This window comes from Dermochelys coriacea, chromosome 15, assembly GCF_009764565.3.
Source record: "Dermochelys coriacea isolate rDerCor1 chromosome 15, rDerCor1.pri.v4, whole genome shotgun sequence".
NCBI classification, from domain to species: Eukaryota; Metazoa; Chordata; order Testudines; family Dermochelyidae; genus Dermochelys; species Dermochelys coriacea.
Window position 1 is genome coordinate 24607045 of NC_050082.1, and position 143219 is coordinate 24750263.

General features: G+C 41.3%; 5 protein-coding genes and 3 long non-coding RNA genes across 28 annotated transcripts; 4 read left to right on the forward strand and 4 right to left on the reverse strand.

Annotated features, from left to right (window-relative positions):
* The first annotated feature begins 7819 nt into the window (after window positions 1–7819).
* Window positions 7820–43350, forward strand: RILPL1 (Rab interacting lysosomal protein like 1). 5 transcript variants are annotated; one of them, XM_043498454.1, is made up of 8 exons: window positions 7820–8659; window positions 13042–13192; window positions 20670–20788; window positions 22258–22476; window positions 33064–33236; window positions 35121–35213; window positions 40105–40192; window positions 42482–43350. In XM_043498454.1, the coding sequence occupies exons 1-8, from the start codon at window positions 8360–8362 to the stop codon at window positions 42485–42487; spliced, it is 1149 nt and encodes a 382-aa protein (XP_043354389.1). In that variant the 5' UTR covers window positions 7820–8359; the 3' UTR covers window positions 42488–43350. The 5 variants fall into 5 exon arrangements, with proteins under 5 accessions (XP_043354389.1, XP_038229813.1, XP_043354388.1 ...); XM_038373885.2 differs by lacking the exon at window positions 40105–40192; XM_043498453.1 differs by lacking the exons at window positions 40105–40192; window positions 42482–43350 and adding an exon at window positions 38499–38712 and having other exon boundaries at window positions 8091–8659.
* Window positions 13177–20673, reverse strand: LOC119843908. Its single transcript, XR_006275943.1, has 3 exons — window positions 20418–20673; window positions 15997–16176; window positions 13177–13345 (listed from the first exon to the last, which is right to left on the reverse strand). It is a non-coding gene; the product is annotated as an uncharacterized LOC119843908 (long non-coding RNA).
* Window positions 43351–45662: 2312 nt separating the features above from the next.
* On the forward strand, window positions 45663–51951 carry LOC122456845. Its single transcript, XR_006275944.1, has 2 exons — window positions 45663–50875; window positions 51348–51951. It is a non-coding gene; the product is annotated as an uncharacterized LOC122456845 (long non-coding RNA).
* On the reverse strand, window positions 51418–54914 carry SNRNP35 (small nuclear ribonucleoprotein U11/U12 subunit 35). Of its 2 annotated transcripts, none has more exons than XM_038373893.2 (2): window positions 54772–54914; window positions 51418–53655 (listed from the first exon to the last, which is right to left on the reverse strand). In XM_038373893.2, the coding sequence occupies exon 2, from the start codon at window positions 53650–53652 to the stop codon at window positions 52843–52845; it is 810 nt and encodes a 269-aa protein (XP_038229821.1). In that variant the 5' UTR covers window positions 53653–53655; window positions 54772–54914; the 3' UTR covers window positions 51418–52842. The 2 variants fall into 2 exon arrangements, with proteins under 2 accessions (XP_038229821.1, XP_043354392.1); XM_043498457.1 differs by lacking the exon at window positions 54772–54914 and adding an exon at window positions 53829–54119.
* A 1561-nt stretch (window positions 54915–56475) lies between these two features.
* Window positions 56476–64162, forward strand: RILPL2 (Rab interacting lysosomal protein like 2). The gene is made up of 4 exons (XM_038373897.2): window positions 56476–57054; window positions 58146–58297; window positions 61715–61825; window positions 63502–64162. Exons 1-4 carry the CDS (start codon window positions 56716–56718, stop codon window positions 63530–63532), a joined length of 633 nt encoding a protein of 210 aa, XP_038229825.1. The 5' UTR covers window positions 56476–56715; the 3' UTR covers window positions 63533–64162.
* A 3570-nt stretch (window positions 64163–67732) lies between these two features.
* On the reverse strand, window positions 67733–80011 carry KMT5A (lysine methyltransferase 5A). Of its 6 annotated transcripts, none has more exons than XM_038373888.2 (8): window positions 79776–80011; window positions 79064–79161; window positions 75821–75977; window positions 73300–73519; window positions 72406–72493; window positions 71906–71965; window positions 70710–70900; window positions 67733–69482 (listed from the first exon to the last, which is right to left on the reverse strand). In XM_038373888.2, exons 1-8 carry the CDS (start codon window positions 79783–79785, stop codon window positions 69272–69274), a joined length of 1035 nt encoding a protein of 344 aa, XP_038229816.1. In that variant the 5' UTR covers window positions 79786–80011; the 3' UTR covers window positions 67733–69271. The 6 variants fall into 6 exon arrangements, with proteins under 6 accessions (XP_038229816.1, XP_038229818.1, XP_038229819.1 ...); XM_038373890.2 differs by having other exon boundaries at window positions 79744–79998; XM_038373891.2 differs by lacking the exon at window positions 71906–71965.
* Window positions 80012–89344: 9333 nt separating this feature from the next.
* On the reverse strand, window positions 89345–90722 carry LOC122456852. 2 transcript variants are annotated; one of them, XR_006275955.1, is made up of 2 exons: window positions 90605–90722; window positions 89345–89622 (listed from the first exon to the last, which is right to left on the reverse strand). It is a non-coding gene; the product is annotated as an uncharacterized LOC122456852 (long non-coding RNA). The 2 variants fall into 2 exon arrangements; XR_006275956.1 differs by having other exon boundaries at window positions 90584–90713.
* Window positions 90723–90826: 104 nt separating this feature from the next.
* SBNO1 (strawberry notch homolog 1) lies at window positions 90827–134235 on the forward strand. 10 transcript variants are annotated; one of them, XM_043498485.1, is made up of 33 exons: window positions 90851–91039; window positions 92694–92728; window positions 100956–101089; window positions 101752–101856; window positions 102799–103108; window positions 105599–105699; window positions 107277–107373; window positions 109762–109922; window positions 110109–110242; window positions 110396–110486; window positions 112833–112994; window positions 113711–113846; window positions 113926–114031; window positions 115434–115587; window positions 116745–116927; window positions 117197–117294; window positions 117458–117609; window positions 118018–118215; window positions 118573–118743; window positions 118855–119024; window positions 121357–121488; window positions 124346–124481; window positions 125253–125365; window positions 125469–125540; window positions 126150–126249; window positions 127013–127087; window positions 127420–127566; window positions 127653–127747; window positions 128003–128095; window positions 128865–129002; window positions 129865–129941; window positions 130829–131022; window positions 132833–134235. In XM_043498485.1, exons 3-33 carry the CDS (start codon window positions 100958–100960, stop codon window positions 132973–132975), a joined length of 4176 nt encoding a protein of 1391 aa, XP_043354420.1. In that variant the 5' UTR covers window positions 90851–91039; window positions 92694–92728; window positions 100956–100957; the 3' UTR covers window positions 132976–134235. The 10 variants fall into 10 exon arrangements, with proteins under 10 accessions (XP_038228828.1, XP_043354420.1, XP_043354422.1 ...); XM_043498487.1 differs by having other exon boundaries at window positions 102802–103108; XM_043498488.1 differs by lacking the exon at window positions 92694–92728 and adding an exon at window positions 93804–93866 and having other exon boundaries at window positions 102802–103108.
* Window positions 134236–143219: the final 8984 nt, after the last annotated feature.

Consider the following 143219-nt stretch of genomic DNA (forward strand, 5'->3'; position numbering starts at 1 on the left):
AAATCACTGCTGTACCATAAAAGTAAGATATGGAAAGTGCCTATTCAATCATTGAGTTCATTCCTTTTGAGGGCAAGATCATAGAATCATAGAATATCAGGGTTGGAAGGGACCTCAGGAGGTCATCTAGTCCAACCCCCTGCTCAAAGCAGGACCAATCCCCAACTAAATCATCCCAGCCAGAACTTTGTCAAGCCTGACCTTAAAAACTTCTAAGGAAGGAGATTTCATCACCTCCCTAGATAATGCATTCCAGTGTTTCGCCACCCTTCTAATGAAAAAGTTTTTCCTAATATCCAACCTAAACCTCCCCCACTGCAACTTGAGACCATTACTCCTCATTCTGTCATCTGCTACCACTGAGAACAGTCTAGATCCATCCTCTTTGGAACCCCCTTTCAGGTAGTTGAAAGCAGCTATCAAATCCCCCCTCATTCTTCTCTTCCACAGACTAAACAATCCCAGTTCCCTCAGCCTCTCCTCATAAGTCATGTGTTCCAGTCCCCTAATCATTTTTGTTGCCCTCCACTGGACGTTTTCCAATTTTTCCACATCCTTCTTGTAGTGTGGGGCCCAAAACTGGACACACTACTCCAGATGAGGCCTCACCAATGTTGAATAAAGGGGAAAGATCACGTCTCTCGATCTGCTGGCAATGCCGCCACTTATACATCCCAAAATGCCATTGGCCTTCTTGGCAACAACGGCACACTATTGACTCATATCCAGCTTTTCGTCCACTGTAACCCCTTGGTTCTTTTCTGCAGAACTGCTGCCTAGCCATTTGGTCCCTAGTCTGTAGCAGTGCATGGGAGTCTTCTGTCCTAAAGGCAGGACTCTGCACTTCTTCTTGTTGAACCTCATCAGATTTCTTTTGGCCCAAGCCTCTAATTTGTCTAGGGCCCTCTGATCCTATCCCTACCCTCCAGCATATCTATCTCTCCTCCCAGTTTAGTGTCATCTGCAAACTTGCTGAGGGTGCAATCCACACCATCCTCCAGATCATTAATGAAGATATTGAACAAAACCGGCCCGAGGACCAACCCTTGGGGCACTCCACTTGATACCGGCTGCCCAACTAGACATGGAGTCATTCATCACTACCCGTTGAGCCCGACAATCTAGCCAGCTTTCTATCCACCTTATAGCCCATTCATCCAGCCCATACTTCTTTAACTTGCTGGCAAGAATACTGTGGGAGACTGTGTCAAAAGCTTTGCTAAAGTCAAGGAACAACATGTCCACTGCTTTCCCCTCATCCACAGAGCCAGTTATCTCGTCATAGAAGGCAATTAGATTAGTCAGGCATGACTTGCCCTTGGTGAATCCATGCTGACTGTTCCTGATCACTTTCCTCTCCTCTAAGTGCTTCAGAATTGATTCCTTGAGGACCTGCTCCATGATTTTTCCAGGGACTGAGGTGAGGCTGACTGGCCTGTAGTTCCCAGGATCCTCCTTCTTCCCTTTTTTAAAGATGGGCACTACGTTAGCCTTTTTCCAGTCGTCCGGGACCTCCCCCGATCACCCTGAGTTTTCAAAGATAACGGCCAATGGCTCTGCAATCACATCCGCCAACTCCTTTAGCACTCTCGAATGCAGCGCATTCGGCCCCATGGACTTGTGCTCATCCAGCTTTTCTAAATAGTCCTGAACCACTTCTTTCTTCACAAATTATGCCCTATAGTTCTTTATCTTATCTAATTATGTGTTTCAAGTACCTACTGGTATTTACAAAGGTTAGCCTTGCCAAAGTTTAAAAGATTATTTTAATAATATTTCTTACCCTGAATAAATTCTGAAATGCATTTAATTGCATTTCTGACCCAGTGGCCTTTATTTAGAATGTTGGAGACATACGATTTTGGGGAACACTTTCAGAAGTGGATTAAAATAATCTACCAAAATCCTATAGCATGTATTTGGGGAAAGATCACAAAATCTGAGCCAATACCATTATAAAGAGGAGCAAGACAAGGGTGTGCTTTACCACCCTTATTATTTGATTTAATTATTGAACCATTAGAAGAAAAGATCAGGGACACTGCAGAAATGCAGGGAATAAGTGTATTGGGAATAGAAAACAAAGTTTCATTATATACGGATGACCTTATGCTTTTTTTACAAGTCATAAATGAAAGTAGGCCAGCATTAAAGAAATAGTTGAAGGTTTTGGTCAGGAATTGGGATACAGATTAAACTACTCTACATCAGCAATACTACACCTTGGCTTCATATGATCCCAATAAATGATACATACCCATGGAAAGCAGTGGGTAATGACATTATATATTTAGGCATTAATGTATCACTAAAGTGGGGGAGCTGTTTAAATTAAATATTGAGCCATTAACGACAATTATTTACAATGACCTAGAAAGTTGGGTATTATTACCAAAGACTTTGATAGGTAGATTTCATGTACTTAAAATTCATATCCTGCCCAGGTCTTGTATCCTTTTTCCATTATTCCCTTTACATCTCTGAAAAAAATCTTCAAGAAATTAAACAAACTTATTCAGAGATCCTGTGGTCAAATCAGAATCCAAGAATCAAAATGGAATGGCTGGAATGTCCAGTTGAAATGGGAGGCCTGGCATTATGAAACTTCAAGAGATACTATAAGGAAGCACAGATTAGACAGGTACTGGAATGGCTCTCTAATACTGAGAGTATATCATGGATACAGATGCAACAGACACTGACAAACCCAATCTCATTATATAATTATGTGCTCAGCTGGATCATATCCCATTATTCTGGCACTCAGAAATACCACTTGCTACTTAAAAGTGCACTTACCGATTGGCATACATGAGGCATAAAACCAAACAAAAAGAGCAGATCTTGGTAATATCGACATTACAAAAAAAAAGTTTGCTTTCAAACCTCCGCTGAATGATGTTGGGGCAAATATTACTATGATGAATGGAAGGATTTATTTAGGCATGGACAACCCTTCAAACAAACAGATGTAACTGATATATTAAAAAAAGAAAAGTATGCACAATATGAGTTTATACAGATTGCTTATCTTTTATTTATTAAAAATACTTTCAGAGAAGAAAGGAACAGACAAAACTATCTGTATTTTACAATTGTATATGTGGTCTTCAAATTTCAACGATCAAGATTATGTCTAGAATATATAGTTTCATGACTATGTTTTTAAAGAACAAATCACATAAAGCTATTGTCATGGAGTGCAGAGTAAATCTGAAACAACAGTAAAATAATAGAATGAAATAATGCAGATGATAAATATTGTCTCTAATACTAACCAAGTAGTGCAAATTCAGTACTTTTTAGTTTACACAATGTATATTTCTCCATCTCTATATAATAAAATACATAGTATTGCCCCAGGTATTTGTACGAAATGCAAAACAACCAGACCCTCTTTCACACACATGATATGCAGCTGTTGGAAAGTAAAAAATCAAATTAGAAAACCATCTTGAAAGAAATAAAAAAAACCAGATAGAACTTGAACAGGACTTAAAGACATTGTATATTGGGAGTTGGACCATTAAAATGATTCAAACAAGGAATAAGGAAGTTACTCCTATTCTTGCTCTTTATAGCAAAAAAAAAACCCTTAAATTTGTGGACACGGGCAACAATTGCTACTTTAGATCACTGGAAAAACTATTAACAGAATATCTTATAAAGGAAGGTTTAAATTATGTGAGAATAGTCCCAGACAAATTCTCAAAAAAACCCAGATAAAAGTAGTAGTATGCCTTGTACAGGAAAACAATAGAAATAATTAAATCATTGATATGCTTTGACAGAGAGACAATCCTATATTTTGAGGATAGTCAAGAAGAATATACGCAGAGGATAATAACTGAATTACATCTCCTCCCCCTTCCTCCATTAGCTTTCCTTTGTATTTTCTTGAGACTTGCCCCCCTCCCAAAAATTCAGCTCCCCCCCCGAAAAAAAAGTAATAGGAATGATTACACATATACGTATGAACCATGCTAAGGTTGTGTTTAAGTAGGTTTGGGACGACGGGAAGAAAATATTAATGGTATAACATGATACGGTAAATATACAATGTTAATGTTAATTTTGTATTAAGATATGGGTCTATCTGTGTCAAGACAATGTAATTGTAATTTCTTATTGTTAATTACTCAAAATATCAATAAATAAAATCTTTTCCCAAAACAAAACAACTGTTAGCAGTGCTTATCTTACTAAAACTGTGATACTGGCAGTATGGGACATTTTGATTAAACACTCAGGTTGCTTATTTTGATTAAGTCCCAAACCACAATGTATGGATGATGCTTCATAATGGACAAAATAAATGGAGCCAAACATTTAGAGATCTTTCACTTATTAGCAGAATAGCAGGGGAGATGTTTTCAATCATATTTTACATGCTTTTATAGTAAGAGCTGAAATAGCTTTTCAATTAAAAGCAGGGTACTTAAGATGAAGACTCCAAAATAAATTGAAACTGATAGTTCATTTGAATTAGTCAAGTGTAAGAAACCAAAACAGTTAATCCACACATTTTATAAGTCACAAAATAACATTTTCTTCCCACTTTTCAGTAAAGGTTTAATAGCAGAAGCATCCCTGTAGTAAGATCTCATATCCCTAAGAATTTGTAACAAAAAATACGACACTAACTTTACAAGTACACTTCTGAGTAGAGTTGCCAGGCATCCGGTTTTCGACCAGAATGCCCAGTCAAAAAGGGACCCTGGCTGCTCTGATCAGCAGCAGGAGGCTCCCTGCCTGCCCTATCTTCGTGCGGCTCCCAGAAGCGGCCGCCAGGTCCTTGTGGCCCCTAGACACATGGGCAGCCAGGGAGGCTCCACGCGCTGCCCCTGCTCGTAGTGTCGGCTCCGCAGCTCCCATTGGTCAGGAACTGCGACCAATGGGAGCTGCCTGGGCAGCATCTGCAGGCACAAGGGCAGTGCACGGAACCTCTCTGGCCACCCATGAGCCTAAGGACTGCAGGGACTTGGCGGCCGCTTCTTGGGAGCTGCGGTATATGCCACCAGGGCCCTGCATCCTGAACCCCCTCCCATACCCCAACCTCCTGCCCCAGTCTGAAGTCCCCTCCTGCACCCAAACTCCCTTCCAGAGCCCATCCCCCCAACACCTTCCCTGAGCCCCCTCCTGCACCTCAAACCCCTTATCCCCAACCCCATCCCAGAGCCCCCAGCCGGAGTCCTCACCCCCCACACACCCTAACCCCCTGCCCCAGCCCAGTGAAAGTAAGTGAGGGGAGGGAGAGCAAGTGGTGGAGGGAGGGGTGATGGAGCAAGCAGGGGTGGGGCAGGGCAGGGGTGTTTGGTTTTGTGCCATTACAAAGTTGGCAATCCTACTTATGAGGTATCAAATAATTAAAATGAAGTCACATGATGCATTTTGTGATGAGATAAACCTTGCTTTTTTTAGTTTGTTTGCTAATAGTCTGATCCTGCCAACGCTTATGCACCTGCAGGATCAGGACCTAAGGGTCCAATCCTGCAGTATGCTAGACACCTTCAACTTCCAGTGAAAGGGAACACCCAGCTCTTCAAAGGATCAGGCCCCTTTGCCCTAAGGGCCTGATCAAAAGTCCATTGAATTCAATGAAAAAAATCCCATTGGCTTCAATGGACTTTGGCCAGGCTCGAATTTACACTGTGTCTTCCAATCATTAGGGTGAATTAGTGATGTTCTACTGTACTTCCCTTTACAGCTATCTCCCTACAGCTGTATCTAGTCTTGGTTTTTGCTATCCTATCCAGTTTATTATTCTTTTTTTCCCCCTCCACATTTGTATGTAAGGCTGGGCAATTTTTCATGATTGACTCTGTGGTTACGTGGATTCTTTTTTTATCTTTATTTAACCCAGACAAGATATTCAGTTCACAGCACATTTGTTCCTCTAAGGTGCCCTGGTGTGGCCTTTCAGGTATTCTCATTATACTCCCATAGCTTTTCATGCCCCCTTAGGCCATGTTTTCCATGAAGTGATGACTTTGCTGTTATTCACTCATCCCTTCTACACTGGAACATTTTTGCCACTAAAAAGCTAGTTAACAAAAAGTATGAAAGTCAATTTTTACTGGATAACCTGGATGCTTTGTGACTAATGCTAAGCAGGGAAGTAGAGCGTTCAACCCAAATACATTTGGACTGCTTTCTTTACCCATAGATCCACACAATTAAATGAACACAAATGCCTCCTGCTCCTGGCCAATATGGGGACATTAGTAATTTTACCACTTATGATGGAATGTAATGTGATCCTGACAGCTGAAGTGAATCAGTTTCACTGCACACTCAGCCCAATGTTGCAATGCTTCTGTGCATTCAGAGATCCCACTCATGTCAATGGACATTTTGTGTGTATGAAAGAAATGCAGGATCAGGTCCAAAATCACAGTATATAAGATATTATCAGTAAATCATGTCTTTATTAATTTATTTATTGTAACTTCCCCCCTTATTCCAATCCCATTGTTTGTTGCTGTCATTCATTGTCTAAAATTAGGGCCCTGATCTTGCAGTGCATGGATTGGATTGCAGGATAAAGGTCTAAACTAATCACTTCAGGACAGATGTGATTTTTTTATTTATCTGCAAAGTATCTAATACACTTTTGTGTTACATATAAATAATAAATTATATACATTTATGAGCATAAGCAAAAAACCCCACTATTAAACTGCAATTAATTCATATACATAGTTTACTATATAAAAAACTATTTACATTTAATAAAAATTCTATTTCCACAGCAGAGTCCAATTCTCCAGACAGTTACTACCAATGTCAATGAGACTTCTTAGAACATTATGCCTGATAGTGTTTGCAGGATCAGGCCCCAAAATAAAAACAATGAACAATTAAGCCAGCAAAATCAATTTACTCCAATATTAGGATTCAAATCCCGCAACTGGATCAGTGCTTGTGGACCCTGTACACACGAGTAGACACACTGACTTTCATAAAAAGAAAAGGAGTACCGGTGGCACCTTAGAGACTAACAAATTTATTAGAGCATAAGCTTTCGTGAGCTACAGCTCACTTCATCGGATGCATCGGATGAGCTGTAGCTCACGAAAGCTTATGCTCTAATAAATGTGTTAGTCTCTAAGGTGCCACCGGTACTCCTTTTCTTTTTGCGAATACAGACTAACACGGCTGCTACTCTGAAAACTGACTTTCATGTTTACAGGATGGGACTCAGATGTTTTCTATCCTAGGTAATGCCACTAACTACAAAGTGACTTCTAATAATGGTAGTAACTAGTTTGTCGGATCAGATCCTGTGTTCTCACTGCAAAACACTTTTAAAGGTCATGTTTAAAAATTTTCTATTCACTTAAGAAAGAATTCTCAAAACTTTTCCTGCCTCCTTTTTAAGGTGCTTTGAGATCCACTTATGAGAAAAAATATGAGCTAGATATTAATAAAATATTAAATCTTTTTAATCCAACACAGATTTAAAAATCTCTGTTGTTTTTGTATCCTAAGTAACATGCTATCACACTATAATTTTATACTAAGTAATTATTTGTTACATCAGCATAATAAAACTGTATTATGTATTTTGATGTAGCTATTTTCTTTGTTTGCTGTAGAGCAAACAATTGTGGCAACAGACAAACCTTGTCACACTGATGAAATCATACCTGCTCTTGAGGAGAGGGGGAAATTAAATCAAGAATATGTAAATCTGAACAATATTTATCCAGGACAAATAATAGCGGAGAGATATGAAGCTAACAGTTTTAAGTGAACTTTTACTGTTGACATGATATTTCTCCAGCTTCTCCCCCCCCGGGATCAATACTTTCACTTCACACAGACACGCTGTCTGATGTACCACACTGATTTTCAGTGCGGCTGCCGTGGTTTGAGAGGCTGGTGTGGAGAAGTGTAAACCCAAGATCGACCAGCAGGAAGACACTGGTGAGCCTCAAACACGCAGGAAGAATTTCCTAGAGCGGGGAAGAAGAAGAAGAAGAAGAAGGGGAAAAAAAGCAGTCTGCTGCATCACGTGCTCCCCAAATCTCGCATCCCCAACTCCTGCTATCCCAACTGGGAAGGCAGCAGGCATGCGTGGTGTCCTCCTCCTCGCACGGTGACAGGCTCGTGTTATTGGCACCGAGCAGGCTGGAGAGGAGGAGGCAGGCAGCGGGGTGGGATTGGCAGGGGAGCTCTCTGGCTCCAGCTGTTCCGACCCAAATGCCAGGCCAGCGCGGCGCCTGCAGCAGCCCCGCTTAACGGCGAAGCACCCGGCAGAAGTTGGCAAGTTGCTGCTGGGGAAGGGCCGGCGGCTCCAGCGCTGGGGGCCGGCGGCCTATGAGGGACTCCCGGGCGCCGCAGGAACGGGCGAGCCATGGACGGGGGTGGGGGTGTCTCCTGCTCGGCCCTGGAGAAGAACGTGGCGGAGCTGACGGTCATGGACGTGTACGACATCGCCTCGCTGGTGGGGCAGGAGTTCGAGCGGGTCATTGACCAGCACGGCTGCGAGGCCATCGCCCGCCTCATGCCCAAGGTGGTGCGGGTGCTGGAGATCCTGGAGGTGCTGGTGAGCCGCAATCACATCCACCCCGAAATGGAGGAGCTGCGGCTGGAGCTGGATCGGCTCCGGCTGGAGAGGATGGACCGGATCGAGAAGGAGAAGAAGCACCAGAAGGTGGGGGGATTTGCGGGGGGGGCTCTTGTGCATTCACAACGGAAAGGGGGGGCTCTTGTGCATTCACAACGGAAAGGGGGGCCCCGCAATGCTAAACTTGTCCCGCCCGCTTTGCCTGCGGGGGGGGGGGAGTGCTAAAACTCCTCCGCAAACTCCTGGAGGGACCCAGCGCCCGGTCTGGGGCGGGGCTGCCGCCCCCTAAGTCCTGCCCCTGGCTGCCGCCCGAGCCTGGGACTTCCCGCCGCTGGAGACTTGCTGCGCTGGGCGGATTCGCACACAAAGAGCCAGAGGAGCCGCCGGGCCGGGGGGCGGGTCCGGGCGCTGCAGGCCCCCGCCCGGGGAGCCAGAGGAAATGGGGGTGGCGGTGGGAAAGGGCCGGGCTCTGAGTGCCGGGGAGCGGGGGTGAGGCAGACACAAAGCGCTTCACGTAGGGACTTTTCCCCGGGGAGATCCGCCGCCCATGTCCCCTCGCCTCCTGCTTAGCCCGCCTCGCCCTGCAGGCAGCGGCCCTCCCGGGAGCCGAGCAGAATCCCGGGCCAGAGAAGGCGGCTGGAGCCGCAGCGCTCCGTGGGAACTCAGAGGACCATGCCCTGGGGCGGGTAAATAGCCTGCTCCTTTGCCCGACTGGGAAAGACCAAGAGGTTGAAAGCCAGAGCTGAGCAGAACTTCAGCGGGTCTGGCTGCCAGACTCCTGCTCGGTCCACTAGGGCGGCTCTGGGGCTGGCCATCTATCTGTCCAGGAGAAGGAAGCTGGACAGGGGGGTGCTCTGGGACTGTGGGGCCTATTTCCGTTCCCTCTGTGTGCTGTCCAGTGACTCCTTAGGGTATGGCTACACTGCAGTTAGACACCTGCAGCTGGCCCGTGCCTGCTGACTGGAGCTCATGGGGCTTGGGCTAAGGGGCTGTTTAATTGCAGTGGAGAAAGTCCAGCTCGAGCTTGGAGCCTGCCACCTTGCACGGTTCTAGCGCCCAGGCTGCAGCCCGAGCCAGTACCTCTACACTGCAATTAAGCAGCTCCTTAGCCTGAGCCTTGCCGAGTCCGAGTCAGCTGGCTCAAGCCAGCCACAGGTTTTTAATTGCATTGTAGACATACCCTTAAGACACCTTTGAGGAGCAGTGGGCGCTGTCTGGGGTCCTCTGTTCAGTGTCCTCTTCTCGTCCACTGATTTTCAACCTTTGACCTCACTTCCATCCCTGTTTTTCCTTCATTGTCCCACACACTCACTCACTTGTAGCCTGCACTTAGTGGTTCCTCAGGCTTAGCTGAGGGTGTGGGCCTTTAATATTTGGTGGGCCTAGGTCCACCTCTCCCAGATCTGAAAATGGTGTGGCCTCTCTGAGGAGCAATGCAATATTTGGACTAATCTGCTACCAATATAGTGCTCCCACTCCTGCTCACCTGGATGCCAGAGACAGACATCCTTTCTCAAACCCTGTTACCCTAATGTGGTAGCAGGTCAGCATGAGCTGCTTTGATTATTGTACTAGAAGTGATCGGGTTTATTTCGAAAACTATCCAAATAACTGTGATTTGGATAGCAATTGCTTCTTTTAGCAAACTCACTCCCGTGTCTTCATTCGTGTCTTGTATTGCTAGTTGCTGACACAGATACAAAATAAAGATATTTATAGAATTTCTGAAAGCTAACCCCACAAACTCAACACATATATTGAATACAAAACTTTAAATTTAAAATATTTAAATACAAAACTTCCTCAAACCCTGCAAAGATATCAGGTAGAAATTTAGCTAAATATATTAAAAAGCCCAGTGCTGGGCTAGAGACTTCTCAACTAACATTTTACAGATAGGAATTGTGTGCAATAGTGCCTTTAGAAGTGAAGGAGAAAAAAAAGTACTGGTAAATCCCTAGAGAGTGATATCATCTCTTTTGATCCACACAGCAGACACAACAAGGGCAGGAGCAGATTCTCTTCCCACTCCCCTTTCCTTGCCCCCCACCTGATCTAGAGAATTATCTCTGAATGAGCAGGTAACTCATTCTCCAGCCCTCTTCAATCCTTGGTCCCTCTGCTAGAATCGGACTGTATCCCTTGACATCTAGCTCTCATGGCATTTTTGTGAACTGAGCACCTGTCTGGTAAAAACTACTATGATTTGAGACTCACCAACTTATTTTACAGGGGCCATCAAATATTGAGGCAGTAAAAATCACTTTTTCACTATTAAAAGAGAATGCTACCTATACAAGAGAATGCAATAGTGGGTAGCAGCACCAGAAACTTTAATATTAGTTGATATTCAGTGTGGACACTCCTAAAAGTCAGTGCATGTTTTTAAAAAAGAAAAGTTTACCTATATATGTGATCATCACATGTCATTCTAGGGGCTACACAGTGTGTGGGATCTCTGCATACTTTGTGTCTGGCAAAAAGTTTAAGCACAAATGTAAGTTTTTCCCATAGACATAAATATTTCAGGGTAGAGAGAATGGTAATACACATTAATATCTGTAACATGGGAATCAGTTTGTCATTCCCCTGTGGTCCTCCAACAGTTCAGCCCCCAACAGAGATCATTCCATCTCTGTCTATTCTGTGAAGCACCAAACACGTTCTTGGAAACTATAAAGAAACAACTACATGAGGCTGAATTTTGGACTAAAATGACTGTGTAATTGGGCCTGAAAATGGATGGCAGTGTGGTTTCATAGGGACATAGAACTAGGAGGGACTTCCTCGGCCATCAGATCCAATCCCCTGCTGTCTCCGGCATCCCCATTATAAAATCCATCATAAGTTATTAAGTTTCTCCTTAAAACGATTCAGGTTATTTGTCCCCACAACTTCCAATGGAAGGCTCTTTTAGAACCTCATTCTTTTTATGCTTAGAAACATTCTTCTAATTTACAGCCTAAATTTGTTCATGGCTAGTTTATACCCAGGTGTTCTTATGCCAAGATAGTCTTCTAATTTTGTAATAAAGAGTTTTTATTTAGATCTATCATTAGGGGATGGAAGGATTTGATTTTTATTGATAAACATTGATTTCACGGCACACACACAAACGGACAAAAAATATTTCCATCAATAATAATCAAAACTTATAGACAAGCAAAGTAAGGAAAATGCTTGTTGAGAACTTCTTAGAGTTTGATTTAAGGATATTTACTTTATATATTTTGACATGTGTTGTTGACAATTTGTATTTTAACAGTTATAAAACTAACTTTTTGAATCTCAAAGTCTACTGTTACTAAATAATTATTGTCTGAACTCTCCCTTATCTGACCCCCCCCATAAGTTCCCACACTTTGAAAATTTAAAACTTAAGCATTTTTCCTGATTTTTTTAAACCCATAGTTTTGCACAACTGTGAACATTTAAATTTATAAAAATTTAAAATAATTGCTTAAAAATTGATATTATCCATCAAAATTATTTAAAAAATTAATTCTGCCAAGCCTATCTATCATGGTTTATTTTCAGCTAAGTTAACTGTAGCCCTGTGTTAGAAATGTGCTTTGATTTTGAAGTTTCACATAGTTACAACACGCTCCCGTAGAATTACATGTGGAAAAATTAGCAAGTAGCTCAGCCTAGGATTCCGTGTTCTGAGCATGGCTTTCTTGTTAATCACAGCACATACATTAAAATGGAGCATAGATTGCCCACAATGAGAAATATTGATATTTGGGATGAAGCTTTCAAAATAAAGATATAAATACGGTCTCCACTATTCCAGGAGGTCTTTATACATAGTATCCTGATTTGACCTGTCCTGGAATTGGTAACAGCTGCTCTTGAAACAATGTGATCTGAATAAAGGTAGTTGCTATTTTGAATAGTTTTGCTGTTCTCTGTATAGTTGACACTGCAAAATGTGATTACAGTATATTAGAATAAGAAAAAGCAAGCATAAGCTAATAGTTAAAACAAGCCTGAGTATCAGGAGCTCTGGGTTCCAACATGAAAAAAACCCTCTATATTCTACAGAATCATACATGGCACCATCATGAATCTAAACTGTACAGTTATGGAACATTGTGCTTTTTAAAAAATAAAAAAAATAGCATGTCCATCTCTGCCACTGACTGACCTCACAAGTATTGTGAGCTGTGTGTTTATACTACACTTTAAATCTGCTGCCTAGAACTCAGGGGACCTGGGCTCAATTCGTGCCTCTTATATGGACTTCTGGTGTGACCTTGAGAAAGACAACTGAGCCATACAGAGATGATGTGGCTGTCTGTGAAAGGGGAGTAATAATTGAGGTCCTCGGCTAGAAGTTCAGAGTATTATTATAAAAGGATAGCTTTAGAGGAGAATTGCTAGTGTATTCTCCAAATAGTTTTGGGCAAAGGCTATTGATTTTATATATTACAGCATTAATGTTCTGTCATGATCCGGCTTTACTTTAGGAATTAGAACTGGTGGAGGATGTATGGAGAGGGGAAGCACAGGATCTTCTTACCCAAATTGCTCAGCTTCAGGAAGAGAACAAACAACTGATGACAAACCTGTCACACAAAGACATCAATTTCACAGAAGAGGAATTTCAGAAACATGAAGGCAAGTTTAACATTTGAAATTCAGTGATGGTATCTTTGGGTTGTTTTTTTTAAAAGTCATCCCTGATCAAAGTGTCTTGATTGTACATTTCAGCTTGTTCCTGTAGATCGTTGCAGGTCTGTTTTATCGGGATACAAAAGCTGTGAATAAATTCTGGAAACAAAATAAAGATTGGAACAGAGTTATTCACTTGTTTGGATGAGAAACAATTTTAAAAAGCAAAACCTAGTTTTCTTTTGGTTTAACATAAGATTTTTTGAGGATAGCAACCTGTTAAAAATTTCCTTTAATGAGTTTTTTTTAATACAGATAGATCTAACTACTTATTAATTGTATATGTAGGATAGTGTGGAAATATACAAATCAGCATTCACACTTGGGCATTTAGTTCAGCATAATTGGTCGTAAAGCAATTATTCAGGCTCCCTTCTGCTGAATTGTCAGAATACTAATTAATCCACAACATGCAGTGTTCAGGGGTGGGGGAATTCATATTTTGAAAAATCACCATGTGGTCTCAGATGTCTTGCCAGAACTTCAGAAACCATCTTAATAAATTGCACAAAGAGGGGGAAGTGGTTACAGGAAGGAATTAAACACTAATTCAGGCCTCATAATGAGTTTTATTTTGGGAGAGAGGCTAAATTTATAATCAGGACAGTGCGTAAGCACCAAGGAGAGAGAGCCAGTAACTTTAAGCACTTGTTTCATCTCAGTTCTCAAGTTCTAAGGCTAGCTGGGAGGTTTTGACTCACATAGTATTAAATGGGCAGAAATCTGATTAGCTGATCATGGTCCTGAACCACAATCCAATACTGCAATTGGTTCTGTGTGGACAGATGCTAGTGCCCATCTGGAACCATGGTGACTTCACTGGGTCACAGGCACAGACATCCCCCTGCAGGATCACAGCCTGTTAGTATAACTGCTCAGATCAAAGATCAGAGTAAACAACCAGCTCATTTAAAAATATTTTTTAAAAGTAACAGCACTTTATCTAGAGACCTTAAAAAAGCCAGACACTTACTAGTGACTAATGGCACTTAACCCTTTGCCTCCGCAATGCACCTGCTTCACCAGTGTTAAATTCAGCCCTTAGACTTGAGTATCATTGTACTTGATCTGCAGAGAGTGTTAATGGCATATTACAAAGAAGGATATCTTACCCTCTCAAGATCACTATTTCTTTAAAATAAATGCAGCTCTTCCAATTTAACAGGCTGTATTTGAGCTAATTTTCACAATTTCCTTAGAATTTAATGGACTATTGATTCCATGAAAAGTGTCAGAATACCAAATAAATAAAGAGGAGTCATAGACTGTAAAAAAAAAAACTTAGAAAAAACATGTCAATGGGTGACCCAGCTCAGTGTAGTTTGCATGCTTGTATTTAAATACAGTAATAACTCTTGAATTTAGATATTGAAAAGCATGTCTGGCACCTGCTTGGCTGTTATTTTTTACTTTGTGTGGTAGAGAGACAGAAAAAACTACGAGAACACAAATACTTTAAGGGCCAACATCTAATTTATTTCAGTGAGAGCAGAATTTGACTCAAACTGATAGATTCACAATGATCCTAACTGGGAATCCCTTAAGTCTGACATCAGGAGTTACTGATGCCTATTCCCACTGGAGAATTTTGCTTGTTATCAAATGGGACCAGGACTGGACTGCATATCATATTAAAGTTTTAATTTGTTCTGATAGGAAACACTGAAAAAGATGCTTGATTTTAAGGGCAACTGATTGACAGAGTAGAAAAAAAAAAAACCAGACACACAGCGAGGTGCTGAATGCAGCTTTCCAAGTCCCAAAGCTCAGTTCATGCAGTTGTAATCACGTTCTAATCTTTACACCCTAGCATTACTTAGTAGGCGTGATCATGTCTCCTAGTGGCTGGCCTCAGGGACTAACAGTCAGCTGCTTAATCAGCAGATAACTACTAGCTTGAGTGGCAGAGGCCTGTGGCTTTGGTATTAAGAGCTCTGGTTCAATCCCCACCAATGACTGTAGTATCTGAATGTATGTAGCCTCAGTTAACTACACTTGGAACTCCTGAACCCACACTGCATTCATATCCCCTCCTCCCCCCGAAAACAATTCTTCTATGAGGTCTTTCAGTGATAATGAGAGCTTGTGGTTGCTGATATTGAGACCACTGCCCAATACTGTGTCACTGTTTCCTTGCTCTATTCTGGCTGCATCTGTCTTCTCTTGTCATATAGTTAGATGGTAAGCTCTTTGGGGCAAGAACTGATTCTTTGATTGGTGATGCATAACCTGTAGCACATGGGTATCCTGGCCCAGGAGCGGATCTCCTAGGTGCCACATAAATATCAGTAATGGTTATTTGAAGTCACAGTCACTCATGGAAGGAGAGAATAAAAGGGTTAAATCAAATATTTAAAACCACATACTTATAGTAAATAAAATTGGCAAACGTGACAGCTTGCAGTATTGTCATCAAAATCAGCATTTCCTTTGCAACAACAACGGCTTAAAGCCACTTTATAGTAGTCCCGAACCCCTATCCTGACAAGCAGGGTTCCTCTCTGCAGCTGCTGTGTAGGGTGACAGGCAGAAGAGAGAGGCTGCCATCCCTTCTCCAATGCTGCTTTCCTATTTCTGAGACTGATTCTGCACCATGGAAGTCAATGGGATTTTTCCCAGGGACTTCAATGTGAAGAGGATCAAACCCCCTCTCTCAGCAAAGGCAGTAGGAACTGCAGTGGGTCTCAACCTAGCTGTCTGAGCTCTGCTACCCTCCAAACCCAAAGAAATCATAGAATTTGATTCCCCACCCCTGGAACCACATGAGAAACCAGTAGCCCTAATTCTGAGCATTCCTGATGCATCTCAGTCTCCCACACAGCTCAGGTTTTATAGAGGCAGCTCTCAAGTTTCTCAGGGAAATTGGTTCAAGTTGTCATCAACTGTCACAGCACCTGCAGAACTCCCATTGTCTCAGCATCATGGATATTCTAGGAAAAAAATCACAGAATCTATGACAAATGCAGTATTAATAATAACCCAACCCCATGTACCGAGTGTATTTAAAGGAAATATTCAGCAGCAACAGAAAGGTAGACATGTGAACCTATGTATATGAATGTTTAGCCAGTACTCTGCATCTATATAGACTGGAGTCCTTTGGAGCAAGGACTTCTGTACTTTGAATAAACACACTTGCAGTGGTCACACAATTAAAGGGCAACCTAATGAAATACTTCTAGTGGCCTTGTTTCATAAGGCAGCTCTTTTAGCTTGAAGAATGGCCTGTAGCAACTCATCCTTAAGGTATGCAGGACAGAACAGCAGTGAGTGTGAGCCCCTGGTCTTTGGGAGTTGAGCAGAGGCCTTCAAGAAGCAGAGCAAGGTTAATATGAAAATTGTGTGGGAGAAAACAGAATTCGAAGTAAATACAGCAGGATCTTGGGCTGCAGCTGCAATGTTAAAAATGTCACTCCTACTCATGAGACCAAATTAATACCTTGTGTAATGCCAGTGACTGAACAGAATATATCCCTGGTGTAACCCCGACTGATCCAAGGAGCTGGCCCAAGGCATGTCAGAGAGGGCATAGAGATACACTTCTCAGCTTATAGAACAGCACAGATACCATGACAGGAGGTCACACATCCTGCCATCTCAGGTAGGATCAGCATTGTGATGGGTACAATAAGCAGGAGATCCCAACAAACAAGAATCACAAAAACCTCTCACGTATGTGTTCTAAAGACACCCAGTTACTCTCCACTTCTCATCAGATCCTGAATCAGACTTGGTTTGGTTCCATTACTGAGGCCAGTTTCAGGTAAGAGACAATCTAGCGTCTTAAAGAAAGCATTACTGAGTCAAGTTAACTCTTCTGCCTAGAGATATGGCCTATGGGCCAAATCCTGGAATGTGCAGAGCAACCTCAGCTCAGTCTAGTAAGGCAATGTGAGTTGAGAGCTGCCCTGTAGCTCTCAGGATCAGAGCCTACAATCGCCAGGGAGGAGATGAGATTTTGTGTCTGCTTATCCTAGAACCTGTCCTACCCCATATTTGGATCTTTAATCTTACTTCAAGTGTCAGATTGTAACATCAGACAACAACTTCTTGGAGACTGTAGCCTGCACTTGCATGGAGACATCCTCAACGATCTCATAAGCCTTGTCCCACATCTTTAATTTCCATGATCCTTAATCCCTTTGATGAAAACTCAATTCCTATTAAAATCCTCTTGCAAATGTAGGGGCAAACATTATATTTAAATTAAGTATTTATATTGTGGGCCCTGTGTCCTGCTCTACAAATGCATCAGTAGAGAGAGTCCCTGACCATAAACAGTCAAAATTTTTTTTAAACTGCTTGCTTTCTTACCATCCCATGAAACAATGCATTGACCAAGCCGATCCAGAGGAAATTGCTGATGGGATGTGCTTAGGGAAACCAGCTGGGTGTGCCATTTTAAGATCTTGCAGATACATGACTTTGAATCATTTAGGATTAATTATTTCACACTTAGTGCATGCATTGCATGTTTAAGAAAATGTAGAGGAGCAAAATGATTGGGGAACAAAAACATCCCCACCCACCCTTGTCCCGGAAAAAAGCCCAGTGATCTGTGTATACATTTGAAATCTTCAATATTCACCAAGAGTTAAAGAGGAAAACAAGAGTGGAGGGGAGAAAGAGTTAACTGAACATTAGAATGAGACTTTACTCCTTAAATAGCACCTGCTAGCTATGAATCTCAAAACACTTTCCTCATGAGTTAGGTTTGGGAGAAACTTGCTAATCCGCATACTTTTTAGAACAGCTAGTCCTTCTGTACTTTGAAGGAAAGTTTTTAAGGGCAGGTGTTTTAGGCCCTGATCTTGCAACTGGCTCCGCATGGGTGGGTCCCAGTGCCCACACAGAGCCATATTGATATTTGCTAGCAGGCGATGAAGCATTATCCATAAAAATGGAACTACTGTTGACAAGATACCTGTGTAAAGGCACACAGCACTCAGCTATGCTGGCTTGTTCACATACTCATTTGTAACGGAACTCTCGCTCCTTTGTAAGAGCAGGGGTCCATTGTATTACCATTCCTGTCTTACAAATCGGGAAACAGAAACACAAAGGTGCAGTAAACTTGCCCAAGATCGTACAGTGAGTCAACAGCAGCACTGGGAATAGGATCACAGCATCCTAGTTTCCCAGGTATGTGCTTGAACAGGAGAATGCAGACATAATGAAAAGGAAACCAGTTTGTAGTCCAGGAGCCCATTTCTCTTCCCCACAGGATACCAGTAACACCCACTGAAACGAATGAGAATCATTGGTCTCTTGCACAGGAGTAGAGACTGGAGAGAGAGACAGAGAATCAGGCCCCAGAAGTAGGGCTGGCAAGTTTAAGCAGTTTGCTGAGAAATAAATACAAGACAAATAAGCTCACCAGGAACATAGAGTATCAGGCTTGGAAGGGACCTCAGGAGGTCATCTAGTCCAACCCCCTGCTCAAAGCAGGACCAATCCCCAGTTTTTGCCCCAGATCCCTAAATGGCCCCCTCTAGGATTGAACTCACAACCCTGGGTTTAGCAGGCCAATGCTCAAACAACATCTGAATCACTCCAGAGGCTTCATAGATTTTGACAGTAACACACCCTCCAAAACAACAGCTTTTCCTGTATACCACTCCTCTCTTCAACACCCTAGTAGAGATTCCCTTTCTTCTGCTTTTGCATAGCTCAGGTAGTTCCCTGACTTCCTTTGCAGTGGAAGATGGGAATTACTACTTTCCCCCTCTGCAGTCATGTGCTTTTGCAACTCATTAGGAACCTGCACCTGTTCCAAATTGCAAGCTGTAGAAAAACTGGCACTCAAAGGCAGGCTCCCTGCAGGGGTGTGGAATTATTCACTCTCTCCCACCTATTTGTCTTGCTTGCTCTCTGTGCACTGTTAACATCAGTGCTCTTGAGGGCAGGACTCTTAAAAGGGTTCTACTCTGAGTTGGGGTGAGGGAGTTTGTATCACCTGGGATTGGGATCTATCCACACCCCAAGTGACAAAAGAAAAACCAGTAAGGAATGAGTCAGCTCATGATACAGAGCAAAGAACAGACACTGCAAACCCAAGGTGGGTAAATCTGCTTATACAGCACATTGCAGCTGAGAATTGCCAAAGTGTGTTTAAAAAGGGCTTTGAATTTAGCCTCATAATTACCCCATTGTGGTAAGTAAACTATTATCCCTAATTAATAGAGGGGAAGGCTAAGGAACAGAGAGATCAAGTGCCTTGCTTAAGGTCACACTACCAGTCAGTGGCAGGACTAGGCAAAGAACCCTGGATTCTGAATCCCAGATTCCTGCTTTAATCACTAAATTGCACTCTGGCCAAGGCATCTCTAGTGGCCTTGTTGATAGCCTGTTAGCTCCAGGCCACCCTTTCATTGGCACAGAATTATGTATCTATATTAGATACAGTTAAGTTATCTTACTTGATCTGTTAAGAATATCAAACTATAGGTCTCTGTAGAATGATTATTAGCTGTGAAGTAATTGCAATGAATTTATAATCTCACCATTTTAAACATTACCTGGTTACATTAGCAGGACAACATGGTATTGTTCTTTGTTGCTATACTGCCCACAACTGCAGTTCTTGGGTGCTCTACCTTCTCTCCATACTGGTGGTTAATGGGAGAGAGTTTCCAGTTTTGTGATTTTGGTATTATCCTAATGAATTGTTGGTCAAACTACAGGTTAATTTAATCCCCTGTTAATCTTTTAAACAGTATTGATGGAGAGATTTTTGACAACACTTCAAACAGGCTTTACAAGGAAATTCCCTCCCTCCCCCCCGGTAAAGTGTAATTATTTTAAATCTGAATCACTACAATGGAATGAGAGAGGAAGTTAGAATGGGAAAAAAAACATATATGGAATGATCCTAATTCGGGTTAAACTCCTGTTAAATTTGCTCTGACTTTGGACAGCGCGATCTAGGAAACTAGAAATGGAGATGCAGAATGTTAGTTCAGGCCCCAGTATAGTGATATGCGTATAAAATCAGACTAGATCTTGGTAATGCAAAATACCATCTGTCTCCAGAGAGAGAACCTTTTTCTTCATTAAATAGAAAACTTTGTAGGGAGTGCTAATTAGATTACACATCATTCATCCATTGGACCAGTATATAAATATCACCACTGGATATATCCTATAGAAGCACAATAATGGTATTACATACATTTGCTTATAAATATATCAGAAGCATATTCCTCACTTTCAGTGTTGTGGTATACCCTGTAAACTGCATAGCCTGTTTTCCTATCATCTGTGAATCCAGTGTATTAGCTAAATAACCATTCTTTCTTTATCCAAGGTATTTAACCAACAATCTCTCCCCCTTTGCTGGCTGAATCAGACTACGTCCAGTGTCTTTCCCAAATGTCATGATCAGTCTCGGTTTATTTTCTTTGTTTTGTTTTCTTTAAACCAGGAATGTCCGAGAGGGAGAGGCAAGTGATGAAGAAGCTGAAGGAAGTGGTAGATAAACAAAGGGATGAGATCAGAGCCAAGGACCGGGAACTGGGACTTAAAAATGAGGATGTGGAGGCAGTAAGTGTTTCTTCCTCTTCCCCCCACACCTTGAAGGAACCACACAGATGTTTATGACAAGTTTTAAATTAATTTAGTGCTTGTGAAGGCCAGATCGTTATCCCTGAAGAGTCAAGTCCTCTGTGTATCTGTAGAAGAGGTAAAAAGATTGTGAGCTCTTCAGGGCAGGCACCAAACCCTCTTCTGTATCTGGAAAGAACCTCGCACATTGTGGGCATGACTGGAAACCAAGAATGATAAGGGAGCAGATTTTTCACAGGCCCAACAGGGGAATTGGGTGCCCAACTCCTATTGACTTTCAGTGTGAATGGGGCACCTAACTCCCCTAAAGGCTTTAGAAAATCTCCACTTAGGCAATGCAAACTTTTCCAGCTCACATAGCCCAGCTTCGTCCTTGGAGGCATCAGCTCTGGACAGGAGATAGCTGCATGGCCCATTAAGCTTTACTTTTCTCTGCTGAGCCTGTCAACAAGGAAGCACCACTGGGGTGCTATTTGTGATGCGGATTCCTGCTCCCTAGAAACAGGGAGTGAAACCACTATGTCATTTCACATTCTCCATCATCAAGGAGAGGATGGATGGGCTTGTGGCTCAGGCTCTGGACTGGACTCAGGAAACCTGCATTCAGTTCCTGACTCTGCCACAAACAGTGACCTTGAGTAAGTCACATAATGTCTCTTTACCCCAATTCTCCATCCCATCTTATAGCTGTCCCGTCTATTGAGATGGTAAGTGCTGCTGGGCAGGGACTACATACATGTACGTACAGCGCCTGGCACAATGTGGCTCTGATGGTAGTGTTTGGAGGACCCCAACCAACGTCATACAAGTAATTAAGTGAAAGCTTGTGCTGTCATGCAGGTATAATTCATAAAGTGTAAAAAGGCCAAAAATGGCTCTGAACTTAAAAACTGGACAGTGAGAGACTGCAAAACTTAGTGATAACTGAAACTGGTGATATTCTAAACAAAACAAGCTCTCCTGCTAACACCATGCTTGTAGCTATTTCCATCATGTCACACTGACTCAACAGAAATGTTAGGCTTCAGAGTGACAATCCTGGCATCTTCTTACATAGATTGATGATTATCAGACAGTCATAACCTTGATCACTTCCAATCTAAGTCAAAGCTTGATCCAATATCCCATGAGCCATCCAGTCCCTGAAACTTGCTTTGCTGAAATAGATTCCAAAGAGAAATGTCGCATTTGCAAAGCTGGATATGACCAGAGGATAATGTTCTGTGCTGCAGGGGGGAAAACAAACAAACTCCATTTACTCTGAAAGCCAACTGTGGAGACTGCAACTGTAGCAGATTCATTAAATGGTTAAAAATTAATGGGGAAATAAAGGAGACATTTCAAGATAAATACAACAGGAACATATTGCTAGTTCTTTAATTTTAATACTTGTGATTTAATTTACTGTGGTTTAATGGAGGCATACTTATTGTGTCACTTTATGGCAGCTGCAACAACAACAGAACAGGCTAATGAAAATTAATCATGACCTTCGGCACAGAATCACAGTAGTTGAGGCTCAAGGGAAAGCGCTGATTGAGCAGAAGGTGGAACTGGAAGCGTATCTGCAAACCAAGGAACAGGAGATGGGCACTTTGAGGGCAGAGCTTGGGAAGCTGAGAGAGAAGCAACCAGGGGAGCACAGCCAAAATGGAGAAGAAATAAAGGTAAGAGGCATTTGATTCTCCCTGGGCAAATGACTCCCATCATCCTGTGGGGCAACTGCACATCCAGGGGTATATTGTGCCATCGGATTTGGATGTAGATCCCCTCTGATTTCAATGGGAATTCTGATCAGATGGCCTGATACAGCTGTGAGACTGGACCCTGGGATAAGTAGCAATTTGGATTAAATATCTGTGTTGCTTAGTGACCAAAACGTTCTCCAGAACTTACGGGCATCAGTTTGAACAGCAATGCAGAAATTCTCAAAATTGGTACTGCCCTCCAAATGTGGTGAACCTCCAACTATTTATGTCCCTCCCAAAATACCCAGCTGCATGTTTCAGCAGAGTTACCATTAATAAAGGTGGACATTCAGCTAGAAAGAACCAAAGGTCCACCCATCCGTTCCCATAGATAATTACAAAGTGATGATGTAATGCTGTTGTAAGCTATAGTATCTTTGGAGTGTTATTTTAGTGAGAGGCAGTGTGGTCTAGAGGATAGACCATGGGATGGGAGCCAGGAATTCATCAATTCTAATGGTATAGAGAGCTGCATAGTTTTGATCAAGTAACTTTTGCTACATCTACAATGCAGGTGAAGGTGTGACTGTAGTAGGGGTAGGCATACCTGAGGTAGCTTTAATCTAGTTGGCACAGGTAATAGTAGTGAAGATGGGTGGCATGAGCTGGCAACCTGAATGTGTCCACGTTCCGTGGTGGGCTTGTACTCAGGTGGCTAGCCCATGCTGCCACATCTATACTACTATCTGTACCAGCTAGATTAAAGCAGGCACCCTTAACTCTTGGCCTCTGTCTTGCTATATATAAAGTGGGGGATGATGATGCTTAGCCAGCTTTAGTAAGGCACTTGAAGAACTGGGGAGGCCCTATAAAGTTTTACTCGTTCTTTGCAGTGTAAACGCTTGATGTGCATTTGAGGCATCTAGGCCACGGCAGGGCCTGTGTTATGATGTCTTATTTCCAGTTAATACAATAAGTAGTAATACCATGTGTATATAACTTTATTCCAGCTGGGAATACTGCAGCCCAGAGGTAGCCAGTCCTATCTTCCTATAAATGTGGCAGCTGTTCATTCAAATACACTGTGTTGATGGCACTCTTCAGTGATGGAATAGTTCTGTATCGAATAAGAAAATCTCATCTATGCATTTAGCAACCTGTCGAGCTGCTGTCATATGCATCACAGGAAGTGTGACTTTCTGATTGCATGACAGATCACAGAATTCTCCAGATACAGTGACAAATAGTTGATTTGTGAGAGCAGTATTAAATATGCCTCGGGCAAGCCAAAATATCTCTAGTGTCAGCTGTTGGCTTGTATTCAAGGAAGCCGGTATTTTGTTGTTTTTAGTCTGTTTTCCCCCATCTTAAAATATTTAGTGTTCCAAAATGCAGCAGCTGATGAGAGGTTTTAATCTTTGCCCCATCTGTACAGCTGTAAATTCTAATGGGTCCCCCAGGCGATACTGTTGTTGGTCGTTGAAAAGCTTATAAAAAGAAAAGGAGTACTTGTGGCACCTTAGAGACTAACAAATTTATTAGAGCATAAGCTTTCGTGAGGTACAGCTCACTTCATCGGATGCATTTGGTGGAAAAAACAGAGGACACACACACAACATGAAACAATGGGTTTATCATACACCTTACAGTGTGTGATAAACCCATTGTTTCATGTTCTGTGTGTGTATATATAAATCTCTTCTCTGTTTTTTTCCACCAAATGCATCCGATGAAGTGAGCTGTAGCTCACGAAAGCTTATGCTCTAATAAATTTGTTAGTCTCTAAGGTGCCACAAGTACTCCTTTTCTTTTTGCGAATACAGACTAACACGGCTGCTACTCTGAAACCTGAAAAGTTTACGGCATTGAAGCAGTACAGTCCCCATGTTCTGCAGTAGGCGAGGTCTCTTCATTTTACAGACACATCGCTCTTCAGTGGAATTCAGCCTGCTAGAACATTAAATCCCCTCTTCCCCCTGCAGGACAGGTGGAAATTTTAGGCTCCCAGGACTTGTATGTGGGCCTAAAAGTATCACAGGAGGAGAAGCTGGCTACTGCCATCAAGACTTGAAAGCTATGCCTAGTCTCACTGAAGTGAAATGGGAATTTCTGTTGGCCTCATTAGGAACAGGATGCCTAAGACATAGGGTTTATCCTGGTGTCTGTGGCTTAGAATTTCATTTCCCCATCCACTCCACTGCTGTGTAGTGTGTCAGAAGGCATCTTCCCTCCACCCCACGTCAGAGGTGCTGTGTGACTGTCATGCACATTGGAGTGAAAGGTGCTATGGAGATGGTCTGACTTTATTTTCTGGTCCCTGGCTTTCACTTTGTTTTACTGAGGACTAGAGACTTCCGTCCTTTGTGGCTTTAGTTTTGCGGCTCTGAATCCTCCCAAATTTTTTGGGAGGTGTTGTGATCTGGGTTTTGGGTTTGCCCCATATCTAGTTCCTACAGATGACTGCTCTGTATAAAGCAGCATCAATTATCACTGCCCAGGCTTCCCCGATCCACCTTCATAGGCCTGCAAGTTATTTTACTAAAAATCTGTAGTAAAATCTGAGTGAGTTAAAAATCTCCTGTGTGTTACGGCGTTTGTGGCGAGGAAGCAGAAGTGTTATATATAGTTATGGTTGAGTTCCCATTTCCATTCTAAAGCTCTTTTTCCCCCCCCCTTCTCCTCCCCTCGCCCCCATGTTTTTAAAACAATTCCTCTTTTTGGGAAGAAACTTCCCATTGGTCAGCCTTTTTTCTGAGTGTGTGTATGGGGGAGGGTGGAAGGAATATACTGTACTTTGAGCCTAACTTTCCTTTCACTACTTCTATCTAGGAGTTCAATCCTTGAGGGGGCCATTTAGGGATCTGGGGCAAAAATTGGGGATTGGTCCTGCTTTGAGCAGGGGGTTGGACTAGATGACCTCCTGAGGTCCCTTCCAATCCTGATATTCTGTGATTCCAAGTCAGTGGACTTACCAGTCTAAAACTGGCATAAGGAAGAGGAGAATTGGACCCTGTATCTTTTGCACTTACATAACTTACAATTGACTGTCTAGAAACTCCAAACTTGGCTCACTTTCACAGCCTTCACAGGAAGGAAAAGGAATGTGTGTCTCTGAAGAACATCATCAGTTCATTGGCTTTAAAGGGAGACGAAGCTGTGACTAAAACCTAGGATTGGGAGTTAGATGACTTGGATTCTATTTCGTTTTCTACTACAGACTTCTTGGTGACCTTGAGCAAATCACTTAACCTGTCTACAGCTCAGTTATGAGAGAGAGGCAGGTGTGGAGGATCTGGTTTACATATCTAATGTAGATTAGAAGCACATTGTAACACAGCCCCTTGACTTGGCTGTAGCTTGATTGTAGATGGGCTCTCTGAATACCCTGCATGGATGCTTCAAGTCGTTCTTTGTTTGCTTGAATGTAATGTATTGCTTCAATTTTCAGTATCCAATTATTGCAGGCAGATGAATCTTGCAGTCCCAAATAATGGCCATTATGGGGCCTGTTACCCTACAGAGGGGCAGTGTAGTTATTACAGTCACCACCACTGAAGTTGAGCATAGAATATTTACCTCTCTATCTACATTAGAATAGAAACCCCAACAGAACAGTTGACTGAGGAGAAATAACATTTTTGTCCTAAAAAAACCCCTGAATAATATAAAACCACTTCAAACATACCTCCTGGATTTACAGTGCACGTGGCCTATAACACATATCTTTTAATTGTGTCATCTTGCTACAGATTTGAAGGGGAGGGGTTTCTCACAGTAAATCTAACAATTTGTAAATTGTCTCTATACAGCACCTCGCAGAGTAGGGTCCCAATCTCAGTTGTGGGCTCTGTGCTGCTGTAATCTAACAAGCACAGCACTTTCCAGTAAGCCATGTGAATTACTGGCATAGAGATCTCTCCAAACTGAAAATCTGTGAGAGATCCCTGAAATGTACTGCTTGCCTGCATTCTCTATACCAAATACTTTAACGTTTCTGTTTGGGTCTGTTGTTCCCTGGGTCACTTCCTGCTCACACTACTGTGTGGTGTTTGGCAACATCTCAGCAGATAACTGGCACATGCCCTCTGAAATGGAGTAGCACACAGCTTTCCAGGTACTAAGCTGGAGAAATACACTGCCCTGCAGCAAAATATTTATAAACCTATCCAAGCACTTGATGTACTTGACTCTTTTCACTCGTGGAGAGGTTACAGGCCTTGGGGAAACTCACCTGCCACTTATGTTTACATCTATGACTGAAAGTAGGGGCTGAGCCATGTATCTTGAACCACAAATAGGAAAGGTCACTTCTGACAGACACCAGTTAACCCCTGGGAGACCACAAATATAGAATAAAGGAGTGTGTATGTGTGTGTTGAGCACATTCACACACTATAGGGATATATTTATCCCATGGAGATCATATCATGCATCTTTGACTGTGTCATCTGCACTCTGTCCCCTACTCCAGCCCTCCTGGGAATGTTTCCTACAGTCTAAACCTCTAAGCAGCTTGCGGCAGCTGCCATTTTTAAATAACAGCTTGTCAAGACCATTGTTTCCACCACCATTTTACTGCACCAAATTGAACTTTTTTTTTAAATGTTTCCCCTGTCAGTGACTCAGGCCAGTCCTGTGCTGAGCATAATACACTGGCAAGGGAGACGCCCCTATTTACAACACTTCTATCCCTGGCAGGACCTGAGATACTGACTTGAAATTGTCACATTATTCTGCACAGAATTGTTTTTGCAGGTCACTCTTAAGAGTTGTTATAGTTTAATCTGAGCCCTGTACAGTGAGACTCATGGTCACAAAGCACCTGGACTTACAGGCAGAGGAATACAAAATACAGTCCCAATTAAAGAAAAATTGTGAAGCTCACTATCCCATTCCTAAAAGCTGTATTTTTGTAACATACATGGTATATAGAAAATAGAGGGATGAAGTGGGGAGGTATACGTTTTAGCAGTACTCATTTGGGATGACCTGAATAACAACATAGTGATTTTTGCCACTGGCTAACGGTGTCCTCATCCCAAATTCATGCAGTTAAAATCTTTGTACCAGACACGCATGCACAAGATAGTGCTGTTCAATTAGCAATTTACTATCTCTTAGGCAAAATCTTCTTCCTGACACCCAACAGGTGACAATCTTATACCATGAAGCATAATGATCATAACTCGTTATATTAGATAAAAAATCCAGATTGACCATGACTTAACTGAGACACTCACTATGACTTTTAAAAAATTACCTATATCTAATCATTTTATTCCAGTGAATGTCCCATTCATTTCACTGACCATTTGGAAGATGCCAGCATTCTAGGGATTAATGAGATTTTTCTGGCCTTTTTGTAGGCACATCATTGCTCTAACAACTGACCATCTTCCCATTCACTAAACTAATTGTGAATGTTCAGAATTAAAGCATGAATGAACAATGCTCAGGGTTGGTTACAAACGCATAAAAGTGAGGAGAGGCTGTGAATCTGCACCATTGATGCTAATGGGAGCAAAACTGAGTCCTTAAAGTGGCTATGGTATTGTTCAACTGACCTGTCAAGACCAGACCAGGGATAATGCTACCAAACAAATCTGCAAATATTTGTAGGTATGTTTTAAATGAATTTGCATTGGCCCTATTCATGCATTTAGCTTCCTATTAACATTTGTGCAATGGAGTGTTACTAGCACAGATGCTCATGGAAAGTAAATTTGAGCTTGTGTGACCAAATATTTGCAGAAACATGCAAAGCACCAAATTATAAAATGACCTGGTGAGATGGTCTGCATCCCCCATTTGCTCTAATGTGAGGAGAGTAATTCTGACTCAAGGCGAAGTCCTATACAGGGGCACGGAGGAAATAAACAACAAGGACATGCAGTGGGGATGAAGGATCAAGCAGCAACATCCATCCCATTAGAGCAAATGTACTTTCATCTTGTCTCCTTACTGGTGTGCTGATGGAACTGTGCCATATAACTAAGTTCTCCATTTGCTGTAGGGTAGAGCTGGGCCTGGGTGGGGAGGTGTACACAGGAGCGGTTTGTTTTAAGTAATCCATGGTCTGAAGCAATTTGAGAACCAATGTTCTAAAGAATTTTCCTATTGAGTGTTTAACGCCAGCTAAAATATTGGCTTCTCCTCTAAGGTGGCAAAGACCTGTCAGGTCACGAGCATGGTATAAATGCCTTTGCAGAAGATTGCAGCCAGAGGGGGGGAAACTGAAAGCAGCGGAGAAGTAAGTAGGAAAACAAGTGGAGTGAACAGGGGCATGTGAGGATGCTTGGGGTGTCCTGGCTCTCCTTCCCCGCCCTCCCTTCTGCCCAGAAAAGTGACAGTGACTGTCAGTGTTTTACTAATGAATTGAATGAGCTTGGTACTAATAGTTTAAGGGATGACTTCATTGTTAGTTCAGCTGGGAAACCCAGATTTGTAAACAGGCCTAGGCCCTGAGCCAGCAAGCATGAAAGTGTCTTCAGTCTCTGGAGAGAAAGGATGCTTTCTTCTCATTGCTGTAACTCATCAGTTTCATGGCAGCGGCATCTCTTCTAATTACAGCCATTCTCCATTCTTTCTACCTGGGTGAAGGTTAGGCAGTAATTGCAGTGGCAAGCAGAACGCTGGAATAACTGCCTGCTCTGGAACTAGCATCGGTTGTTGGCTTGGGCTGAGTAAACTTAGCTGCATTGGCCATGTGTGTGTCAGTCTCTGCTGACTTAGATGAGACCTGGACAAGATGGTTGTTTACCTGGGGAAGGGGATGGGAAGGAAACAGAACTGAAATGACAGGTTTCAGAGTAGCAGCCATGTTAGTCTGTATTCGCAAAAAGAAAAGGAGGACGTGTGGCACCTTAGAGACTAACACATTTAATTGAGCATAAGCTTTCGTGAGCTACAGCTCACTTCATCGGATGCATTTCCGATGCATCCGATGAAGTGAGCTGTAGCTCACGAAAGCTTATGCTCAATTAAATTTGTTAGAACTGAAATGGGCTCTGAAATGATGCATGTGACCAAGATGGGTGTAACTGTATGGAAAAGCACTTGCATTATGATTTCCTCTGAATATTTTGTGTTCCATCCATCTTATGACATTAGGTTGCAATAAGAAAAAAAACCTAATAGAATAGTAAGGATCTGACAAACAGAGACCAGCCATCATTCAAGCTGCTATTCCATCCTTGCAGGACATTGGATAGAATACTCTGCAGCAACAGTTTGCACTTCTTCTACAAACATCCATTAACTAACCCTCCCAACAGCCCTGGGAGGAGGGTGAAGGTTATTTTGCTAATGAGTGAGCAGAGGGATGGAGACAGTCAGGCCCATACTTTCAAAAGTGGCTTGTGTTTGGATGCCCCAGTACTTGGGTCCCCAAATTTAGCTTCCTTGGGCCTTTTCCTGTGAAGTGCTGAGCACCCACCATTCCCAAGTGAAGCTTGTGAGACCTCTGGACCGGTGAAGAATCAGGCCCTTGGTGTCTAAAATCAGGTACTACAAACTGTAGGCCACTATTGGAAAAGCACCTTGTGTGTCTTACACACTCACACGGTGAGTTAGAGCAAGAGGTGGAAATGGAATCCAGGAGTCCTGATTTCCCGTTCCCTGCTCCAACCACTAGACCCCTTCCCTCCCAATGGAGAGAATGTTATCTCCATTGATATAACAATGACCATGGGGAGACTTTGACCCTGATCCTGCAAACAGGTACACCCGTGCTGAACTTTAAATACATGAGAAATCCCATTGACCTCTCTAGCACTACGCAGATGCATAAAGGTAAGTGTTTACAGGATTGGGGGGCCCTCGGTTGCATATTGCCATTTTCTAGCACTCCAGGGAGTCTCAGTAATAGGAGCATGTAGATCATGCGCCTAACACATAGGCTATCCGCTTTCAGTGGTATATAACTGCTGTTGACATCTCCCTCATTCTAATCAATCTCACTCTGTAGTGCTTTACAGAAGAAAAATGGCTACCACCTTGTCTTAAATATGCTATAAATAGATAGGTTTCATAACTAGAGGGAGAGCTCTAGAAGCTAGCAGTTTTTTCTGAATTGTTATATAAATAGCCTTTCCCCTTTTTAATCAAATGAATTTAATGCCAATTAAAACCATAGGTAGTTTCCTGGGAACTAGAGCTGGTTGGAAAATGTTAATATATAAAATTTCTGCAAAAATAGTTTAGATTTAATTTTCCAGCTAGCTCTACTGGAGACTATACTTTCTATTACTATGTATCACCTGTAGGACTGACATGAACAAGCAGTGCAATTTAGTGGATAGAGTATCAGACTGGAGACAGCAATTCTTGAGTTCTAATCCTGACTCTCTCTGCATGAACTCACTCTGAGCAAGTCACTGCCTCTTCTTGTATCAAAGGCTAGGTCTACACTGCATTTTCGCTGGTAAAACTTTTGTCAGTCGGGGCATGAAAAAATACACCCCTAGCCAACAAAAGTTTTAACAACAAAAAGTGCCAGAGGGGACAGTGCTTTATCAACAGGAGATGCTCTCTCGCCAACAAAGCTACCACCCCTCATTGGGGGTGGTTTTATTTTGTCAGCAGGAGAGAATTCTCTCCTGCTGACAAAAAGCAGGTACACTGTGTACTTACAGTAGCACTTAGTCGCACAGCTCTGCGGCTGTAAGGTGCACAGTGTAGACATACCCTTAGTTTTCCTGTCTCTGAAATGGAGGTAATAATACTGACCTACCCCGTAGGGTCTTTGGGATCAATTAAATGTCAAATCTGAAGGGATTTGAAGATCTGTAGTGCCATGCTTTAGAATAGAAGTGCTCAATATTTATTTTTATTATACTGGCCCTAAATGGGGGTACATCTTACTTAGAGAAGCTTTCCCTGGGAAATGAGATCTCTCTCTATCTTTTTCTATTTGGAGCGTTGAAAGGAACGTATCTATTTAGGTGGTTATACTATGAATATAAAATACCCAGTTAGGAGCCTCTATGCCACTGGAACACCAACAGACTCCTGACTTCAGAGACACAGCCAGGAAACTCTTGGACTCTCTTGGTACCACTTTAAAATCCAGTTTGGGAGGTGGGCAGCTTGCTTTCTTCCCTGCTTATCTTCATCAGGCACAAATATGTAAATCATCTGTCTCTCTCAGCTCATTCAGTGATACTGCTTCCATGTGCTGGCACCCCATCGGCTCTTGCAACAAGTATTGAGTTTCAAATGTACTTTGCTGCACGCATGGTTCCAATATTTATTTTACAGCTGGAAGTTTCCCAGACCTTGTAGCATTCTCAGTTGTGTTGCAGAACTTCCTGATTGCAAGCACACACTTCCAACATGCTTGTATTTTCTCCATATCGCTTACTCTGCTTTATATGGCCACCCGATGTCACTGACTACAGCAGCAATATCATATATGGTGACACTTTTCTCCTTCTCTGCAGTCCCTTGTGCCACATCCCTGCAAACAGAGCCATGCAGGATCTCATTGACTTTTGGTAGGGCTCCACACAGGTGTGAGAAACCATCTGTGTAGATCAGGGTCCAAGTTCTGCAGAAATTGAGATGCAAGAGACAGAACATCTGCAGGCTCCAGGACCAAATCTGGAGAAATCTCTTAACTTTGAGTGAATCTTACATAGAACTATTGTATTGAAGGATGGGAGTAACTGGTCTAATAATAATAATAAAAAAAGCCAACCCTATTGTTATCCACAGGGAATATGGGGTGCTCTGCACACATCTGTAGATCTCCTCTTTGCAGCTGTTCAGGTTCACTGATGTTGACATCAGAGGTGTTAATTGAGCAAGGGCATTAATATAGTAGGTTATTATATATTCAGGGAAACTTGCAACATCTTCTAAAGAAGTATATCTTTATGACTGAAAATATACTAAACAAGCCACACAGCAAGGGTCATTTATTTTAAAAGGTTTGATTAACTATCTTTAAGAAACTGTGGGAAGTAGGCCCTTGTCAAAACACAGGTCCTACATTTTCAAAAATGACTAGTTTGTTTTGGGGGGGCTGATTTGCTGAACACTGCACCCTCAAAATCAGGCTCCTTTAAGGTGTCTCAAGTTGGATACCCAAAAATGGTGGCTCCCCAAATCACTAGTCACTTCTGAAAATACAGGCCCCTGTGTGGATAAAGTAGAAAACAAAGTTCCCCTGGGCAGGGGCACTTACTGCTGGCCCCTAGATTTAGGGCCTCCTTCCTGTTGGCACCCACTCCTGACTCCTCCCATCTGAGGAGGTGAAATAGAGAGGTCTCACCCCGATCTCTGAGGCTTAAAAAACCCAAATCGACCCCTGCGTTGTTAGCCTCCAACCATTTCCAGCACAGTAAGGAACGCTGCGATCTCTACCATTGAATTATTCTTGCTGGGGATCTTATTAAACCTGAGCAATGAAGCAAAAGTAGCTGGTTTTCCATAGCACTCCCCTAACGTTATTGATGGCTCTTCTAATAAGAATAGAGATGGATGATTTGATTGCATCTCTAAGGAAAAGTTAAGCCTTTATTGATTGCACCATGAATTAATTAAAGCTTGTATTTCACCCTCCAGACAGAACCTAACAATGATGACTATCTCTCTGAATCTGAGAAGATGGCTATGGATTTAAAAGATCCAAACCGTCCAAGATTTACTCTACAAGAGCTACGGGATGTCTTACACGAGCGGAATGAACTGAAGTCTAGAGTGTTTTTGTTGCAGGAGGAGCTTTTATATTATAAGAGGTGTGTTGGATCCCACTGTTGGAATTGCTACCTCTGCCTTCTCCATTGTGCTACTCCTGGAGAGGCACAGAATAGAGAGAAAACAGAGGTTGGATCTAAAAACTGTGAGTGTCCGCTTAGCCTCTAAGAAACGGCAGCGGATTCTTGGCTTCCCTAAGACAAAGTAAAGATGGCTCCAAAATCTGGTTCATATTTGAATTTTCACCAAGTTTTGGGAGGAGTTTGGTTCAGGATCATCCCTAACTTTAATATTCCCCAAAACCTGTGATCTCTCAATAGCAGAAATTTCAAACAAATGCATACTTTTAAAAGGGAGAGAAATAGTTAGCGCCTGTTTTAAAAATATTTAAAAAAAAAACCCACAAAAAAACAGAAAATGGCCTTTTGAGAAAGATGGAAATATTTGCAATATTTTTTCTTCATTTTCTTTCCTCCTTTTTTTTTTTTTTTTTTTTTTTTTTTATATAGTGGCAAAATGGAGGGAAAGAATCTGGGGAAGGGAATTGAAAACTTCAACAACCAAAAATCTTAGTTTAATATTTTTTTTTTTTTTTTCAAAGGAGCAACAAATCACTCCTTTCCATACCTGCAGAACAAGATCTGGCTTGAAATTACAACAAAAAACCACCACCCACCCTGCACACCCTAACTCTTTTTTTTTTTTTTTTTAATTGGCTTTTTGTTTTGTTTAAAAAAAAAAAAAAACCCTTTCATGTAGGAACAGATTATTTACTTACACTCATTTAACATTCTCAGCAAAGTTTTATATAGAGTCTATATGCTCCTGGGACTGGATACAGAGCATTTCACCTCTAGGTCACTGGCTAAAAACTATTCCTCAGCACATGGCGACTTACCAAAACGTATTGCCATCTGGTGCCTGTTCTGTAGCCCAAGGGCAGCGAGGTGGTGGTTGCAGTTCAGCACCCAGTGGAGAAGTGTCAAAATCATAAAACTATTGTAACCGTTGCCGTTAGCACGCCAGTGATTCCAGTCTCCTCATAGACGCCAAGAACTGAATTGGCCCTGAAGACAGAAGAGCTTAGCCTCCCTTACAGGAGCTCTGTTTATACCATCATTTGAGGTATATCAATAGGGGGAAGACTGTCTTGCTGCTCCCCATGCTACACCTGTTCTTTGTCTAAACTGGGGACTCCTGAGCTGTCAAGCCAGCACTTGTGCATCAACATTTAAAAAAAAAAAAAAATCGCATGGTTGGTTTTCCTCTCAAACAGTGGGATCCATTAAACTCAGCCTGTCAATCTCCAGGGATTGCTGTACGCTGCACAACAATCTTCTGTCCTGTTCTGAGTTTAAAAAGCTACTGCAGCTTCTTGGGTTACTTGCATGTTGAAGTTTTTGTTTTTTTTAATGTATGCAGTATTTTAGCCATGTCAATCCCAGGATATTAGAGAGACCAGGTAGGTGAGGTATATCTTTTACTGTTCCCATTTCTGCTGATTAGTGAGACAAACTTACACAGAAGTCTGACATTTTTAATCACTGCATATAATTAACCCTACAAATCCTCCTCCACGTGACTGTTCTAGAACTCTTCTTTTAACATGGGTGACTTGAATTTGAAAGAGTATTGTAAATTAAAAGGAACGAAGGGCCTTATCCACTGCTGAGGAAAAGATTGCCGCTGATTTTAATGGGTTTGAATCAGCCCCTCAGTTCCTTTTAGTTTACAAAGCTTGTTCAGATTCATGAAACTCGGGGTGTGATCCAAACCCACTAAATTCAGAGGGAATCTTTTCATCTGTCATGGATCAGGCCTTTAGTTTCGTTTAATTTACAAAACTCGTTCAAATTTTATTTTAAATTTCTCCAGAATAATGAAAGAACTAGAACTTAACTGTATTTTTTTTTTTTCTTTTAAAGTGAGGAAACAGAAGAAGAAACTAGGTCCCCTCAACCTACACCCATAATTAATTCAAAAACCTCAACTCAGCCAGAATCTGGAATCAAACGACTGTAAGTAGCATTCTCTTCCAAAGATCTTGAACCGGGCATGTTTCTTGGAGGAGGGGGTAATTGGGTTGGTTTTAGTTCTGGTTCCCCGCCCCCATTAATCTTCATTTAGTGATATCACATGCACATGTGTTTTGGAAATAATCCTATAATAAACTGTATTATAAAAACACACTTTATAGGTTTTATTAAACAAAACAGAACATAGTGCTGATTTAATTCTCAGTGACTTCCCATCTCTGACAGGTTCCCTTCACACCCTTAATAGGGAGAAGAATAAGTGTTCTGTGGTGCACTTGCATTTATGGTACAGATAAACTGAGCTCCTATGGGGGTGTGTGAAATTCTAATATTCCCTTCTTGAGTACTGTTCATAATACTCAGCTTGAGTAGAATAGCGTATGTTGCTACGGATTGTAACAGCGTATGAGCTAACAAGCTGTTAGCCACAGAAACTCCTGCTCTTATTTGGAACAGTCTTGTCAGCCTGTTCGGGCTCTGAGGACGTTCATGTCTGCATAGGAATGTGAACTGCTGGTCTCTTGCCATGGGCTGTGGTCCTGTTTCAAGCCTGATCCTGCATTCCTTGGGTACCCCAAATTGCATCTGAGCTCAATGTAAGATCTGGGTGCACTATGAATGTAAAATTGGGCACTTGTCCACATATGTGCTTGCTTACATTTAGAGAGTAAACTCCTTGGGGCAGAGACTGCAGACTCAGCAACAGGAACATGTCAGCAAGCTTCCTCCGCTAGGTCTCACACCTGAGAGCTCTACAATGTGTTTGTTACAAAAGCTCAAGCACTTAACAGCTGGGTCTGGAGTTCAGTCTCCTTCCCTTCCCACTACTAAGTAGCCCTGTTTATAGATTCCTACATCGTGAGAATCTGAGCCTTCAGGCTCAAGCTGTGCCATTTCCCTGTACGCACCTACCTGTATACAGAACACTTGCATTAGGTCTAAGCATAGAGTTAACTCTTTGCTACTCTGTATCTATTATTTTTCTGACCTGTAAAGCTCCATGCCCCCTACAGTGGGATGTAAGTAATAATACTGTGCAGACAGGATTAGAAAACCAAATTATAGAATCACTTCATTTTTCAGTTTTATTGTCAGCTCCCTCCCTCACCTTTCTATTCCAAATATTCTCTTTTGAACCCACTAAGAGATTTTCATGTTTTGTGAATAGTGTAACTAAACTATTTAGATATGCCACTTTTGTATTTAATTGCAAAACTCTCCCATCCTGTCCCTATATGCTTATAACCTTCAGCTCCATATAAAAATAGTGCCTTCCACTGGATGAGCTTGGAGGCTGATCTGAACTGCAGTAAAGGTACCTGGAGTGTTTCCATGGACTCCAGTAGGCTTTGGCTCATGCTATTAGTGCATACGAATGGGCCAGATTTCAGACTTGTTACTTTGACCCTTTATTTTGTATTTGAAAATTATACTTTGAGTTTGGCATTTGGATTACTTTTCCTCATGATTATGGTTCCGATGCCCTACTTTTATAACACTTATGAGACGAGCATGTCATGTTTGGACTATCGGTTTATTTTGTATGTTCATCTCCATCATAGATGTTCTGTTCCTGTACCACTATTTAATCCTTCACTTTATTTAGCTTGATTCCCCATTTGTGGGGAATGGCCCCATAACCAACACAGTGGTGACTGAAACATGTGGATTGGGTTTATTTTGAGCAAAGGCAGAACAAACTTGTAAACTGACCACATTTTGTTGCAATGCTACTGGACATTATTTGCTTCTGGCTCTCTCTGGTTCTAATATACATAGGCAGCATAGGAAGTCATGGTAGGAGAGCATGGATATTTGGAGTGGCTGTCTCGCTGGGTTCTTCCTTTGTGACTTTTCTGGAGTGCTCTGGAACATATGTTGGGCAGCTGGCCACTTAATCAAGTGGAAAACTTCTAGATAAATATTCAGATTTTTTTTTTTATAGTCTTGCCTTTTTAATTTATAAACACCCTAGCTAAATATTAGTAAAAGTTAAACCCATTGTTTTGACTTGTTCCCTTTTTTCAAAAACTCCTTTCACATTTTAATAAATTCACATACTGTCATCTTGAGCATAGAGCTCCCCTGCCTATTCTTGCTGGGATATGGAACTGTGTACCAAACCTGCTATCCGTGGGAACTGGCTTTCTTGTCAACTGACACTCAATGTACGTGTGTGTGTGTGTGTGGGTTTTTTTTGTTTTGTTTTTTTCCCCCCTGCTTCTTGCAGGGGTGGGTGGGGGGGAAATGGGATCCTTTTTTATTTTTATTTATTTTGGTTAAATTGGGGAGAATTCTTTCCTTTTAAGTTAACGAAGACGACAATGGTACTTGAACTTTTTTGCAGCCTCCCTAGACATAACCCATCTATCTTCGTGATCTCTCTCATGGCAGGAGTGCCTGAAGCTGTGGCACCAGCAGTCCTCCGAGGCTGGGGCACTGTCTGCAATCCCGAGTTGGGGGGCACTCCAGGACTTTAGCAGTCCCCACATAGGCCAAGGTTTGGCGGGGGGGGGGGGGGAAATGTGATTGCCTGAAATGAAAGGAAACCGAATTGCTGGGAAAGAAAGGCCCCCATTTCAGTGTCTTCTCCTGCAGCTGCCACTTTACAGCCCCCCACTCAGGTACCAGAAGGAAATTTAACACAGCCCAGGTAGTCAGCTGCTTCTTGGCCAGGTGAGAGTTAGGGATACAGTTTATCCCTTGAGCTGACAGATCTCTCCTGCTCCAGGCAGACTTTCAGCACCCTGAGACTATAGCCATTTAATTACCAAAATAGTAAATAAATCCTATTATCCCCATTTTACAAATGGGGAAGTGGAGGCAAAAAGATGCAGCCAAAGTAATAGACCAAAATACCACAGTTTTACCCTAGTGATGATGCAGGGCTGGGAGTTGCAACTGTGACCGAGGGAGCCTTAGTCAGGTTACTTAGGATCTGATCCTGCAAGGTGCTCAGTCTCTCCTGAGCTCCAGGTCTCACTGCCAGTGGAAGTTTTGGGCACTCAGAACTGCTCAGCACCTTGCTTAAAACCATAGAGGGACATTATAACTACAGTATTCTACTGTAAGCTCTCCAAACCTGCAGTAGCACTGGGATAAGATGTAATGGATTAAAAACACTATCTTAGTACTCCTTTGGAACAGAGCCAGGATTAGAACTGACATCCTTAGCTGCCACTCCTGTTTTCAGACACACACGCACACACACTCACTCTCTCAACAAAGCCTAACTATGAAAATACAGATTTATTGCCATTCTCTTAGGAAAAGCTGTATGTCTGCCTCTTTAAAACACATTTCCCTTCACTGTGAATACAGTATTGTAAGGACACCAGGCATATTCTCTACCATCGTGGGTTTCCTCATACAATTGGTGAGGTGCTGCATTTGCAAACAGCTAAGGGAAATAGAAGTTCTGAAATTATATTTTTCCCCCTCCCTGGGGTTACAGCTTGATTTTTAGATTCTCTACAAATTTAAAGGGGCACTGATCTCCTGAGATCACCTTGATTTACTAGTAAGTTTGTCTCTACTCCTCTATGGCCAGATGTGATGAGAGAATATCTGTCATCAGCTAAAAGGAGATACTTGTGCGGAAAAAGCACCAGCACTGGAATTAAACATGCTGGCTCTATTTTGTTTGTACACTGTACAGCAAAGACTTTTTTTTCTTTCCTTTGAGTACCACACTTGTTTGTTCAATATAGTGCCCATCTTGTTCTGATATCTGAGTTCTGCAGCTAATTGAGTGGGCCATGGCATGTAAAACTAGAAGTCCGAGCTATGGTGGAATAATATAACAATGTATGTTTGGGGGGTTTTTTTTTTTTTTGTTTGAATCCAAGAATAGCAGCTACAGCAGCTGTGTTAGGAAGTCTTCCAAGCTGCATTAGGTCACAAGTGAAGTGACTCTGGTGATCTCAATTTGGGATTAACTGACATTAGTCCACAGCACAAAAATAAATTGGCCACAATTGACAGTATCTGCAGAGGAGAATCCTTATAATAGCAGAGGGTGTTGGAGGTATGGATGAAGATGCTTTGTGTGGACCCAGTCATACTAGCCAAAGTGCTCTCATGTTCAGGTTTTTTGAGCACCAGAGTGTACCTCTAAGTTGCATGAATTGTATGATGCGCAGTAAAAGGGCTGAACGCTTACAAAGAAACTACGTCACAGCAAGTCAGCTAAAAGAATGTTTCTTCTCGCATAGTTGCAAGGCTTTGAAACCAGTATTATAGCTGCCTGTGGTTAGTATTTCTCCAGGTGTATTGATGCAAAAGGTCTCAGAAGAGAGACATGGGCCCTTTTTAACCAAGTAGAATGCAATGGGGTTTGTTTCAAGTCTTAATACTTTTTTTTTTTTTTTACTTTTACTTGACAGTATCCGTTTTGTCACTTGTAATACCCTTAACTGTAAAACAGATCATTTCTAACCCTATTTCCTATGCAAATATCCATGGGAAAGCAGTAGCTATTGGTAGAGCACCGTTTGTATTAACATCCACCTTCATCCTTCACTTCACCATTATGTGTGTGCCTGTTTCTTTTAAAACCTGTAACTGGAAAAACCATGTATTCTCATGTTCTGCAGTGCTAGATTATAATCCCTTGGAGAAGTTACACTAAGGCTGTGTGCTGCATCACTGTAGAAATCTGACCTCTCTGTTGGCAATATTTTTAAGATGGCATAACCAGATTTTAATTACTAATTTCTCTAACCCAGAAGTGCCAGTGAGCAGCTGTCTTGGGTGATGCACGTTTCTCTCTCTAATCCCATGTGTGATAATTCAAAATAACCCTATGTATCTTTTATGGAATGTCTTATTTATTACTCCAGTCTTATCTCTGTGCCTGTACTTTTCTGACCAGGATCTTTACAGCCATAATGCCCATGGTAGCAGCGGGATTGATTCCAGATGATCCCACATTGCAGCCAATAAGAAGACTTATGTCCCTTGTAGGAATTTTTTTTTAAATGTTTTGTACTTTTTTTTTTTTTTGTGGGTTCTTTTTTGGTTTGGTTGTCTTTTGCATGACCCTCATGTATTTTAATATAAGCTGCTGGCTGCATTCTTATTGGTTGACTATAGGATCACAAACTCAAAAGCTGCCAATCAGAATGATCAATCAGTATATATTCATTTCAGTATTTGAATGCTCAGTTTTGAATATTCTGTTCCATCACTTTGTCTTAGTTACCATGCTAAACCAATTTGTCCATTAACCATTAAGAAATTAATTCAATAAGAACATTTTAACCATCTGTTCATTTTGCTTACTAAACCTGTTTTGTTTTATATCTACCATGACAAGTGCTTTTTTAAAAACTGTAATTTTATTGACCTGCTACAAATTAATTCTACAGAACATAATAGCTGATATTTGTGCTAACTTCTAGTGTTTAGTTTACTTATAGGTTGTTATTTACATGTCTGAGTACATGTTAACTGTGGGTTTTGGTCTCCTATTGTGTGCTCACTATTCAGATTATTTGTACTTAAAACAAGTTCTACAACTATATTCTTGGCTATATCAAAAGAGGGCATTCACTGATTACTGCTAATGCAAGCTCTGGTTGAATTTTGATTTGATATTATGGTGGTCATGTGAAGTGACCATTCTACTGAAGGCTGCAAAATAGCTTTCATTCTAAATTCCTTCCCTTCCCACACAAACTTGTAATCTTTCTAAACATCCAACTTTTGGACTGAGAATTTCCATGCTTTCTTGGCCCAGCAATGACACTCCAAGTTCACCAAAATTTCTTCAGCTGGATTTAGAATAGGTTATATATAAAATATCCATTTTCCTACATCATAATTTGAGTAACTCAAATGGCTGAACTTTAACCCTTGAAATTTAGCATGTAAATGCAGCTGTCCTCACTGAAGAGTATGCTTTACTAAACTTGAAAAACGTTAGCTATGAACATTTGAAAATGCAGAAACAAATATGCACAGGGGAAAGCCCTAGTTAGCAGTGCACTTATGCCAGGAGGACTTGGAATCTGGCCTTCTTTTAAAAAATCAAAAACCAACCAACCAAAAACAGATGCAGTATAATGAATTTACAAGCTCAGAGGTGAAGGTGGCAGGTAGTGCTGACGTATATACTTTCTTAAAACAAACCAAAAATTAAATGCAAGACACTGCAATGTTAAGGCTGCAGACTTAAAATCAAAAAGTCAGGAAATGCAAACATTCAGGTTCTACCAGCCATGTTAACTTGCTTGAACTGCACTCGTGTAGTAGTATCTATCCTGTACTTAAAAGTAGCTTAATGTAGTGCTCTTATGTTGTTGTTTGTATTGCAGTAGAATCTAAGGACTCCACTCCTAGACCAGGACCCCATTGTGCTAGGTACTATACAAACAGAACAAAGTCCTAAAAAAGAGCACCATAAAAGCAGAAGGATATGCATTGTGGTTAATGCTAAGATGGTACCTTAACTTTTGCATTTCCCAACAGACATTAATTACATTTTAAATTGCACGAACCCTTTTTGCATTTTAATATATGGTTCGCTATAAGAATAACATTATTTTGCTTAAGCTGGTAACTTCTCTGCCATGCAAATAAGGAAAATTAATAAACTGACTTTTTTTATTTTATGTAGTATCAGCTTTGCATTTAATTGCGGGTCACAGGCTTATTAAAATAGCTTATCAGTTTATACACACCATTAATTAAGCACCCACACACTGTGGGTAAATGATGTGCACATTTAAAGTGTTAATTAAGGCTCTGATCCTGCAAATATGTACGTGTTTAGGTGTGTGCTGGAACTGGGCCTAAGGTATTAAAAGTATACACTTTTAACATTTCTTTAAATTTTTAGTGACGACTTATACTTATTTCCCTCTTCCACTCCCCTCTAATTTTTCTCTGTTTAAAAGCATATTGTAGTGTTTTCATGCCAAAAAGACACACTGCCAATTTATTTTGTTTATGGCATGAAACTAAGCCTTTTGTTTTGAATAACCATTACACCCAAACTAAGACTGCATGTGTGTAGAGGTCACAGCATTTAAAGCTTCTTTTGAAGCTTCAGTAACAAAGCAGCTGGAGATGGCAGTGACTTCATCTTGAATAATGTTTGACAAGTGCTCCATCAGGCTTCGCTGCCTTCATTTTGCAGATGCAAACAGTGTTTTGCTCCTTAAGTTTTGTTGCACCGTGTATCATGTCTGTTATCTCAAGTGTCTCCAACCACTGGATCCTAATTTGTCTGTCTTTCTTTCTGGAAGGTTTAGTTTCTTCTCTCGTGATAAAAAACGCATGCAGACACAGAAAAACGTTCACTTCCAGGATACCTTTGGCGAATGGGCAGATTCAAACAAAGATGACTCCTACACTGAACAAGGCCAAGAGGCCCTTCAGCATCTGTGATTAACACTCCAAGCCGTGTTGCTTGCCACAGTAGATCTGAACATTCTAGTAACAAGAAGCTTCCGTAACCAAATCTGGCAGCTCATCATTTTTTATTTGCCTGGCACATGTTGATTGTTTCAGACATACTTTTCCAAAGGGATTCCTCAATGTTTACTTGGCGACTGCTCTCCAAAAACAGAATCCAGGCTCTGTAGTAATGGTTATTTATACTCTGGGGTATCAAAGCTTCTAGATAACTGGTTGTGTGCTGAATAACAAGTCTGTCTGACTCTTGCATTTAACTACAGTAACACAAGCTTCTTTAAACCAAAAAAAACCCTGTGCCATTATTAGAAGTTTATTTGCATTGAACAACATCTATTAGCAAAGACCCTGATACTATGTATGTTAACTTGGGGGAGGGAATGGGAATTTTTCTTAGTTTTGTTAATGACACTTTCAAAAATAGAGAGGTTTGCAGTGTCTACACTATATTTCTAGGGCAGGTCCTACCACAGCTGTATCCTGTCAAACTCACAGGTTGCAGAGAAACTACTTCGAACTTCAACTGATAACAATACAGAAACTGGAGCAGCTGCGAGGGACTGTGATTGTATATTCCCCTTGTTGTTTATAGTGCCTAAAGCATGTAGATACTGATGTACAAGGTGAGTGTACCTTGCTTGCCTTTTTGCTCTGAGTTATGCAGTATTAACAGCAAATGAATTGCTCACATGGAGGAATTTTTGTTTTCTTCTTTGTACGGTGCCCTTTTTCCCTCCACCCCTCTCTCTGTGTAGTAGCCCACCTCTGCAGTACAGGAAATAGACTAGACTACTTTCCCCCAAAAGGCTTTGAAAAAAGCCCCAGGCAGCACTTATACAACTTCTTATTCCCTAGCTGAAAACCATTTTAACACGTGTATAGTGGAGGTTTTAAGTCAGATGTTACCTCCTTTTGTTCTGGGTAGAAACAATCCCAACCTCCAGACTTCCCTGAAATTCTGTTGGGAGCATGGGGATGATAGACTCTAAAATCTCAATCATGCAGGCTAATGCACATGTTGTGCTGCAGTGGTGCTCTGTATGGACCTAAGGTTACATGTAACAGCTTGGAGCAGTGGGGTCTAACTCTATAATGAAAATCCCACCTCTCTACAGAGGTGATCTCTGGGAAGGTCTGATCTAAAACTCAGTTGCTGAGATGAAACCCATCCCCAATTTAACTGTATTTGAACAACTGAGTAGTGGCCATAAAAACCCACTAGCAAATTCATCTGTAAGACAGTTGCTATTGGAATAGGTGCCCACCCAGACCACTAGGGTCACCATGAGCCACGCTCCCTAACAGCCATGCTACCCAAATTGTGTTATGCATTAGCCCTAATGTGAGAGAGGCCTTGTCCACTCTGTTGAAGCAGGAGAGAACTGTTCTGTTGCAATGGAATTTAAGCCATTTTATGGGCTCAGCTGTACTATCAAGAGTCCTGCTACTGAACAGTTCTGCTACAGGTGAGATGTATCTGCATATATTTTCCTATGGGCGTGTCTGCCCTAGAGTAACATTTTTATTTAAAAAAAAAAAAAAAAAAATCCTAACAGTACCTGAAGCTACTGATGCCATTTTAACAGCACAGTGGTTGGACTTGCTTGGACAGGACACCATGCTAAAATACAGCAGCAATCAACACCCTGCATATACTAAAGCTGCCACTGTTGCTGACACAGCTGCATCTGAACTAGCGAGGAAACTTGTAAGCAGAAAATAAGCTTTAGAGAGTTTGCAGTCACCATAAGGAAGAGTGTTTGAGAAACTTGTCTTCAGAACCTACAGACTGGCTTAATAGCACTGTTCTTGGATTTAAAAAAAGAATCCCTGTACATACAGGCCAGGGAACCTGTGCTAGAACCCATCTATAATTCAGCAGAGCTGGAAAACCTGTTGCAGAATGGTTCAAATGCTCTTCTGTTTTGTACTCTAAATGGGAGTGAACTGTGCTGTGACCAGGGGCCCTTTCCCCTCTACAGAATAATGTTGCTGTGATCAGGGGCCCTTTCCCCTCTACAGAATAATGTCACTGTTCCCCACATCGACCTCCTGCCAGGGTTGGGCTTTTCAGTTAGGGGCTTACATGCACTCGCAGCTCTAAATGAGGTCAAGGGCAGGTATACTCTGTATCTTATATCCTTATAACTACATCACTCAGGAACGTGAAAATCCACTGCCAAGTAACGCAGTTGTAGCAACCTAACTCCCCATGTAGACAGCAGAGCTTCTCCCGTTGACATCGCTGCTGCCTCTCAAAGAGGTGTATTATTTACGCCCATGGGAGAAGCTCTCCTATCTGTGTAGTAGCATCTTCAGTGAAGCGCTACAGCAGCGCAGCTGCAGTGTTAAGTCCAGGCCTACTCTGATTTTGCAAATTCCCAGCGATGTCACATCCTTACACATTCAAGTACTTAATTTCTTAAGAACCCCTCAGATTAGTTCTGTAGCACAACTCCAATAACTGGGTGGTTGATTATGATTTAGCCTGTAAGGCCACGTCCACACTGCAGCTGCGACCAAGCCTCCTAGCCCTGGTAGACAGACTTGTGTTGGCAGGGCTCAAACTGATGCAGTAAAAATAGCAGGGTTGCTTGTGCGGCTTGGGCAGCAGCTCAGCCATTCAAATGAAGCCAACCCCCGCTGCTGGGTATGAGCTGGAGTGACTAACCTGAGTCCCCACTAGAACTGCAACGTCCATGCTGCCATTTTTAGCACACTAGCACAAGCCCCAGTAGGATGAATCTATCTGGCCTGGCAGGCTCACTCCCAGAGGGGGAGGGGTCTGATACTTGAAACGCATCCACATTTGAGATGCTGATAGCTGTGTCCAACACTAGCATTTTATGAAGACAGTGCTATGAAAACAGAACCAGATTTATGGTAATGCATCCGATGAAGTGAGCTGTAGCTCACGAAAGCTTATGCTCTAATAAATTTGTTAGTCTCTAAGGTGCCACAAGTACTCCTTTTCTTTTTGCAAATACAGACTAACACGGCTGCTACTCTAGAACCAGATTTAGACACACTAACATAACTTACGACCTATATTTTTCATCTTTTAAGAGAAGCCACACCTATAGAAGGTATCTCCACTACCTATGTAAAATGTGGATTGGGCATACACTTTGTTTATGCATAGGCCCTTACACAAAATGTGGGAACAATAATACTTTCCAAGTTTCTAGGATAAGTTGGGAAAATAAATGTAAATGAAATCAGGAAGGTACTGCTATTGATGATGCATTTAAGATGTATGAAATCTGGATAATGACCCTTTAATATATTACTCTCTATCGTACTTTTTTCAGAGTAGGAGCCGTGTTAGTCTGTATTCGCAAAAAAGAAAAGGAGTACTTGTGGCACCTTAGAGACTAACAAATTTATTTGAGCATAAGCTTTTGTGAGCTACAGCATCCGATGAAGTGAGTTGTAGCTCACGAAAGCTTATGCTCAAATAAATTTGTTAGTCTCTAAGATGCCACAAGTCCTCCTCTTCTTTTTTATCGTACTTTTGTTCCTCAACTTCAGAAGAAAAACAGCTTTCCAAACTGCTGGGAGTTCCCCCTAATAGAGAAGGGCTATAAGCTGGAGGCAGCACTTGCATAAGTTATTTTGGACAGTTACGATGATAACACAACAGACCATTGCTGCTCTTTATAAACCAAGTTTGTACTGTATCCTGCTGTGAAATTCACTGTGATGTTCCTGTAAATCCTCTTTATAGCACAGTTTGTCTGGCACTTTAACAGCGCTATAGCAACATTAAGCACTGCAAGAATGTAGTAGGTTTATAAACTGAATCAGCAAACCACTTTCAAAACTGTTTAAGATCTGTGACCTTGGACAATAGCGATACCTAAACTAATACTTAGCTCTATGCTTATCTTAAAAGGAAGTTTCTAGCTCTGTGTGTCAACCTAGCCCCACAGTCTGGACACCACTGCGCTACTGTTGGGCCAAAGCTGCAGCCCATCTGAAACAATGTCACTAAGCAGTTTGAATGTCCCCCATTCATCTCTGTGGGCTGCTACCTTGAAAATCTAATTACTATTGAAACATGACATTAACCATTTCATTCCTGACTCCACAAACAGTAAGAACATAAGACTGGCCATAGCAATTCAGACCAATGGTCCATCTAGCCTAGTATTCTGTCTTCCAACAGGGGCCAGTTCCAGATGCTTCAGAGGGAATGAACAGAACAAGGCAATTTATCAAGTAAATCCAGCCCGCATTGGCCAGTCCCAGCTTCTGGCAGTCAGACGTTTAGGGACAGCCAGAGCATGGAGTTGCATCCCTGATCATCTTGGATAAGAGCCATTGATAGGCCTATCCTCCATGAACGCATCAAATTCTTTTTTGAACCCTGTTACACTTTTGGCAGACAAAACATCCCATGACGAGTTGACTGTGCGTTGTGTGAAGCACTACTTCCTAGTTTGTTTTAAACCTATTAATTTCATTGGGTGACCTCCGGTTCTTGTGTTATGTACAGGAGTATATAACACTTCCTTATTCACTTTCTTCATCATTCATGATTTTACAGACCTCTACCAGATCCCTGCTTAGTCATATCTTTTGTAAGATGAACAGTACCCATGCTTTTAATCTCTCTTCATGTAGAAGCTGTTCTATACCCCTAATCATTTTTGTTGCCCTCTTCTGTACTTTTTCCAACTTTAATATATCTTTTTTTGAGATGGAGCAACCAGAACTGTACATGGCATTTAAGGTGTGGGTGTTCCATGGATTTCTGTAGTGGCATTATGATCTTTTTGGGGTCTTATCACTTTCCTAATGGTTCTTAGCTTTCTGTTTTTGATTGCCACTGCACCTTGACTGGATGTTTTCAGAGAACTATCCATGATGACTCCAAGAACTTTTTCTTGGGTGGTAACAGCTAATTTAGACTCCATTAGATTATGTGTGTATTAATTTGCATTTATTAACATATAATTACATCTGCCATTTTGTTGCCTAGTGACCCAGTTTAGCAAGAGCCCTTTGTAACTCTTTGCAGTCAGTTTTGGACTTCACTATTTTGAATAATTTTGTATAACCTGCAAACTTTTCCACCTCACTGATTATCCCCTTTCCAGATCATTTATGAATATGATGAAAAGCACTGGTCCCAGTACAGATCCTTGAGAGACCACACTATTTACCTCTCTCCCTTCTGAAAACTGACCATTTATTCCTACCCTTTGTTTCCTATCTTTTAACCTGTTAGTGATCCATGAAAGGACCTTCACTCTTATCCCATGACTGCTTAGTTTGCTTAAGACCCTTTGGTGTGGGACCTGGTTGGTCAAAGGCTTTCTGAAAGTCCCAGTACACTATATCAACTAGAGCACCCTGGTACACATGCTTGTAGACCACCTCAAAGAATTCTAATAGACTAGTGAGGCAAGATTTCCTTTTACAAAAGCAGCGTTGACTCTTCCCCCAACATATTGTGTTATGTATGTGTGGTAATTCTGTTCTTTACTATCGTTTCAGCCAGTGTGCCTAGTACTGAAGTTTGGCTTACTGGCCTACAATTTCCAGGATTGTCTCTGGAGCCTTTTTTAAAAATTAGTGTCACATTACCTATCTACCAGTCATCTGGCACAAAGGCTGATTTAAGCAATAGGTTACATACCACAGTTAGCAGTTCTGCAATTTCATATCTGTGTTCCTTCAGAACACTTGGGTGATTACCATCTAGTCCTGGCGATTTATTTCTGTTTAATTTATCAACTTGTTCCAAAACCTCAACCTCTGACACCTAAATCTGAGATGGTTCCTCAGATTTGTCACCTAAACATAAGGGCTCAGCTGTGGAAGGAGCTCTTCCTTACATCCTCTGTAGTGAAGACTGATACAAAGAATTCATTTAGCTTCTCCACAAGAGCCTTGTCTTGAGTGCTCCTTTATCACCTCAATCCTACAGTGGCCCCCACTGCTTGTTTGGCAGGTTTCCTGCTCCTCATGCTTTCAGCTAACGCCCTCAGTTGGAGCAGTCATCTGAAAGGATGTTGCTGGGGGAAGAGCTGCTCTCTTTGAATAGGCACAGAGTTGAATATCTACCATGTAGCTTCTTGACAGATTCAAGTAAATGCTCTTCTTTTAAAAGTCAGGTAAGAGGCACAGCAGTCCTGTATTCACTGTGCAGAATCTTTTGAGGTATCTTTGGTCCAACAGTAAATCTCCTTAATAATTTAATAAATATTTCTGATGGACTTGCTGTGTTAGTGTCTTAGGTTATTGGGTGTTGAAAGACAGTGCGTAACGTGATCCTGAGTGGGTTGTAGTCTTCTGGCACGCAGCTGAGGGGTTTATCTTTTCTTTACACATTCACAAAGCTTGTACTGGCTCCTCATGCAAACTAAGGTGAGAGGCTGGCGGATCAGTAGAGGGGAAAGCCTGGAGGGGGAAATAGTGCAGGTTTGAAGGGGAAGCTACTATAGGAGATTTCTATTGTTCCTGCCTCTAAAACAAACTTTCACCACTGAAATAAGGACTTGGAGACAATGGATCAGATGCTGGACTTCCCTCCCCCTCTCACCACACCCACCCCAGCGTCTCACTGTGCAGGAAAATCCTTGGCTGATGCAGGAGCTGCGTAGACGCTCCAATGTCACTCCTATTTTGGCCCTTGGCTGGTGTCCCTGCACCACCCCAAGTGGCAGAGTGGCCCTTGGAGCCCTGGACAGCTGGGCATAAGTTAGGGCCTCTAGGCTGCCCTAATTTACACTAAGGCAGAGATTCTTAAACTTCATTGCACCACGACTCCCTTCTGACAACAAAAATTACCACATGACCGCCCACCCCCTCAAGCTTTGGTTTCAGCCTTCAGTGAAGGGGCTCGGGCTTTGGCTTCAGCAAGTCTAACACTGGCCCTGGTGACCCCATTAAAATGGGATCACGATCCACTTTGGGGTTCCCACTCCTGACCCACAGTTTGAGAACCACTGCACTAGGGACTGAGCTAGCCTCAAGATTGAGCAGTAAGCACAGGGAGATCTAGGCCAGAGTATAAACAATTAGTGACTTTATTCAGAGGCCCTGGCAAGATAACATTTGGAACAGTTCTGGTCAGAATAAATATTGACATAGTTGTTGCTGCCCGGCTTTCAACAGGGCCTCTCCCTACTAAACATGAATATGCTGAGCCCTAGAAGCGAAACTACACCGGTTCTAGCACAAAACGCCTTTATCTGCCCTACACTTGTAACAGAGGTGGGGGAGTGAGTTACAACTAACAGCTGTAGTGCACACAGCAACCAACCCATCCCCAGAAGCAGATTAAAATCCTGGATGGGTTGGGCTTTAGCCTTGTTAGGGGGCCCTGGTTTGGTTCCATCTCCATTACAACTTTTAACCATGCTATAGCCAGCTCAGCTGTCGAGGGAGACGGACTGACCCAGAAAAGCATTTTGTTGCTTTGCAAAATAGTTGGGGTGGGCGTAACCTCAGAGTTGTGCTCTCTAGGCAAGAAAGAACAAGAGAGGTGCAAAAGGAGCAGGAGACAAGGAGGGACAATAACAAAATTACAAACTACATCATTCTTGCACCCACATGGGAGCAGCACCCAACAGCAGCTGTGGAGGTACAAAGGGTAGACGATAGGTTATGTGGCTGTTGTATTACATTGCATAACTGTCCCACAGGGACATCATTCTGAAAGCTAGAGCAGGAGTTTCAAAACAAAGGGATACACAGTTGAAAGTCTGGTCACTTTGCTTTGACTGGGAGCTCTCCATAGACTTTACATTGAGATGCGCCATAGCCACAACAGCTGCTGGAAATTAACCTGAGAAGTCACGGGACCTGCAATCCACCCTCATGCATCTCTATGTCTAGAACATAGAAGTTCTGCTAGTTAAAGGGGAGGACTGCTTCCCTCCTTCATTCAGCTCTCCATGAAAAGCAAGATTTCCTAAGGCATGTTTCCCCACTGCACCCAACACCAGTCAAAAACACTATTTCTAATCACGTCTCTCCCCATATCTCTCAAGCAGCTGAATTAATTCCTGTTTTAAATTGTGTGAAACATTTGCAAAAGCCGAAGATGATTTTATAGATATTTCTTCAATAGGTGACTTCATCAGTATGTCACGGGATCACATGGCATATATAGGAAATATTTAGGGACTGGGCTTTCTCATATACAAACAAGCCGTTCTCTGAATAGCCAAGAAGCCTTGGCACACGTTTCATTTTACATCTCACTGAATTAGGTTTCTCCCCCCCACCCCACCTCCCACTGTTCCTCACACGTTCTTGTTAGCTGCTGGAAATGGCCCACCTTGCTAGTCACCATGAAAGTTTTCCAAAGTAAAACTATTTCCCCGTGTTATTTCTCCCCCACCCCCCACTGTTCCTCAGATGTTCTTGTTAATTGCTGGAAATGGCCCACCTTGCTTGTCACCATGAAAGGTTTTCCTCCTTCCCCCCCTTCCTGCTGGTGATGGCTCATCTTAAGTGATCACTCTCCTTACAGTGTGTATGATAAAACCCATTGTTTCATGTTCTCTGTGTGTGTATATAAATCTCCCAACTGTATTTTCCACCGAATGCATCTGATGAAGTGAGCTGTAGCTCACGAAAACTTATGCTCAAATAAATTTGTTAGTCTCTAAGGTGCCACAAGTACTCCTTTTCTTTTTGCGAATACAGCCTAATACGGTGCTACTCTGAAACCTGAATTAGGTGGAAATGCAGGCACATCTGTAAGTCTAGTATTCCTTACAGAATGCTAACAAGTATGGTGTGCTTAAAATTTTTTTAAAAACATTGCCTTTTTATTTCCATAGGTACACACAACTTGTACATTCCATTGGGTCTCCCCGCGGCATAGTATAATAGAGAACCCACAGCAAACAGTGATTACTGGTTCCTTAACGTTCTTAGAAATGGAACTACATAGAACCCGATACCACCAGATGCAGGAAATGAAATACTCTGTGCTTTCCAAAGCTTTTGTTATTTCCCAGATCCTGCTACCCACCCCTCCACCCCGCTCTATAAAACACGTTAGTGAGACTTTGCGTAAAGAAAACATCTGAAGAGCAACAAATAAAATAATTGGCTGTCTTAAGATCTGCCTTCTAACAGTGACTAAACTTGTTTCTCTCTCTCTTCCCCCCCCCCCCCGCCCCCAGCTACATTTTCTTGTTTGAACTGCTTTGCTGTAAATAATTGTCCAGGAAGGGTCTTCCAGTTATCTGACTTCTCTGTCTAATCAGTTCATCTTTAGGTTAAAACTACATGACATTTCAACATTCACAATAAATAATAATAATTAAAAAAAAAATTTTGCTGTGAATGCCCAGTTCTGGCTCTCCTCTTTTTCCTGTAGGACTCCTGTCAGTCTCTGGAGGGCTGGGACTATGATACCAATGCCAGCTGCAGCTCTCTCAGCTCCAAGCTGAGTGAGTGGGGGAGGGCTACCCTGAATGTAAGGCAGTATAAGGGCCCATCTATAGAGGTAAACTACTGGGCAAGGGGGATCACGTCGTAACAGAACTGGGGCTCTGTCCCGTTTATAAGTGATGTTGGCCTTGCCTATATAGAATGGTTTGAACCATGTTAAGGAATCCTGCTTACAGTCCTGATCTCCAGAAAGAAAGGAGAAAGTCACTGCATGGTTAGAATACATCCATAAGAAGATTTGCTTGCACACAAAGAACATTTTACATTTAACAAATTGGGGGTGGGGAATCAAACCAAAAAAAGAGCAGATACCACATAATACATGAGACAGAGAACAAAAGCTCTGTAAATAAGAGATCCGCAACTCAACACAGGTGCAGGTTACTGCAGGAGTCATTGTCCCCTCTTTCTGGCAAAACCACCATAGAAATTACCTAAAGGACAATAAACCAGAGACAGTGGGCCAGCTGCTTGGCTGGGGGAGTTCTACTGAAGACAGTGGCTCTATCCCACTTTATACCAGCTGAGGATCTAGTTCCAGGAAATTAGCAGGGCTCCTTGCAGGCTGGAAGCACACAGCAAAGCCACAGGTTGTGTCCCAATGACCGAATCTGTTCCCATCGCTTTCTTAAGCCAAAGGCGGGCCCAAGCCTGGATTAGAACCTGACCACACTTCAGGGTTGTTTGAATCTGTAGGTTTTGGAAGAGTCTGGCAGTAAACTTCTCCACAGTTCACAGGTGTTCAGCTTATCTGTTACAAAGACACTTTCTTCTACCGATGTTTGTCGTCATCTCTCTGCTTCTTAGGGTCCCTCTCCCTGCTCCGGTCTCTTTCCCTGTCTTTTCTCTCTCTGTCTTTCCTCTCTCTTCCTCTGCTCCTTTCCTCTTTGGAATCCCGCTCTCTCTCCCGGTTGCTTTCACCCCAAGCCCACGATCGCTCCCTTTCCAGCCATCTCTTGTCTCGGTTCCTTTCAGAGTCTCGGTCCCTCGCTCTCCAGTCCCTCACTCCCTCTCGAGACCAGCTCCTCTCTCTTTTCTCCACAGGCCCCTCTCCATAGAAGTCACTTTTCATAGTTGGCAAATTGATGGGCTTTCGGAAAGGCCTGTCCCGCCCTCCAAATCGCAGCTGCCCGGATTCCTTCTTGCCTCCAAAGCCACCTCCAAGTCTCCGAGGGATCCATCCTTTGAGGGTCCTTTCCAGCTCAAAGTCCACAAATATCTCATGCTGGTCAATAACCAGCCTGTTGGCATCTCTATGGGCTTTCAAGAGCGCCCGTTCCTCTTTGTACTCTATAAACGCATAGCCCTTGGAAAAGCCTGTGACCAAGTCTCTAACCAGATGAATCTTCCTAATGTCACCATACCTGGAAAAGGCTTCCTTCAGCTTCTCCTCTGTGGTTTGTAGATTCAGTCTCGCTACAAACAGAGTGAGGTGAGGATCTCCTGTAACCCCCTTATTGGGTACATACCGTGCCAACATGGCCCTCCAGATGGCACGGTCATGGGGCTCTTCATCTGTGCCATCAATGCTCCCTGCTTTGAGGGGATCATACTCTTTTGCTATGGGCGCCCACTCGTTCATTTTCTAGAGGGAACACAAACATCAAACACACTCCAGTGTCACTGCTAACATTCTGTATAAACGTTCACCACTACAGGTGAATTGGAAGAAACAGTTAATGAGGATACTTGGCATTTGCCTATAGCACTTTCCATCCCAGGATCTCAAAAGCACTTTACAAACATGAACGAACTTATAACACTCCACCGCAGGTTGATTGCCATGTTACAGACAGAAAAACTCGGATGCAGAGAGGTTTTCAGTTTTTAGCACAGATCTGTCTGCTAGTATGCCTCCTGGATAAGCCACAAGGGGCACAGAAAACCCTCAACACATCCTGTATCCTTGCTAGCAAACCCCATTAGACTTTGCAGAAATGACAAAGAATCCCTTATAAGATTAATTAAAAGAAACTCCACTGGAACCCTCTTTTCAACTATCCTTCCCCCTGGGGAAGGCGATTTGCTCACTATGGAGGTGGGGAGCATGCATCCGATGAAGTGAGCCGTAGCTCACGAAAGCTTATGCTCAAACAAATGTGTTAGTCTCTAAGTCCTCCTTTTCTTTTTGCAAATACAGACTAACACGGCTGCGACTCTGAAACCTGCTTCCTGGTGCAGGAGGAAGCGTTGCATTATCTGGATGTGTTTTAGGGGAACATCCTGCCTATGGCCCGGTATTGGGTGTTTTTAAGCGTGTGTAGAAAGAGGCCGGAGGCCTCCCGCAGGCCGCTCCGTGGTGGCCGCAGGCCCACGTGTTTCTCAGCCCCCAGGCGGGCTTTGCAGCCTTCCCCCCTTTGCCCGCTGCAGCGTGCGCAGCCCCGCAGCCAGCTCGGCGCCTTCCTAGCTTTGCCCTCGGGGTCTCACGCGCGGCCAAGAACCCGGGGGACGCTCCCCCGCCCAAGGGTCCCCGAAATTAGTCAACCCACCCCCTCCCCCCACCTTCACGCAGGCCTAGCCCATCACCCCCAGCTCCCGGGCGGCTTCCCCGAGCAGCCCACACCCAGCCCCTCTGTCCAGCCGCCCGGGGCGGCCACATACAAATCTACCCGCCCCCCCCCTTTACGGCAGGCGTCCCTGGTGCAGGGGCCAGGCCCATTCCCCGGGCCCGGGGGCTGTGAGCGCCCTCTCACTCACTCACCGCCTCCGCTCCGCCCACCGGCGGCCCCGGCTTCCCGTCGGCGGGGGACGATTTGCGCGCGCGCAAACCCCAGAAGCCTCCGCTTAGCAAAATCCCGCGCAGGGAGGGGCGGCGCGGGGCGTGCAAAGCGCAGCTCCGCGGCCGGGGGAATGTGGCGCTCCAGAAAGGGCAGAGGCGTTTGCCTTCCGGCCCCTGGTGGAGGGAAGCGGGCTGCAGATGCACTTTCCTTGCTAACCTGAGTGGGCTGGCTGCAGAGGGGTTTGCCTTGCTGGCCCCCTGCTGCGGGGAAGCTGGCTGCAGAGGGGTTTGCCTTGCTGGCCCCCTGCTGCGGGGAAGCTGGCTGCAGAGGGGTTTGCCTTGCTGGCCCCCTGCTGCGGGGAAGCTGGCTGCAGAGGGGTTTGCCTTGCTGGCCCCCTGCTGCGGGGAAGCTGGCTGCAGAGGGGTTTGCCTTGCTGGCCCCCTGCTACGGGGAAGCTGGCGGCAGCTGCATATCGCTTCTTGGTTCCTCAGAGCTAAGATCAAGCATAAGTAGTCTCTCGGCCTATCAAAGGCTCTGATCAAGTGTCTTGATGGTCTGGGTCTTTTTGGCCCTGAAATGAAAACCTTGTCTGTGACTCCTGAACCATGAAGTACAAACATTATCTTATAAGTTACATCCGTTCTTATCGGTTTAATAGCTGACCCCCTGCTGGAGGGGGCTGGCTGCAGCTGCATTTGCCTTGCTGCCCTCCCTGCTGGAGGGAAGCTGGCTGCAGAGGGTTTTGCCGGGGCTTGCGAGCAGCGCGGCAAATCCCCGCTTGGTTTAGCTGTAGCACGGGCGGAGCTGGCGCCAAGCTAGGGATCTGGAAAGCGGAATTCACCTTCAAATCCGAATCGAGCTGTATTGATCCGAGAGGGTGCACAACGCAAAGCAGCTAAGCGGTGGGGCTTTTAAATGCCAAGGGCAGCTCTGGCCCCTGCTTCTGGAGGCTGAGCTGAGTATTTGGTTCTGCGACAAGGGACCCCGCCATCCTGAGGCACGTGGGTGGGGAACTGGCCCTACCCAGGAGTGTTTCAGAGTCCCCTCCCCCCTCCTGAGGCGTCTCCAGGGAAACTGCAAACGTTACCCAGGAAAGGCAGCCGCTCCACCCTGGCCAGGGCTTGCTTTGTCATCCTAGTTCCCCCTGCAAAATGCAATGGGCAATGTCCAGCTGCCCTCACAGCATCAATCCGGCCTGCAAAAGCCCCCCCACACACACACACACACCTGTTACTTCAACACAGATCACTCCCATGCCAGCCACGGCCCTGACTCTGGCGACAGAGACTGAGTCTGCTGGGTGGTTTTGTCTGCACAACCAGCAATAAGAAAAGGAGGACTTGTGGCACCTTAGAGACTAACAAATTTATTAGAGCATAAGCTTTCGTGAGCTACCGCTCACTTCATCCAATGAATGCATCCGATGAAGTGAGCGGTAGCTCACGAAAGCTTATGCTCTAATCAATTTGTTCGTCTCTACGGTGCCACAAGTCCTCCTTTCCTTTTTGCGAATACAGACTAACACGGCTGCTACTCTACAACCAGCAATGAAACCCACGCACCCCCGCCTACCACCCTGCAGCCAATCTCTGTCTCCGGGACGCTGCCTGAAAATGGAAGTAGAGGCCCCTTCAGCTAGAAAGGAAGCTGCCCCGTGTCACCCGGCCGGCCTCACTTCCCACTGGGCTACATTGTAACCCTTGTAGCCCCACCCCAGCCTCCCAGCCTGGTTATCTGATTGGCCCCCCAGGAGCTTCCCCTGGAGGCCGAGGAGAGGACTTGGTCACGAGCGCCTAAGTTTTTCGCGGAGGAGGAGGAGGGAAGTTGTTGAGCGTGGTGGCCGAAGCAGGCTGTAACTGCAGCAGCCGGTCTGAAACCAGCCCTCTCCCCCGTGAAGGAGCCCGACTGGCCCCTGGGGCTTGGCCATGCAGGGTCATCAGCACCCAGAGGAGGGAGAGGAGAAGGAGGAGCCTGGCCCTGAAAACGCCTTTGAGAAGAGCCCCTTCCAGCTGACAGCAGAGGATGTCTATGACATTTCCTACGTGGTGGGCAGGGAGATCCTGAAAATAAGCAGCGAGCCCCAGGGGGAGGCGCCCACCAGGGTCGCCCAGTTGCAGTTCAAGATAGTGAGGATTCTGGAAATGCTGGAGGCTTTGGTGAATGAGAGTAACCTGACAGTGGAGGAGCTGAAGCTGGAGAGAGACCATCTCAAAAAGGAGGTGGAGGGACTCAGAACGGAGGGTCCTCCAGGGAATGCAGAGCAGGTAGGTATAAGGGCAGGTGCAACCTCAGGAACTGATCTGCTTATTGTGCAACATACAGTTTGGGAAACAATATGGAGGCATGGGGTTTTATTAACAACACTTTACACTAGAGATGTCCGGCGAAGCATCTCCATCCATTTGGCCCACCTTTCACATGTTGCCAGAGTTGCAGCTCTGTTGAGAAACTGCTGCAGGCAGCCTCATGAGTGTAGGCACAGTTTGAGGCGAGCAGAATACTCAGCGTCAAAAATCCCTGTCTGATGGGAGCCCATTCTAGCACCAAACACTGGAAAACACATTTGCTAGCATGATTCAAACCATTGTGTGGACAGGCCCTATTGGAAAAACTGACTTTTCATCCCTGTTGAAGATCCTGACCGAGCTGTCCGAGCAGAGACCGTCTCTGTACTGTAACATTGTAGGTTGTTGAGCCAATGTCCTGTATGTGCCAGGGCATGGTTTTGGTTGGACAGAGTCAATATGCTGAAAGAGAGAAGTTCAAACATTCAGGCCCTGATTTTCATGTAGTGTAGATGTACAATTGCACATCTGTCTTTTACATACAACTGCTCACACAAAAGCACCTAATTAGCCATTTGCACACATGTGAAATCCTTGTGTTTGTGCAAATTAGGTGTATCAGAGGAGGAATGACCTTGTGGTTTAGGCACTTGGCTGGGACTCAGGAAAGCTAGGTTTAATTCTCAGCTCTACTCAGATTCTCTCTGTAACCTCAGGCGAGTCCCTTAATCTCTCTGGGCCTCAGTTCCTGTCTCTGACAATGGGGATAATAGCACTTCCTTTGCAAGTTTAGAGGTAAACTCTTCGGGGTGGGGACTGTCTTACTATGTGCATACAGCGCCTGGGACAAGGGGGCCCACAGGCACTACTGAAATACAAATAATAATTATTTTGCACCTAAATGGTATGAAAAATCAAGATTGTAAAGTCTATAAAGCATGGAAATTACTATTGATTAATAAACCTGGTTCTTTGTCTAAGGTACAGCCTGACAGCTGCTCAGGGGCTATCTGGGCATGTTGCGTTCTTACAGTTGTTTGGTTTTTAAACTGTTGCCCTTTGTTCTACAGCTGAGCCTTGGACCAGACAAAATGATAATAGATCTCACAGATCCAAATCGTCCACGGTTCACATTGCAGGAGTTGAGAGATGTGCTGCAGGAACGTAACCAGCTGAAAGCACAACTTCTTATTGCACAAGAGGAGCTACAGTGCTATAAGAGGTAGATCACTAGGTCATCCAGTCAGCAGAGAGCACCTGTTTATTATGTGGAGATCAGTTCAGAGGAGATTAGTATTATTATTTGTTTGCTGTAGCACCCACAGTGTGCTAGGCACTGTCCAGATATACAAGACTGTAACTCTTTGGCTCTCTGTGGTTATAGAGCGCTTCACAAAATCGGACTTATTCTTGGTTGGCCACCTTTGGCACTACCACAATAAATATTATTATTAATAATATTAACAACAAAAGAAGGGACATCCCTGCCCCTAAAAGCATTCGTTGTAAGGATAAACAGACAAGCAGAGAGGGGTCAGGGAGTGGGGGTTTCAAAAGGAATTTTCGATATAAATCAACCTTAAAACTAAAGTCCTGCCTGCTCTGTGTGAGTTAAAAACACATGTAATAGCACCCATCAACATCTGCAGGCACTTACTTCAACTGTGTGTGCAAAATAGGAATTTGGGCACACAAATCCAGTGTGTAGGTATGCCTGGCTGGCCATGTGTGAGTGCAAGTACCTCATTCGCACATGCAATCATAGTAACCGCACACATGCATTTTTAATGAAAACCAGGCTCTAGGTATCCCATGCCACTTGTCATAAGAGCAGGGAGGTTTCTGTGCTTGCCTTAGTTAAAATTTCCCTTCTCCTGTTGTGCAGACTGATGCATGCAAGGTGATTACCACCCTTCATCTCAGAGATGTGTGCATTTCAGTGATGCTCTATGTATAGCTGTAAAGCGCTTTAGCATCGTTCAGGATGGAAGTGCATATTTTGTGAGACCTCCCAGCTGAAGACTGAGTAAGGCATATACTACAAAAATCTCACCCAGGGATAAGGATTCAGTTCAGGGCAGGTGACCCAGGTGACTTTCTGGAGTACCAAGCATGGGGGGGCACCAGGCTCGGGGTGCTGTTTTTTTGTTAGTGACAAAAGGGAACATAGAATGTTTGAAGTAACATGGCTCAGATATTCCATATTTGCTTATATATGGCATGAATAAATACAAATTTACAGATCCTAGCATGCACATTTATTGTCTTATATGACAGGGATAAATCATGCATACAAATCATGCAAAGTCATGAAATGGGCTAAAATGCAATAAAAATAAGATATTCAAAAGTTTAACAAAGGGGGAGGGCACCAAAGATGCTCCTTGCCTGGGGCACCATTTGGTCTAGGGTGGGCCCTGATTTAGATGACCTGGGTTCTGTTCCTGGCACTGCCACTGATCTATTGTGTGATTTTGGGCAAATCACATCACCTCTCTTTGGTTCTGTTTTCACCTCCCACCCTTTGTCTGGCTTGACTAATTAAACCATAAGCTGTTTGGGACAGGGACTGACTTTTACTCTCCTTGCAAAGTGTCTGGCACAATGGGGCCCTGATCTCTGTTGAGATCCCCATGTGATACCATAATACAAACAATAATAAATCCACCCTGAGTACACTTCTATAACTGGCATGCATAATGCAAGCTATAGCTGAGAAGCTAGTTTCAAACCTGCCCACTCAAACAGCAGTTTTGCCAACAATGCAGTTAAGGATCCACTCCCCCAGGTCAGCGGACAGGCTGTACTAAGTTAGCTCAGTCACCCATTAATGGCTCAGTTGGCCCTTGACTCTCCAGTTGCCTAACCCAGCTCATTGGAATCCAAGTTACAAATTAACCATGTGAATGTTTAATTCATAAGTGGATCATGAGCTGTGGGGCTCTAATTACCAACTAGTAATGTCAGTAATGGATTTCAATCCAAGCAAATCAGAGGAAAAACAATAATTTGATTTACATGATAACCTCCTAACAAGGTGCCTAGTGTGCTGAAAAACCCAATTGATGGCATCAGATATAAAACAAAGTAGTATAAATATGGGACCTTTGAAATAAAAATTGTTTTAGAATTTCATGAATATATTTCTATATATTTGGCTATATAGCACATGTATAGCACAAAATGTCACGTCCTAAATTTAAGATTCACAAACAATGTTTTAGTGGCTGGATAATGTATTATTAAAGACGTGAGTTTGTCTCAGGTGTTTTTGAAGGAGTATGTTTCAATGCCCACATTGAACAGAACTGCTTATCTGCATAATGTGGGCTTTGATTCCCCTCAGATCTCAAGATAAGCAGAGACAGGCTAGGTCAGTGCAGTGGTGATGGCTGTGAAGGTGTAGAGCTAAGCACCCTTTGCCTGGCCATACAAACCCCCTAATACAGGCCAGCAAAGCTTGTAGTCATGGCTTGCACTGGTGAAGCTTATCCCCGTCCCAAGTAGGGGAAATAGCCTTGGTTCAAATTCAAGCTTTGTCTGTTTATAGTAGGGATTTGAACTGGTGCAACTATATCCCCTAAGGCTGTAACCAGTGGACATTTCCAGTGTAGGGAAGTGGCACAGGGAAGGTGACACTTATTTACCTCACAGGGGTCTTGTGGACCTTCACTGACTCAAGCCAGAATCTGCTGTTACACCTGTGTAAATCTGAGTGACTGTGCTGGAGATACCCTGGATCTGCACCAATTTAACCAAGCTTGGAATTTAGTGCTTTGAGATCTTTCGATGGAAGGTGCTTTACAAATGTAACACAGGATTTAAATCAGTTCTCACTGAGTATTAAATCATTACATAATACTCCATCTGTAGCTATTTAAGCTTCTAACAGTTATCAATGGGGTTCTTATAAAAATATTCTAAGCTAAATTAGAGAGACGAGGTGTGTGAGGTAACATCTGTTATTGGACCAATTTCTGTTGGTGCAAGAGATAAGTTTTCAAGCCACACTGAGCTCATCTTCAGGGCTAGAAAAGAGCTCCGTGTGGCTCAAAAACTTGTCTCTCTCACCAACAGAAGTTGTTCCAATAAAAGATATTACCTCATCCACTTTGTCTCTCTAATATCCTGGGACCAACACAGCTATACCTGCACTACATCTAAGCGAAATTACTGTGCACAATTAAAATAAGAGTGATTCACTATTAGCATTAGTCCAGGTTAGCTGTGACCAGAGAAATTAGAGCTCCTATTCAAGAAACCATTTACACACAACTTGACTTCAGTGGGACTTGAGCACAAGTTAAGAGCTTTCTGAATCGCTGTCTGCATTAATAGATATCATAGTGGCTGCATTGTGCATGCCCTCGCTTTATAGACCAGCACAGAACAGTTCCTGGTAGCATTTTTTCACAAACTACAACTAGTACAACATTCCTACCCACAAAGGAAAGGTGCAAAGACACCACACCCAGCAAACGTGACAGTGCTGCAAACATTAGCAGGGTATTTGGACATCATCTGCTCAGATGGCACATGCTGTCAGAATGAAGAAAGGGTTCAATATGCAGAATGGGGGTGTGGCAGGGGAGAGGTGTAGCACAGATTAAAAAAAATTCCCATCTCCCTTCTTTGCTAGTGGCATTTCACAGAGGGAGGACCAGGCTGGGCCAATGGAAAAGGAATCCACTGTCTGCAGGCATTCTGGCTCAAGCAAGTCTAATGAAGAGAAAACAATCATAAAGCGTCTGTAAGTATTGCCACTTCTCTTGAAGCACTTTATAGTGGTGGGCTGACTTGACTGGGTACTTGTTCTCCCCTCACAAACACCTCCCTTCCTTGTTATAAAAAGTTAGGGCTGTTGCTGGAATCCTGAAGCTGGCAAACCTCCTGAAGCTAACCAGAATTTGGTAGCATCAGGAGTCTACCACCAAGATGCAGTGGGGGCTGGTGAAGAGTGACCTGCCTGGGGAGTTCAGCAACGTGGGTTCTATTCCCAGCTCTGCTACTGATGTGCTTTTGGACCTTGGGTAAATCACTTCACCTTTCTGTGATTCTACTTCCTTTCCCACCTCTTGTCTTGTCTTCAGTACAGGAACTGTCTCTTACTGTGTATTTGTACACCACCTAGCACAATAAGGGATCAAGGGGCTACAGTAAAACCCAGATTCTTACATTATAGTGTTTCCAGACTACTGAAAGACAATACCTTCCATTGATAACAAGGACAGTTAACTCTTTTTGTAATACGTATTGCAATGGATACTAGTGACAGGAAGCCTGGAAAGATGACACAAGCATTAGAAATAGTGACAATGATCTTGTAGCTCAACTGCGAGTGCTTCTGCTTTGGTGTTTGAGGTTGACTGGTTCAAATTGCAGCTGTGCATAGGTCCTCTCTGATAAACTGGTAAAAATAATAGCTGCTTTAGTTAACTTTTATGTGAGTTAATCTCATGACAGGGATAGTCTGAATTAGACCCAGACAGGATGATGCTTTGTGTAAACAATGTTAACTAAAAGGTATCGGGCACAATCTCTAACTAGTAGCAATGCCAATGAGGAAAGGGTTTCTTAAGAATGGTCCCAGGTCAAATGCTTGAGTACTTCTTGCAAAATTAGAGGGAAATTACCACTTAAATGACATGGCCCAGCTTTCAGTTCTCACTGTTTCATATTCCTAGAGATAACTACATTTTAGACCGCTTTACAAACTATTTCAGTGCAACACCCCTGAAACACTGCATCAAAGTAACAGTAAACTATAGCACCTTTGAGGTGTAGAACTCAAAGTGCTTTATAAAGGTGGGCATCAGAATTTGAGTGAGGGAAACTGAGGCACAGATGAAGTGACTTGCCTGAGGTCACAGCATGTCAGCAGCAGAAACAGGGAGAGAACCCAGTTCTCCTGCATACCAGCCCCATAATCTATCCACTGGACAGCGCTGCTTGCTTCATATACTAGCACAACAGCAAAGGAGGAGTGATTTTGCCATGTGCCTATGAAAAGCACCCTATGAAGCCCAAGACTTTCCAAATCATCCTTGCTACACAGATAAGCTTTCAGTTAAGGGCTCAGCCCAGGGACACATGAAATTGCATGGCATTTATTTATTGTCTTGGAGTTAGCCTTCTTGGTCCAAGAATTTCTAGCCTTTCAGAGCTAATCATTAAGCTGTCCTATGCTGTAGAAGGCCATTGCCTCCCCTGTGAGTACACTAAGAATCTCCACATTGTGTTGTATACTGACTATCCATCAAGGTTTATTTGTGAGGAGATTCAAGTGGCTGTATGCAGCGGGAGCCTGCTCAAGCCCTGCGCTTATAGCTCCTGAGAGCAGCCCAGGGTGCAAGCAGGACAGGCTCAACTGGTGGTTGTAGCTTTTCCTTTTTGTAAGTAAGTTCCCCCCTCCCCTTTTTGCTCCAGGTTCTCTTTTAAATCCGGAAAACAAATATGACTGAGAATTTAGCCACTTCTGTTCAGAAAGTTGGAGCATATAAAGCCCTTGAAAAGGAATTAAGAGAAGCAGCATTTGAAGGAAAAGCATCAGTTTCACTGTGGAGAACAGGCCACATCTCAAGAACAACATGTATTTGTATACTTCTTTCAGATTTTGCTTTTTAAAATAACATTTCTTACAATGTTTGTATTAAGGAGTAAGTGTTTAATTTCTTGTCTTGTAAAAAATGGCAGATTTCTTCTAGACATTTCCAGGCAGATGGAGTATGGAATAAACCTTTTCTATATAGCTCTTTTCAGTCTTTCAAAGAACCATATCAAAATGTAGCCTACAGAAGAAAGAATATTAATTTTTCCACTCACATCTTGCTGTCTGGGTTAGGGGGTTTTCAAAGGCTAGAATGATCTTGCTGATATTTTGCTATAGTTTCACTGTCTGCAACCGTATTCATAAAACTAATTACCAAGACTGAAAAATACGTTTACATTTAAATTCAGCGTGTGTTTCGTCAGTGATTGACACCAGAAATGTCCATATCTTAAAGCATCCCAGAAGCTGAAGCAAACTGGAAGTTGCCCAGATGGTGGTGGTCTTGTGGTTTGTATTAAATTAGTCTGATGTCCTCTGTTCAGCAGCCTAATGCCTACCACTGAGACTACTATAACTGGGAGTAACTGACACATTTAGCAGTAGACTCACAAGCCAAGCATTGGCTAGACTAGGGGTAGGCAAACTTTTTGGCCTGAGGGCCACATATGAGTATGGAAACTTGTACGGCGGGCTATGAATGCTCACAAAGTTGGGAGGCGGGAGGGCTCCAGCTGGGCATGCAGGCTCTGGGGTGGGACTGAGGGTTCCAGGCTGGGACTGAGGGGTTTGGAGGGGGAATCAGGGCTGGGGTAGGGAGTTGGGGAATGGGAAGGGTTGGGGGGCAGGCTCCAGGCAGTGCTTGCCTCAAGCAACTCCCAGAAACAGCGGCATGTCCTCCCTCTGGCACCCACCCAGAAGTGCAGCCAGGTGGTTCTGCGCACTGCCCTGTCTGCAGGCGCCACCCGTGTGACTCCCATGGGCTGTGGTTCCCGACCAATGCGACTGTGGAGGCAGCACTTGGGGCAGGGGCAGCGTGTGGAGTCCCCTGGCTGCCCCTATATGCAGGAGCTGTAGGGGTCATGCTGCTGCTTCTGGGAACCCTGTGGAGTAGAGCAAGACCCCAACCCCACTCCACTCCTAGAGCAGGGTAAGCCCCAGACCCCACTTCCTGGCAGGAGCTCGAGGGCTGAATTAAAGCGTCTGAAGGGCTGGATGTAGCCCCCAGGCCGTAGTTTGCCCACTCCTGGGCTAGACCATAGATATAGAACTCTCATGGCTATGGGCGATCCTTCAGGTCAAAAGTCAAGCAAATTGTAGCAGAGTATTAACACTTACTACATGCATTCATCCTGCTCAGTGGCTATATTGGACTTCAGTTAGTACTAAAACCTTTCAGAGGCAATAAATATATTCTTGAGCTATAGCACATTCTACACTGACTCTTCATAGGTACTGAATAGGAAGGAAAACACTAAAAATTGAGAATTCTAGTTTTAGGAAAATAGAGTAAAAAAAAGCATACATTAAATGAGCTGCATATACAGAACAGATGAGACAGGAATGGTAATTATCTAGTTGCAATCCACTACTAAATGAATTTAGGTCAAACAGATGAAAGGTAGGTGTAGGGGAGATAATTAGTATCTGAGGTTTGTACTAACATCTACATCTAAAAAGACCAGAGTTATTTTAACAGCATTAGATACCAGGCTGATTAGACTTTTGTAAACAGTAGGAAAAATTAAAAGACTCAAGAATATAATCTTATTGCCTTTCAAAAGGGAAGTGAATTCTAAGATCTCCTTTGATTCCCTTTTATATGCTAGCAGTAGACAGAATATAGGTCAGTTGATGATACTGCATATCTATACTTATTAGAAGGCATGCTTTGTTACTATGGCTGCACAGAAGGTAGAAAAACCAGTAGTGTAGTTTTCAAATGTGTTCATGAGCAATGGCATATTAGTAAAACAATATCAAAGATGCCTAACTTGGAAAGATTTGTCTATATCCATCCATTGCAGAGAACTGGAACACAAGGTTTGCCATCTTCAAAACATTACACCCCAATGTTGGGGATGCTTCTTGTATAACCCTTCTGGGTCTGAGGGCTAATTAAACTGAGAGTCATTCTATCAAGTATGAAAGAATATTGGGCCAACACATCCAAAAATAAATAGTCTAATTTTGTTAGCTGCTGATGTGGTGGCTGTTACAAACAGAATTAAAGCATAACTCTGCTGCAAAGGTCTGTGTACTCCACCACGCCTTCCTGTTACTGGGAGGGAGTGTTTATGAACATTTCTAATTCAGTACTGAGGCATGCTGCTATTAGGAAAGCAATTTGGGTTAGGGGGTGGGAGGGTGGAGAGGTGGCAAGATCTACTCAGGTTCTGAGTTTTTTATAGGCTAGCACTGCACAGGAGGGATAGCTATGAGAAAACTGACAGCTCCAGCATTGAGGAAAGTAGTCATCCCCGGTGAGTTAAATGAAAGAGGGTAGCCCCTCAGGGAGAGATCTGGACCACTAAAAATGGACTCCAGGCCATCAGAAGTGGACCCTCTAAGGAACAGGGAAACAATGCAGAATTCAAAATAGAGTAAGTGGTTGCAATCAGCCCATGTAAGAAATAGATAAGTTCCTCAGGCTATGGACAGTCCCAAAGCCTTGAATAACCTGCATCTGGGGAACTGACAAGTTCACCACCACCACCACGTCCATCTAGTCCTTACAGGTAAAGGAGCCGATACAAGAATATCCACCTTGAGCCTGAAACCACAGCTCAAAGATATTAGCTCTTCAATTCATTTCAATGGAATGTTGACACCAAAGCCTCATCATTGCCACTTAAATATTAATATCTTTCACATTGAATTTTAGCAATAGAATACATCTAGAACATTTCCCCCATGATTCCAATCCACCTTCCAACCCTTACCAGCTGCCAAATTCCCCAAACATTCCCTTTCCATCAGCCAAGACCTCCAGCATACCATGGCCAATATCTGCAATGCTATTGCAAGACCATACAATCTGGTGATATTTGTGGGACATATTTATATACACCATTCATTAAGGAATGCTGTACCATTGTGTTACTTGATTCCCTAATTAATGCATTCACTTCCACATGATTACCCGAAGCTGCCATGCTATTTCCAGTCTTGCTGCAGAATTCCAGGTCAATTAAAAGGTACATGGGACCAGCCTAGAATGTGTACAATTGAGGTCCATTAACTTAAACTGCCTACAATTCCCCATTTAAAAACCTGGTTCTAATACAGTATGAGCAGGCTTCATGGCTGGGGGATTGACTGAAAAAGCCAAATCTTTGTTTTAAAAAGAAGTGTTCAAGACTAGACCCAGCCTTTTCAGCTTGTATTTATAAAGTTAGTACATAGGACAGTTTGGCCCCAACCCAAGGAATCCTTGACTCAGTTATGATGCCACTGGGATATCAACAAGAGACGGGGGACAGGGAGTTTGTGGGAGAGTAAGATAGGGATTCTTCTACATAACGTGCTAAAGCCAAACTGCAGGTTGGTATGAGGTGGTATTTTGCTTATGATATTGGTTTAACTGCTGAAAGCAGAAAACTGCCATTCTCTGTGTCCCACTAGCTTTATTGCTGCATTTCAATGCAGCAGCATCCAACTGTCAATTACAGACAAGGCGTGAGTGTATTTTCATAAACAATGCAGGTAGGTATCCTTAGACCTTGTTTTAAGAAAAGGGGAAACTGAGGTGAAGAGTCACTTGCCCAAGAATGCAGTACTCTAGCCACTAGCCGACGCTGCAGGGGGAGAATCTGCACACATTTTTGGCTTCTCTATTAGAGAGAGAGAGAGAGAGAGAGAGAGAGAGAGAGAGAGAGAGAGAGAGAGAGAAGGAACTCTACTGTGCCTACATCTAATTCAAATCCCCAAAGTAGCTTGCACACAAAATATATAACTGATAGTGGTTAGCGAGTTATCAATCTTCAGAGACTATGGACATACACATCCTCCCTCCTGAGCTTTCACTGGATAGAGAAGACAACAGGCATCTAAGGGTTAACCATTTTCACAGCTTGCTTAAAAATATCTGAGACAGAGGCAGCCAATTCTTTGTTAATAAATATATATATTTTTATTTTACAGACACATTTTCTTCAAGTTTTTGTTTTTAAAATACATCACTAAACCAGCTTGCTTGCTGCTGAAACACATAGGTTGGACTGTATTATCCTGGCTATCACACAAGTGAACATGACTGCCTTGGGTGGTATGCGCAGGAGGAGCAGCTTTGAGAACATGGAAGAGCAGAGGACATTAATAAAGCCACAGACCTCTTGCTGACACATTTTCCATCAAGAAGCGTGGCTGGTGGCCTAAGGCCATCTTTCAGCTACACACATGCCAAGCATGCCTTGGCAAACATTTCAATTGATAAGAGTTCATATTCACTGTCTGGATCTCCATTGTATAGCCTTCCCATACCATGGATTTGGTTCCCCCAATAAGCCCGAACCTGTGATGTACTGAGCATCTTCTGCAAGGTGCTAAGCACCCTCAATTCCCATTGAAGTCAATGGGACCAGACAGTGCACAACAGTTTACAGGATCAGGCCTTAAGGAATCTACTCTCTTCAATGCATATGCACAACTCCAAAAGCAAGACTGAAGATGCACATGAAGACAAGACTCCTAATTTTGGAAACATTCTGATCCACTTCCAGCATTCACAGTAAATAAATAATTCAGTTTCTGATGTGGCCAATTAACATTGGGAGGTAATACGTTTGTAGAGAGGCTTTTTTTGTTTTGTTTTCTAAAAAGCCATTTAACAAAACTCCCTCAAATCAGCCACTACCTATAAAAAAGGTACCATCTCAAACTTTTTAGAAAACAGAGTAACACCTAAAAAGCAATTCCTCATTTTGATGACTTGCACATTTTATCTTCACATTTCTAATAAGCACCAACCCAGTTTATAAAAATCCAGCTCCATTTGGATTGGAGTTATGTCTCTCTGAAGAAGGCAGCCAGGTTGTTCATTCAATCCCATTATTGCAGTGTATTTTGGTGCTTTTGTTGCCAACAAGGGGCATTGTGCTGGAAAAAACTCCTAGCACAGACTAGTTAATGATACTAGCAATGCTTCATTCATGAAAAGGTCCTTGGTCAGTCAGTATTAGGTTTAAAGAGGCTGACAAGTAGTCGAATCAGTGACTTGAGAGTTAGAACGTATGACACATCTGTTACCATCAAGCTAAAGAGTTGATATCTCCTCCTTTTAAACAGGATATGAAATTTCATTGCAAAAGCAGGAGCACAACCCAGAAATTCAGATTTGATTTCTTCCCTCCCCCCCTTATAAAATATGCATAAGTCTTTGACTGCATGCTCAGGAAGCGCTGATCAATCTATTTGCAAAAATGTACAAAACTGAATAAAAAAGTTTCAGTAATCTGCCACCATCTGTTCAAGCCTGTCTGGAAACCTGTAACAGATATTTAAATACTATAGAGCAAAAGGTGTTTTTTAAACTATTTTAAAACACCAGAAGCAATCCACTAAGATAGCAGTGTTTTTATAAATTAAAAAAAAAAAAACACACCACACCACCAACTCTCTTCAACAGTGCTCAGTCCGAAGAAGGATGGATTAGTGTTTCAGCCATGGATGAGCTTCAATGGAAGCTTTGCTTCTGTCTCCATAATCATACAATAGTTCTTCACCCACTTTAATGTCTCGCGAGGCTATCAGTATGAGATGAGGTACGCCATCAACATCATGAAGCTTTGTTTGACAATTGCCACATTTGCTATGATTAATCAGCCTTCCCAGACGATTAGTCTCTTTTGTAGCATCGACACTGAAAGAACAAACACAGATTGGAAGATTTCTGTACAGCACACACAAGTCATGCTCTCACTACTAGAAGTAGTTAAATCCGCACTGAAAATAGAGATGAAAGATTGTGTGCAGTCAGCACAAGGCTTGAAAACAGAACAAAAAAAAAATACTAAAGATCCTGATGCCACTACTGCCCTGATAGGCAAAACAAGCTTAACCAAACTGCTCGAGCAAATCTAGTTACAGTCTTACATTACCACAAGTCAACACCCCACGGCATATGTTCATCACAACTTTAAGTCTTTCAACTCAGCCATGGATTTCTTCTAGAACTGACATCTTAGAGTCATTTACTGAGCTTTTTGTGGAGCCCTTTCTTCTCTAGATGTTGCTTCCTCCCCATTAGTAGCCATCAGGCAACCACCCAGAAGGGCCTGCAGTCTTACACACAGCTTCCTCAGAAGATATTGTGGAAGGTGTTTATTGTGCCAGTCAGGAAAAGGATGCACAACTCACAATAAAGACCCCTGCTCCTTTAAGACTGGGTATACTTAAGTGTCCAACACATGCTCAGTCTCCACTGACCTGGGAATATTCCCAAAGTTGGTCCACATGTTGCTGTGCCACAGCATCTACCTGAAGATGTATAGTGCCTATCACTATAGTATCTAAACATAGGTGTCATTGGGACAGCATAGTAGAAGTCAGCCCATTAAAAGCTATAATTTTCAAACATATTTAATATGTAGGACTGTTACAAGAAGACTTAAATTCCAATATTTAATAGATACTAGTTATGGATTTAATCAGCTGCAGCAATTTTAAGTAAATCATGGTATATTACTACTCTCTTCAATTCTTGACCTGTTTTTACAAGCAAAAATCCAGCCTGGTAAGGAAGGTTAACATATAGAGGTAAATAAAGCTAGTCAGAAAGCCAGATTCTTAGCTCTGCTGCTGGTCTGTGAACTTCAAATCCCAGATCTATCCACTAAAACATATTGTCTCTTAATTCCAGTTTCACTCATTATAACCCGAAGAGGTACCCAGCATGTAGTTTTGAATGTTTAAGCAATAGGAGTGAAAAATGTATTCAAATAAAAAGCAAGTATCTCAAGGAAAATTTTGAGCTTGGAACTTTTACACTTTGCAAGAAAACTGAAAAATCTGGCCCCTTCAAAGCTTCATCCACTTATTCCATTATTATATTCCTTATATAAACTTTAAAACAGAATCAAAAGCTTACCAGTACATTTTGCTTAAATACTGGAAGTAGTACATATAGCAGCCTGTGGATGGATCTTGGGCATACACAGCTTCTCGCTTTTTAGCATCTGTGATCTCTATGAGATCCCCATGATATTCTACCACAAATTCTCCTCGACTGAAGCATTTGGTAGCAATTACCCCTCTCCCTTTACCGTCAATGAAATCAATCTGTCAAGGAGAAAAGGAGCTCAGTTAGCAAAGCTGCAAAATATTTAAACTGTTTCAAGTAAATCTATTTCCTACCTATTTGGGGGGGGAAGGGAACCTACAAGGATTTGTCTTTGAGACGTTAGCACCAATATAAGAGTGTGGCACATATGAACAAGTATTTTAGATAGCAAGATATGGCAGCATATTGCACACCTTTAGGGGAGATACATGGGATGAACTTAGGGATGCAGATCACCAGATATTTAGATAGACTGTTTCCTAGATAAAAAAGACCAATGTCCACTGGACAGTAAATGCAGAAAAGTGGGATTAGTCCTCTTTTTATAGCAATTATTTGTTTTCCTTTGAGCAGTGGGGGTGGAGTTAGTCTTTCCATTGCAGACTAGGAGATACCCTCAGTGTCCAATTTGGCTGCAACATAAAATAATAATAAGAGTTAGAGATGCAGAAAGGCCTATCATGGAAGCTAGTCTAGTCCAGAGCCAATACAGTCTCGTTCCCTACAACATTCTCTATTATCTAATCCATCACTTCATTGGATTGCTATTCCACTCCCTAAACACACACAAGGGAAGTTTTTCTGCTACTAGCATAGAAGTTTCCTTATTAATTTGAACACATCACTTTTCGGTGTAGCCCTTTCAAATACCTGAAATGATTCCTTCAAATATTAAAGCTGAATAGCTTCAGGAGTTCTGATCAAATAATACGAAGTCTAGAAATTAAGTTTTAGTTTCCCCCACACACACTAGGTAAGCAGGGACAAGAAGTACAAACTCTTACTTCCGAAAGGGAAAAACAGCAACAAGACCCCCAGGCAGTAAGCAGAGTTAACTCCAGTAATTGTGATACTAGCTAATAAACTGATAGTGGCTCTCCTATCACCACACTCCCATTCAGTGCCACATGGAAAAGCCTACATATGCTGTTCAGCGTCATGCCAATAAACCTTTTTACCATACAGATGGAGTGTCATGCTATTTAAGCTGGTGTTGCAGTTACCTTCATGCCTTCTTCTTTCCCACTTTCAATTAATTCATCTATTCTCCTCTTTTCCTCAGTCTGCAAAAAGAAAAACCCACAGTATTGCTACTAGGATTTCTGCAGGGTTTTTTCAGCCAAGTGTTTTAGGAAGGTGTTTATCTGGTAATCTCACTTTTCTAAGCACTCTGTGCTGCTCTATTTAGAGTTCAAGCATGTCAGTTTTGTCAGAAATATTACAACATTGAAAAGAAAATTTCAAGTTGCGCTCCAGGAATGTGCAGTTTTTCCTATATAAGCAGCTGGAAGGCATCAAAGAAATCAAAATTTAGGTTTTGCTGTTTATGAGGAAGTGTTACTTTACATAGTTATACTGTGCATTTGTTATTTGCACTTTATCTAAGATCTACCCTAGACAGTACTTTGGAGATTACAAGTATCTGCATTCATCCTACGAAGTTTTCATTTGACTGGCAGCATGGAAACTGCCAGGATTCGATGGGTTATACAAAAACCACTACCTGCAATTCAGTTTTGCTCTTCCGGGAACTTCTTCTAACAGGGTAATAGTCTGTCACTTTTCGATTTTGTGATGTTTTTCCTTGCGCTCTGAGGGATAAGGAAAGGATACATAAATACTTCAGCTTTTCTGGCCTCACTGTCCTAACCCAAAAAGGTCAAGAAGCTTTTCCTTCCAAGACAGTGATTTGAGAGATGGCTGGTCAGAACTAAAAAAGTTTTTTTTTTAATCTGCACCCTTCATTCTGATACAACGCCTTGTACACCTACATGCTTCCACACCTGGCCTCATGACCAGTATTTCAGCTCAAACTCTTGAGATGAGAAAAATCAGATATATCTAGAAGTGTAGAGAATTAGCTCAAATTAATATTATACAGCACCTGTGTGTCTCTCAACCTAAGATGCTCTAGAATTTCCATAATTAAAGCTGCTCCATGGTTGGCTGCAGCTGAAGACAGAAGCATCCATCACACGGTGAAACCTTGGCTTATACTGCTCATGCAAGAGTGAGCTTAGATACCAGCTCAGTCATCAGACCACTAGCTATGAAGGTCATATCCTGGGTCTGGCCAAAGAACTTCTTGTTTTGCCCCCCCCCCCATGACATCTTAACCACTTTTGTTAGTTCCCATTAGTTAAGATTAGTGGAAATGCTCACCAATTTATACACAAGCTAGAAAGCAGCCTGTTCAAGAAAAAAAAATACTTTGCAAGGCACATATCAATGCTTACATCACAGTACAGAATTTATATTCTATTGTTCTTTAGGGTAGGTTTCAGAAGAGAATCCCTCTGCCTCTATCTATAGCAGAAAATATTTCTGGCACATTTGCTTAACAAAAATAAATCCAAAATATGGCATATGGCTGTCTTTGCTCCCACATGTCACCTACTTTCTCCTCGGTCCAGGTTTTGCTTTTACCACTTTCTTCTGAGCTTGCTTTGCATTTGCTGCATCAGTAGAATCAGAAGGCAGAGGCACGTTTTTCTGAGTTTCTGCAGCTTCTTGTTTTTGATTAGGAAAGGACGCTGAAGAATTACACCCACTTTCTTTATCATTCTGATCTTCTGGTTTTATAGCACCTTCTATTGTATTAACAGTACTTTTTTTCCCTGTGGATGGAAAATGTAGGACAGACTAACATAAGGTATCTTCTAGCTTTCCTTTCTTCTGCATCACAAAGCATCCTAAACTCTTAAAGGTTTCTAACCTGTATTTTATCTGTAAAAAAAAATTACAAGGGAGGGAACGGGAAACATTGTATTTCTTCTGTTACATAGCAAAATAAGTAGTCATAAGGACCAAGTTATCTGTTATGCATCATGAGTCTAATTCCTACAGGTTCTAAAGGGTGGAAGGAAGGATCTGAACCCAAGCATTTTGTCTAGTTAAAGATGTTAGCCAGACAAAGAATTTCCCAAGTCTCAACATCGCAGACACTACAAAGGGAGTTTTGTAACAATTGCACTATTGTCCAAGCCAGCAAGTTTGCCATATTGAACTCTAAAACTAGCATGACAACTAGATGAATATTCTGCAAGGAAAGAGAGACTACTGGAGTCTGCTGGGGTACTGTAGTTCCATACTTTGTGGCAGCAGCTATTGGTATCAAGAGGCCAATGCCATCCAAAACAACAACCACACCACTCAATAGAAACAGAAGAGGAATCAAAATTGCTGTTCCTATTATACACATTGTAACAAATCTACATGCTGCAGCTGGTACAATCAGTAAATGCAGACTCAGAACGTGGGTGGTAGTCTCTAGGATTCCTGGTAGATTCTCAAGGTAAATAGTTTAAAAAAAAATTCTAGACCTTCACCTGGCCTAGATTCAGCAAAACATTTGCTTAATTTTAAAAAGTAAAATTAGTTTTAAGAGCCTTGCTGAATAGGGATGAGATTACTCACATGCTTAAAGTGGAGTACATGCTTCAGTACCTCGCTGAATTGGAGTCTATCAGAAACCTCTAGGGGGCCTCATGCAGTCACCGCTTACAACAATCCAAGTCTTTCCTCTGACTTCAATAAAGATTGAAACAGCCCTCCCCCCCCAGTCACTGTCAAATTGCAATCTGAGTACTCTTACCATCTATCCTCAGTGCCCTCACTTTGGATGGGGGAAGGTTCTTTATTTCTGAAACATTTTCTATTGGCCCATCTGAGCCACTTTTACAAAAGGACACTTATTTTATTAAAAAGAAAAGGAGTACTTGTGGCACCTTAGAGACTAACAAATTTATTAGAGCATAAGCTTTCGTGAGCTACAGCTGTAGCTCACGAAAGCTTATGCTCTAATAAATTTGTTAGTCTCTAAGGTGCCACAAGTACTCCTTTTCTTTTTGCGAATACAGACTAACACGGCTGCTACTCTGAAACCTTTTATTTTATTGGCTCTTTGTTGCAGGGTTTGCAGTTAGGTTGATGTGGCTTAAGGCTGAAGCCATTATTTTCTGTTTAATGGAAATGTGAACTGTTTTTTTTAAATGGCACCCAGGTACCACAGTGACTGGTGCTTAAGAAACCCTAGTAATAAACAAGCAGCAGTAAAACTAGTTATGGTCAGACTAATTCCATGAACACAGGAAGAGGAGATGTTAACTGCATGCAACCCAGTGTCTTGTACATACAAATTTTCAGATAAGATTTGTATCCTGGTTAACCAAGTAAAAATGTTTTTAATAAGAAGTGCTAAAATTGGTGAGAGCTGGAGGTTTAACACATCAATGACTCTCAATCTATGAAACATTCCCATTTGGTGTGCAGAGCTACTTCCGTCACAGTGAAAAAGCAACTACCAGTTTTTGAGCATTGGTGGTCTAGTCCAAGTATCAGTTTTCAAAAGATTCTTTCCCCTACCGCACCCGTAACTATCTACACAGACATTAAACCTAAATACTGGCACCTCTCTTACACTACATGGCTGCTTCATACCTTTCTTGGCTTGGTGTTTCCTTGGCATTAATCCAATAGTAATCAAGTTTGCAGAGAAAACCAACTCTGGGTAATAAACATGGAAAGGAAGACAAGCCAAACTGCAAAGTGACCCACAGAGATTAAATACAAGTGGGGGATGCAGGCAATTTAGGGACTATTAAGATTTAAATATTTAAGTCCTACACCAGGAAAAGAAAACAAATAAGCCAAGAGAAAACAAGAAGGAAATTTTAACCAAGCAGCTGCATCATTTAATTTAAGTGAAATTGGTAAAGACATGAGTATTAGCAAGACAGTTGAAATTCCATATATACTAACTCTATTTGCTGGGAAGGCATGGGGGGGCGAGGGGGGTATACAAAAGGGATCTTAAGTTGTACCCAATTTGAAAGTTTGAGGGGAAAAAAAACAAGTCACAGGGCCAGACAAGGCATGTTTTCTAACCCACAGGCAAACTGTTGTAAGGTCAATCTTACCGTCTCCTCTTTTGCATGTTTCATTTAGTGTTTTGCCTGGACATTTCAGCTCATGATGCATGACTGAGTTTTCCTCTTGAAGGGGCGGACGAGCCCCAGGAGATTTGTTAGGATTTAGGTAGGTGTAGATTTTGGACTGGCCAAGAAATACGTTCTCCTAAAACAGAGACCCAATAAAGCTCATTACATCAAAGAAATCTCAATCTCAGGTCTTCAGTTGGTATCTGGCTCATGCTACATAGGCCAACACCTACATTACTGCAGCATATTTTGCATCTGAATAGCAGAGAATGCATCTATATCCATCTATCTATAAAACCATCTATGTTCAAAACCATATCACTCTGGCTGGTAATAGCTTGAACAGAACTTACCATGCCAATTCTCAGCACAGAGACATTTCCTCAAACACAAATTAAATGCATCAGGTTAGTTGAATTAAGTGTTAGAATACAGGCCTAAATTCTTTTCTTGAATGCGTACATAGCTCCTAATGACTTAAACACAAGGTGCAATGCTGGTCTCTGAGGGCAGCATTTGGTGCCCATATTTTTTTCCCCATGGACCTACATATAATTAAGGTGCTCTCTCAAATGCTTCTTATTTTTAATAGAATAACTACTTAATTTCTCTATAGTAGTGCAGACCAGAGACAAGTATATTCCATTATTTAGGGAGCAGATATTCCTCCTGAAATTGCATTAAGAAAAACAAGCAACAAAATTGATCCAAGGCTAGTTTTTTAAAAAACTCAGTTTTGGTAATTCTTTGCAGTTTCTCTTCCCACCCCCATTCCAAAAATGGACTCTAGAACACGCATCAATACCTACAGTACACAGAGATACCAATGAATCAGAAAGAACTGTCTAACCAATTTTAAAATTAATCAGCATTGTTTCTAGTGCATTGTATGAACAGGTTAGAAAGCACTCCAGAATCTGCTACTTATGAGGTAGGTACTGAATGATGCTAACTGTACTCTGACAATGTAGAATCTGATGAATGAAGTTGGACTCTGAAATTTTTTCTCCATGACACTCTGCCTCATGTGAAATTACTGTCCCTCAAAGATAGTATCTACAATGTTTAAATTGGGCAGGTATATCATAGTGACATAACTGTACCTATCTCAAGCGTTGTGGCTCAGAATCTTAGCTTTTAATTTTAAAGAAGTCTCTGCCTGTTATGATTATTAAAAAAAAAAAAATCTCAAAAATGTGAGCCAAGCATAACCAATGCAGGGAAGATTTGCCTGAGTCTGGAACAATACCTCCGAGACGTGTGAATTTACCCACACATCTCATAGAGGTGTGAACTCAGACACTGAGTGATGACATTTAAGTGTCGTCATTGTTTATATGAGCAACGGGGGGGGGGGGGGGATGGGAGAAATCACAGATCTGCGCACTCATTTTGGCATCATGAATAGATGGTGTTTGGGAGATAACATCTATTAAATTTTCCTCCCTCTGCTCAATCAAGAACGAGCTCAAGAACACAGCAGAGCCCAGAAGAGCACTTAGCCCCATTAATGATCTCACAGGCATATTTAAATCCCATTGAGAGTGAGCCAAGCTCCAGGAGCCCATGGACATATTTAGAGAACTTGCACAATCTACCATGATTGGTACCTCATTCCTGTGATGTAAGAGCATAAGAATGGCCATACTGTGTCAGACCAATGGTCTGACTAGCCCAGTATCCTGTCTTCCAGCACCTGCCAGTGCCAGACGCTTCAGAGAAAGTGAACAGAACAGGGTTATTTATTGAGTGATCCATCCCCATCATCCAGTCCCAGCCTCTATACTTGTGTGGGAAGAGCTTATATTGGGGGCTTAGAAGAGTACCACTACCTTCTCCCAGTTTAACTCCTAGGTGTCTATCTAGTGAATTTGACTGTTCAACCCCGTGGTGTCATGGTGTGTTGAAATAATTTAGCCAGAACCAAGATTGCCTTGGTTATATTTCTTACATCTTAAAATCAGTTTTTTGTGTAACAAATAAAAATATATATTTTCACACAAAAAAAAGAGGAACCTTACACTAAAGCATGAAATAAATCACATATTCCAACATATGGGTGCAAAAGCACTGAAAATTAAAGGGAGCCTATTGTGGAACACACATGTTTTAACTTAAGATTATAACAATAAGCAGTTTATCAGTTTAAGATTCTGTGTCTGAATTAGTCGTAAATTATGATCTTTATCCAATAGCAGAATTGTGTTAGTTCCTGGGCATTTAAAGGCTCACTCAGTTTGTTTAGCTGCATTTACAAGTGTATACATCCTCCCCTTTGAGAAGTCAACCCCCTTCACAAGACTATAAATATTTTTCTTCTTTCTGTTGCATTTAGGTCCCAATTTTGTGGGCACTTACGGATTCGCCAACTTCAATGGGACTAATCACATGCTAAAAGTATTTGGAAGACCCGGGCTTTAAGACTGCAAATTCTTCCAGGCAGGGAAGGAGATAGTCATTGTATCAGAGTAGCAGCCGTGTTAGTCTGTATTCGCAAAAAGAAAAGGAGTACTTGTGGCACCTTAGAGACTAACAAATTTATTAGAGCATAAGCCTTCGTGAGCTACAGCTCACTTCATCGGATGCATACCGATGCATCCGATGAAGTGAGTCATTGTATGTGTTTACACAGCTACTTCTGCTGCCACCTGACTCCCACAGACAGACCCTTATGCCCAGCCAAAGCCTCAATGAATGGGGATCAGCTTGCGAGATTGGGGCTCCCGGGAAGCTCTGATCCTGCCTAGGGCTTGCAAGGCTGCTGCAGTAACAGCAGCAGCGTCGTCCTGCCAGCACTTACACGCGTAACTTTACTCACGTGAGCAGACCCATTGACTTCAGGGCGGCGAGTTCCTCCCGGGGGGAAGCAGCGGCGGGGCCAGGCCCGTGGAGCGGCCCCGCGGGACAGCTGCATGGCCACGTCTGCCGGGGCGGAGAGCAGCGCCGGGCGCCCCTTAGCCGGGGTTCGCGGGGGAGCAGGGCGACGGGCCCAGGCGGGCTGCAAGGGGCGGCCCTTTCCCCACACCCCGACTCCGCCTCCCCGCGCTCCTGCAGGCTGGCCCTGCCCCAGGAGGAGCCGGGGGGGGGTTCGCCTTCCTGCCCCCGTCCGCGCTTCCCCGGGCCCGCTCCAGCCGCCCCTCCGCAGCCCGGGCTCGGGAACGGCAGGAAATAACCTTTCCGGCCAGGGCCCAGCCCCCGGCACCGGGCGGGCGCGGCGCTTACCCCGTTCATCCTGGGGCGGCCGGGCCCCCTCCTCTCGGTGCTCTCCGGAGCCGTCGCCGCCTCCGCTTTGCCGTCCCGGGGCTTGGACATGGTCTTGCCTAGGGGAGAGCAGGGGGTGGGGGCGTCAGAGCCATGCCCGGGGCCGCTTCAGCCCCCGGCAGCGGCCGGAGCCGTCGCCACCTGCGCCATGTTTCGAGGGCTGGGTGCAGGGACAGGCCGGCCCAGCGCGCACCCCGCACGGGGGAGGAGCGCCGCCGAGCCCCCCCCACCGCCGCGGACACGCTGCCCCCCAGGGGAGCCCGGAGCAGCGGTAGAGAGAGCAAAGCAGCCCGGGCTGAAGGAGCAGGTATCTGACACACACACGCCTCCTAGACCCCCCCCCCAATATACCCCCCATCGACCCACTCCCACCGCCCTCCGTAAGACACCCCCCCTCAATCGCCCCGACCGGGACCCAGCCCCCCCATAGCCCCATACCGCCGCCCCCACGTCACCCACCCTCTATATAGCCCCCCACTCCTCGAGAACCCCAGCTCCATTCACACCCCCCCAGGCAGCTGCGCCCCTCGCACCCGACGTGCCTCCACCAACCCACTCACTCACTCACTCACTCCCTGCCCCCATAGGCGCCCAGCCACCAGCCCCCTACACACGCCCACTCAGCCCCTTCCATAACTTACCCTCCCCCCCCAGCACCTGTCAGGGCGGGTACCTTTAGCCATGGCCCCGAGAGCGGAGCCAAGCCCGGCTCGAAGCTGTCGCAGCAGGAGGTCCCGCTCCGAGAACCTTCACGGTTCTCAGTGTAGCCGAACTGCTGCAAAGAGATACACTGAGCCGCTCTCCGCTGTCTGATTGGCGCTCCCACGTGCCTATCACACGAGCCCGATCTTTGATTGGTGCGCAGGCAAACGTCCCGCCTCCCCCTATTCCGTGCGAGCCATCCAAGGCAGCGCGGCTGGCTCCCAGTAAGGGTGTTTAAATGTGCGTCCCCTGGTCGCTGATTGGCCAGTGCGAAGAACAAGGGGCCTGTGATTGGAGGCCAGACCAGAAGTTCTCCCTCCTTTGCTAGGCTGCGCCATGTGGGTGAGAGTTCTGGATCGCTTGACAATAGCCTTACGTACCCCTAGTGTGGGGTTCAAATTGGTTGTACATACGAGCCCTACAGGGAACAGTGCAGAATACCCTACATACACAAATCTCTCCCCACTTGGCCAAATCTTTGGCTCTATACTATTCCCTTCCCGGCATCTCCTTCCTCCCTCCAACATGCTCAAGAAAAAAAAAATAGATCCAACCGGCAATTTTTCCTACTTGAGCTAAATTATATCTGGAGCCCTGCAAAGACAACGCTGACTCCCCTGAGACTGCAAAACTCTTCTGCTGAGCTCTGTGTATCCTGATAACTAGAGCCAGTCCCAAGAGGTTTGGCTATGTGCACATATGCACATTGAGATGGGATTACATGTGAGGGTGTGACTTATTTAAAAAGTGCCTGTGAATTGACAAATATGATGAACACAGACCTTGCACATTTTATTTTAAACAAAGCATTCAGCTCCCAGGAACTGAAAGAGCATGGTGATAGTTTGTGCGTTGTACTTCCCAACACCAGGAAGTACAGAACGCAGGCCTGAAGCCCTATCCACTAAACCTGGGGTGGCCAACCTGAGCCTGAGAAGAAGCCAGAATTTACCAATGTACATTGCCAAAGAGCCACAGTAATACATGGCAGCACCCCATCAGCTCTCCTCACCTGCTCCCAGCACCTCCCCTGCAACCAGCGCCTCCCCCTTCCTCCCCCACCTCCCGATCAGCTGTTTCGTGGCATGCAGGAGGCTCTGGGGGGAGGGGGAAGGAGTGAGGGCATGGCAGGTTCAAGGGAGGAGGCGGGAAGGGGTGGAGTGGGGGCAGGGCCTGTGGCAGAGCCAGGAGTTGAGCAGTGAGCACCCCCACCACATTGGAAAGTTGGCACCTGCAGCTCCAGCCCCAGAGTCGGTGCCTATACGAGGAGCTGCATATTAACTTCTGAAGAGCCGCATGTGGCTTCGGAGGCACAGGTTGGCCACCCCTGCACTAAACCATACATCATGGTTGCAGGGTTACATTCAGGGCCGGATTCCTAATTTAAAACAAAATTATCACAATTATGGCATCGAGGCTATTAAAGCTATATTAAACTTGCCTTTTAATTAACATAAAGCTGTTCGGTGATTACATTTCAGTCTTAAAATGTAGAATATAAATATAGTTAAGTTAATTTAAAATAGCCTACTTCTTACTTTAGAACAGCTGTTATATTAGTTTATTTCTGGGAGGGAGTTTGGTGCAGGAGGGGATTCTGACCTGGGGCAGAGGGTTGGGGTTCAGGAGGGGGAGTGAGGTGCAGGCTCCAGTCGGGAGGCGCTTACCACAGGTGGCTCCTGGCTGTCGGCGCAGCAGAGCTCAGGCAGGCTGCCTGCCTGCCTGCCATAGCCCCATGCCACTCCCAGAAGTGGCTGACTGCTGGCACATCTCTGCTCGCCCCTGGGGGGAGGGGGACAGCATGTCTCTGTGCACTGCAATCGATAGATTGGTGACCACTGAATTGTATATAATTATAGATTTATTTTTGCAGGGCCCCCCTCAGCCCGAGGCTCTGGGCTGCAGCCCCTAAAGACCCTGCATTAATCTGGCCCTGGTTACATTGTACCTCAAAGTCAGAAAAAAATATCACCAAGAAGCTTGTAGAAACAAGGAGATTGGACGCCACATGGGACTGTCAATGGCATACAGTACTGAGCTTTTAACCTCTAAGTTTTTAGTATCAATTCAGCTAATTTTGATAATGAATGGAAGTTATTATACAATGACAGTTTGTTAGCCTATATGAAATGAGTTTGGTGGCCTAAATCTAGCTCCCACTGGTCACCCAGACACTTCACATGTCAACATCACAACAACTGGCATCAATTTGTCACTTTTATTGGCAGTCCTAGCAGAGAGGCTAAGATGTGATTGGGCAGTGGAGACTGAACTATCTTCTCCATTTTAGAGGTAGTTCCTCAAAGTCTATTTCTTCACTGACCCAAAATGGTGGGGTTTTACAGCCACATAGTTAACCAGCATTATCTAGTTATCTTGTTGTAAAATTCTACTGTAAATGAGGCTCTGTATTTTTTACCCCAGGGTAGCTAAGTAAGGTCAGCCATAGGTTGTGGTAAGGTTTAGTGTTGATCAACTTATCTATTTAAGCATTTATACCAAGCGGATCAGCAGGGTATCTGAGCTCTTTACAAATTCTGGGTCTGATTTTGCTATTCAAACTCACACTCTACTTCTGAAATCACTTACCGTGTAAGCTAATATTTCACCACATGAGTAATGGAATCAGCACAGACGCTTTACAACTAAACACAACATTAGCAAATTTCTTTCTCTCTGGTTCTCAGAGGTTATATTTTGTTTCTGTTGACTTTCTATTATGGAGGAGTGGTAGTAAGACCATAGTTAAGGTTGCATCCAGGGTTTCAGTTTCACAGGGTAATGATTTGTTAATATATTCTAAATCTTCTGAGAATAAAGCCCAAAATAGAAACATAGTTTTCAAGATCTAATTTTCTGTGTGTATCTTAGACAGAGCTGATTTTTATTTTGTGAAATATTAGTAGTAGGGTTGTGGGTAAGCTAAGTCAGAGAAACTTCAGAATAAACTTGCAATCAGGGCTGATGTGTGTTGGGACAGTAGTTTTGGAAGTTTTACTGCTGTTCCCTGCAGTGTATCTGTTCTGTGAATAAAGAACTGCAATTTCCAGAGGTGTTAAACCTGCAGCTGTGACAAGCATAAATTTAACACACACACAGGAAAGATTCTTTAATAATCAATGTTTTAGACATCAAACTACTAGAGAACGTGTAGAAGATGGGCCACTGCAGGTCCAAATATACACTTTTGACAAAATCAGAAGTTTCAGCACAGATGTGCTGATTTTCAGTAGCAGACAGGAGGCCTTGCTGGTTGCTGTAATAGAAATGGAGTACAGAAAAAGAATATTATTTTGTCCTAAACCAGATGCTGAGTAAATTCCCTCATTCACACACACCACCAAAATATGTCTGTCTATAATGGGATTTTGTATTTTTTTCCCCTAACATTTCCCACTGTTGCTATTACCAGTTCAGTTCCACAAGCTATGATCATGATGATACAACTATTGCAAATAGGGCTCAATGCACCCAGAGACATTTTAAACTCCATGACCTAGGTCCTGCAATGACCTCTACGTGGGTGCAGAGTTCTGCCATGTGGACCTCAGTGAAGCATCAGGCCTATATCATCTACTGTCCATGCCTCCCGTTCTCGCCAGGCTTAGGATTGTTTATGGAGACTCTTCTGGCATAACACTGTAGCGTAGATGCAGTGTACACTGACAGAAAGGGTTCTTCTGTCCATGTAGGAACACCACCTCCCTCAATGATGATGATGACATCAATGGAAGTATTCTTCCATCAACATGGCTGTCTACACTGGTGGTTAGGTTGGCATAGCTATGTCACTCAAGGTGTGTGTTTTTTCAAGCTACAACTTTTAAGTGTAGACCAAGGGTGGCCAAACTGTGGCTCCGAAGTTAATATGCGGCTCCTTACCTAGGCACTGATTTCGGGGCTGGAGCTATAGATGCTAACTTTCCAATGTTCTGGGGGGTGCTCACTGCTCAATCCCCTGCTCTGCCCCAACTCCACCCCTTCCCCTGAGCCTGCTATACCCTCGTTCCTCCCCTCTCCTGCCATAGCCTCCTGTGAAACAGCTGATTGCAGTGGGTGGCAGGAGTAGGCACTGATTGGTGGGGACTGCCAGTAGGTGGGAGGCGCTGGAGACTGGGAAGTGGAGGGGGGCTGCGGACATATTACCGTGGCTCTTTTGCAACGTAAATTGCTAAATTCTGCCTCCTTCTCAGGCTCAGGTTGGCCAACCCTGGTGCATACCCAGATACAGTAGAACTGAGAGTGATGAGGTGGTTATAAAACAGAACACCACTACCATAGTTATAATAATTATTTATATTGTGATAGGCCCCCCAACCAATGTGCTAAGCACTGTCCACACACACAAAGGAAGAAAGTCCTTGCCTTAAAGAGTTTACAGTTGAAGTAATCTTATATTTATCTGATTTTATTAAAACATAGTTCTGATTGCTATGGTAGCAAAGCACACAGAATCCAAAAAATATAAATAAACCACCTTCAAATTATGGCTCTCAAACTGCTACTACCTTGGCATTTTAGCTTGTGCACCTGCAGATACTATTTAATATATGTTAGATGCCATAATTAAGGCTGAGATGGCCATTCCGACACGATGTAAATATTGTTTAAATTTTAGCACAGACTTTGTACAAAGCAAAATGATGGAACATCCATGGAAGATGCAACTGACAATGTATGTCATCTCATATGAATTAGAAATAGATTTTATATTGTGCTCATCAGAGAAATATCAAAACCCACATAAAAGTACAGCCTTTTACATAAAACTCTCAAAGGATAACTCTATAGCTAAAAGAAAAGGAGTACTTGTGGCACCTTAGAGACTAACAAATTTATTAGAGCATAAGCTTTCGTGAGCTACAGCTCATTTCATCAGATGCATTTCAAGAGCTGTAGCTCACGAAAGCTTATGCTCTAATAAATTTGTTAGTCTCTAAGGTGCCACAAGTACTCCTTTTCTTTTTGCGAATACAGACTAACACGGCTGCTACTCTGAAACCTGTCTATAGTTAAAACTATTTTAACTTACCCCCCAATTTTTACTGCACCGTTTCACCCATTTTTCACCTACACTTAACAAAATCTAAAACCTAATTATAACAAATCAATGGGACAAAGACACGAGAGTAAGTTGAGTGGAGAGAGATCACAGTGTTTTGAAGCACCTCCTGCAGTTCCACTAAACTATCTGGGACACAGTTCTGACCTTCAAGTATAATAGTGAATTATCAGTAGTATTTTACACCCTACAAAATATGTAACAAAAAATGTAATAGAATGTCAGACAGCCAAACAGAGCAACATCATAGAGGGTCGATTCTACACATTTGCATGAAAACACTGTAAACCACTTTTTACATTTGTAGGAAGTCCAAAGGCTTGTCTACTTCAGGGATTTTTGCACAAATGTTGCAAGCTCTCTTTTTCCACAGGTGCAGTGAATCTATACAAGAGGGTTGCACTGGTGCAGTACACCAATGCAAAAATCTGTAAGGTAAACATTTCATAGGCTGGGACAGTGCCTGAGCCTGACTGCTTTTGATGCTGCTCTGAGTTCTGCTGCTGCTTTTACCATGCCAAACCTCCAAACAGAAAGTGAAGGTTAGGGTTGGAAAATCACTATCCAACACTTTGATCCATGCAGGGGGGTATCCTTGCACTCTTTTTTTTGTTAAAGGTGACCTGCATAGGAAAAAAGCAAATTCGGCCTGTGTACTTTGGTGCTTCTTTATGATGTACAGTATAAAGAAGGCCTGAACTTTTTTTTTGTTTGTCTGTTGGTTGTTTAATTATAAAAAGGGTTTTTCCTGATAATTTTTTACCATTAGAATTTCAGTTCCTGTTTAGCCTGGCACACTAGTTAAGCGATGTCATGATAAGAGCCAAGAGAATGAAAGCAATGGAGAAGGAAAGGGATTTTAGTCAGACTTCAAAACTCTTCCTTTTTTAACAACTATTTAACTGCAATGCCTAATGAACATTTAGGAAAATGAATGTATTTGTTAAAATTCATCTCCCTTCACCCACTTCCCCTTCAATGAGACAGCCAATAGATTCTCCAGGAAAAACAGAGAAGACGATAGTTCAGATTCCTATGTAAAGAACAAGTAAGAAAAAAAAGTCTTAAAAATGCAGACCCTCTTTTTACACTTCAGAGAAACAAAGTTTTACAGGTCACCTTTAACTAATCTCTCCCTAAGCTAATTTGAGGTTACTATACCTAAAGTTTGAAGTAGCTTTGGTGATGAGATCAACACATTAGCTTGTCTGTATTTAGCTTTTTTCTTGTAAAGTCAAATCTTGGACATTTTAAAAAGTTTTCTGTGAAAATAAAATTTGAATTTGAAATTGTGGATCCACGGGCAGCCACTAGGGGGCAAAAACAAACTAAGTAACCATCATCTCAGAACAACAAGAAAACAAAATAATCTAAAACAGTCTGCTGCTCTGGACAGTGTAGGTACCATTTTTTAGTACGTTTTATCACCACTATTAAACAACAAAAACACTGTCTTTTCTCTTAGTTCTCATTAGGGAGCTAGAGATGAAAAGGCTAATATGGGGGTAATTCGCAAAAAGAAAAGGAGTACCTGTGGCACCTTAGAGACTAAAAGAAAAGGAGTACTTGTGGCACCTTAGAGACTAACAAATTTATTAGAGCATAAGCTTTCGTGAGCTACAGCTCACTTCATCGGATGCATCCGATGAAGTGAGCTGTAGCTCACGAAAGCTTATGCTCTAATACATTTGTTAGTCTCTAAGGTGCCACAAGTACTCCTTTTCTTTTTGCGAATACAGACTAACACGGCTGCTACTCTGAAACCTTAGAGACTAACAAATTGATTTGAGCATAAGCTTTCGTGAGCTACAGCTCATTTCATCGGATGCATTCAGCGGAAATTGTATTCGGGGGTAACTGTATTTCATCATGCATGAGCTTGTAACCCCAAGGAGTCAGTTTGTCTGTTGCAGCCAGTCACCATGATTCAGCACACATGGGAGTTGTTCGCTTACTCAGTCTCCATAGAGAGCACCATGGTTGATACTAGTGCCAGCTTCAAAACTCAGTCACCTAAGCATAATCTCTTTTAGTATTGCAATAGCAGCCACAAAAAAACACTGCAGATGACTATTAAAACATTTTATGTGGGCAAAGTTAAGGCAAAACATTAGATTAGCTTAAAAACAGAAGAAAACATTTAATGTGAAAGTCTTCAGCACAAAATAAGCTTTTAATGTAGATTTGTGTTTTAAAGTTCTGATCTTTTAGCAGTGCTGAATTAAAACACATTTTTCCCTTCTAATCAACTCACACATTTGCAACTGATTGTGTTAGTTCTTATTATGTATTTTTTGACTTATCTAGCAGGCATCACATTTATAGATAAGCACTTTTCATAAATTTTACACAAGTATTTCCTTACGAGATGAAGTGTTGACTCAACAATCCATCAGTCTCACCCCTATAGATAACTCACTCACTTATAAAAAAAAATGTAGTGATGGAAAAAATAATGCCTGACCAAGAAAACCTGGCAGTGTGATGTTACGTTATGTAGAAGGATTTTATATAAGACCATATATTACTAGTTAACATTTTAATTATAATAGCAGGATATGACTAATTACATTTCCTATATTGAGGGGTGGGGGTGGGAAATGGTTGACAGCATCCAGGGCAGCAGCTGCTGAAAATGAAAAGTGTCAGGCCCAAATCCTTAAAAGTGTTTGGGTGCCTAACTCCCATTGATTTCAATGGGATTTAGGCATTTAAATACCAGTACCCAATGTGGCCCAATTCAGCAAGATACTTAAGCACAGGAGTATCTTAAAGTTAGGTTTCAGAGTAGCAGCTGTGTTAGTCTGTATTCGAAAAAAGAAAAGGAGTACTTGTGGCACCTTAGAGACTAACAAATTAAAGTTAGGTACATGATGAAGGACCCAGTCTTGCCAAGACTTATGCATGTGCTTAATTTTACATACTGCAAGTAGTTCCATTCCAGTCTACTCAGAGTGCATAAAGTTAAGCACAAGCATTATTCCTTGCAGACTGACAGGAGCCTATGTATCTTTCTGAATCAGGGCTTGAATGCAGGAATTATACAACAGCATTAAAACATTTTATATTTCATGGCAGAAAGTTTTACATTTACACAGGTGCACTTAATGTTACATATGTTTCAGAGTAGCAGCCGTGTTAGTCTGTATTCGCAAAAAGAAAAGGAGTACTTGTGGCACCTTAGAGACTAACAAATTTATTAGAGCATAAGCTTTCGTGAGCTACAGCTCACTTCATCGGATGCATCGAAATGCATCCGATGAAGTGAGCTGTAGCTCACGAAAGCTTATGCTCTAATAAATTTGTTAGTCTCTAAGGTGCCACAAGTACTCCTTTTCTTTTTTGCGAATGTTACATATGTTGCACATAGACTGTACACAGCTAGTTAAGTATGCTTTTATTCAAAGTGGTTAAGAGGCAGTAGTAAGGTATTAGGTAGCTGCATTTTACACATTCCTGTCACCTCTGGCCAGATTTCCTTCCCCTGTTTGAGGCCTAAGTGATAAGCCTGATCTGCCTTACTTCAAGCATGATAACTAGATTGATCTAATTTACACCTAATTTACATCCCACTTATTCCCTACAGAGACGCTCTGGCTCTGCAGAATTTAAGAGCTCTGCAGGACCTAAGCATCAGCCTGCAGAGATTTGTAGTTCTACAGAAATAGAGTGTCAGGCCTGTGGAACTCTGCTCCTCAGTTCCTGATCTCCAAAGATGCTGAGCATTAGAGATACTTTTATAAAACGCCCTAGGAAAACAAATGCTTGAAACTTTATTAGTACACTATTAATATGGCATCTGCCAGGGACAAACATGCAATCTTAATGATATAAACTAATATTCAGTCTTTCATTACCTTATCAAATACAATTTTCAATATGCAAAAGTTAAGGTTCCAATAGCAAGGTTAACTCAGTCATATTGCACATACATAATATTTTCTGTTCAAATGTGAAGTTTAATACATTTTATAACAAGCTGCAATACATAACACTAATATATGGATAACTTTAACTATAAAATTAAGTGCTGTTTATGCTGAAAGTTTAAAAGTATGTCTTGTGGTCAGAGTTAAGGTTATTTTTGGAATGGATAAAATTATTTTTTCACATCAGTAATGTAGCTATTCAAATGTGTGAAATGTAAGATTAATATTTATACAATTTTCCCTAACTAGTCATTTTCATCCTTTATATTCTCATTTGTATTGTGCAAAAATGGAATACCTACATAAAATGAAGGAGTGAGCATCACTGAATATTTTTAATCATTTTATACTAATGCCTATATAAAGATTTTAACTATATATTTTATGGCTCCTCAGTTCACATTAAAGATAAATAACTTGCATACTTCTTAAATGTTCAAAGTTTAAATTACAATATTTTTGTTTCATAATTTGGATAAACATTATTCATAGTAGCAATCTTAACTGTAAGTTAACAAAGCTTTGTGGTGTCTACTTTTTTTTTTTTTAAACTAAAAGGAGTCCTGAAAACTAAAATAAAGATGTCATAAAAAGACATGTCAGCACATAAAGTTTTCAAGCATACTGGGCTGTCTGTAGTTTATGTAGACTATTTTATGCATCAGGCTTGTCGCTGTCTGTAGAGAAAACTTAATGTGTCAAGCATATAGTTTTTATTTTTTTTACAGTGCAGGCTCTTAAGGTCTGTGATAAGAGTAGCAGAGACTGCTCTCATCGCAGATCCCTTGGGCTGGGCAGGAGTCCTCCAATTCATGAGAAGAAACTTCCTGAGAGAAAAAAACAGCAGTGAGAACTGTGGACGTAAGCCAGGAAGTCTGTAGTTCAAGTGATCTCGGTGTTGGGAAGTAGTTCAGTAGGATCTTGTCACAGACCCTACTAGACTGCTGAAAGTTTTATGCCTGAGGTAAAGAGCACCTAACACGATGTGTTATGCACCTAAAGAATACATGAGAGGCCCGGTTTAGTAACCACATAACCAATGGTACCCCTTAGCCATGGAGTGGGTACTGTAGAGGGGCCTAACTTGCACCGATTTAGCGTTTGCTGGATATGCAGGGTGCCAGGCATGTGCCAAGCAGGAGCAGAGGCTGCAAGAATAGCAACTGCCAGGGCGGGGTAGGAGACGGCAGCCGACTCCCCCCTGTCCCACGCACCTCTCCCCTCCTCAGTTTAACAGCACCTGCGACAAGCAGACTAAGCAGCTGGTTAGGGCCCTGAGCAGCTCGGGGGGTGGGGGGAGGGAGGGCTATTCGCTATTTCACTACAGTGTGGGTGTGGGGAGGGGAGGAATATTCCTGAGAAGGGGCCCCAGTGGGCTAGCGCCGCCTCTGCGGTTTAGCATGCTGCAGCCCCAGGCCTGCTCCGGGGCTGTAACCCCGCCGCAGCACTCAAGGCCGCCCAAGAAAGGAGCCTAGGAGGCGCACGAGCCCCGGGCCCGGCGGAAGAAGACGCAGCAAGCAAGGCGAGCCCGCGCCTGCGCTCCTCCTCTCTAAGGCCCTCACGGGCGCTAAACCTTGCGCACGCGCCTAACCCTACAACCGGGACCTCATCACCATGGCTCTGGTTCAGACCCTTCTCCCATCATGCCACGCGCAGAAGACGACGGCGCCTCCCGTCTTGCGTACGTACGCACGCCAACGACCGCCAGCGTATAGGATCACGTGACTCCTAGCCGCCGACTTCTCGCTCTCCCCTCCCCCACCCACCGAAAACTGGGCCTGCACTGACATTCTCGTCTACGGCAACTACCATGGGCTAGTCCCGACAGAAGAGGTCGGGCCCCGGGGAGCTCCGTCGAGCGGTCCAGGAATTTCTTCCTTTATCCTCTACCCACGGGCGCTAAAGGCACCACGTCACGTGATGGGAGAGAACGCGGGGAGAAGAAGAGATGGCCACTCCTTTGATGGGAGGGGCAGTGAGAACAAGTCAGGTGGTGCAAAGCGCGCGCCCAGCCGCGACGCGAGAGACTGGTGTCCCGTGGATGTGGCGCGCGGCGTCCGGCGGGAGGAGGGGCGCCAAGCGGTGAGGTCACGTGTTGCGGCGCCGCCGCCGTGGGCCCTAGGCCCCTCCTCCATGAGAGGGGAGGCAGGGCGGGCAAACATGGCGGCGGTGAGTTAGAAAGCGTCGGACGGCGGGGCTGGCGGCGGATACTTCCCGGAGCGGCTGTGGAGGGATCGAGAGCGAGTGAGTCCTGTCCTGCCTTCTTGTCCGACACCGCGTGGGGGGGGGCCTCCCCGGCCGCCTCAGACGGTCCCTGCTCGACGGGGCCGCGGCAGTCGCGAGGATCCCCCCCTCAGCTCCCGGTCTGGGCAGCCACGCACCAAGCGGGGCCAGGCATTGTCCCACAGCCTCCCCCACTCTGGCCCCAGACAGTGCGGGTAGGAGGCCCTTGGAGAGAGCCACGCGGGGGTGGGGAGCGGCCGGTGCATGGGCATTGTCTGGAGGTGGGGACTCAGCGGGGAGGGGGATGTCGATCGCCCGTACAGCCCCTTCCTCTAAGCGTGACCCCCAACCCCAGCAGCCGGCCCCGCAGTGAGTGGCGCCCCCAGAGTGTCCCCTTGCCGGCAGAGACCCTGCCCCCCGCCCCCCATATCCTTCTGCAGTCTTGCTGGGTGGAGGGCGCTAATCGCTCCAGCGTGGGGGGATGCGGGTTGTATAGGCGCTGTGGGGCCGGCTCGCACTGTTACACCTGCGGGGGTCACCGCCCCAGAACAGAGCGAACTTTCCTGCCGTTAGCTGGTAACACGTCTCTGTACGGCGAAGTTTCAGCTCTTGGGTTTATTGAAATAGTCTTGTAGGATCCGGTGGATAAAGGCAGAGAAAACTTGTGGCCCTTATAACGTGGCGGGGCGAGTCCCGCCCTCTCCCCGTTTTCGGGTTGGTTAAGCAAAATCGCCTCATTATCTAATATTTCTAACCGCTGTCGTTTGGTGTCTATTTAATCGCTTGGTTAATTGTTGCAAATAGAGCCTCCCTAGCGAGGGGAGAAGACTAGCTGGAAAAGATGTTTGGTCTTTGGTGCTTCACTGGCACCTTGTAGAACCTCCTACTATCTCTGTAAGCTTAATGCTGCTGTTAAGGGAAGTCTTAAGGTGTTGGAGATCTGAAAACAAAAGTAGTTTTATGGGACGCAAGTACGTAGCCAATTCTAACCCAACCCGGAAGTTTATGTCCTGAACACGTGTTTGTGGGCAAGGTTAGGAGGCTGAGGGTCGCTGACCCTTTAGTGAGAGGAATCTGTTCGTTAACGTTTGTGTGAATAGCGAGCAAAGTGCTCAAGGGTCCCTGCGATCAACTGGGATCAATGGTGGCATTGAATGCCACAAACAGTAACGATTAACGAATGAGCCTACAGGTCCGGTTACCTCTGACAGCATACCACAAAGGTTGGGAGGGAGAGTAATCGCTTAACATGGAAATGCTCTTAAACTTTATTGAGAAAAGAGGCTTCATCTTTTTCAGTCACTATGAATTTAAAAAAAAAAAAAAAAGATAATATCCCAAACTTTTTGAGGGGGAAGTTGCATCTGTTTAAAAGTTCTCTCTGAAATAGATACATTCTTAGCAGGTCATGTATCCTGTTTAAAGAATGGGCTAATCAGTTGAAGTGTAAAGGGATACAGTTTAAAATTATGTGACAAATTTACAAATCGTATTTATTTTTCACTGTTTTATTTAGGCTACTCATTGCATTTTATGTTGCTTAATAAGTTTTGCTTAGTTTTCGTTAATACATTGGGACAGTATTTAAAGTTTATAGATGTTTAGACTTCAACAATTTTCATTTACTTTTTTTAAAAATGAAACTATTAAAGTTTCACAACTTCATTATTCCTAGACTTTTGTGGCTTGATCTGCCTGATGGAAATTGATGTATGTATACAATGGTGTATATTGTGTTATGGTACAGTATTCATATTGACAGATTTCAGAGGTACATTATATGCTTACAAGAGCCATAACTTTAACTGAATCTAAAAATGACACTTCTGAAAAATGAAAATAGGATACATCTCCCCCACCTTCTTCCTTCCCACAGTCTATCCCTTGTTGTCTAGAATAAGTTCTTTTCTCATCTGGTGCTAAAATGGTGTGAGAGATTGACATTAACTGTAGTTGCTTGAGTAGGGTTCCAGGGGCAGACAGATAAATGAAAATTTGTTAGTCTCTAAGGTGCCACAAGTACTCCTTTTCTTTTTAATTGAAAAGAACTGTCTTGTGTATCTCAGTCTATACTAGTACTGTTTTCTGGACTAAGTAGAGAGAGGTTGGTGACCCCCAATACTTCATTGGAGATCCTCTCATTCTCCAGAATCTTACTTTTCAGGGTGTTGGGTGTTTTTCAAATATCTAGCTCTTAGGGAACAATTGTTATTGAGAACTGTGAACTGACTCATTCATTTCAATGGAAGTGCTAACTTAAATGCCCAATTACAATTTAAACATAGTCATGATGATAACAGCATGTAAGGAAAAAAGAGGAGTACTTGTGGCACTTTAGAGACTAACAAATTTATTTGAGCATAAGCTTTTGTGAGCTACAGCTCACTAGCATGTAAGAAAAGAAAGGAGAGAGATGAAAAGCTGCACAGTCTGAGGCACTAATTTCTTTTTGACTCAACAATTAAATGTTGCTTGGGAGTGGGACGCCAATTTTTTTCCCTATCCAGTGACACATCTGAACTTCCCCTCCTCTATGGTTGGGGATTTTTTTTTGTTTTTTTTTCTGGACAGGTGGCTCCTCCCTGTGCTGGAGGCTGTCTGCAGGCTTGAGCAGACATTACTGTATTAGCTAAACTTGGGTTGCTTTCAGGATTTTCTTTGTAGCTATGATGACTAGTAATAATATATATTTCTTTAAATTAAAAACTTAGATTCTGATGTCATTGCATGACACTGAGAGCCAGAGTGCTAGGCATGTGCCTATTTTTCCTTTGCCTTACTCCAGACTTGCCCGGGGGTATCTGAACCCGTTGCAGAGGAGCCAAGCCTAAGGAATCCATCAGATCTTGTATGGTGATGTTTTGAATATCTGCACAGTCTAATATGTGTGGCATCTCATTTTGGCTTCTGAAGGAGGCAGAGTTTGTAAGACCAGTGCTTTTTCCATTTTGAGTTCTGTATGTCTTGTCGTCCTAGCAGAATCCTTGCTAATAATCTCAAGTAAATTTTATTTATTGAGATCTTATTTTTTGACAAGGCATTTCAGATCACTTGGGGTAGTGTAAGAAATTATCTCAGGACAGATTACTATGCTGTGTATGGTAACAATTGGAGGTGGAGAGGGAGAATGTTAATTGTTACAAATAGAACCTCTTAGTGATGTGAGAAGACTAGCTGGAAAAGATGTTTGGTCCTTGGTGCTTCACTGGCTTTAAACGTTGTTTTTTTTAGGACCTCTTATCATCTCTGTAAGCTTAATGCTGTTGTTCAGGGAATTCTTAAGGTGTTGGAGATCTGAAAACAAAAGTAGTTTTATGGGACGCAAGTACATAGCCAATTCTAACCCAACCCGGAAGTTTATGTCCTGAACACGTGTTTGTGGGCAAGGTTAGGAGGCTGAGAGTTGCTGATCCTTTAGTTGGTTTCAGAGTAGCAGCCATGTTAGTCTGTATTCGCAAAAAAGAAAAGGAGTACTTGTGGCACCTTGGAGACTAACAAATTTATTTTAGCATAAGCTTTCGTGAGCTACAGCGAACCTGTTCGTTAATGTTTGTGTGAATAGCAAAGTGCTCAAGGGTCCTTGCGACCAACTCGGATCAACGTTGGGATTGAATGCCACAAACAGTAACGATTAATGAATGAGCCTCAAGGTCCGGTTAACTCTGACAGCACGCCACAAACAAAGGTTGCTAAGGAGAGTAATCACTTAACATGGATATACTCTTAAACTTTGTTGAGAAGAGAGGCAGCACCTTTTTCAGTCGTTATGAATTTTAAAATAAAAAGTATAAGATCCCAACCTTTTTCTTTTGAGGGGGACGTTACATCTGTTAAAAAGTTCTTTCTGAAATAGATACATTCTTAGAAGGTCATGGATCCTGTTAAAGAATGGGCTATGCTAGTGGTTTTCAAACTGCGGGTCATGATCCAGTACTGGGTCGCAGAACGTAAGGCACTGGGTCGCGGCGGCTCTGGTGCGCACCACCGACCAGGCTGTTAAAAGTCCTGTTGGTGGTGCTGCCCTGCTAAGGCAGGCTAGTCCCCACCTGTTCTGACACCGTGCTGCTGACTGGGAGCTGCTTGAGGTAAGCGTCTCCAGCCCTGAGCACCCCCCCCAACCCAGTGCCCTCTCCGGCACCCTAACCTGTGTCCCTGACCCCACCCCAGAGCCAGCACTCCCGCACCCCAATCCTCTGCCCCAACCCTGAGCCCCTCCCACACCCTGAACCCCTCATTCATGGCCCCAGCCCTGAGCCCCTTCGACACCCCGAGCTCCTCATCCCCAGCTCTGTTGAGAAGCGAGCATCAACAATTTTCTTCAACTGGATCGCCAGGAAAAAAAAAAAAGTTTGAAAACCACTGTGCTAATCAGTTGAAATGTAAAGGGGTACAGTTTAAAATTATCTGACAAATTTACAAACCTGATTTATCTTTCACTGTTTTATTTAGGCTGCTCTTTGCATTTTTATGCTGTGTATGGTTTATTGCATTTTTTTTGCTGTGTATGGTAGCAACTGGAGGTGGAGAGGGAAAATGTTTGCATGGAAGCTACAGCAAGGATTTTAGTGTTAAAGGGTGAGCAAAGGCTGTTAGCACTCTTGACAATAAGATGTTACCTTGGGTTTTTAGCATTCCACATAGTGTGAGACATTAGGTTCACAGGGGCTATGTCAATTCTTTAAATATTAGCCAGTGGCTTGGAGGGTTTGATGGAAACCATAGCAGATTGACTGACTGTGGCAATTGCAAACACACAGTTAAATGCAATTTATGAATAGAAAAGTTCTAAAAAATGTAATGGTATATTTAGTGTTATGTGACATGTATGGGGGCTTTTTTTTAAAAATAGAAAATCTTTCTGGGCTTGAGATTACTACCACCCTTCTTTCCTTTTGGGGAAAAAAGGCTGGACATCTGTTTCTGAATATCTTAGATTTATGCTGCTGCTTTTGCACTTTCCACCAAGGCTAAAACAGGGAAGGTGCGAGACAAAGATTGGCAGGTTGGCACGGGTACATGCCATGATAAAAATGGCATTGAGAATATTGGCAGTTGTGTTTTGTTCTTAAATCAGAAGCTTATTTTTGCGTGATTTGAGAAGAAATGGGTTTATGTAATACATAATGTTAATGAAACCCTCTTTTACCTTGAAAAAATAGTTTTGTAGTGGCATCATACAAAATGTGTACTGAGCCATTTTTGTAGCATTTTTTTTGTTATGGCAGTAATTTGGATTTTTCTTTGTGCTGTCTAGAAAAAGTGAGTTGTACCATTGCTGTCAAGGTATCTATTAGTTGTATAACAATTTTTTGTTTTGTACTTCAGCTTTTTTTGTGACTCTTCTAACAGGTTGGGTCTTGTTGCTTAGTAGTATTGGGACAGTTTACAGACTACTTTAAAAAAAAATTCAACAATGAGAATTTTAGGGAACAGCTTGTAATGTCAACTCTTTTTTTTTTTTTAAGCAACTTCTGTGGGGATCTTGGGATGCAAGAAACAGGCTTTTGATGAAGTAACTTTTGCTTATGCTAACTAAAAAGCCTTATACTTTGTAAAAATTATGGAGTTGTATTTTGACTTGATTAGCTTAGTTTTAGGTTTGACTACGTGAATGTAAGAATATAAACAATAAGGTATTAAGATGTAGCTTTTTTTCTGATGTACTTCTGTTGTGTTTTTGGATTCTAAATTAAAGCAAAACTGAGTAGTTGAAACTTGTATGTTGGACTTAGTTATGTGGATTAAGTTTCACAAAACATAAGATTAGATATTATTTATTGAATGTTTTTAACTTCAGTAACAGTGTCAGGAGTTCAGTATTCCCCTAGTGTTTGCAACAAGAACACTATAGCTTTGTTCAGATTATTCAGGAACCAGATTACTGAAACTAACTAGTCCCGAGTCATCAAAACTGAATGCTATGCAAGTAAACTGTTGCAGTTCTTTTACTTAATCTAAATTGTTAGCAATAGATATTTTTAAGGGAATTTAAAAGTGGAGGGGCTTATATGAGGGAGAGTGGCAATTGGGATGTCTTCTGGAGATTACTGTGATCATACAGCTGGAGTGCTTAAATTATCTAAGGCAAGTATAAAACTAAACTTGGTTATTCTAGGACGGGGTTCTCAAACTGGGGTGTCGCAAGATTATTACATGGGGGGGGTCGTGAGCTGTCAACCTCCACCCCAAACCCCACTCTGCCTCCAGCATTTATAATGGTGTTAAATATATAAAAAAGTGTTTTTAATTTATAAGGGGGGGTTGCACTCAGAGGCTTGCTATGTGAAAGGGGATACCAGTAAAAAAGTTTGAGAGCCACTGTTCTAGGAACATATGAATTGCTATACTAGTGGTCATCCTTTGTAGACCTTGCTGTAGGCAGGTATGAGGTAACTTGCCCCCACGGAAAGCTTCTTCCTACCCCTTTTAGTTGTTGGCTTATACTCAAGCATGAGTATTTATCGCTTCTAAAACTCTGTTAATATTTATAACCCAGGATATTCTTAATATATACTCTAAACTTTTAAGTGTCTTGCTTTGAGTTCCACAGACTAATTGTCCATTACGTAGGAAAGTCTTTTTTCACCCCAGTTTTGGATTTGTCCCATCTCTGTTCTCTAAATTGCCCCTTATTCCTATATTATGGGAGAAGATAGATTGAAAACTTTTCTGTTCACCCCATTCATTGTTTTTGAATACTTTTATCATGCCCCCTCTCATTCAACTCCACTTTGATAGACAGTCCCAATCTTTTCAGTTGCGTTTCATGAGATTTTCCCTGTGCTTAATCATTCTAGTCACCTGTCTGTAAGCTTACTTTATTTCCGCCATCTCCTGATAGAGATGGGGTGACCAAAACTAAACATAGTATTCCAGGTGGGGACATTCTGTTGATTTGTAGAATTCCATTATGATTTCCTCATTTAGTCTCTCCCCATTCACCTTTACACTGTGCGCTCTTTTGGCCACATTGAGCAAAAGTCTTCATTGAGCTAGTAACAGTGATATGCAGGTTTCTTTACTGGGTTCTAAGTAAACTATCAATTCAGAAATGTGTATGCGTACTTCACATTGAAGGGAATAATCTGCATTACTTTGCATATGTCCACATAGAACTACTTCTTTCACTGTGAACTTCTTTCTGAAGTTCCTGGAACTTCTCCAGTATTGACTAAACCATGTCTTCTGTGAATTTTGTTGCCTTGCTACTCCAACCCTTTTCCAGTTAATTTATAAATGTACCAATCACTGCCAGTTCCAGTCTGGAACCTTGTGGCATCCCATGGTTAACCTTTTTTCATGATGAAAATTAATCATTTTTTCCTACTTTGATTTTTCCCTTAATCCAGTTTCTAAACTGACTACTTAGGTTTTTGGTTTTTTTTAGTAGCCTCTTTTAGGGGATTGTGAAAGGCCTTATGAAAGTTTAAATTGTCACTTTTTTCTTTTAGAATTATCTGAATAAGTCAATAAATAAATAAGACTAGTGAGGTGATTTTTCTTTGAGGAAGCAGCAGTGCTAACTAGATCTAGGACATCATGATGAGTAGGTATCTTATATTTAATTCAACCAAGTACAGAAGTAAGGTCACTCTGAATGCCTTAAAAAGAAAAAAGTACAATATTTGTTACCCTATAATACTTTGATGTAGTATTTGGCTTTAATGGGATTATAAGTTTTACTGACAGTTAAATCTGGATGTGTCCTCTTCGATTTGGGCTCTCACTGTCCTCACATCTTGGCTGTGTCTAAGTCTTGTCTGTTTTTTCTGCACAACATCTCTAAGATGTAGCCTTTCTTACTCATCCCTACAATTAAAACTATCAAGTAAGCTCTCAGCTCGCATCTTGATTACTGACTGCAACATTCTTCTTTTTGGCCTTTACAATCCAATCCAGCGTCACCCCCTCTTTGAATTCCTCCACTGGCTCCCCTTTCTCTATCGTATCAAACATAAGCTACTTGTATTCACTTCCAAGGCCCGTCAGGCAGTCCCCATCCTACCTATTATCTCATTTGCTGTTGAGCTGTCATGCCAGCTTCTGCTTGTCTACTTGTTATATTTTCCAACAAGCACATTCCTGTCTTCCCCCATGCTGCCCATTTGCTTGGGAAGTTTTCCCTGTAAAAATCTACAAAGCCATCTCATTATGCAACTCCAAAACCCCCCTAAAACTCTCCTTTGCCACGAGGCTACAGAAAAATTAACAGGCTGTTGGTGTGGTGAAATCACTGCCTGTCATATTGACCAACATTTCCTTATTGTTTCCTTGTGCTCCCCTGTATGTGTCCATCTGTTGTCTCTTGTTTTATACTTGGATTCTAAGGTCCTTGAGGTAAGGGCCATCTTTTTGTTTTGTTTGCACAGCATCTAGCAGTGGGGTCCTTATCCTTGATTAGGGCTCTTAGACACAATGGTAATAGCTACTAACTTCATTCTTAAACTGATTTACTGAATTTACGTTATCCGTCCCAGCATGTTTTTCTTTTGACACCTCAATCTTTGTCAGTACCTCTTGTATTACTATAAGACAGCAGGTATCTCCTCAACAATGGACAGTCTAGAACTAGAGAGCACAAGAATTTTGGATCTTTGAGCTTTGTCTGTTACCTGTTCTGGCAATTGTCAGCAGTGTAGGTGCTGTTAACCAAGTGTTGAACATATCTTAGCTATGAGTGCAGACAAGGATAAACTGCTTAGCATTGTTTTGAAAACTTTGGATAAAACCATGTTTCTGAAACAGTGCTGAATGTTTTGTCCTTTTCTATGCTTATAGCTAAACAGAGTTCATCTATACAGAGTGCAGACACCTGTAGTCAACAGTGAGTAAACTCTAGGAATTCAAGCAAGGCTATACAGAAAAGTGAGTAACTGTAATGTTTGAGCAAAAACTGAGTCCCTTTGTGGAATAAAAGGGGATATTTGTATTATGATTTGTAATAACTGGGCTTCCCTTCTCCCCCAAAAACATGGAGTATTTGACTTATTAATTTACTCCAGGACGGTATTAAAACTTAAAATTAACAGCTATCCTATACATGAAAAGCCCATGGCCTACCTTTTGCTCTGACAGGTTTCAGAGTAGCAGCCATGTTAGTAACTCATAACTCATCATTAATATGAGTTACAAAAAACTTTTTTCCACCAAATGCATCCGATGAAGTGAGCTGTAGCTTACGAAAGCTTATGCTCTAATAAATTTTAGTCTCTAAGGTGCCACAAGTACTCCTTTTCTTTTGCTCTGAGTGTCCCAATGCTGACTTAATACACTAAATACAGCAGTTGACCATCTATCCTGCTGACTATGCAAAAAATCCTCTCAAATTCTTTTATGGTACAAAAACTAAAAGATTATTAGTTTAATATAAAACAAGTATTTCTAGAACTACTTAATTTAACTGACTTTTCCTAAATTCTTGTCTCATTAAGCTGGTACAGAATTGTTGTATGCTAAACAAACCAATTATTTTTAACTACTAGCTAAGTACTTCTCCCTGCTTAGGCAATGTGCTTTAGGGCTGTTCTTAAAGGGACACAACATAAATTGCATTTCCATCTCACCACTTTTGCCTACTAGTATTACTTGAAACTCCTACAATTACCAAGACAAAGGATAGAAGAAAGCTTTTTTCAGTTTGTTTACTTTATGCATTTGATAGCATCTTGTGAATAGTTAGGTTTTCATTGGATCCCCTGTTTATGTGGATCTTGTACGTAAGTGAGAAATATTTTTTTAATTTTGAAAAATTGAGCACAAAACCGCAGGCATTGTCAAGAGACTCTGGGCACATTTAGAACCTGAAACTTGTTTTATGAAAGTGACTAATTTGACTGTGCCCTTAGAAATCAGATAAAGAAGTATAAAATGCTAAAGGTTTTGCAGAATAAACAATGATTACAATTGTAACTTGTGGTCTTACTTATTTTTGTTTTAGAGATGGTGGAGCCAGGACAAGATCTGTTGCTTGCTGCTTTGAGTGAGAGTGGAATCAGTCCAAATGATCTATTTGATATTGACCCTGCAGACATGGGCCTTGCAACCCCAGCACCAGCGCCAGCTGTTCAGCAGGTTAAAAATGAGAGCTTTTTAAAATTAGCCAATATTGCATAATATAGAATCATAGACTTCTTTTAACTATTGTGAAAGAATGGAATTGTTGTATGTTTTCATTGCTGTGTTGAGTTTGTATATGGAAAAAAATTGAGATGGTAATCACCTGTCTTAAATATGTATTTTAGAAATCAAAATTGTGTACGTTATTGACTGAACTTGTATTAATATGAGTTACATATACTTTCTAGGGCCACAATGTCATGTATCCACACATAGAACTTCTATTGATATATCTTGGGTGGTTTTTCTCTCCTTAGAAACAAGAGAAAGAATTGATTTAATTTCTAGGACAACTTACACACCACAAAAATGGAACACATTTTTGGACATAGACCGGAAAACAATAGTCTGTCAATAGAAATGAAATGCAACACTCGCTCAGTTTTCGCAGCCGTTAACTGGAAAGGCTTTATGCTTGAAGCAATTTTGGAGGCAAAGTCAATGACTTGGTGTGCTACCATCTTGATTTCTAATGAAACCAGGATTATTAACAGGCAAAGCAAAGGAAGTTGGTCATTAGTTTTAAAATGGGGGGGGCAGGGATAGTAGTAAAGGTTTTCATTCTTTTTTTCCTACTAAAACTAGTACCTGATCGTGCTTGCTTTCTTTCTCTCTAGTCAGTGCCACTTAGTGCTTTAGAACTAGGCTTGGAGACTGAGGCAACAGTTGCTGTTAAACAAGAACCAGAGACTGTATCTACTCCAGCACTATTAAATGTCAGGGTAAGAGCTGACATGTTCAGAGTTTTGTATGTATAAAATAGTGAAGTGAAAAAGTGCGGAAGGCCTATAAATTGTTGGCTCTTTGCCATCCCTTCAGTATAGTTTGTAATACAGTTAAAAATTCTTTCCCTGCTTTTTCAGTAACACTCACTTTTGAAGGGTTGGTGTGATGTATAAGAGATGCCATGTCTTGGATCAAGCCAGATTTAAAGGGAAAAATTGTTTAAGGAAGAGCCCAGTTTCATTTCTTATGAGTACATTTAGAATAAGGATGCCATTAAACCTGATGCTTTTAGGTACCATATATTATCCTAAATTGGGAGACTGAGAATTCTGGATGTATTATGCGGAATATCAGTTAACATAGAAGTTATGAACAAGATAATCTTTATCTTTCTAAAGATAACATAAAGTAGAAGTAGATCAATATCTTGAGGGTAGGGTTAACAAAGAATTTCCACAGAAAAAGGAGTTTTAAAATAGGTATTAGTTTATTTATAAACTAATGATAAAACCATGTTGTGCAATGTGTAAGATTTCTTTACAACCCAAGCTTCTCCACACAGCAGGTGTACTTTGTCTGGATGGTGAAATTCTTTTTTCTTACCTGTTCTTTCCTCTTCTCTTTGGGAAAAAATCCTGTGAAGCCGGATCCTCCCATGAAGCAACACTCATGCATTTTGGAAGAAGCTTCTTTCTCAGACTTCCACATCCTGAGATAAAATGGCATTCTAGCATCAGTTAGTTTGTGCTATGGAAAGATAATATTGACAGTCCACCAACTTAAGAACAAAAAAACCCCTCACACTGCTTAAATTGATACTTCCTGTCCTTTAGCTGAAAGGCATATGACAGAAGTTTTGCTTTCTGAGTATTGTCACTTTTTTGAGAATCATTATCATATTTCCAAAACAGAAAATCTCACATTTTTGTTTTTTCTAGCAGCCACCATCGACCACAACCTTTGTGCTGAATCAAATAAATCAGCTTCCAACTTTGGGGACTACAATAGTAATGACAAAAACCACACCTGTGACAACTACTAGGCAGACCATCACTGTAGCAAAAATCATTCAAACCAGCACAACTACTCGACCATCGGTCGCAGCACCAGCAGTACGCAATGCCTTGACCACTACACCTTCAAAGGACCAGGTCCAGCTGAAAGATCTGCTCAAAAACAATAGTCTTAATGAACTAATGAAATTGAAGCCACCTCCGAACATTGCCCAGCCAGTTGCAACAGCAGCTAGTAAGTGGTTCTTTCCCCTTCATCATGTGCATTTTGTTTCAGAAATGTGATACTGAAATAAGCTAGTAAAGAGATCTTGGTGGTGGCCTTTTTGGCTCTCTGTGGAGTAACAGAATAGAATAGCACAGTAGCATTAAAATTGAGCCTAGAAAACCTGACATATGTTGGACTCCATACTTTCTTTTTGTAATGTTGAGAAGCTGGAAGTGGCACAAAATGACTGAATTTTTAAAAACTCCAAGAACCCTTTGATATGTCCTTTTAAGAAATGAGACAAACTGAAGATAAGCTTTGAAATAGGAAGCTGGTAAATGACTGACGTCAGTAATGTTTTATATATAGCAATTTTGTTAATCTTGTTGAAGTTGCATTATTTGAACCTATGCTATTGTCTAATCTATTGTGTGCGTGCGTGCGCTAGGGGAATACTGTCCTTAAATTATAGTTACAACCCTTTCTCTCTCCTTTCCAAAAAGACTTTTAGAGCAAGCTAGTATTTTTGATTTCTAGCCATGTTTCTCTAAAGCATCCATTGGAGAGAGAATAAACAGAAACCTGTGCACTTAAAAAAACAAAACAAACTCTCTTTTGTGTTGTAATGTTAAAATCTATTGTGGTGGTGGTTAATCTTTTTATACACAATTTAGTGCTTCTTCAGTACTCCATATTTAGGGGGAAATTGTTATAGGAATAATTAAATAGTAAGTTACAAATATTGGGAGATCTAATATGTATAAATATCTGAGATCCTGTGGCAGGATAAAGCCCAGAAACTTAACTACCAGCATCACCTTAAATATAGTTGATGCAGTACTGCAGAAGTTTTTGCAAGCCGTGTGTGTGTGTGTACACACCCCCACCCACCTACCATATAGAAGACTTGCAAAAACCATTTATAATTGATTTACTTTGAGCAGCAATTTAGGTATAGATAGTTTCACAGTTTTCTTTCGCTATGTTAGAGAACTTTCCCTACTGTGTTGATCTCTCTATACAGGCAAATAAGTACTTAAAAAATAAAGCGATTGTAAAACAAAATCCAAGATACTCCTGACATGTGGTACCTGAAATTTTAACTTTCAAGTTCACAATGCACCCCTTTAAACATTAACATGGAATCAGAGGGAGAATTTTTGTTACCTTAGCATAATATGTGCCTAGTCGTTTTACAGGACATGTCATGGTCTCCAATATAGTAGTAACTTCTTGATGTATTTTGTCAGTTGCTGAAGTAGAGTTGAGTCCAATATAACTTTCAGTAGCTTGAGTTTTTAAATAAACAAGTAGGATATAGAATAGATGAGGCTGGCTGTGAAGACTAGAACAGGAACAGAGTCGCATGTCCCATCTTTGTTTCACTGTTTTCCCAGCCTCTACCAAGATTATAGGTGACTAAAACTAGCTAAAGATTGAGGTGCTTAATCCAGAAAAACAAGTCAGTGATGATATAAAGCTTTAACTCTGTTCCCTTATCTCATTTATGCTTAATGGAAGGCTGTATATCTGATGGAAGATATTATGGAATATCTGGATGATATTCCAAATTCTGGAAGGTGACATTAGTTTTGTAACACACAACTGCTGGACATATAATTCAGCTATCCTATGAAAGGGAAGTGTTGTTTTTTTTTAAACAGCCCAGAGTCTACAGAAAGCAGACTCTTTTCTCTTCCCTGATGACATCTTTGCAGAAACGCTTAATAGAACTTGGAAGAATGAAGCTTTACAACAGAGGATTTAAATGCTGTTTTACTATACAATATACAGTTTTTAGCCATTTATATTTTTATTTAACTCTTCTTACAAAAGTAACCTCTGCAAGTCTTACATTTAACTTATACTTTTGCTTTCACATACTGGAAGCTTGAAAGATGGCTCCTTAACTAAAATTTTCACTGTATCCATCCTTGTATAAATATTTGTCTTAGATCTGTACTGTGACTCTCATCACCATTAAATTCTACAGGGAGGAAAGTGAACAAATGTCTTGTAGTTGTCCATTTGTAGGATTTAAAACAATTCAGTCCAACATGTTAACTTTCTTGCAGAAATAATTGTAGTGTCTCCAAAGGTGGTAAACACCACCAAACCAGGTAAGATCACTTCTCTTGATAAAACTGGGTTTGTGGTTTCCTATTAAACTGCCTTAGCTCTCACTATTAAGTGGCCTATATAGAGATTTGGTGAAGGTGTCTTCTTTTTAAGTTGCATTTAATAGACTCACGCATCTCTCTGATATGATGGTACTGGCTAAACTAAAGATTTAAGTACATGTGGCTCCCTCTGAAGGAGGCAACAGGACTAATTTCAGGCACATTCAGAGTTATATAGATAAATATATTTGGCTATTGTTCTTGAGGAAGTCAGTGTACTATCAAAGATTTCAGATCTTCATTTCCAGCTTCCTTGACTGTGTGACGTGTAAATCAGTACAACAGAGAAAACGTAAGGAAAATTATTAATTTCTGTAAAATGTAATTTTTCTTGTAGCTGATCTAAGCAATGGTGCTGTAAAGAAGGAGGCGTCTACAAAAGAAGTAACAAGAATATGGGTAAATGATGTAAAAATGAGAAGTTATTCACCTACTATGGTGAGTAGTAAGAATGAATGGATATAGTTTCTTAAATGAGTTTTGCATATAAATGGTCCCAACTGTCTTTAGCTAGTTTCAGCAGTTGCTCCTGGAAGTTTCCTAGGTTTCCATAACCCACATAGCACAACTGATTCTGAAGGAGAATTTTCCCTGGCTGCAATAGTTGTGGAGTGGTTGGTCCAAGCAGACCATATCTCCAGAGCAGCTTCCATATGAGTTAGGGTGGGAGTCATTTGAAGGTCAGGCATCTTTCATGAGAATCCATTGTGCATGCTGACAGGTATCCTCCCTGACCGAAGCTGATGTGCAGCTCCCTCACTCTGCTTTTGGAAACTTCCTCTGTATAAATTTCCCTTCCATGCAGCCAGATACACAGCTCTCCACAGTTTGAGGCTTTTAATGTTTCTGCAGCAAATTGGACCAGCCTTGGGTTGTATGACCATAAGACTCAGTTTCTTCTCCCATTGACATGCTGGGTGTTTAGTGAATAACTAGCACTAATATCATTGAAACATGCACTTAAATTGTACTTCAATGAGAACTAGATTCAAATGAGCCTAGTGTGTAATCTCCAGTATGGCACCTGGAAGCTGTCTAGATCTTTAACATTAAAAGAGCTATCTGATGCTGAAGGGTTTTGTCTTCAGGGGTGGAGGATGTTTCTTTTCTGCTTTAAAAAAAAAAAAAAAAAAAAAACTTCAGGCATCTGTTGTTTAGTAGCCTGGGCCACGGGATAATAATAGGCTATTGTCATTTCTTTGTGAATAATATTGGATACCACAGAGGTGGGTGCATTACATATGCATACTGTCCAATACTTTTGAAGTAATTTGAATCTTTAACCACTGCAAATCTGCAACAGATTTCACAAAAATATTTACTTGAAGGTCTTTTCCTTTCTAAGTTACTTTACAGGTATATATGTTGGGGTACACTCTCTCAAATGCACATCTGTGAACCTACATTTAATCCGTGACACGCTGACTGACTGCAGTAAAATAGAATCGTACTACATTTTAGCACCCCTTTAGCTAAATATGAGTTATGTCCCCTGTGTGTCCCTGGTTATTTACTGTAGACTTATGCCTGAAGTTTTAAATTCATGGCAAGACAAACAAATAGCTTCCCATTGGTTCTCATTACATTTGGATAATTGAAGTTCAATTAAAATTATGTCAACTGGTGCATAAAGTCAGCTTTAAAAACTTTATAAAACAGTTGGTCCACTGGCTTAGCTGCAGTGCTCACGCTGCTTTGCAGATTTTAATTTTTTTGGCTCACATTTCCTATGCTAGTATCATTTAACTCACTTTCCAGTGATACTGGCATCCAGTGGAATGTCACTGTCTGTCTGTGAAGGGAGTCCCTACAAAAAGAATATGGCTGTTGAAGCCTTCTGGAATCTTGTAATTGATGTTCCTATTGCTCTCTGGTTCAGGTAATGCACTGTTATGAAAACACTACTACTGTCAGTGTTTTGTATTCTAGCTTCCACTCCATGTTCCTGTACACTTCTAGGATGTTGAGCATCAGCAATGTATTATTTGACTAATGCAGATATATTTGTATTGTAGAAAGTGCCGGTAATAAAAGAGGAAGAGGAACCTGAGGAGGAGGATGAAGAAGAAATGGGTCATGCAGAGACATATGCAGAGTATATGCCAATAAAATGTATGACTCTCTGGTTGCTTCCAAAAACTGAAGCTTTTTAAATGGTTTAGTGCCCAAATTCCTAACCGAATATGTAGAGAGAGAATAGTAATGCTTTATAATGCATCAAAATCAAATAACTAAAAGGGGACCAGATTTTGCTCTTTGTGGAGAAAATTGCTTTTGTGTCAGTCAACTTTTGAAAGAGACTCAAATATTTGAACTTGGCCTTGGACAGGTCTAACTTAACTTGGTTTAACTTTCTATCAATAGTTCATGAACAATGGTAAGTTTTTATGATAACATAGTTGGTAAGCCAAAACTTTGGCTTGCCAATAGTCTTTAGAATTGTCCATCTATACACATGATTTTAAAATAAACAGTTGTTCCTGACTGCTCAGGACTGAACTGCTGTCTTCATATTAGGGGGCTGTGTCTTATTGGCCAAGTAAAGCATTTCAGTAACTTGATTACTGAGCAGTCACTATCCTAGATCTAAGCACTGGCTGGGGAAGTGTTTACATGTATGTAATTTAAGTGCATGGTCAAATTTGGCCCTAAATTTTATTTTTTTAACTGTTTTTATAGAACCAAAGATCCGTAAAAATATTTCCAGTTTTTCTTATTTCAGAAATAAATAGTCTTTAAAACAAATGAACATTACTCTGCAGATGGATACTTAAACTTTGCAGCACTAAGAATATGGAAGTAACTGACTTAATTGATTTGTTTCACTGTCCAATCTGGCATGTAAATAGAACATAAATAATGACAAGTAAATTAAATTGCTAAAAATTTAACTTTTAATAGCCCATGGTGTTCCTAACATAGGTTTAAAAAAAATTACAGCATGATTTTAAGCAGTGTTTGAATCCCTTGGTTCATACTGCATACAAATATAGTTCTGTTGAAGGCAACCCCCCGCTAAAATGTTCATACTTTTAAGGGCAAAAGTTACCAATAAGATCATCTCTGTAGAACTCCAGGATACACAGGCAATAGAATTTCACCACATGTTGTAACTTTAAAATTGATAGTTCTTTTCCATATGCGTCCAAAAAATGTTTTGCTTTCCACTGTCTCTTCATCCTGGTTGCCTTTATTTTTCCACAGCAGGATGTGGCACCAATTTCCTCCCCTGGTCTTACCAAAAAAGTAAACCTTATCCTTTTCAGCAGCACTGTAGTAGCCCACTGCTCCTAAGGCTTCTCCTTTTATTTTTGCTTTCACTGCTGCTTTCAGTTGAAGAATTCACTCAATGGAATAAAAAGATTTAAGAGCTACACCCGTTATGGTCAGTGTGTTGGAAAGACATATGACACATTTTCTGAGCAGTTAATGTAAAATTGCACTCCTAAGTGTGTTGTCTTACTGAAACGTATATAACAGATTCTGTGGGAACCCAAGGAATGTAAGATTGTAAATCTTTATTCATCTTTTATTACAGCTCAACATGAGTGAAAAACAGGAGTTTAGTTTAAGCAATTCAACATGTCACAGAACAGAAACTGGTTTTCAAATGCCCTTAAGCTCCCATATTGATGACATTGCTGTAGTCTCATCTGCTGTTTGTAACCAAATGGTACAATACTTTGAGAATATTAAGTCTATTTAAGTGACCTGCAAAGCTTTTTGGATTTTTTTCTAACAGCCCTCTTATGACAGCATATGTTTAAGTTCTCATAACACTTTAAAAATTCGTTTTCTATCTTGTATTCCTTGGAGTGTGTGTCTTGGAAGTGCCTTTTCTCTCAGTTCATGTAACTTCATTTTTTGTGGATTAGTGACATCACAAACCCAGTGGAATTGTGTGCTAATCACTGACTAATCTGAGCTGCTCCTAGTCAGACTCTTCTCTTCCCACACTCTGTGCTATGAGATAGTTTGACTACATACACAATCTAGCAATGTGTAAATAAAGACTGGTTGAGGAAAGCTATTTATATGTTTTTGATATGAAAACGGCAGTGATGTCATCAGAGAGCAGAGCTTAAGTCCTTCAGGGGAATTTTCTGTGACGGAAGGCAGAACTCAGAGCCAGTAGTTTTAACTTAAAAGGGAGATTTTGACAAAGCAGAAGTGGATCTTCATGGACTATGAGTCTTACAAGCTGAAAGTGAACAAACTCAAAAGCTTCGCAGGTCACCTTTAAGTTACTTTCATTGTATGAAATCTTGGATTAATGCATTCCTTTTTCTTAAAGGGACACCATTTCATATATTAAGAGTAGAAGCTGGATTCAAAAGAGCAAAGGAATTTAGAGTTGTCCTGCATTTAACCTTAATCGTGAATCAAAAACACCTAGTCTTGGAAATTGTTATGGGGTTTTATCCACTTCTGAAATAACTAATGTAACAAGTGAAACTGTTCTGAATTATGTTTAGAACTACTGTTTTTTTCCCAAACTAGTAAAAATTGGTCTACGTCATCCTGATCCAGTAGTAGAAACAAGTTCATTATCCAGTGTAACCCCTCCTGAAGTATGGTATCAGACATCAATATCTGAAGAAAGTATTGATAATGGTTGGCTGTCAGCATTGCAACTTGAAGCAATTACTTATGCAGCTCAGGTATGTTGCACTATAGTATTTTTTAAATTCTTTATTTTCAGAATACAAAGGTCCACTGAATGACTAAACTTTGCCTTTCAGGATCAGCTTGTGAAAGTGGGGAGGGGATAGTGTGGACTCATCTGTCCCTGCCAGAATCTATAAATGATGCACTTTTGAAAACTTAAAACATGTTTTCTTTCACAGCAACATGAAACATTCCTGCCTAATGGAGACAGAGCTGGATTCTTGATAGGTGATGGTGCTGGTGTAGGAAAAGGAAGGACCATAGCTGGAATAATCTATGAAAATTATCTGTTGGGTAGAAAAAGAGCTGTATGGTAAGTCAACTATTTGTGATGGTAAACTTTGTAGTTATTACAGTATTTAAAGTTAGTGTAAGCTTTTTTTGGACAAAAGTCTTGGATTGTTGCTTTTTTGGTCTTTTGCTGCAATAATTTTACAGGTTATATGCTTTTTTGTTTTGTATCCAGGTTTAGTGTGTCAAATGATCTGAAATATGATGCTGAAAGAGACTTGAGGGATATTGGAGCAAAAAATATTTTGGTTCATTCATTAAACAAGGTGTGGAAACTTTTTACTATGTACAATTGAGGCAAACCTTTAGGTACGCTCGTGTGATGACATACATGTTACTGTTTAAAATTAATACCATTCTTAAGTTTTATGTTGAAACAAACAGGATTAATGGGGACCAGATACTCGACACAATTAATATTAACAATAAAGGGAAAGCAATGCAAGCCAAATACCTATCTTTAAAGGGGGGAACAGAGGACCTAGGGAATTATAGACCAGCCAGTCTAACTTAAATATCTGGAAAGATACTGGAACAAATGATTTAAACAATCAGTTTGTAAGGATGTGGAGGATAATGTGGTTATAAGAAGTAGCCAGCATGGATTTGTCAAGAACAGATCATGCAAAACCAGCCTAATTTCTTTTTTTTTTCCTCTTTTTTTTTTTTTTTTTTCTCTCTCTTTTTTTGGAAAGGTTTACAAGCTTAGTGGATAGGAGGGAAACAATAGATGTGATATAGCTTGATGTTAAGGTTTTTGACACAGTCATAATGTCTCTCTCTCATAAGAAAACTGGGGAAATGTGGTCTAGATGAAATTACTATAAGGTGGGCACACAACGCGTGGAAAGACCATACTCATAGTAATTGTCAATGTTTCGCTGTCAAACTGAGAGGATGTATGTAGTGGGGTGTCTCAGATCAGTCTCAGGTCTGGTACTGTAGTACTTCTATTAGTGACTTAGATAATGGAGTAGAGAGTATATGTATATAATTTGCAGATGCTCCAAACTGGGAGGCGTTGCAAGCATTTTGGAGGACAAGATTAGAATTCAAAAGAAGCTTGACAAATTGGAGAATTGGTCTGAATTCAACAAGATTAAAGTCAATAAATATCAGTGCAAAGTACTTCACTTAGGAAGCAAAAATCAAATGCACAACTACAAAATGGGGGAGTCGCTGGCTGTGATAGAACTGCTGAAAAGGATTTGGGGGTTGAAGTGGATCATAAATTGAATCAGCAATATGACTTAAGTGCAAAAAGGCTAATATTCTGGGGTGTGTATTAACAGGAGTGTTGTATGTAAGACACAGGAGGTACTTGTCCCACTCTACTTGGCACTGGTGAGGCCACAGCTGGAGAGCGGTGTGCAACGCTGGGTGCCACATTTTAAGAAAGATGTGGACAAGCTGGAGAGAGTCCAGAGGAGAACAAGAAAAATGTTTTAGAAAACCTGACCTATAGGAAAGGTTAAAAGAGCTGGGCATGTTTAATCTTGAGAGAAGATGACTGAGGGGGGACTTTGCTAAAAATCTCCAAATATGCTAAGGTCTGTTATAAAGATGGTGAACAATTGTTCACCATGTCCACAGAAGCTAGGATGGGAGATTTTGGTTAGATATTAGGAAAACCTTTCTAACTTTCTAAGAGTAGTTAAACTCTGGAATAGGCTTCCAGGAGAGGTTGTGGAATCCTCAACATTGGAGGCTTTTTAAAAACAGGGATGGTCTAGGTTTACTTGGTCCTGCCTCAACGCAGGGGGCTGGAGTTGATGACTTCTTGAGGTCCCTTCCAGCCCTACATTTTTATAATTCCAAGTGACATGTAGATGTTTCTGTTCAGTTAGGCTCTAAACCTGCAAATAATTAGCCATATACACCTAACTTCTAGTCAGAAGTTAAGGGCACTATTTATGCTTGAAGTCCTTTTAGAGCTGTGCAGGGAATATTGCTTCCACTTTTTTTTTTTTTTTTTTTTTTTTTGAGTTTGGCATTTTTATTTCTTATTTTTCTTTTTAATGGTAAATGGCTAGCTAAAGCAGGTGCCTTACTAGGTAAGAGCTAAATGCTGTTACTGGTCATATTAACTGTCTGACTAAAAATGATTTTGCTTCCTCTTTTTTTAAAATGTGTCGGACCAATGACTTTAGGAAACAGATGAGTAAATCATTGCTTTTTAGAATGTTCAGACAATTCACTTTAAATAAATTTGATCTCTTGGCTAAATGCTATATTCAACTTAAAAAAAAAAAAGTTCTGAGAAGCTGCTGACTCATGATGACACATCTTGGCTTTACACGCGGGGAAACCCCTAATTTGGGGGCCTACACTGTAAAATCTGAAGCCATGGAAGATTATACCTTCCAGGATGCACTTGCGAGAGCACCACCATACTATCCTCTTACCCATGTTCCCAGATGCAAATTGGGACCTAATCCTATAAATTGAAATCACTAGTGACTTCACTTTTATGTAAGGAATGCCAAATCAGTGCTTCAATCAATGTCACTCTTTGAGCATTCATGTGGGTTGTGAGGTATCTCTTCTTGACTAAGATGTGGATAGACCAATTTTTGTAACTTGCTAAAATGTAACTTTTTTTTTTTTTGCAGTTCAAATATGGAAAAATTTCTTCCAAACATAATGGGAGTGTAAAGAAAGGTGTAATTTTTGCAACATACTCTTCTCTTATTGGTGAAAGTCAATCTGGTGGTAAATACAAAACCAGGTTAAAGCAGCTTCTCCACTGGTGTGGCGATGACTTTGATGGAGTTGTATCCTTTCATTTCTTAGTCTGCAAATTGAACCATAATATAAAACACACATCTTTTGTTGGAAGGCAACCTTGTACATTTTATTTACAGTTATATTTTAGGAAGGATGTTTTTCATTAATTTGAAACTACAATTTGTCAGACACCACAGACGTTTTCTAAATGCTTTATTCAAAACATGTAGCACACTGTACATGTGACCAACTAGCAGCCTGATTCTGGTCCTATGTTGATGTAAATCAGGGATTGAATTCAATAGTGTTAATGAAGTTACATTGATGTAAACCAGAATGAGATCAGAATCAAGGCTTTGGTCTTTAAATAGGCAGGTTGAGCTTGGAATATGGTCATTAGAAACCTTACCTCTTGGTTAAATTGTACATAATTTCTTTCCAGTTCTTATGGCTTTTTCCTGTAAAATCTTTGGGGAAAATGCATAGTACTTCAAGAAAATTCATTCCAAAAATGCACACAAACATTATACTAACTGTATATTTAAATCGTTAAAAATTGAATGTCTTGACATTGCTTTAAAAAGAAAAGTTGAATTGTTTCTAAGTGAAGTCTGTGTAGAACATTTACTAATTAAAACTGATAGCTAATGAAAGTATAGAGTTCACTGCAAAAATCAATTTTAAAAAAAACCCCTTTCCATTCTAAATGCCCTGTACTATATTGACTGTAGGATGGCATACTTATTCCTTAATTAATGTTCAGATAGTATTTGATGAATGTCACAAAGCTAAGAATCTGTGTCCTGTTGGTTCTTCAAAACCAACAAAGACAGGCTTAGCTGTATTGGAGCTTCAGAATAAACTTCCGAAGGCTAGAGTTGTTTATGCTAGTGCCACAGGTAAGTATTACTTAATACAGATGTTTAGAGAAAACTGACTTTTTATTGGCATTTGTACAGTGTGTGCTATTCCTTTCAGGTGCATCCGAGCCGCGAAATATGGCATACATGAACCGTCTGGGAATATGGGGTGAAGGAACCCCATTTAGGGAATTCAGTGACTTTATTCAGGCTGTTGAAAGAAGGTAATGTAATGCGTTAAAGAATTATAGCAAGAACAGCTATAGTTGTGGCTGCATTGTGGTTTCCATTTTTCCATTTCAGCCCTGTTTTCAGTCACTTATAGTTCTCCTGAAATTCTTTCAGGCTTGTTCTGTGTCTAAAAGTGAACCTTTAACTTTTTTAGCAAAAAATGAAGTAAATGGAGCTTGGGTAGGGATATACTTCATTTAAAAAAAAAAAATGCTAATTAACTTTCTAAAACCTACATTTGAAAAAGGTTGGGGTACAAGGGTTTTAAATTAGAGAAGTGCAATTGGGTGTTGTGGTGAAACGTTTTTGATTTAATTGATCCTCATGAAAAGTACATAATGCACATACCGAGTACACTTCATACAGGATAGATTTAGCTACAAAGTAAAAAGTGTAGTGAAGGGGCAAACTGATTCTGGAGGTCTGGTGCATGGTGTGTAAGGTCAGCAGAAGTCCTGCTTCTCGGGGCTTTCTGGCGATCCTTAGCCAGTTAATTCCAGATTATGGAATTTACACTGTTCCTCATTTAATGAAACCAGAACACCTTTTAAAGAAAATGGGCATGTCATTCCCTAGAACTTTCAAATTAAAAAAAAAAAAAAAAAAAAATCTGGGAAGTGCCATACAAAACAATGCAATTGTAACATTCTCTAACAATTTAATTCCCATTCACGGGGTTATAGTATTTGAAAAATACATTTCACACATTTTTTCTAAATCTTAGATCCTCTGTGTATCATCTTGTACTGTGTATAACAGACACTGTTCTCTATAGGGACTATACTAGTACAAACATACCATGTATTAAGTCTGCAACAAAAGTGATACTAAATATATATAGGCATAAATTTTCATCTAAATTAACTTCATAGTTGACTGCCTTAGCTCCCGCCTGCACCTAAAGCTGTGTTGATGGTTGAAAATAATTTAGAATACCTGGCTGCTTAAGAGCCAAATTTGGCTCTTATGCCAGTATAAATCAGAGTAACTAAATGAACAGAAAATGCACTCATTTAATACACTCTTGAGAAATGTGTATTAAAAAAATCTGTCAGATAACTGTAACTTTGGCATGAAATTAGGGTAAGCATGAAAATGGAAAAAAATTACAGGATGGCTACCAATGTATGTATTAGGTCATTCAAAAGGTAGGCTGTGTGAGAATTATCTACACGATTGTGTTACAGGGCATATTCAAAAGAGGGCAGAGTTATGGTTGTGCGTGCAACCTGATTTCTAATATTTTCTGATTTGTGTTTAATCATACAACTCTAATGCACATTGGTTGTATGGAATACATATTCGTTTATTATTTTTCATAGTGTACTTTAATATGCCATTTACTTCTAAACCACTTAATACTTTGTATTTTTGTTTTGTTTTTGTTTTATTCAGAGGTGTGGGTGCCATGGAAATAGTTGCCATGGATATGAAACTGAGAGGAATGTATATAGCAAGACAGTTAAGCTTTTCAGGTGTGACCTTCAAAATTGAAGAAGTTCTGCTTTCACAGAACTACATTAAAATGTATAATAAATCTGTGAAACTGGTAAGGATTTATTCAGTTTTTAAATCTTCATGACAGTTTTGAACTGGTAGAAGCTGAGAATGTAATGGGTGGAGATCATTTGCTGTCAGACTAGGCATAATGTGTACAGCATATGCTGCTGTTACAGGAAAAGAATTAAATCCATTAGCTTTGCTTTAATATGAAGGTTGCATTACATATGGCTTTTCCTTGGAGAAGGGAGTTGCTCTTATGCTGGAATATAAAAGTCTAAAAAAATTTACTTCAAAGACATTTTTAAATGAGTCATTATAAAATCACAACAGGGTTCAAGATTTATATTACGTTACTTATTCCCAATCTTGTGCATAACAAGTCTGAATGATTTATCACTATAAAATTCAGACTTCTTAATCTTCAGAAGGAATTCTCATATAAAATTGTGATAACTTCTAATAAAAATTTAGTTCAAATGGAGTTGAATTGTAATAAAAATACACAAAATAACTCTTAATTTTAATGAGCCGTCCTTACAAATAAGGAAGTTGCAGTTAGTTTCTATAATTCACTTAACTCTTGGCTATTGCAATGGTCTTTTCTGGTTACTTGGCTTATACACACCAATACAATTTTTCTACATAGAAAAACAGTAGAAATGAGTACCTTATTGGATGGAACAAATAGTGTACATAATTGCATGTGTAAAAATACCACAATCTATGTTGAGATATTATGATTGTTGTATTTAAATTTGCAATGAAGGCATGTTTAATGCTTTCTGAGGTCTATCTTCAAGTTTGATTTCTGAAGTACTTACCTTGAGCCAACCTTCTTGGTAAGTTTTCAAAACTTCACAGCATTAATTCTGCTGCACAAAACTATCCTGATTATAACAGCCACTTTTCATAGTTTGTCCCTAGTTTCTGGCAGGCAGGCAGTTATTTATGTCTTGAGAACAAACAGTATCTCTCTAGCTCACTCACATGAAATATTTTGCTATATACTTATTTGGTGTTGGATCTTCTGTCAGGAGACCATTTGTTATTGTGTACTCTTGTCCACCGTTGCTTTTCAATTCTAATAAGTCTGTAAAAGACTGCACATGTTTCTTTCTTTGTCTGTTACCTTCTGCTGTCATTGGTTACATATCTGTCTACTTTGAAAGCTGTGATTTGTAAAATTTTTGATTTCTTCTTCAGTGGGTGAATGCCAGAGAGAAATTTCAACAAGCAGCTGATCTTATTGATGCAGAGCAACGCATGAAAAAGTCTATGTGGGGTCAGTTTTGGTCAGCCCACCAGAGATTTTTCAAGTACCTCTGCATAGCATCCAAAGTCAAAAGGGTGGTACAGCTAGCGAGAGAAGAAATCAAGAATGGGAAAGTAAGTTGTTTAAGTCTGGTAGTAGTTCAGAATGTTTTGGAAACCTCTCTAAGTGTAGTACCATCCAAATTACTTGTTCAAATGGCTTTGTTCCTAGTACTAATATGTTTTTGAAGGTGTGTGGTGACATGCTTTTCAGCTTTCTGAGGTGGTTCTTGATTGTGAATCCCTGTTTGTCTAACTTACGAGAAGTAAAATTATATGCTTTTTTTATCAGAATCTCAGGGCTTTGTGTTAATTGTATTTGTGGTTTTTTCCCCCGTCTACAGTGTGTTGTTATTGGACTACAGTCCACAGGAGAAGCAAGAACATTAGAAGCCTTAGAGGAGGGTGGTGGAGAATTGAATGACTTTGTTTCCACAGCAAAGTAAGTCTTCCTTTTTTTGCTACCTTATCAGTGTGTGTTTGAGTGAATTTTAGTGCCAAAGAATGGGGAAAAACTGAAGTCCCTATATAACCAATTTTTCCTTAATAGATGAAAATTTGGCAGAGGAACATTCATTCTTTAATTTTGGTTTTTTCTTACACAGAGGAGTATTGCAGTCTCTCATTGAGAAGCACTTCCCAGCTCCTGACAGGAAGAAGCTTTTTAGTTTGCTGGGAATAGATCTGACTGCTCAAAGTAATAACAATTCACCTAGGGATAGTCCTTGCAAGGAGAACAAAATAAAGAAACGGAAAGGTAAGTGTAAGCTGCTATTTTTATGTATTTGTTATACTATTGAGGTAATGGCAGCACTTAGAATTGCACAGAATAAGCTTCTTTGTAGAATAATCTTTTTGTGGGTGGCAAATGGAAACGATTGGGACAGCTAATGGAATCTGGTTATTGGAGGACCAAATCTTGCACCTTCCATCTGTTTGATAGTATAGATATGCAGGAAAGTTGCAACCTTTGTGACTCACCAAATAACTTAAAGATCTAAAATGTTAAATTCATGTGCTTTCAATTACGATTCACTGAAAAGCCCCATTTCAGTACTAAGGCTCTATTTTTTTTTTTTCCTAGTCACTGCAGAGGTATGAAAACAGATTGTGAAAAATAGACTACAGATCTCTAAATTAATGTTCTTATTTTTGGGGAAAATAGGTGAGGAAATAACTAGAGAAACCAAGAAAGCCCGTAAAATAAGTGGCCTAGCTGGGAGCAGTTCCGATGAGAGTGAAAGCGAGTCTGATGCCTCAGACAATGAAGAAAGTGACAATGAGAGCTCTAAATTTTTGAGTTCTGGAGATGATGATGACTTCAACCCATTCAGAGATGAATCTAGTGAGGATGATGAAGATGGTAAGATAATGTGGATACTTAAGTATTTAGCTGTATTTCTGAATATTAAATGTCAAATATAATTTTATTTAACACTTCAGTGTGAGACAAAATAGAGGGCATTTGTTATAAATGTATAACCTGAAGAAGTAGGTCCTGAAATTAAATAGTTCTAAAACAGTCATTTTATGCTTAGTGGTTTACCTATGATAGCTGTACTTGACGTATCTTTTAAAAGCATTTTTTAAACTGCTTTTATGACCTAGAATTTAACTAACTGGAAGACGTGTAGAATTTGTGATTGTCCTTAGGAAAGTTAATTTTTTTGAAAATGGGGAAGTGTCTTGACGAGTTACTTAATATTTTCTTTAACTTCAGACCCCTGGTTAATTAGAAAAGACCATAAGAAAAATAAAGACAAGAAAAAGAAGAAAAGTATAGACCCAGATTCCATTCAGAGTGCCTTATTAGCTTCTGGTCTTGGATCAAAACGACCTAGCAGTTTTTCTTCCGTTGCTGTTACCACTGCTTCTAGTACCAATACATCAGGTTTGAATGAGTTTTGGAATTCTTTGGAGTCTCTCTACTTTTTCCCAACAATTGCAAAGCATTTAAAAAAGCTTAATTTCTTAAGGAATTGTTTTTGTCTTTAAATTTCAGCTAACAGTAATACTAACAGCAGCTTTGTAACAAGTCAAGATGCTGTTGAAAGAGCCCAGCAGATGAAAAAAGAATTGCTTGATAAACTGGAAAAGCTAGCTGAAGACCTTCCTCCTAATACTTTGGATGAACTTATAGATGAACTTGGTGGTCCTGAGAATGTGGCTGAGGTAGGTCCTGTGTGACTATTGCAAGTGAAGAATTTGCTGTTTCCCTCCATTTCACTCAATATTTACAGGTATTTTAGAAATCTGGTTGTGGTATTACTGTTTTTCAAGGTATGTAGTGACGTGAGCTGCATATTAGAGGATTAAGCTGATAAGTAAGTCCATTAGTCTTGCAGGTCCTTAACTCCAAACGCTATAGAACAAAATGTAAAGAATGGTGAAGAGAAGGGATCTGAATAGATAAGGACTGGGAAAAACTCTGATTTGATTTTTCTGTTTTTCTCATTGGGTGAGAAATGCTGGCTTCTGTCTGTCTTTGTACTGTTTCTTAATTTCCTGACTAGTTAGCTAAAGCTGATAAACTGTATGTAGCAATAAGAAAAGGAGTACTTGTGGCACCCTAGAGACTTCTCTAAGGTGCCACAAGTACTCCTTTTTTCTTTTTTGCGAATACAGACTAACACGGCTGCTACTCTGAAACCTGTATGTAGCAATGTATGACTCTGCTATTCTCCTTTTAACTCCAGGTTTCTCTCCCAAAGTCCAGGCAGGGAAGACTCAGAGTGGATTTGAGGACCAGGGAGGGCATGTGTGTAAAGCTTCACATAAGGGGCAACACTTTTACCCACCAGCGCTAAGAACATTTTTCCTGTAGGCTATCTGTCTGTCCCGCAGAAACATTCTTTGTTCCCTTAGTTCAGAAGAGACCCTGTTACTTTCAGTGAGCTTCTTTGGAGTTCTAGTTCCTTTCTTTCCCTTCACAGCTTTCCATATTTCCATTTACTAAATACTATGGCTTGTCTACATGAACGATTAGATCACAGCAAGCTGGTGTGTGACTCTACCTTGCACTACTAGCCAGTCACAGTCTAGCTGTCCAAGGACAACACACATCAGCAGGGTGTTCTGTTAGCATGTTTTGAGCTAGTTCTGTTTCAAAGCGGACTAATCCAGATCAAAGCCCTCTGTTAACATGCTTAGTTCTGCCATGAGTGCAGTTGGACTGGACTAGATGACCCCTCGTGGTCCCTTCCAGTCTTATGATTCTGGGATTCTATGTGTGAGGAGGGTGCACACAGTTAGACCATGGCAGGCTATTGCAGGGTAAATTCACGCTGCACTTGTTGCTGCCGAATTGGTTGTGTAGGCAAGGTCTTGGACTTCCATGACTTGACTATAGTAACAGTGAAATTCTCTGGTTTCAGAGTAGCAGCCGTGTTAGTCTGTATTCGCAAAAAGAAAAGGAGTACTTGTGGCACCTTAGAGACTAACAAATTTATTTGAGCATAAGCTTTCGTGAGCTACAGCTCACTTCATCGGATGCATTTGGTGGAAAAAACAGAGGAGAGATTTATATACACACACACACAGAGAACATGAAACAATGGGTTTATCATACACACTGTAAGGAGAGTGATCACTTAAGATAAGCCATCACCAACAGCACGGGGGGGGAAGGAGGAAAACCTTTCATGGTGACAAGCAGGTAGGCTAATTCCAGCAGTTAACAAGAATATCAGAGGAACAGTGGGGGGTGGGGTGGGAGGGAGAAATACCATGGGGAAATAGTTTTACTTTGTGTAATGACTCATCCATTCCCAGTCTCTATTCAAGCCTAAGTTAATTGTATCCAGTTTGCAAATTAATTCCAATTCAGCAGTCTCTCGTTGGAGTCTGTTTTTGAAGCTTTTTTGTTGAAGTATAGCCACTCTTAGGTCTGTGATCGAGTGACCAGAGAGATTGACGTGTTCTCCAACTGGTTTTTGAATGTTATAATTCTTGACGTCTGATTTGTGTCCATTCATTCTTTTACGTAGAGACTGTCCAGTTTGGCCAATGTACATGGCAGAGGGGCATTGCTGGCACATGATGGCATATATCACATTGGTAGATGCGCAGGTGAACGAGCCTCTGATAGTGTGGCTGATGTGATTAGGCCCTATGATGGTATCCCCTGAATAGATATGTGGACAGAGTTGGCAACGGGCTTTGTTGCAAGGATAGGTTCCTGGGTTATGATGCCTCCATTATCAGACAATAAAAAACACTAAGATTGGTGGTCCTCCATCCCTTCCACATAACCTCTGCTTTATTGGATTGCCTTTTTGATTTCCAAGGTTATTCCAAAATCGGAGTATTGTGCGCTGCTCAGTATTGCATCAATCAGGCAACTTCAGTTATAAAATGTATCTTGGTCTTTGGATACTTGCAGTGAATTGTTTGCTGTCTTCTAAGGATAGTGTGTGAATAAATAGCACTGATGTTTGAAGTAATTTCATGTTTCATCATTTCAGCACCTCTATGATAAAGTTAAAAATATTCCTTTGTTTTAAAGATGACAGGTCGCAAAGGGAGAGTTGTAAGCAATGATGATGGCAGTATATCTTATGAGTCAAGGTCTGAACTTGATGTGCCTGTTGAAATTCTAAATATCACAGAAAAGCAGAGATTCATGGATGGAGACAAGGTAAACTACTTTTATGTAACTTCAAGGAATTGTTTTATGTTGGAGAAATTATAGCCGGTCTATCCACAAGCAGTAGGCACTAGACTATTAAAATGTGCAGTTCCAACCACAGTCTTAGCAACAAAGTATAATAGAAATTAACTGATCTACAGAATCATATACCCATTTTGGTCCTAAAAGCTCTGTCAAATGCATGACTTTTATGGAATGCCCTGAAGGTCAACAGGCTTTTTCAGCTGGGAATGGGAATTTAACCATTAGTTTTAATAAGTCCTTTCTATTTAAAAGGAGAGACTCAAATTCAAGTTGACACGTCTAAAAACTCAATCTTCTGATACAGCACTCATTTTTAAAAAATAAATAAATTAAATAAATCCAAGGCTGTTGCTTCCCGGCTGTTTATAAATACCTCATCTGGAATACTAGGCAGTGCTTGACACCTCCATTTCAAAAATGGTTTTGCAGTGATAGAGGTATTTAGGGAAAATCCATGAGTGACTTGTCATGGAAAAACTCACGAAGAAAGGCTAAAAAGGTTTTGAAAAAATTGGGATTATATCCCGAAAAAAGGAGACTGATAAGAGACATAATAAAAGTGTAAAATAATGGTATAGAGGAGAGAGAGAGAGAGGGCTTTTGTCCTTCTTGTCTCATAATAAAACAACCAGCAGACATTCAATTAAATGTGGCTAATTCAAAACTGATAAGAAAATACTTTTTTACACACTATGTAATTTGGCTGGAATTCATTCTCACAGGATGTTGTTGAAACCAAACACGTAGCAACATTCAAATAGGGTTTGGATATTATTATGGATAACAAGAATATCTAGAATTGTTATAGTTAATACTAAGATATTTTGAAAAGGATATAAAAACAATTATCCTATATCTACCAACAGTGATGTTTCTTGTACCTTCCTCTGAAGTATCTGGTACTGCCCACTGTCAAAGACCATGGACCATGGGTCTGACTCAGTATAGCAATTCCTATGTTCCATACTTCTTGAAGAGTCTGAGAGCATCACCATGAGGCATGCTTCGGTCTGTCCCTCTTCCCTTTTCTCTCTGTGTTCACCCATCTACCTGTGTTTTACTAGTGTAGTACTAGTAAAAACCCTCTTGTAGAGCCTGTGGAGGCTTGAGTGATGGAGCTGACCCTCAACTAAACAGGGAAACGGCTACAGGACTAGCTGCACCCTTTGCTGAGTTCATTGAGTGCACCCACTCACGTTTCAGGCCTTATGACCTCATCTCTCCTGCGATGGAATCATGCAGTTCTCTGGGTCTTAGACTGGGTTCTGCACTGCAATACACTATGGCTCAACCATACTTAATCCAACGGATTCAACTGGGTTCATGTACCTGCAGTTCTTGCCTCTGAGAGCTTCTGATCAGTGCATTACAGTGACTCAAAACAGCCTTCTTAAATCAAAGTATTTAACAGTAGGAACAACACAAGAGAAAAGAGGCTTTAAAGCTAAAGTTCCACATGTATGTCTGTCTTACCTAAAGGCTTACCAGCTTCCTGGAAGCTTAGGAAGGCCTAGCTTCTTCAGACCCACAGGTTGATGTCTGTCTCATCATGAATAGCTGCCAACTACTGTTTCCACTCTAGATTGAGCAACTTTAACTGTTGTTAGGCCTTTTGCAGTGTTGTAGCCATATTGGTCCCAGGATATGAGAGAGACAAAGTAGTTAAGGCAGTATATTTTATTGGACCAACTTCTGTTGATGGAAGGTACAAGTTTTCGAAGAACACCCCCCAGACCTGAAGAACTCTATAGTTCGAAAGCTTGTACCTTCCATCAACCGAAGTAGGTCCAATAAAATATTTTCTTACCTGCCTTGTCTCTCTGATAGACCTTTTGGTTCCCGGCCTTTGCAAAACAAGCTGTTACTTGGCTGGAGCCTAGGAGGTAAGATCTTCCCATTTAATAGCTCAGGCATTGTCTTTTTATTCCCCTCAAAATGTTTGACTGGAGGTGTCTAATATGGAGCCGCTGTCTTGCCTTCCTGCTTTTTTCCAACAGCCTGCTAGTAAACTAAATCAATATATTCATACAGTAAATATTCTAATTAATGGTCTCATACAATATTCATAAGTTAGAGCTGCTCCATATTGCCTATACCCACAGTTCTGTGAGATGCACACAGACCAATTTGAGAAATCCATGTTTTCCATCTGAAAGTTTTACGCTTACTACTGTTAAAAGTAACTCCTCAGACTTCAGAGCTTTTTTTTTTAGCTTGGTTATCTTATTACCTCTCAATTGCTTGAGCAAGTTGGAACTTAACTTTGCTGTTGCAGTTCTGTTACAAGTTGCATGTAAATATTTAAATCTTTTATCCTATTTTATAAATACTTGAGTATTTTCACCTGAGGATCAAATGCCAAAATGGTTTTGTACTTGGCTATCAGGTACCCTTATCCAGTGCAGCAGCCTTATAATTTATATTGCTCGTGGTCAGCTGCCAACTTGTAGGAAAAGAGCTTTAGTTGCTATAGGAGGTTTTTTCTCCCTTTCTTTCGTGAGGGCTGGCCTACATCATAGGAGCCTCTCCTCTGAAATGGCAGAACTGGATACAGATCTCTGCTGTTCTCCAATTGCAAGAGGGAGTTGCTGGGACAGTAAAGTGATAACCTCCTTTCCTCTCTCAAGGGCTTTGTGCCTCTGTAGCATTTGTTTAGCCTAAATGCAAGAAGATTAAAGCTCATCCCCACCCACACCCAAGTACCAAAGATAGTGGTGTAACTCCAGTAACTTGGCAATTGCAAAATCAGCTGTTTTTTTCACAGATCTGGAAACTAAGGTTTGGTCTCAAATTCACTGCTAATTTTTCTTCTATGTAAAAGAACATTGCCATCATCTCAGAAGCTGCCAGCTCAGGTATTTCATTACAAGCCGACCGTAGAGCTAAAAATCAGAGGCGGAGAGTGCACATGACTTTGGAGTTACCATGGAGTGCAGATAGAGCAATACAGCAATTTGGTGAGTTAACTGCTGTATTTTAATTCATCGAGTTCAGAAATAATCTACTGTACTAGGCATGTCCATGGTTAGTTTTGGTATAATATGGAGTATTCTGTTCGTTAGGTGCTGTGAGTTATGTCTCATTAATTCTGGTCAATAAAAATGGTGGTGTATACAGAGATTTGTAAATGTTAGAATTAGTTTTGCATGTTCTGTGCATCTTCATGAAGTAATCAGAAACTTGGAGTGTTGCATTTGGTAATCATCTGCACATAGTTTTACAGTAGACTTTACAGCAGAATCAACAACTTTCTAAATGTTGTCTTGCTAGTGGAGCAGCAGGATTGCTGGGTTTAATTATATTTAAGCTCCACCCCTCTGCCCATCCCATAGTAAGGCCAACTGTTTATGCCCCTTAGTATAAATTTTACCAGTAAGCTTAGTATAAAAAGTCTAAGCAAAATTGATAGCATACCTTGTTTCATAGTATGTGTATTCACAAACATTCCCCCTTTGTGCATAGCAGTTGCTTCTCTTTACAACTGGTATTAAATAGAACGGGTGTTCTGAATTTTTTTAGTCCCTATCCCTGAATTTTTTTAGTCCCTATCACATTGACTCTGCTTAAGAATGTATTAAGTCTGTGTGTGGCAAAACTATCAGTATCTCCCAATTGCTTGTTTATGATTCTGGAGGAGACTTCTTTCTGCTTTCCCATCAAATGTTCTGTGGAGCTCTTGGTTGGTTTTTGTAACTTTTTTTTTTTTTTTTCCACTTTTAAATACACAGGAAGAACTCACAGATCAAACCAAGTTACTGCACCAGAGTATGTGTTCCTAATTTCCGAATTGGCAGGAGAGCAAAGATTTGCATCTATAGTTGCCAAAAGATTAGAGAGCTTGGTAAGACTGTTTATGTATAGCTCAGTTAAAGCACTGTACATAGTTTATTTTTTAGTACAGAGACCTCTTGTATGTTTTAATTACAAAGGTATTGTCTTGACAGGGAGCTCTCACTCACGGTGACAGAAGAGCAACTGAAACTCGAGACCTTAGCAGGTTCAACTTTGACAACAAGGTGATATCTCCTCAGTTGGTTGTTTTGTTTGTTTTTGTTTTTTGTTTTTTTAAATAAAAACAGATTTCATTTTGCCTAGTATAAGTATTTGTTGCAAAGCTACCTGTGCCTGTGGAGGAATTCCCTCTCATTCTTCCTTTTTGAACTGTTGTATTTTGCTTCTTTCTCTGCCTACGGTTTGGGGAGGGAATGTTGTACTCTGCTTATAAAGTGCCATGTAAAATTACAGCATATATAGATGACGTAATCTACCAGGTAAAGTTCTATGTTTTAACCCTAAGCAGTTGGCTGTCTTTCAATCAATATGTTGAGCGTCCTGAACCTGGGGAAATGACCATGTTAAGGAGAAATTAACAGACTGGGCTATTACCACACAATGCATTTTGTTAAACTGAAAAATTCATTAGCATTTTCCCATTTTCTTCCATGCTCTGATTTAGTTGTTTGTGATTTGGATTGTGGAAAAATGGAAAAACTATATTCAGGCAAGGATTAAAAATTAATTCTTTAACCCATGGTGTATACCAGCATGCATACTAGAATTCTGAGGCTTAACCCCATATGCAAAATTTTTACAGAACTGTAACTTAATTTTTTTTCTTAACACAGTATGGCAGAAATGCTTTGGAGATAGTTATGAAATCCATTGTGAATTTAGATTCCCCAATGGTGTCCCCACCTGCTGATTATCCCGGAGAATTTTTTAAAGGTAATTGTAATTCACTGTTTTCTAACCCCTAGTTTTTGGTCATCCTTTCTCAAAAACACTTACTTCTTTTTTTTCTAAATGGTAGTGAGTTAGGTTTAAATGTAAAGAATTATTCTTGATATCAGGTGGCTTAGTTATGTTCATATTACCAGTACAATTCTTCTAATTGTTTAAATTAACTTGTGAATTTTATGTACTAGTTCTTAGCCCAAACGTGAGATCTGTTCCCCCATGATGAATACAGCTGAATATAATTCCCATAAAAATGTTTAAGGGAACATATATGGTTATTGTATGCATAGAAAAATTTGGAGTTTAAATTCTTTAAATTCTGTTTTCCTATGGGTACCAATTTCAGGGAATGTTACAATCTTGTCTAGTTATGGCTATTTAACCACAGTACTACCAGCGACTGTTTAAAAACCTTGCCTAGTTGTCCCCCTTTTTAAGAAGCTTATTTTGCTCTTCTGTTGATCAAAAATGTAGTAGTAATGGTATTCCTCCCTACCCATGTTTCGACTCGACCAGAAGCTAAGGCTTTGTATCATGACTTCCTAGCATATGGATCAGTCACAAATTGTATATATGGGGTGTGCAAAGATTTAGAATTGGATTTTTGGGGCAGGAGTGGGGATTAGCTGCTGCTCTAGAGGTAACACAAATATTGTTTTTCCTAGCTATTTTCATTTTCTTGGAAATTATATGGTGGTTCAGAGGGCAGGACAAAGGTGGCTTCAGTCGTTGTAACTTTTTCTTTCCCTAGATGTTCGGCAAGGATTAATAGGTGTGGGCCTAATAAATGTAGAAGACCGATCAGGAATTCTGACACTTGATAAAGGTATTGTTTTTGGTGTATCTGTCAATGTTGATAGCTGATGTATAACTTTATTGTCAAATCAGAAATCACTTTTGTGATTATAAAACCACAGACCTGGCAGTGAGATTTGGAGGCAAATGTGGCACCTGAAACTTTTCTCTTATTTATGTCTAGATTTGAAGTTAATCTCTTTAAGAAATGTATGCTTTATTTCAAAAACACACGTTTTTGTTTGAGAAGTTTGATTTTTAGTTAGTTTTTAAAACATTTGAATTCTAGTTTAGGACTTCACTTGTACCAGAATTCTCTCTCCTAAACTGTGCACTTTATATATTATTTGTGATTCTTTTTAGATTACAACAATATAGGAAAATTCCTGAATAGAATTCTGGGTATGGAGGTTCATCAGCAGAATGCTTTATTCCAGTATTTCTCTGATACGTTAAATGCAGTTATACAAAATGCTAAAAAGAATGGAAGATATGACATGGGTATTTTAGGTAAGTAAATCAAATTTCTTAATGTTTTTTCTGCTCCTTAATCTGCTTCTCTTACATAAATTATTCTGTTCTTGGGTTTCTTTAAGATCTGGGGTCTGGGGATGAGAAGGTCAGAAAGGCAGATACTAAGAAGTTTTTAACTCCAGGATACTCTACCTCTGGACATGTAGAATTATACACAGTAAGTTAATTCCATGTTTCTTCAAACTGCCGTAACTTTAGTTGCCTTGAAAATCCTTAATTTGAAACTTCAGTTCTTAAATTGAGACTTGGTATCCCCCTATGGAGGCTTGTAAACCTGTTACTGAAAGAATGAAGTTCCTTGTCATCTTGTAAAGAGCACTGTGAACTGTTTTGACTTAATTGTTTGTATGTAATCTCAGTAATTGTTCAAAAATGTGGTGGTTAAACATCCTTGTTTTAATGTCTCTTCTAGATCAGTGTAGAAAGAGGAATGTCTTGGGAAGAAGCAACTAAGATTTGGGCTGAGCAAACTGGACCAGATGATGGATTTTATTTATCTTCGCAAGTGAGAATCTATTAATGCGTTGTTTTTTCCATATTTCACAGATGCACTTTTTTTTAATAGAACAGAACAATTTTATGGCTGCCCCAATAAACTCCACTAACTTAATTTCTTTCACATTAAATGTGTAAAGTGAATATATTCAAAACTTTAAAAAAATAATTTTTCAATCCAGTACAATCTTACTTTTTATTTAGTTTAGCAGAATGCTTTCAAATTTTTATAAATAAGCAAATTTTAAAAATGATTTTGTGGTTTATGTAACTTTGTTTACTCATCAAGCACTGATGACAAAACACTACTTTAAGACATTTAGGACAGGTATCAAATGTAACCATACACTTAGTTTTAAGTGGTATTCATTTTAAAATCTGTGTGCTTATGCTACATGCAAGGAAAACAGTGTATAATCTCAAAGACTAGGGTGTGGATTATGGTAATCATGACACACCTCTTGGAAGCCAGTGCCACTATCTTTCACCTCATGCCAAACAACCATTAAGACATGTCGTTACTGGACCATAATTATGACACATCCTGTTATGTCATAATGGTTAATTCTGTACTCTTTTTAGTTGTGGACCAATATGTATATAGAAAAAATTGTAATACATGTGGCTAGTTAAAGTATACTTGGAAAAATGATTCATTATAATTAGAATCTGGATAGCCATTCAACACATCATCTACTTCTGTCCACATTTATTATATGCATAATTATTTAGGAAACATGGACAGCATCTTTCAACTTATAAAATCATTTTTTTTTCAGATAAGAAATAATAAGAAAACTGCCATCTTGGTAAAGGAAGTGAATCCCAAAAAGAAGCTTTTCTTAGTATACAGACCAAACACAGGGAAACAACTGAAATTGGAAACGTATGCAGACCTGAAAAAGAAATACAAGAAGGTAACCTTCTAAAGCAACATTACTTAAAAAGCAGTTTCTTTGTGGTAAAAGACAATGCAGGGTTTTTCAAAACCCATATCTGTCCATACACAGTATGGTGGCAAGTAGAAACACTTAACTAATGCTGTTTATGCAGTAAACTTCATCCAGTACAAGCCTATAGTTATCTTTATCCAAAGAGATCTCATGGGCTTTGCAAGCCTGCCTAAACAGTGTTTTGTATATGCAAAAACTTAACAAAATATCAATCGTTCCATTAAGACTTTCCATAACCTAGGAGCAGCTTTCCAAACATCAACTAGGGAGAAGGTTCAACTGCAATTAAACTTACAGAAGATGCTTTATCCCCAACATGTTTGAACACTATGTACAATATACTCTAACCATGCATGATTCTAAACTTTCGGCTGTTTCCCTGCTACTGTTTCTAAAGTACTGAAATTAATCCTTTCGTTTGTTAATTACTTTAGTAGCCAATGTTTTCATAGGCAAGTTGACTGTGAACTGTTAAGAACTTACACTATGCTTGTAAGAATAAGTGAACGAAGAGCACTCAAGTGTGACGATGTCTTTGAGATGTCTGTAGATCTAAGAACCTCATTTATAAAGTGATAAACTCAATCGGTGAGATTCTACTATACCTGAACCTTTATTTACATCCTTAGCAGGATTTCCACTTTTAGCATGGATGTACCAAAATGCTTACAGAGCAATATAACTTAGATTGTTCATATTTAGTACTTAAACAAAACCAAAGCTGTATCAGTGTTATCTGTTGCCCCATTGTTACAAGCAAAATACTGTGTGCTGTTCTGAGGCCACGTTTATATTTTTAATTCAACTTTTTTAAATGGCTTTTCAGGTACCTTCTGAAGATGCTCTACCACATTGGCTAGAGCAGTACAATTCATCGGCAGATACCTGTACCCATGCTTATTGGTTAGTATTTATATGTATATAAACAGGTTTTCTACCAAGGTGTTTGACTAAATCTGTTACTTTATCACTTGGACCAGGAGTCTGCAGTTTAATTAATCAGCTTTTCATCCACATCTTCATAAAAATTCCAAGAGCCAATATTGGTTACTTCATGTAATTTCTGAAAGAGTCTCAAAGTCAACAGTCCAAGTGGTAATCTGCAACTTCTTACCTTACAAGAGAGAGATGAAACTATAAACTGGTTTTCAGACTTAATTTTTTAGTTCAGAGTGGGCATAATGAAGAACTTTTGTAATAACCCAGAGGGACTAAAAGTATCTCCATGCTTTGGTAAACACATTGATCTGTTGAGATGTATTGGATATAACTAACTTGAAAAAATGTAAACTCACTAACTTTAGCTAGATTCAGAGTTTAGATGGTTGAACTAAAAAATATTAGTTTTAATGCTGATTCTCCTAGCAGTATGCTTTTAAACCCTCAACATCATGCCTTGACTTCTCAGTGCTAACCACTGATGAAGAATGTCAGTGTATTAATACCTGAACATCTGAATTTGTTTTTAGAGCACTTACCCTATTGCTATTTCTGATGGACATTATTGGTCAGCTGGTGTAAGTTAGTGTAGCTCTGTTGACTTTAATGCAGCTATGTCAGTTTATGCCTGCTGAGGATCTAGCCCTAGATGTACTAATAGTCTTTCACGATTTTAAAAGCCATTTTGTGGAGTAGATTTATCCATGTCCCTATCTCACTATCCATCTTAACTTTCTCCTCCTTTAGTGTTTACTTAAACAAGTAAAGATTTTTAATTAAAAAAAAGTTCATTTGAATTGTAAAATACTCTCCCTTGTTCTTTAATGTGTTAAACTCTATTTCTCCTCCAGGAGAGGCAATTGTAAGAAAGCAAGCCTCGGATTAGTTTGTGAAGTGGGCCTCCGCTGTCGAACTTACTTCGTCTTGTGTGGTTCAGTACTAAGTGTCTGGACAAAAGTGGAAGGAGTTCTAGCCTCTGTGAGTGGTACAAATGTGAAAATGCAAATAGTTCGGCTAAGAGCAGAAGATGGACAGAGGATTGTAGGTAAGTAAGTTTGTCCATTATTTTAACTTGTTTCTGCTGGACCACATAGCAGTCAGTTAGACTTGGGGTGTATAGAATGAAGTTATGTTGAGTTTGTGTAGGAGGTATACATGTACACACAGAGAATAGGCCTTTGTGCCTTACTATAAGTAAGTGTTTTGACTTCTGTATTATGAGTTGTTTTGCATGAGGTTAAGGAGGAGGAACTATTCCAAACCAGCCTTCTGCTGAAAACTTCTGCCGGCTAGAGCTGAAGAGCGTTAAAAAAAAAAAAAAAAAAAAAAAAAAAGGAATGGGGGTGAGTCACTTCAGCCTAAACAGCAGGCTCATTGCTGTAAAAGTAAGGGTTGTTGCACCCCTACACTACTGGACAAAGTGTTGCACTTTCCCCCTCCTGTTTATCACTTGATGCATATTTCCCAACAAAGGCAAGATCCACTTATGCCCCAATACACCTGTGGTTCTCTCAGCCACCCGGTAGGGTTAGACTCCATCTTTTCCAGCCAGCTACTTTAAAACCAGAGCCACTCAACTTTTCAGCCTTGAAGAGGGGTTGCAAACCCTTAATTCAACCATTAAAATACTTACTTCTGCAGTGTTTGTGGGCTGTTGAAGCCATGGCTGAAAAGTATGAGTGGAGTGGCTCAAGAATGGAGACCATAGGCTTTAGCACAGGGGTGGGCAAACTTTTTGGCCTGAGGGCCACATCTGGGTATGGAAATAGTGTGGCAGGCCATGAATGCTCATGAAATTGGGAGTTGGATTGTGGGAGGGGGTGAGGGCTCCAGCTGGGGGATGCAGGCTCTGGGGTAGGGCCAGAAATGAGGAGTTCAGGGTGCTGGAAGGGGCTCTGGACTGAGGCAGGGAGTTGGAGTGCAGGAGGGGGTGAGAGCTTCAGCTGGAGGTGCGGGCTCTGGGGTGGGGCCAGGGATGAGAGAGTCGGAGTGCAGGAGGGGGATCAGGGCTGGGGCAGGAGATTGGGCCATGTTGCATGGGAGGAGGTGAGGGGTGCAGGCCCAGGTGGCGCTCACCTCAAGCAGCTCCCAGTAGCAGCGGCATGTCCTCCTCCTCTGGCTCCTATGCAGAGGTGCGGCCAAGTGACTCTGCATGCTGCCCCATCCGCAGGCACCGCCCCTGCAGCTCCCTTGGCCACAGTCCATGGCCAGTGGGAGCTGCGGGCACGGCGCTTGGGGCAGGGGCCCCCTGTATACCCCTATGTGTAGGAGCTGGAGGGGGGACATTCTGCCGCTTCCAGGAGTCGCATGGAGCCACGGCATGCGCGGGGCAAGGCCCTGACCTGCTCCCCAGTGGGAGCTTCAGGGCCGGATTAAGAGGTCTGATGGGCCAGACGTGGGCCATAGTTTGCCCACCCCTGCCTTAGCAGCTTAACTCCACTGAGTTTAGTGACATTTAAAAGGGGTGTAAACTGGATTTTTTTCTCTTCATCCCTGAACGTCTGTGGTTTTGTGACATCTTCTATCCAACCAGGAGAGTGAATAAACAGCCATTTGCTCTCTTGTGCATTTAGTTGAAGATGCAGCAAAAGTAGTTGAAAAAAGACAATTTGCATTTTTTCCTGCCAGTCTGTGACTGAGGGATCAGATGACGTTTGAGTGTACTACTTTTAGTTGGGAATAGAACCTGTTGTAGTGCTCCTTAAGTTCTTAAAGCCTTGGCATTGAAAATTAAATCTTTTTATGCAAAAGCTGCTGCTGACATTTAAGGAACTTGGATCCATTGGCCTAAATTCTTAAGCATACAAACGTTTTATACGTTTTAAGAAGTACAACTGACTTGTTGCTAATTACAGGTTTGCTCATTCCTGCAAATTGTGTATCACCCCTTGTAAACCTCCTGTCAACATCAGACCAGTCTCAACAGCTTGCAGTACAACAGCAGCAGATATGGCAGCAGCATCACCCACAGAGCATCACCAACTTCAACAATGCTTAAGAGGACAGACTACAGGTGTTGACTTTGGTGTTTGAAAAAAGGCTGTAAAAGCATATCACTTGCATAAAAATCAGGGACAGATTCCAAAGAAATATAATTTTTTCAGTTCAGTTGTGTGCTCTCAGAAGTACTTTGGGAATAAAGAGATACATAAAGGATGGTAGAACTGAAAGTCAGCAGTCGCTTATGGTGGTGCATCTGTCTATGCTCTTTGTAGAGCTTCCTGTTTGCTTTTACTTTTGGCCTTTTAAGCCACAATCCACAATTTTTGTTTGAAAATGCTTGAAAATTCCCAAACAGGCTTTATTTTTATCTTGTCATACAGTGCTCAGGGTTTAACGCAGTACATCAATGCCATTGCTGTGGGAGATAACCTCGAATGCATGTATTAAGTATATATAGAAAATATATATTGGTTTTTTTTCTCTTCAACTTGTAAGTTTATATAAGCATGAAAACTAGAGATTGCACATCATGCATTCATTCAGGTTCCTTCCCAGTTTCTGTTTGACAGTGCATGTCTTTGGAAACAGGCATGAACAGGATAAGAATTCAGAGAGAAACAATCTTAGTTGTACAGCATTGGTTATTGCATTTTTATAGTGTTTATACCCAAGTATTGCATTTTTTCTGGTTCTCTCCTGGAGGTTATATATTTGAGTCTGCAACATGTTTTTTGTGATAAGCATCTTAAATTAAAAAGTTACTTCATTTTAATGTATTAATGGTATTCCTAATGTGTAATGCAAAGATGGCTAAAAGCCTTTCCTTTAAAATTAAAATATTTCCTTAATCCGAGGTGACTATGGAAACTAAGTGCAAATTCACTTCCACCTCTCATACAATCTTATATTTTTTACTTCATTAATGTAATTTAATTTGTCATTTATAAGATGAAACCTTACTTGAGCTGTAAATTAGACAATGGGAAACTCTTGAGGGTTCCGCTATGTGTGCTGTTTCTGTTACCCAGTAACTTGAATACTGTTTAATATGTTGTAAGACATTGTAGAGTTTATCTGGAGCTGTTTAAAAGAAATTGTAATGTACAAATGTGAATAGTCACTTATCTATAATATGGGTAAGTTTTGTTTTGCCTATAATAGTAGATGTTTATAAGAAAGTGAAGGACAATGTTTGTCATTTCTTGCTTGCACAGGTTGCACTATTGAAAAATTGAGATTGTATAAACCTGTCCAAAAAACTGCAAGATACCAAAATCTTGTAGATGTCAAATAAAACGTTATTGTACTAACAAAACTGGAGTCTTGTTCAGGCAATCACTGTATTCCAGAAAACTAACAAGTCTAGTTTGGCATTCAACAAGACTTGAATGGTCCAGCCTACTTAAGCTAGTCTTCTGTCTTATGGTCCATATCAGTCTTTAAGTTGAACTAATTAGTATCTGAGACCAGGGATAAACTCTATACTGAATTTCAGTATATATTTTACAGGTAAAGATTGTGCTGTAAGTACAGTAAAGATAGGGTAAAGGGTTGACCTGATGGAAATTTAGTGCTGTGATCCATTGTAGTGCCTGCCTCATTTCCCTAAACACTTACTCAGTGGACCAGATTCTGATCTCTCAGTGATTGTAAATCTGGGATAACTATGGAACTGAGATCAGAAATTCATCTAATCTTATTTTTAACTCCATTAGGTAAATGATCAGTGTGAAGTCCCGTTATTGCACTAGTATTACACATGCAGCACTAATATAGGAAGAACTCATGAATTTGGGGGGGGAAATGTGTGTGTGTTTGTGTGCAAGAAGTTCCATGTTTTACTCAGCCAGCAAACTTTGAACAAACTGAAATGCATTTTGAAATAAAGATTTGTAACTACAATTGATGTGTCTGAGGCTAATGCTGGCAGCAGCTATACTGTAAGAAAATATTTCTAACCCAGGTAATAGTGGGTGCAGTTCTATTTCTAACTGTGTGAAATTGCAAGACAGCATTGACCTGACCTCACCCACCCCCGTACTTCGTTCTAGTGGGGGCAAGGAGTTTTATTTGACACCTGCAATGTTATCAGCAGATACTGGTGATCCAGGCAGGCTGGACATTGTGGACCATAAAAGTAGCAGGCGTGGTGTGAGTTGCATGCTCATCATTGCCTTGTTAGTGGGTGCATTCAACATCCTAATAAAGGTGAAATATACTTCATTTCATTATTCTGTGGAGAGGCAGCTTACTCTCAACCCTAAAATTGTTGTGTTGAGCAAAACATCTTCAATGTGTTCCTGGGTTGGAAACCTGAATGCTCTATCTGCAATGCAAGTGCAGAGCCTAGTTGAGAAACTTCCCCAAAAATGCAATTTTCCATTTTCCAATTGGTTCTGTTTTGTTTCAGGATAGAAATATTTTTAATGGGTTGAAACAATCAAACCAGTAACTATACACCCTTTCCTATGCCACAAAGCTATTTTCCCTCCGCCCCCATTTCCACCCCCATCCTTAGGTTGCAGATGTACAAGAGCTGTTTCCATACTGCTATATTATTGTTTTTGCAATCCAGATACTTTTCTAGCCTTATGCCAGTGATTTCCTGATGCAACTTGCTAATGAATCTAGACCCCAGCTCCAGAGGGAGTATCCTAATAGGCTATTATAAACTTCTGTTTTAACAAAGGTCTTTTCTTCAATCTCTTGCTCCCTATGTAAACAACTCTGGTAGTCTTGATTTTTATGTCTGTGCGCCCTGGAACATCATGGCATGTTTGTCCTCTGGGTAGCCTTAGCGCTATTCATTTTGCATATAAGAAATATTCATGCTTCTTTTTGTGGTGATTAATTTGTACTGTCTTTACTATTGGATGCTGGAAGTGTTAACACCTAATGCTAGAAGCTCATGGGAGGAGTGGCCTATGAGTGTAGGTATAAGTAGAATGGCTTGGGAAATAGATCAGTCATCAAGACAGGAGGAGGGAAGACCTAATGCAACTGCAAAGGTAGGGTGGCTATCCCCTTACTGCACCTCTAGTAAATTCAGGTGTCAGGCAGTGGAGGGGGCAGTAAGAGACTCAGATCTCATAATGTAAGCTAAAAGGGAGGCAAGACCCTACTTATCACTTGATCCCTATTTTTGTCTCTTACTGATCACTGTTCCACTTAAACAAATAGTTTTACACGTGTATTTTGTTACTAAAGCTGGATATAGATGTCATTTATAAGATTAATTGTTCAGTCTCGTTTGTTTCACCCATCATTCCAATAATGCACAGGTCCCAGAGGCATGCTATATAAAATGACTCTGTAGGAGCATGCAATGTAGAAGTGTTTGAACTGTCTTGGCCTGGAGGTAGAGAAGGGATCAGATAATTTTACATGTCTGAGTCAAAATCCACTGACCGTATTCACTTATTTAAGTTATGTGTCTACTAGTATGCTCAAATACACTACACATACATCTCTAACTCTTGCTGAAACTCTTGTCCAGTAAGTCTCTAAACTTTTGCAGTCAGCTTATGATTCTCTTGCACAGGGGTCTCAAAGTCCAGGCCCGTGAGCCATCTGCGGCCCCTGAACCTCCCCACTGCGGTCCATGGAAACTTTTTTTAAAAGTTTTTTCATCTAGCCCTTGTGGCTGCTGGCTGGCTGCGGGAGAGACGCAGTTATGTTGCTGGCTGGCTGCTGCAGGTACCGCCCTCTGCAGCTCCCATCGGCTAGGGAAGAGGGACAGATACCATCACAAGTTGCTGGGCAGAATCAGCTATGGAGGCAGCATCACGAGTCGTTGGGAGAGTCAGCCGGAGCAGCATGAGGCCAAGGGAGCGAGGGAAAAGGGTGGGAAATGGGCTGGGAGGTGGCATGACTCGTCAGGCTCCAATGACAGCGCGAGGGGGCATGCTGCCTCCATCCTCCCACCACAGCCACTGACTCCATGGCCAATGGGAGCTCCAGGGGATGGCGCCTGCACAGAGGCAATGTGCCTGGTGCCTGCAGATAAGATAAGGTAAAGATAAGAAGAAAGAAAAGAAATTCTTTCTAGCTGTTGGCACTGCAGGTTGGTGTAATGAAATGGGGCCCTTTATTTACTCTTACCCGCTGTCCCATATAATGTTGGTTGGTTGTGTAGGAGAGGTAAGGTGACTAGATAGCCAGGGAGAGAAATCAGGATGGGGGTAGGGGTAATTGGCACCTATATAAGACAAAGCCCCAAATATCAGGACTGTCCTTATAAAATCGGGACATCTGGTCCCCCTAAGGAGAGGGCCATCTCAGCAGGAGCACCAGAGGCACTGACCCTGATGGGAGCATAATCCCAGTCACACAGGGAGGGTTCAAACCACGCACTGGCCCATGACTTGAGGGTAGTAGTCATGAGCCTTCCCCCCTGCATCTGACCAGTGGGCAGACCATGACTCTGCCTCCTCCTCCAGATGCTTTTGTGCCCAAGGAGGCCGAGGCCAAGCCCAGCAAGGTCCTGCTGTCTGCGGAGTGTGGGAAAGTGGACCGAACACCCCCCTCTGCCACCCACCTTGCTGCACTCCTGAAGACTCCGCTGCTCAGCCACTGAGGCCAGACATCAACAGTGACAGAACTGAAGCATTGCCAGGTGTCTGGCAAACACTAAAAACTTTCTGGCAGGTGAAGAATTGTATCATGTTATGACAGTTTTATGATGTCTAAGAAATTCAAAATAAAAAATACAATAGAAACGTTTTCTTTTCTGAACACCATCCTCAGTGACATTATTGGCCCACTGGGAGGCTTTGAGGACTGGCACTGGCGCTAAGGTAAATTGAGATTGAGACCCCTGCTCTAGCAGCAACGTACCCAACTCTATATAAGATGGAGCTGAAGTCCTCCAAAGATGCCAGTTGTTTAGTCAATGTCTTTAACTGTTTTATATAAATGAAGAAAATTCTGCAACCTGTAAACGTTTTGGGAAATTAGTTGTTTTGGAATTCTGTTTTTACTATTGGAATAAATCTTGCTTAAATCCCATAGTATGTTATGTACATATATAAATAGAACATGTGTATATAGAGATCTTAAAGACAACTGAGTTCATTAATGTAAATATCTCCTGTAAAGCTACTCGAGTAATCTTGTTCTTAGTCTTTTTCCCTTTCAAATGTCTCAAGAATTTTATTCCCATTTTCTTTACAAATGCCGTGTGTGGCAAGTATATATCTTAAAATATATACAAAACGTTCCATGGGTATCTGCATACACTAGATAATTCTATTTCGCAGTCGTGTTTTCACAACTATCAAGTGTCTTGTCTTACATAATACTTTGAAAAAATTATAGATTTTTAGTGTGCAATGCATTGTCGTGAAATATACTGATTCTTTATGTTGTCCTTAGATTAGTACCACTCGGGTTTTTTTGCCTGTATCAGAGAGAAGCAATAGTTTGAATTTTGATTCAGCTTATGGTCATACATTTTGATATCAGTCTCCTTAGCCTTTTCAGTGCATACTTGAAGCTATGTATGCTGGAGCAAAGTAAATTCATCTTAGTGTAGAGTGGGAAGAAAATATCTCCAACCAGTGCATTGTGAACTACAACTGGGACATGATTGCAAGCACAAGATCTACAGCTAGAGTTGGTGACCTAAACAACAGCATTGTCCTCAGTCCTAAAGCGCAAAGCTATGGTGATCAATACTTACCCACCTTTATAGAGCACTTTGAAGAGCTATATCCATGGTAAGTTGAAGGGAGAAGATGCTGCTGCAATTGTGTCCTCCTAGAGACTGCCTTTAAGCTTTATTTTAATGCATTGATTCATGAAAAGGAAGTGCAGACAGAGAATTAATCAGAAATTGAGTGCCTGCAGAGCAAGTGGCAAATGCAAATGAGCCACATTTAAATCTAGGTCAGAACTCATGGGGAAACCATTAAACTTTCATCACAGGGAGACTACCCATATACCTGTGGAAATTACTTAAATTCCAGCGTAATTTTTACAACCCCATTACTATGGGTGGTGGGGGAAGTTTTGTTTCATAAGTAATTCCAAGGCAGTGTGGGATTGGAAAATAAATTAATAAAATTAAGGTAATTTTTTAGTTTGTGCCTTACTCTACTGTTAAAAACTAGAGGCCATCCAAACCTAAAGGCACTGCTCCCTATCAGCTCTTATCTTTGAGAAGGATTTATTTAGCACCTTTGTTACTGCACTGTATATTCCACAGACTGGAATATCATCAAAGGAAGAATCTCACTGCACATGAGACAAAATTAATCTCTGTGCTAATTCTGTTACTGTTGGAGGCTTCACTAAGAAACTGTGAGCCTTAGGAAATACTTAAACTGTTTCTCCAATGAAGTGCCAGCTACAGTATGAGTCCGTGGAACAATCTCATGCCCAAGACTGAAAAAGCAACTACCGATATGAATGCATCTATAGAGGTAAACCAGGTTCATCTCTGGTGCCAAAGAATAGAGTGTAAAAGTAAATCCAGAGTGTAATTGATAGCATAACTTGCTAATTATGAGACACATTGAAATTGAACAGTAACTGCTTTTCTATTTTAAAAAAGGAAAGAAATGCTTGAAATGCTACTGGCTTGCAGCACATGGTTATGACCACTAGTGACAGATGCTCTTAAAACACACTTTGGTCTTGTAGTAGGAATGTGGTCTTGTGGATTTTTAATGCTAGAGGGTCCATTGTTATCTAGTTTGACCTGCATAACCCAAAATTTTAATATAGACTCTGATCTTCAAATCATATGACAGTCCACGAAATCCCTAAGATATAGGATGTTTCAGGAGTATAGATAGGTCCTGTGCAAGCCCAAACTGTTACAACCTGTTCAGGAGCTACCATGCATATCATGGGATGCATCAGGAGAGGTATTTCCAGTAGGGATAAGGAGGTTTTAGTACCGTTATACAAGGCACTAGGGAGACCTCACCTGGAATAGTGTGTGCAGTTCTGGTCTCCCATGTTTAAAAAGGATGAATTCAAACTGGAGCAGGTACAGAGAAGGGCTACTAGGATGATCCGAGGAATGGAAATCTTGTCTTATGAAAGGAGACTTGAGGAGCTTGGCTTGTTTAGCCTAGGTAAAAGAAGGTTGAGGGGAGATATGCTTGCTCTCTATAAATATATCAGAGGGATAAATACAGGAGAGGGAGAGGAATTATTTAAGCTCAGCACCAATGTGGACACAAGAACAAGTGGGTATAAACTGGCCACCAGGAAGTTTAGACTTGAAATTAGATGAAGGTTTCTAACCATTAGAGGAGTGAAGTTTTGGAATAGCCTTCCAACGGAAGCAGTGGGGGCAAAGATCTGGCTTTAAGATTCTACTTGATAAGTTTATGGAGGAGATGGTATGATGGGATAATGTGATTTTGGTAATTAATTGATCTTTAAATATTCAGGGTAAATAGGCCTAATGGCCTGTGATGGGATATTAGATGGATGGGATCTGAGTTACCGAGGAAAGAATTTTCTGTAGTATCTGGCTGGTGCATCTTGCCCATATGCTCAGGGTTTAGCTGATCGCCATATTTGGGGTCTGGAAGGAATTTTTCTCCAGGGCAGATTGGAAGAGGCCCTGGAGGTTTTTCGCCTTCCTCTGTAGCATGAGGCACGGGTCACTTGCTGGAGGATTCTCTGCTCCTTGAAGTCTTTAAACCACTATTTGAGGACTTCAATAGCTCAGACATAGGTGAGGTTTTTCGTAGGAGTGGGTGGGTGAGATTCTGTGGCCTGCACTGTGCAGGAGATCAGACTAGATGATCAGAATGGTCCCTTCTGACCTTAGTATCTATGAATCTAGGTCATCCAGGTCTACTACAGCCTCTTTTCATAGTATTGTATAATATACTCTTAAAAATCAGTGGTCATTTTCAAAAAGAAAGAAACTCTTTCCTGGGGTGAAGATAAAATAGAAATAGTGGTAGCTGCATTTACAGCCAGATTATCGTTCCTGACCAAATCTAGAACCATGGGGGTTTTTAAGTTTAATTGGTAGGGGGTTTAAGACTCATTTAAATCCTCATATCAGTTTGCTTTAAATTTTATTTTCTAATATCTAAATCCACTTCTGATCTGAGATTCTGAATGTCAAGTTTCAGTTTTAACTTTAAGCAAACTTTAATGGGCTGAGTTACCTGTCTGGGACCAGTCTCTTGCTATATTTGACATTTGCACTGGAAAGGATAAAGAGTTTTTACTACTAATGTTTTGTTTGTAAAAACAATCTCCACAAACCCACGTGGAGAAGATAACTTTAATAAAATAGCATGTTCATCATAGGCCCATCACAATATTGCTATATGTAAAGTTATCAGACCCATTAGCAATTTATATAGAATCCCACAAACTACTGCATTTTATTTTAGGTGAGTGTTCCTACTATCGAATCCTGTGGATTTTTGCCCTGAAATAACTTTTGCCATATGAATACCTCTGAGCAAAAGATATTGCTTGTATAGGTAGAACTTCACTATTAATATTCTCTCACTGTACATCTTAACAGTACATGATGGATTCCAAAGACGCTTAAAATGAAGGTGAATTGTATGATTTTTATGTATATATTACTAATCCTAATTTGGATTTTCTGACTCCAATAAAGATTTCAACCTATGCTGGTACAGTACTATGCTGGTACAGTACTGCACTACATCTCCCTGCCTTTCCTGTGTTAGCAATAATACCAAGTATACATAAGCACCAACAGTTTTGATTCAAGGTGGCAGAAGATTTGGGGTGTCGTGCAGTAAAATTTTAATGGCTGCAAGAATTAGCAGGTTTTATACTCAAGTAAAAATGACAAACTGTGGAACATTATGAATTTTGTAATTTTGTAAAAGTTTTCTTTTTTGTAAAAATTCTTAAATAAATTAAACTGGCTGTTACTCTGATTATTTTTCTTTGCTTATCTACTGTAACATTTAGATACACAACTGTTACTTCTCGGAGTTACCTTCAAGCCATACTTGCATACACTGAAGATGTTCATTGTTGCCTAACTTCTAGGAACCTTTAGACTCTTAAAGATTATTTTGGTATAGCGTAAAAATATTTCCCTTTCATTTCATTTAGTAAACTAAAATATTTGACACTTTTAGTACCTATTGGAGGCTCTCAAGAATTTAAACAATTATTAAATAAGAATAGGGAGTTACCAGTCCTACTTCAAAATTAGTTGTAGGATTCCTTAACCAAAGGGAAAAAACAGGGCTGGCTGGCCTGTGTAACAGAGCTCAGAAACTTAGCTTTTGCTTCATTTAACCCAAAGAGTTACCATCAGAGACAGACCAATCTTTTCCCTGTTCCCATGTGGATGAATTGCTTTAAATTTTCTGTCTGATTCTTTTTTCTTTGTTTTACTGTTTCCCCAAAACTGAGCACTCAGATTCTAATGCTTCTGTGATGCCAGTAATTCTTTGTGACTAATGAAGATGCTCATGTATTAGAGCTGCATTCTTCATTTTTATTGACCTTTCTTTTTTTCTTTTGCCTGGGAGCAGGGGTGGAATTCTGAAAGGAATTGGGGCAGGGGAGAGGATATCAAACTGGCAGGTAGCAAACTGAAGTCCTCTACCTGTAGCACCCCTTTGAAATCCAAATGTAGATAATATTTTTCTTTCTTTGAGACCCTGCTGCAAGTAGACATGTGCAGAATTTATTGTGACTCAGCTAAATTTATGATGGGTTCTAAAGGGCATGAAACTGAGAGATGTATGTCCGATCAGGCACAGTTGCTGTCATTTCTTTTAAATCATCCACTCTAGAACCGAGAGGGATTTAATTACTCCTAGATTTGATCTTCACTGCAGTTATTTAGAGTGAATAAAAATTGTGTGTATATCTGAATTAGCAATGAAATGACATCTGTCTGAGCCTACAACAGCAGGTGAATAAGTGCAGGGAAGAGCAGAGGGGAGACACATACTGACACTTCCTCCAGATTCTGATCCTTCTCCCCTCTCTGCCCAGTTCTTTTGCCAGAGAACCTGATTTTGGTAGGACATGGAGCTGCCTCAGCCCTGCTACGTCTCAGGAATAGAAGCTTTAATCCAACAAGCCTAGCTCGCTGCAGGCACCGTAGCTTCCAGCCTGGAACCCTCCCAGAGGCTGAATAGCCAGGTAGGAGACCAAAATCCCATTGAGGGCCAGAGTCGATTTCCATTGGGTCAAACTTAATGAAATGCAAGAAAACAAAAGGCATAAAGAGGCAGGAAAATGTCTGTCAGTAGTAAAAAGAGAGAAGGATGTTAAAAGACACTAATTTTAACCAGACTCTCTTTAATACCAAGACTACAA

Excerpts from the sequence above, each read along its gene's own strand:
- RILPL2 (XM_038373897.2), top strand. The coding sequence starts at position 56,716 with ATGCAGGGTCATCAGCACCCAGAGGAGGGAGAGGAGAAGGAGGAGCCT. Across the intron at positions 58,298-61,714 it reads GAGCTACAGTGCTATAAGAG|TGGCATTTCACAGAGGGAGG; the intron begins GTAGATCACTAG and ends CTTCTTTGCTAG. Across the intron at positions 61,826-63,501 it reads AAAACAATCATAAAGCGTCT|GTTCTCTTTTAAATCCGGAA; the intron begins GTAAGTATTGCC and ends TTTTTGCTCCAG.
- SNRNP35 (XM_043498457.1), bottom strand. The coding sequence starts at position 53,855 with ATGGCAATCAACCTGCGGTGGAGTGTT. Across the intron at positions 53,656-53,828 it reads TCAACCTGCGGTGGAGTGTT|AAAATGAACGAGTGGGCGCC; the intron begins ATAAGTTCGTTC and ends TGTTCCCTCTAG.
- SBNO1 (XM_043498485.1), top strand. The coding sequence starts at position 100,958 with ATGGTGGAGCCAGGACAAGATCTGTTGCTTGCTGCTTTGAGTGAGAGT. Across the intron at positions 116,928-117,196 it reads AAGAAATCAAGAATGGGAAA|TGTGTTGTTATTGGACTACA; the intron begins GTAAGTTGTTTA and ends CCCCGTCTACAG. Across the intron at positions 117,610-118,017 it reads CAAAATAAAGAAACGGAAAG|GTGAGGAAATAACTAGAGAA; the intron begins GTAAGTGTAAGC and ends TGGGGAAAATAG.
- RILPL1 (XM_043498453.1), top strand. The coding sequence starts at position 8,360 with ATGGACGGGGGTGGGGGTGTCTCCTGCTCGGCCCTGGAGAAGAACGTG. Across the intron at positions 22,477-33,063 it reads AAAATGGAGAAGAAATAAAG|ACAGAACCTAACAATGATGA; the intron begins GTAAGAGGCATT and ends TTCACCCTCCAG. Across the intron at positions 35,214-38,498 it reads GAATCTGGAATCAAACGACT|GAAAAGCTGTATGTCTGCCT; the intron begins GTAAGTAGCATT and ends CCATTCTCTTAG.
- KMT5A (XM_038373888.2), bottom strand. Across the intron at positions 71,966-72,405 it reads AGAGCAAAACTGAATTGCAG|ACTGAGGAAAAGAGGAGAAT; the intron begins GTAGTGGTTTTT and ends TTCTTTTTGCAG. Across the intron at positions 69,483-70,709 it reads TATTTAAGCAAAATGTACTG|TGTCGATGCTACAAAAGAGA; the intron begins GTAAGCTTTTGA and ends TTGTTCTTTCAG.